Raw genomic sequence first — 142,500 nt, forward strand, 5'->3', positions numbered from 1 at the left:
AGACTCCGAGGTACTTGAACTCCTCCACGTGGGGCAGGGTCTCCTCCCCAACCCGGAGATGGCATTCCACCCTTTTCCGGGCGAGAACCATGGACTCGGACTTGGAGGTGCTGATTCTCATCCCAGTCGCTTCACACTCGGCTGCAAATCGATCCAGCGAGAGCTGAAGATCCTGGCCAGATGAAGGCATCAGGACTACATCATCTGCAAAAAGCAGAGATCTAATCCTGCAGCCACCAAACCGGATCCCCTCAACGCCTTGACTGCGCCTAGAAGTTCTGTCCATAAAAGTTATGAACAGAATCGGTGACAAAGGGCATTCTTGGCGGAGTCCAACCCTCACCGAAAACGTGTCCGACTTACTGCCGGCAATGCGGACCAAGCTCTGACACTGATCGTACAGGGAGTGGACCGCCACAATCAAACAGTCCGATACCCCATACTCTCTGAGCACTCTCCACAGGACTTCCCAAGGGACACGGTCGAATGCCTTCTCCAAGTCCACAAAGCAGACTGGTTGGGAAAACTCCCATGCACCCTCAAGGACCCTGCCGAGAGTATAGAGCTGGTTCCACGACCACGACGAAAACCACACTGTTCCTTCTGAATCCGAGGTTCGACTATCCGGCGTAGCCTCCTCTCCAGTACACCTGAATATACCTTACCCGGAAGGCTGAGGAGTGTGATCCCACGATAGTTGGAACACACCCTCCGGTTCCCCTTCTTAAAGAGAGGAACCACCACCCCGGTCTGCCAATCCAGAGGTACCGCCCCCGATGTCCACGCGTTGCTGCAGAGTCTTGTCAACCAAGACAGCCCCACAGCATCTAGAGCCTTAAGGAACGCCGGGCAGATCTCATCAGGTACAGATACAAATGTTTGCACAAAAGCATGACATTAATGATGGTGTATAATTCAGTGCTTCCAGGGATGTTAGATTTTGTTTGATTATGTCGGAAATTGTTACGTACTGCGGGGGAAGGAGATGACACCACAGCAGGGTTCAGTTCAATAGGTTTATTGATACTGATGAATAGTTGGGGTGTGTATGTTACTCTACGTGAATGTTGAAATGGTGCAAGACGAGGTGTAGAATTAACAATGTAAAAGTTACCAGAGTTTGTTGTATGTGCATGTTGGATGAATCCTTCGTCAGACAAAAGGGGTAAGGCGAGAAGGCAGTCCGTGGGCAAGCGAGAAGTCGGGGGCTGGAAAGAGGCGACGAGGTCCGTGTCCAAGCGGGGGTCGAGGATTGAGGGAGGCAGTCGATCACAGGCAACAAAGGGAACACTACGGGGAACACAGAGGACATAAGACAAGGGCACAGGGAAAGCACAGAGAGAGCAAGTACACAGAGGGAAGCCAGAGACGGAATGCTTACTACGAAGAGTGAACTACGTTCCGGCACTGGATCTTCGGGTCCGCTGGTCTTTATGTTGTCTGCCCTCATCAGACCCAGGTGCGCAGATTGATGATTGCCTGCAGCCGTGCAGGCGCGTGGCCGCAATGCGGGAAGAGCGGAGGTGCCGGCTGTGCTTGCAGCAGATAACATAACTGAATTCGCAGCAGCTTTTTCAGAAAGTTGCGGCAAAAATCACAATGTTTTGAGGCTTATTTTTTACAATAGCATTGAGTCAACTTGTGTTTTCAGGAAATTGCTATTATTAAGTGTTCCTGGCAAACGTGATGTCTAAAATTGTAAAACCCATACTGAATTTATGTTTTACTCATTTTATACCACCAAGTAGACACTATATGGCAGTAAAAGGACACACTCAAGAGCTCATTGTCAAATTATTGCACTGTTTCAATTACTTATAACTAATAACAGTAATATCTATAGCAGTGACTTTTGTTGGTAAATGAGAGATAATCATCACACATCAACATTTCTGACATGTAAATGCTTCGTCTTTGCTATGTATGCATTGAAAATGAGAATCGGTTAATTGCCTTACCCTGGATAAAGGTTAAATAAATATAGAAATACATGTAAACTACGATGTTCATGTACTACATTACACAAAGTTTGGATGAAGGTCTGTGAGGACAATTGTGCCCTTTGCCAAAAAAGAGTGGATACATTGTTACATGTTGCTGTCTCTGCTTTGTCTACACAAGAAATACAAGTTTTGTTTACACAGTTGAAGTGCGCGTTTGAGCGCCAGTCAGAGACAAATTAATTTGGTCAAAAATTATGTCAAGTCGTTAAGATCTGCAGGGAATTTGCAGGCATTAGACGTTATTTGCGAAGATTGGTTGAATTTGTATGATCGCGACATCGCAAATTCCTGGAGGGACTGCTCATTGTTTGTCAAACTTGACAACTAATCATAGCAAAGGAGAACATTTATACTCTATATTCCTCTAAAATTGATTGTGGTTTTGTTTCATAATATTCATTTTGATTTTGTCAACTTTTTTTTCTTTTCACTGTGGCCTTAACACTCCTTAGAGCTGCAGGGGGGTTGTGACATTTTTGGTTAATTGGATTTAAAAAAAAAAAATTCTTAATTTTACCCACATGTCTGGTTTTTTTTAAATTGTGTAATGTTTTTAATGTAATTTAATCTATTTTATTAAATTGTACATATTTTTTCAAATTTCATTTAAATGTATATTATCATTCCAACAGACATGGCAGTGAATATGAGCATGAATATTTGTATAATGACTGAGTGAATGCCTTTTATTGTCACTATAAGCAGGTCCAATTGAATTAAGGCAACTTCTTTTTTCACTGCAAACATACTCATAGACCAGGGGTCCCCAAAGTGGGACCTGGGGGCCAAATATGGCCCGCCAAAAGGTGGGTACTTTATTATTTGCATTTAGATTATTTGTTTTGTCCATTTAAACTAATAATAGAAGATAATATCAGCAGAAAAATCAAGTACTGGCTTATATCAGCTTGCATGTAAAATGTCCGCTGTTAAGTTTTGATACACGGTAGGCTCTAGGCTACTAGGGACTAGCACAGTGGTTCTTAACCTTGTTGGAGGTACCAAACCCCACCAGTTTCATATGCACATTCACCGAACCCGAACCGTAATCATAAAATTATGTTATTATATTAAAGAAATACTAATAAAGATATATTTTACAAACGGAAAGTTACAGGAATGTACAAACCCCGTTTCCATATGAGTTGGGAAATTGTGTTAGATGTAAATATAAACGGAATACAATGATTTGCAAATCATTTTCAACCCATATTCAGTTGAATATGCTACAAAGACAACATATTTGATGTTCAAACTGACAAACATTTTTTTTTGTTGAAATAATCATTAACTTTAGAATTTGATGCCAGCAACACGTGACAAAGAAGTTGGGAAAGGTGGCAATAAATACTGATAAAGTTGAGGAATGCTCATCAAACACTTATTTGGAAAATCCCACAGGTGAACAGGCAAATTGGGAACAGGTGGGTACCATGATTGGGTATAAAAGTAGATTCCATGAAATGCTCAGTCATTCACAAACAAGGATGGGGCGAGGGTCACCACTTTGTCAACAAATGCGTGAGCAAATTGTTGAACAGTTTAAGAAAAACCTTTCTCAACCAGCTATTGCAGGGAATTTAGGGATTTCACCATCTACGGTCCGTAATATCATCAAAGGGTTCAGAGAATCTGGATAAATCACTGCACGTAAGCAGCTAAGTCCGTGACCTTCGATCCCTCAGGCTGTATTGCATCAACAAGCGACATCAGTGTGTAAAGGATATCACCACATGGGCTCAGGAACACTTCAGAAACCCACTGTCAGTAACTATAGTTGGTCGCTACATCTGTAAGTGCAAGTTAAAACTCTCCTATGCAAGGCGAAAACCAATTATCAACAACACCCAGAAACGCCGTCGACTTCGCTGGGCCTGAGCTCATCTAAGATGGACTGATACAAAGTGGAAAAGTGTTTTGTGGTGTGACGAGTCCACATTTCAAATTGTTTTTGGAAACTGTGGACGTTGTGTCCTCCGGATCAAATAGGAAAAGAACCATCCGGATTGTTATAGGCGAAAAGTTGAAAAGCCAGCATCTGTGATGGTATGGGGGTGTATTAGTGCCCACGACATGGGTAACTTACACATCTGTGAAGGCGCCATTAATGCTGAAAGGTACATACAGGTTTTGGAGCAACATATGTTGCCATCCAAGCAACGTTACCATGGACGCCCCTGCTTATTTCAGCAAGACAATGTCAAGCCACGTGTTACATCAACGTGGCTTCATAGTAAAAGAGTGCGGGTACTAGACTGGCCTGCCTGTAGTCCAGACCTGTCTCCCATTGAAAATGTGTGGTGCATTATGAAGCCTAAAATACCACAACGGAAACCCACGGACTGTTGAACAACTTAAGCTGTACATCAAGCAAGAATGGGAAAGAATTCCACCTGAGAAGCTTAAAAAATGTGTCTCCTCAGTTCCCAAACGTTTACTGAGTGTTGTTAAAAGGAAAGGCCATGTAACACAGTGGTGAACGTGCCCTTTCCCAACTACTTTGGCACGTGTTGCAGCCATGAAATTCTAAGTTAATTATTATTTGCAAAAAAAAAATAAAGTTTATGAGTTTGAACATCAAATATCTTGTCTTTGTGGTGCATTCAATTAAATATGGGTTGAAACGAATTTGCAAATCATTGTATTCCGTTTATATTTACATCCAACACAATTTCCCAACTCATATGGAAACCGGGTTTGTACACATGATCCCATGTTTACATCTCATTGTGCAACATGTGAATGTTTTGGTGGGAACTAAATGCGATATCTGAAAGGGGTACACATTATTTCCAAAGTAGGACCCCCACCCAGACATATAATACTAGCTCATGAAAAACAATATGTTATAGTCATTGTAAGTGGGCCAAAATACTTACATTAGAAACTAATCTCATGGAAATGACTGCTGTCATTTGATTACAATAAAAAAAACATTGAACTTGTTATTTAGTCAGGTTTGGGACAGGTGTGCTGCAGGTGTGATCTCAGTGCATGTGCACGTCTGACGTCGCTCACATGTGCTCCACCGAATGCTCAAGGAGTTTTTGCGTATGCTCACACATATGGAAAATTAGAGGGAACATTGTTTGGGGGTATCCATAATACGCCAACAGGGAGAAGTTTTTATTTACACGATGAGTCTGGTGTGTCTTGACCTCAGCAGCGGAGGCCCTGCCGAACACCTGAGGCCGACTCACCGAACCCCTATGGTTTGATCGAACCCAGGTTAAGAACCACTGGACTAGCAGCTACACAACAGCTAAGCACAAGGTTAATAATAAATAAGTTAGTGTTTTTCATACCTAAGATTGTTCTCTATTTGATGCATTTCAGTTCATCAAACCTTTTATAAGTATGTATGATTCCCGCTGATATTGTATCGCATCAATATCGGTATCGGCCAATACTCAAGGCTTTAATCTGGATGTGTAACTACAAGCTGAGGAGGTTGCAGGATGATCATTCTTTGTTTTTAGGGCTATGACCCTTGTATCAGACTTAGCAGGTCAACATGTATACTTTTAATAACCATCAGCGTCATGTGTGCGTGTTCTTATATCAATTAAGTAATTTAGGTGAAGATATTCAAGCTGTACAAACAACACCATGTCAATATGTAGTTTTGAATCTTGTGATTATAAAAAGATTCAGAAATGAAACATTTGCAAGTATTTTAATGGATGTACTACAAAAGTGGCAAAGGTAAGTTGTGTATAGTACACAAAGAAAGCAGTATTTGATTCTGGACTAGACATGTTTTGTTTGTGGGCAACAAGACTCTAGGACCAACAATTCCTGACCTGATGCTGGGTTACCATGGTGACACGGGGATCTGCCAGACAGTGATGTGTCTGGCAGGGGTAATCTGCCTCCTTTTTATGTGTGTGTATGGCAGAGTTACATAAATTGGCCGTGCTTCAGCGTATAATGTTCGCCAGCTGAGCCGGGATACGAGCGAACAGAAGGTCGAAGAAAGCGCCAGACAGAAGCTTTACACAAAATCACCACAGGAGAAACGTGAGTCTGTGCACCCCCTCATTTCCCTTTCCCCGAGCTTCAGAACAATTCGTTCTACCTCCTCCATCCCATTTAGCACTTGTGTAACCATGGAGACCAACGTGGTGTCAGACGAGGATACACACCAAAAGTTTTACTGCAGCTTGGACACCCCCTGGAGAATACAAATGGATCATTTTATTTGCAGAGGCTTTCTTCAATACACAACATTGTAACAAACGGCATCCGTGAGACGTTCTGTTCTCTTTACCCTTCTGATCACTGACTCATACAAAGAAATGACTTAGACATTTACAACCACTGCATGACACAGAAACTTGAATTGTGGAAAAAATAATAATCTGAATATAAATCTATGCTATAACACCATGTGTGTGCGTGTGTGTGTGTGTGTGGTACCCAGGAAGAAGGCGTGTCACACAGCAAATTGTTCCTCCAGACTCTGACTACAATGGTCGTGGTTGAATATACAAAAACAACAAAACATTTATTTGGCAAACAAAATAAGGGGCAGTTATGAGGGAATATTAAGGCCACAGTGGGGGGAAAAAAAATCAAGTCGCATTTTCTAGGAAATGTTTACTTTGACTGATGAATGTCAAAGTTCACTCAAGTGTAACTGAAACCATCTCTCTGTGGATGTCCAACCATCTTTCATCCATCCATTTTCTACCGCTTATTCCCTTCGGGGTCTCGGGGGGCACTGGAGCCTATCTCAGCTACAATCGGGCGGAAGGCGGGGTACACCCTGGACAAGTCGCCACCTCATCGCAAGGCCAACACAGATACACAGACAACATTCACACTCACATTCACACACTAGGGCCAATTTAGTGTTGCCAATCTACCTATCTCCAGGTGCATGTCTTTGGAGGTGGGAGGAAGCCGGAGTACCCGGAGGGAACCCACGCAGTCACGGGGAGAACATGCAAACTCCACACAGAAACCCAGGACTACTCAGGACCTTCGTATTGTGAGGCAGACGCACTAACCCCTATTCCACCGTGCTGCCTGTCCAACCATCTTGTCATCAGCTAATATAAATTAAATATGCTAACATATCCCAAAGTTTCAATACCAGGTACAGACACAAATGTTTGCACAAAAGCATGACATTAATGATGGTGTATAATTCAGTGCTTCCAGGAATTTTCGATTTTGTTCGGAAATGCCTGAATTCGCAGCAGCTTTTTCAGAAAGTCGCAATGTTTTGAGGCTTATTTTTTACAATAACATTAAGTCAACTTGTGTTTTCAGGAAATTGCTATTATTAAGTGTTCCTGGCAAACTTGACCTGTAAAATTGTTAAACCAATACTGAACTCATTATATACCACCAAGTAAACACTAGATGGCAGTAAAAGGACACACTCACAGCTCATTGTCAAATTATTGCACTGTTTTAAATAGTTATAACTGATAACAGTAATATCTATAGCAGTGATTGTTGTTGGTAAATGAGAGATTATCATCACAGTTCTCTGACTTGTAAATGCTGCGTCTTTGCAATGTCCGCATTGAAAATGAGAACCTGTTAATACCCTAAATATACAAATACACTAGGATGTCAGGATGTTTATGTACTACATTTCTCAAAGTTTGGATGTAGGTATGTGAGGACAATTATGCCCTTTACCAATAAAGAGTGGATACCTTGTTACATGTTGCTGTCCCTGCTTTGTCTACACAAGAAATACAGTTGAAGTGCGTGTTTCAGCGCCAGACAGAGACAAATTAAATTGGTCAAAAATTATGTCAATTCTCTAAAATATGCAGGGAATTTGCAGGCATTAGACAACGTTATTTGCGAGGATTGGTTGAATTAGTGTGATCGCGACATCGCAAATTCCTGGAGTGACTGCTCATTGTCTGTATAACTTGACAACTTATCTGAGCAAAGGTGCACATTTATACTATATATTCCTCTAAAATGGTGTTTTTTTTCGTAATATTAATTTTCTCAACATTTTTTTCCTTTCAGTGAGGCCTTAACACTCCTTAGAAAGCACTTTTGGCGAGATGTGAACGTGATACATGATCACTTCAGAGGCAGCCATCTTTTGTGTGTGAGAAGTAATGACGCTCAATCACGTCTTACTTCTTCCACCTGTGTTCTGCGCCTTATTCTTCAAAAGCTAATAATTAGATATGTCCCATTAGTACCTTCAACTAATCTGTGTAGCCATCTTCTTATTTTTCTGTCCACACACAGAACAGAGATCAGCCTCTGAAATAAATATACAATGGATGATTAGGGACGTCATTAAAAAGGGTAAAAAGGCTGGACGATAAGAGGACGAAAAGTGCAAATGCCAGCTCGAACAACGGACTTGGTTTCAGAATTGTGACAACAAAAGGCCACTCAACAGTAGTCTCAGTTTGAAAGAATATTGTGCTCCATCCTTGTTTTCCAGGGTAGGGTCAAAGTATAATGTGCAGGTATCTGAGGTCTGGGTAAAGCAGGTTGGCTAGCAGGGCCAGGAGTCGAGGTCCATCTTTAAGACAGTGCCCTGGGTAACGGATGAACTGAAGAGCTTTTTTCACAGAATCCTCCAATCCCGTGTATTGCTTATTGCTGAGCATTGCTTCCAGTATTCCCAGTGTCTGCACAAAATAAAAAAGGTTATTCGAAGAAGAATGTTTTACATGATAAAAGTTGAAGTGCATACTTGCTGTGTTTTTGCAGAGAGTTGCAGGTCAGTTGTTGGCTGCAGTCGGAGTTCGCTTTCTGATGGTATCTGCATGGAGAGGAAGGCTGCCAGGCTGCGAACCACCACTCTGAATCTAGACACACAGTACATTTTGACAGCTGCACTAACACAGCCTCATAATGCTCTAATATGCAATACTACCAACATTTTTGGACTATAAGCCGTTACTTTTTTCTTACGCTTTGAACCCTGCAGTTCATAAAATGTTCCGGCTAATTTATGGATTTTTCTTTGCGAATGGCCATCTTGTTTTGTATTCAACAAATAGTTAAACACTGACAGAGACACTGAAAAGGTGTGTTAATGTTTGTGCTATGGCGCCAACTTTTGGATGAGTTAGCTCACTACAGGTGCTGCGGTTTGAAAATGTACTTCTTGTTCTAGAAAAATGCCCCGTTTTGTCTATTATTCGTCTATCGTTTGTTTGAAAGGATTCTTCATTCATAACTCCGAGCAACGTTTGAAAGTTTTACAATATAACTAAAACAATTAATACTTATTAAACCATCCAATTTGTGATGTATGTAGGAGGGTTTTCATTCATATTTGCAGAGGTGGGACCAAGTCATTGTTTTGCAAGTCACAAGTAAGTCTCAAGTCTTTACCCTCAAGTCCGAGTCAAGTCCCGAGTCAAGACAGGCAAGCCCCGAGTCAAGTCCAAAGTCAAGACTGGAAAGTCTCAAGTCAAGTCCTAAGTCCTGCATTTTGAGTTTCGAGTCCTTTCAAGTCCTTTTAACCACAGACTAATATATTAACACAGATTGTGTATGCTTTTCAAACGCTGTATTTATTTATTAAAACAAGGCATTTTAAATTGCAGGAAAGAAAATTGTGCTGACATTGCACTTTATAATAGCACTATTAACCAGCCATTTTAAACATTAACTCATTCCTTTACAGAACAAACACATTGAAAAATAAAGTGCAAATGTACTTATTTGTACAAAAGTGTTAACATTGAAAAAACATGACATATACGTGAACATAACAAAAAAGTTGTACTTTTTATATGTCAGGGCCCTATGCTGCATTGCATTTGCAAAAGACCAAATTAGCCAAGAGTCTGTCAGTCATTTGTGCACGATGGGGGCGTAGTATGATGCCACCATGGCTGAAAACTCGCTCCACTGGAGCACTGGAGGCAGGCACTGCCAAGACTCTCATGGCCACTCGGAACAGTGAAGGAAGAGTCTTCATGTTCAATGCCCAGAACAAAAGGGGGGAGAGAGTTGTTTTGGGTTGGTGCACTACTTGTAAGTGTATCTTGTGTTTTTTATGTTGATTTAATTAAAAAAAGAAAAGAAAAAAAAAATATTTCTTGTGCGGCCCGATACCAATCGATCCACGGACCAGTACCGGGCCGCGGCCCGGTGGTTGGGGACCACTGAGGTAAACAACCAACAGTATGTCAGAAAGCTAGCTAAAACGGTACACATATTCATAATATAGTATACATTTTAACTGACCTTTATTTTACTATTTTTGTCTTTTTTTAGGTGGCTAAAATACGCGGTGCTGCTGACCGCCGTCTAACGTTACGTGTGATATATTGACTAACGTAACCCTGCTTAAAAAAAATCACTGAACAAAAAGTATGAATAGGTAGTGAACTGCAACAGATTCCCGTGTTTGCAATAACGTTATAACGTTAGCAGTGAGTTTACAGCCTCACTGATTTAACTACACAGCAAATAAAAGTCACGTTACTTAGCCAATAAACGTTATCTTACATTCAAAACTTACCGTTCTTTGTGCAACTTCAAATGCCGGACGAAGTTGGAAGTTGTTGCCTCTCCATCAGTAATTTTCGAACCGCATGTGTTGCATACTGCAAACCGTTTTGTGTTGACCACCTCGTAATTTTTATACCCAAACAAAATTATTTTAGGTATCATTTTTTGTTCACTGGCGTGTGGTTTGGACATGTCTTCTTCGTTGGTTGTCCTGCAACTTGATTGGATGAATGCTGTGTGATGAAAACAAAGTAGATCTAATTTGATTGGCTGTTGTACTGAGCGCACACCAGCTGACACACGCAACGCTGATAGACAAGTACACAATGAAAAATACGGAGCGCTCCCGAATAACTTTTTCATCTTTGGGTTTTGGGGAAAGTAGCAAGTCATGTCAAGTCATGTCAATTCAAAAGGCTCAAGTCCAAGTGAAGTCACAAGTCATTGATGTTAAAGTCTAAGTCGAGTTGCAAGTCTTTTTACATTTTGTCAAGTCGAGTCTAAAGTCATCAAATTCATGACTCGAGTCTGACTCGAGTCCAAGTCATGTGACTCGAGTCCACACCTCTGCATATTTGTACATGCTATTGTAATGTAATCTAACTAGCGTTGTTAGCATTGGCGAATATGCTAACATATTTTCAAATGTCTGTTGGTATTAACTTACAACTTTTTTTATTGTTTCGGTATTGTAAATTCACCAAGACATCACCGTGGAGTTATTGAGTCTGTTTAGCTGATTGGAGGGCTAGCTTCCGCAGCTTGTGGGTCCATGACGATGACTTCTGTTTTGTTTGATCAGCCGTTTTACTGCAGTGTGACATGCACTGTTTGGAAACAATTAAAGTATGTAAATAAACATTTACAAAAACTCTGCGGCTTATGGTCCAGTGCAGCTAATATATGTAAAAATATAAATTTCTTCTAAAATTTGGTGGGTGCGGCCTAAATATCGATGCACTATACAGCCCGGAATTACGGTGTAACATATGTAAATAGTGAGCTTACTTGTTCGAAACAGGAGACTTCTTCCCAAGACCGATGGCCCCGAGTAGTCCGGAGTTGAGCCTTTCTTCTCCTAGATGAAGCAGCCTGGTTTGCAACTTTAGAAGACCCGTGACCACGCCGGATAATTCAGTGTGGCCCGCCTGAGGCTGCAGCTGCTCTACTGCCAGATTCAGGGCTTTGTGCCACCACAGAAACAGCTTGGCTTCGTCGCTTGGTCCACTAGACACGCACACGCACACACACACACACACACACACACACACACACACACACACACACACACACACACACACACACACACACACACACAAATGTATCATGCTAAAGAGTGCACAGGGATTCTTCACTGTTCTGAAAAGTGCATCAATCTTGTGTGATCGAACTATGGAGGGAGTGAATATAAGTCAGTCTATCAAGAAGTGTATTATCACTAATGGAGAAGGACAATGCACACATGATTGAAGTGAATAGAAAGCGCACAATGAATGAAAAATACATTTACAAAACATTGCAGCAAATTACAGATTAAATAAATAGTTATTTGTAATATTGTTAACAGAACCCATTAAAAGGCTGGCATATTTATAGGTAATTCGACCACACTTCTGAAATATGATAATAAACAGTGTTCAAAGAAATTACTAATTATTGTTGCGAGTTACTTTACCAAAAAAAAGGATTCAATTACTAACGGAAGTACTCTTTAACACATTTAATTAATCATTAGGGAAAGTTATTTTGTTACCTAAAAACAAAACTTCAAATATATGGCATATGCAGTGGAGACGTTTCATGAGAGCAGAGTGTGTGTGTGTGCCTTTAAAAGGCAGTGCCTGCTGCCAAGTGAAGCGTGATGTCAGCGAGAGTGCGTTCAGAGCAGCATTTTAGCTCAGTGGTGTTTGTTAGCTTAGCAGAGGCAGTATGCCAGTAGTGCTGATGAATCTTCAAAATGGATTGTGTTAGCGCTAGTTAATAAAAAGATTGAAAGTGCTTCAGTGGCGGCCTTGTCTTCTTTCCACAAACGAGGTATTGTAGGATTGCAAGCATGTCACTTCAATCATTGGTTTGTTGTTCATTATTCCCTCGTAGTATGTGTGTGCACTTAGCTTAAATGTTGTTTGCTGTGTGGCGTCGCCTCCTCCTATTTAATATCAAGATCATTTTAGTGGTTGTTGCTTTCATTAGTCAAGTTACTTCCTGCATTGAACTTGCTGTGCTTTTGGCTCTGTCTTGTTGACATACGACCACATCAAAAGTAGCGTGCCACGCTACATCAAACGTATCAGTAATGGCGTTGTAACGTACGTTAAAGTAATTATTTGATTACTCGAGTCCATCCATCCATTTTCTACAGCTTGGGGTTGTAACTAGTAACTAGTAAAAAAACAGCATTAGTGAGGATGTTATTTTCTAAAACTGCTCATGAATAATTAAAATGTGGAAACATAAAGGTGATTGAAATTGGCTTAGAAACAAGCACAACTGTAGATGTGTATAGTGAGTATAGTTAAAACTCGATTTACCAACCCCTCATTGTACAAACTTTCAGTTTTTACAAATCACAGACTGAATAAAAATATACTTTGGTGTAAGAACCTTGTCTCCATGTGCGAACGTTTCATCAGTCCATTGTGTGCTTCGCAGCTCAGCTATTTTGTCCTCGGCAGGACATCCATTGTGAGCGGGCTGATCGATCGCTGGTGCTCATTCAGTCAGCACAGCAGTGGTGTCGTTAGCTTTTTAAATGTTTCTTTAGCCTTTTCAGGACATTTTTCTGGTTTGCGAGCTCCATATATTCCAAAGAATGTGATGGACAACCGATGTGTGGTTTAAAACATTCACAAAGTATCCACAGTGTTGTCAACACTGCTTCTCCCCCTCTGTTCTGCTGCACGCCAAGAAGATTAACTGACAAGGTAAAGTGCATTTTATTTTTTTATCCCTAATCATTGCAGCGACCTGGCTGTGTAAGTTAAGGAGTTTTGTGATTTCAAACTGTTAGTGCGCCACAAGGCTAGTGACAGTGTGTCGGCAAAGCAGCTGCAAATAAGAACAGTTCAGCTCATTGTTGTTTTTTACTTTATTATTAAATAAAACATTGAGCCATCATCCCCTTGTTATGTTTGTTTGATATACATTACTGTATAGCTCTTTATACTGTGTTCAACGTGTACACACTTGTACTAAAAGATGGACTTTTGTCCAGGCTGGAACCCATTATTCATGTTTACATTGTTTCTTAAAGAGAAATTTGCGTCAATATACAAGCTTTTCTAGTTACGAACCATGTTTAGGAACTATTTTAGTTAGTGAATTGAGGTTCCACTGTGTTCGGTAATAAGGAAACAAAGACAATTCACATTTAACAAACCTTGGGGAAACCTGATTGGTCCATGTGTTGATTAAAGCCAGAGTCCTCCTCTCATTGGTTGCTGTGTGTTCCGCGTTAAGGCGCTGCAGAATGAAGGCATAGAGTGTGAGGAAGCTGCCTCCTGATTGGCTCTCGGACAGGAAGTCTTCCACTGTGAGCTCGGGCACTTGCAATGATGCCAGCACAGGACCCCAGCCTACACACTCCTCCTCAGCTGCGCAATAACACATGTGATGTCACATGACCAACAGTTAGGAAGATTGGCTGGAAATGACCATTTACCATGATTAAAGTGGGCCGTGATGCACGCCTCCATGATGCGCGTCATGTGACGCACTGAGGCCAGACAGCGAGAGCAAGCGGTGAGCAGGGGCAGAATAGGAAAGCCTCTCCCTTTCCTGTCCAGCCACGCAATGACACGAGCGGCGAGGGCCTCTCCAGTTGAGACGCCGACTCCATTGAGCAAAGCTAGTGCGCCACTAAAGAGGCTGCTGAACGCCATGTGCCTCTGTTCCAAACCTGTCTCTGTGGAGGAAGGGCCAGATGGTGATTGAAGACTTCACGAGTGAAGGGCGATATAGCTGTTTGAGTGGTAGAATCGGCTCACCTGGTGGGTTGAAGGTGATGATGCTCTCCAACAGCGTCTCCAGCTGTGTCTCCAAGGGGATCACACTGATGCTGCCGGCTTGCTCAAGAGTCACCAAAAATTGCACACACCAGGACACGTATGCCGTGGCCTTCAGCGTCCCATCCTGGCACACATAATTTAAAGTTCTTCAGCTAGGCGGACATTACTAAAGGTGTTTATGTTTAATTTACTAACAACATTGCACATTCACAATATGTGGTTTTCTGATTGCTTGCAGTGGTGCAAAAATGAGCATCCTACTTCAAAAGCTACCTCATATATACCACATTTACATTGTAATGTACCTCTAATATACCATATTTACTTCATAATCTACCTCTTACTTCATAATGTACATCTAATGTAACATATTTGTGCTTTAATCTACCTTTTAGGTACCATATTTACAAAATTGACCTTAATGTACCATATTCCTTTCATAATTTAATTCTAATGTACCATATTTATTCAAAATGTACCTCTAATTTACCATTATTTATTTCATAATCTACCTCTTATGTACCATATTTACTCCATAATGTAACTGTAAACTATTATACACATTAATAATACACCTCTAATGTACTTCATAATTTACATTTTATATACCACTTTTACGTAATCACGTTCCTCTAATGCAGTGCTTCTCAAATTTTTTTTATTAAGCCCCCCTAGGAAGAAGAAAATATTTCACACCCCACCGTTCTCCACCGTGACTATATGTAGTATAATTTGTCTGTACAATAGTTATAACTATCCCTCTGCATAACATTGTAAGCTTATTAACATTAAAGGAAACAACACATCGGTCTTTCCTCGTCTCCCACCGTGGTTACAGTAAAGCCAAGTGCTACATACGCTTCATCATATTCTGGTGCGGCAAAATAAATATGTTCCCCGAGGTCACACGCGCACCACGCCTCCCCTGATGGGCCCACCCCACTCTTTGAGAAGGACTGCTCTAATACAGTGGTTCTTAACCTTGTTGGAGGTACCGAACCCCACCAGTTTCATATGCGCATTCAGCGAACCCTTCTTTAGAGAAAAATAAAATGTTTATTTTTTTTTTTTCAAATTCAAGACAAAGTTATATGTTTTTGGTAACACTTTAGTATGGGGAACATATTCTAAGTCACAAAGACTTAATTTAGAGTTATTTGGACACTAGGGGAACATATTCTAAGTAATACAGACTTAATTTAGAGTTATTTGTTAGGGTCAGGGTTAGAGGGTTAGGGTTATAATAAGGCCATGCCGAATAAGGCATTAATAAGTACTTAATAATGACTAGTTAAGAGCCAATATGTTACTAATTTGCATGTTAATAAGCAACTAATTAATGGTGAATATGTTCCCCATACTAAAGTGTTACCATGTTTTTTTACTGGTGCATAAAATGAACCGTGCATGAACATCACATCTCTCGTTTATGTTTTACTTGGTAAACACTTGAACGCAACATTTTTACTATTGATGTACTTAATAGACATTTGAACGCAACACTCTCGTTAATGTTTTACTTGGTAAACACTTGAACACAACATTCTTCCTTTTAATGTACTTAGTAGACATTTGAATGCAACACTATTATTTTACTTGGTAAACACTTGAACACACCATCCTTACTATTGATGTACTTAATAGACATTTGAACGCAACACTCCTGTTTATGTTTTACTTGGTAAACACTTGAACCCAACATTCTTACTATTGATCTACTTAGTATACATTTGAACGCAACACTCTCGTTTATGTTTTACTTGGTAAACATTTGAACACAACATTCTTACTTTTAATGTACTTAGTAGACATTTGAATGCAACACTATTATTTTACTTGGTAAACACTTGAACACACTATCCTTACTATTGATGTACTTAGTAGACATTTGAACGCAACACTCCCACTATTATTTTACTTGGTAAACACTTGAACACAACATTCTTACTATTGATGTACTTAGTAGACATTTGAACGCAACACTCTCGTTTATGTTTTACTTGGTAAACACTTGAACACAACATTTTTATTATTGATGTATTTAATTGACATTTGAACGCAACAATCTCGTTAATGTTTTAATGTTCAAACAACAAAACCAACACAGTGCATAAACTCACAACAAATTACACACCTGCAAACCAGTCAGCTGTTGCCGTATTCGTAATACGTCGATAGGGAGAAGTTTGTATTTGCACGATGAGTCGGGTGTGTTTCGACCTCGGCCGAACCCCTAAGGCCGACTCACCGAACCCCTAGGGTTCGATCGAACCCAGGTTAAGAACCACTGCTCTAATACCATATTTAGTTTATAGTCTATCCCTTTGTACCATATTTACTAAATCATTTACCTTTAATGTACCATATTTAGTCATAATGTACCTCTAATTTACCATATTTACTTCATAATCTACCTCTTTTGTACCATATTAACTTTATTTTCTACATCTAATATACCATATTTACTTTCTAACATCCATCCATCAATCCATCTTCTTCCGCTTATCCGAGGTCGGGTCGCGGGGGAAGCAGCCTAAGTAGGGAAGCCCAGACTTTCCTCTCCCCAGCCACTTCGTCCAGCTCTTCCCGGGGGATCCCGAGGCGTTCCAAGGCCAGCCGGGAGACATAGTCTTCCCAACGTGTCCTGGGCCTTCCCCGTGGCCTCCTACCGGTCGGACGTGCCCTAAACACCTCCCCAGGGAGGTGTTCGGGTGGCATCCTGACCAGATGCCCGAACCACCTCATCTGGCTCCTCTCGATGGAGGAGCAGCGGCTTTACTTTGAGCTTCTCACCCTATCTCTAAGGGAGAGCCCCGCCACCCGGCGGAGGAAACTCATTTCGGCCGCTTGTACCCGTGATCTTGTCCTTTTGGTCATAACCCAAAGCTCATGACCATAGGTGAGGATGGGAACGTAGAGCGACCGGTAAATTGAGAGCTTTGCCTTACGGCTCAGCTCCTTCTTCACCACAACGGATCGATACAGCGTCCGCATTACTGAAGATGCCGCACCGATCCGCATGTCGATCTCACGATCCACTCTTCCCTCACTCGTGAACAAGACTCCGAGGTACTTGAACTCCTCCACTTGGGGCAAGATCTCCTCCCCAACCCGGAGATGGCACTCCACCCTTTTCCGGGCGAGAATCATGGACTCGGACTTGGAGGTGCTGATTCTCATCCCAGTCGCTTCACACTCAGCTGCGAACCAATCCAGTGAGAGCTGAAGATCCTGGCCAGATGAAGCCATCAGGACCACATCATCTGCAAAAAGCAGAGACCTAATCCTGCAGTCACCAAACCGGATCCCCTCAACGCCTTGACTGCGCCTAGAAATTCTGTCCATAAAAGTTATGAACTTTTTTTAACTTTACTTTCTAACATACCCATTTTATTCCATAATCTACCTCTAATATACCATATTTACTTCATAATCTACATTTCATGTTAGACCTGGGAAATACTGACTTAGGGTCTATCACAGTTCAGGGTCACTATAGCTGCTGGTAGAAGTAGTTAACAAATTTTGTCACGTGTTTAAAATTATTCTAAAGTAAATACTTAGTGCAACCCTGCCTCACCAATACTCACCCAGGTAAATTGAGTTTGAGACCCCTGTTGTAAAGCGACTTTTAGTTTTTAAAAAGCGCTTTATAAATAAAATGTTGCATTATTATATTACACAGCAGTGTATTAATATGGAGTTTATGCTGAATGTAATTCAACGCTCTGCCTCACCATGTGAGCAGCTTCATTAGGACCGGTATGGAGTCCAGCTGCATTACGAAGTGATTTCAGCAGCAACTGAGATGCAGAATCCGTGCTAAGGAGTAGTGAAGGTGCGTAGTGCGTGCTGACATATCCCAGAACCCCTTGGTATGATGACAGATCTAGCTCGTGCCAAGGCAGAGATGTGCACTGGACCAACAGACTGAGAAGAGGGGATTCCTGGGTGGAAAAAGGAGAAACGATTCATAAAGCCTGCAGGCCAAGAGTCTTAGGAAAAAATTACGAGTCACCTTTTGGCTGAGGAGCTGCTCCTCTTTTGCCAGAAATACAAGCATGTATAACAAATAGACCAGCATGGTGTGTGATTCCTTCTTCTGAGAATCGATGGCTGTTACAGGGGCTGGAAGAGAGTGAATGTGATCGCTTAGGACGCTGACCCAGTTAACCTCGCATAACACCTCTCCCATAAACAGGAAACAGCTCTTAGGACTTCCTCTCTCCACCTGCAGAGAAAAAAAAAGAGGACACTCTTTCAAACAAGAACAAATTAATAAAGAATTTTGGGCTATAGAACACTACAAACAATAACAATGTATGTCTAGTTATGCGTTTTTGGACTACATCCACAATAATTAAACATGATGAGTGCTGCTTGAAAGCGTATCTAATTTCTCAGAATGAAATATTATTAATAAAAAGGTGTAAGATGATAACTACCAGCTAGCTATTAATACCAACATAGAGCTTCTACTGATTGCCCGTAAATTATGTCAGTGTCAGTAGTAGTTAGAAGTTACAGGGACTGACGTTAAAGAGCTGCTCCATGAGTTGAGTGTCAGGATGCAGGTGTCTCCACGGCAGGCTGCGCAGGTGAGTGTGGTGCAGGTACAACAGGTACTCTGGTGTCCGTGGAGAGGTGCAGCTTTCACAGTACTGCATCATACAGAGCCACAGAGCACCTCTCTGACCAGGGAGTAGACGGTCTGCAGCGTTTGTGCACCAATGAGTACAATTAGATATTACACACATCAAATATTAATAGAAAAAAGGGTCTACCCTTGGATCTCTGGTGCAGTGTGTCATTTATTCGAGCATAAAGGCCAACCAGACACCCTGCCACACTTGCATCTGTCTCCAGCCAGGGGAAGCTCTTGAGATTACTGCAGGAAACACAGACAATAGTCACGAGAGCCCATGATATGCTGCTCATGTTCAGGCAAAATAAAAACATAAGGATTCAGTGTATTTGTTTCCCCATTGCAAAACTAACCTTTTGCCGGGACTACTATTCTATTGTCATACCATATCCATTTAACTAATCACAACTGATTAATTGCCTATGATGCCTTTTTCTGACTTATAAATGTTGCTTTAATGATGGATACTTGTGTTAAACAAACCCAAAGCGTTGAATCAGAACATTTTGGCGTGAGGAGTTTTGGTTGCCTCCGTTCGTGGGGTTTTGCAGTCTGGCTATGTCGGGACCAATGTTCCCCCTAATTATTATGTGTCTGAGCAAACGCAAAAACTCTCCGAGCATTCCTTGGACCACATGTAAGCAACGTCAGACGTGCACACTGTGGCCACATCGGCAGCACACCTGTCTCAAACCTGACATCATAACAAGTTAAATGTCTTTTTATAATCAAATGACAGTAGTCTTTTTCATTCAATAATTTTCTAATTTAGATAATTTGGCCCACTTACAATTAAAATAACAAAAACATATCTACTGGTATTGTATGTATGGGTGGGAGTCCTGCTTTGGAAATAATGTGTACCTCTTTCAGAGATCATATTTAGTTTTCAAAAAAACATTCACATGTTGCACAATGAGATTTCTGTCTGTAAAATATATCACAACAGTTTTGAGTCTAATGAGTGCGCCTGTAGGCGCAAGTAAGAGAGAGCGCGGCTGCTTTTGATATGACAGATGACAACGAGTTGGTTTGGGGCGTTGTTCCTACCACAGAAAATGACCAGTTTTGCTAGATTGTAGTTTTTTGGTGTGGTTATGGTCAACAAACAGTTTTGCTCATCAACGTGATTGATGCACGTCCTTACCTCCTTAAAATATCTTGACAGATGTTTCAATAACTAACAGTCTTGTGGGCACTTGCTGTCAGCTGTCACACAGAGTTGTATTGCAAAATCGTACAAAATAAATAATGTGTTTATTTTGTTGAGAGCTTTGGTTGGATTTTATTTTGTATGTGGCATAGACTTGCTGTGCACAGAGGATGCGTGATCAAGGCGCAATTGTGCAGATGCACACATTAGGGGGAACATTGACGTGACGTCACCGCGAGGTGGAAGCACTTATTTAAACATTAACTAAAGCGGTCAGCAAGAGGGAAAGAAAAACAAAAAACAAAAAAAAAGGTAAGGTAAAGTATGATATTTATCTAATCATGGCATGCGCCCAATAACACTGCCGTGCAATATGCATTGACATAAATGCTGCTAATAGCAGCTTTTTATATGCGGATTCTGAATCAATCGAGTGTGCAGGTGTACCTAATTTGGTAACCGAGTGAATCTATTTAATGTTTATGAAGTTTATTTTTAAACGGACCACAAGGAAGTGTTTTAAATGTAGATTAAAATCTTTAAGTACGTGTTTACCATTGATCATACAGTGACAAGTTGAACAGGGGTTTCATCTATAAACCTGTGAAACATTGCTTGTTATGACCAACGTACCTTCCGTCTTCAGTGTCCAGAGGAAATATCCAAGGCTTGAATAATTTCACGATCTTACTGTGCAAGGCATGAAGAGCTGTGAGAGTGTCAGATTTGTGTTATGACATATGAACTCAAAACGATGTGTTGAATCAACGTTATTGTGACATTTACCTTTAATTATTTTACTGCTGCCCACCGACTCCCTGGCACAGCTGCTGAGTGACACGCTAATTAGAGAGCCCATTAAATGGTCCCAGAAGGAAACAATGTCACCGATGTAGAGAGACCAGGCAGAGTAGAGGCCGAAGCTGCGCAGGTCAGGCTTGCTGAGACGACTCCGCAGCAAGTAATCACTGAGCCAGTCTATTGTCTCATCCACCTGTCAGGAACAACGACTAACTTGAAAATTCTTATTTTAAACTTAGTACAAGCTTAAATTAAATATAGAAACTAATGTTAGAAACACGTCTGTTTGATGCAATGTAAACCACAACCACAATAATACACACAGTGGTAAATGACTACCTCTCTTGGCACTAAACAAATTACAGTCAAAACTTATTCATTGATTCTGCAGTGGTAAGCTACCTTTGTAGCCACAGCTGTCCTGGGTTAGACTCGATAGAAATGTCACGCTAACAGACCATCACAAAAACATTTATTTACATTTTTACACCAGTGTGGCTGGCACCAGAGGCAAGGTGGGTGAAGTGTCTTGCCCAAGAGCACAACAACAGTGACTGAGACGGAGGAAGTGGGGTGTGTACCGTCAACCCTCCAGTTTTATGGACAACCCGTCGCCACATTAATATTATAGTCTCTTGGATCGTTTTAGAGCATATGCAATAAACGAGCTGTTTAGAATTTGAGATTTTACAGACATATTTTGCCTTAGTTAAGTCAGCGGATATATTCATTAATGGTAGAAGTTTACCCAAAAGCTGTGCTCCCCCATCTTCATTCAGTTGTTCTCCAAAGTTTTAATCGATAAGTTCCTTATTTTTCTCTATTCTCTTGTTGTGGGACAGACTGGCTCAGACATGCATGCTAAAATCCTACGCAGCTACCATTTCTGATAAAAAGTAGCCCACTGTGTAAACTAGGGTCGTCCCAATACCAATAATTTGCTACCGGTACCGAAATGTATATGAATACTTTTCTAAATAAAAGGAACTACAAATAATGTAAATATTGGCTTTATTTTAACAGAAAATCTTACAATACATTAAACATATATTTTCTATTGCACTCAAAGAACAATTTTAGATGGTTAAAATTACAAGGCATTAAACACATTGGGCTTTTCTTGTTGCACTCAAAGAACAATTAAAATGTTTCCATCCATCCATCCATTTTCTACCGCTTATTCCCTTTGGGGTCGCGGGGGGTGCTGGAGCCTATCTCAGCTACAATCGGGCGGAAGGCGGGGTACACCCTGGACAAGTCGCCACCTCATCGCAGGGCCAACACAGATAGACGGACAACATTCACACTCACATTCACACACTAGGGCCAATTTTAGTGTTGCCAATCAACTTATCCCCAGGTGCATGTCTTTGGAAGTGGGAGGAAGCCGGAGTACCCGGAGGGAACCCACGCAGTCACGGGGAGAACATGCAAACTCCACACAGAAAGATCCCGAGCCCGGGATTGAACCCAAGACTACTCAGGACCTTCGTATTGTGAGGCAGACGCATATAATTAAGGATTAGGTTAGAATTAGAGCTGTCAAGCAAGCAGAAATGGACAAAAGAAAGTCTACCTTATGGAAATATCTGCTTCAAAGCCATGGCAAGTTATTCTACCGACAAGAAAGGACAATTTTTTCGCCGTGAGAAGAAGCGACATCCGTACAGCAAAAGCCTGCTGCGCGCATCGAAAGAGGTGGATGTTGCTTCACTTCCGTGTTCAGATTACGACTAAGGTGCAGGGATAACACAACATTTAGATTGTTGCTGTGACTGATTTATTAAGTAAGATAACATAAAAGCTTAACAGAAATGAAAGATGGTTGGCAGGATATCGGCAGGAGAGTTTTTTTTATTGCAAACAGTCGATCGACATCAAAACTTGTCAAGACACTTTCTCAAAACAATCACACACTTTTGCGGCTTCAAATTACCGGTAAAAGCACTACGCTATACATCCGGTTTAGCTACATTTAGTGTTTCTCCGTAATGTACGGCTTCATATTAGCCGCCCCACCAAACAAAACAAAGTAATATAATTTATTGTAGCCTCCAGGAGAAAACAAACAAAGTCTGACTTTCTTTTTAGCTTTTATTGTCAATCTAGGGACGGCGTGGCGAGGTTGGTAGAGTGGCCGTGCCAGCAATCGGAGTGTTGCTGGTTACTGGGGTTCAATCCCCACCTTCTACCATCCTAGTCATGTCCGTTGTGTCCTTGGGCAAGACACTTCACCCTTGCTCCTGATGGCTGCTGGTTAGCGCCTTGCATGGCAGCTCCCGCCATCAGTGTGTGAATGTGTGTGTGAATGGGGGAATGTGGTAATACTGTCAAAGCGCTTTGAGTACCTTGAAGGTAGAAAAGCGCTATACAAGTATAACCCATTTATCATTTATTTATTTATTAATCTTATGATAATGGGCCCAATTACAACAAGTATTTCCTCCGTGCACACACGTCTGCCTCCTTGCTTCACTTCAAAACACACAACACTTGTTTACTCTCCGCCGACACGGTGTGTTCACAGACCATGGGACAATGACCATCGTAACACACTAACATACACATTAACACCAGCAGAGAGTTACATTATAAATGGCTACCGTATTTTTCGGAGTATAAGTCGCACCTGCCGAAAATGCATAATAAAGAAGGAAAAAAACATATATAAGTCGCACTGGAGCCCGGCCAAACTATGAAAAAAACTGCGACTTATAGTCCGAAAAATACGGTATATATAATTTATTATTTGCGCACTATTGATTTATGAATGATGCACCGAAAATTTGGCCGGAAAAAGACTTACTTTAATCACCGGAACAGTGCTCCCGAAACCGATGTTGTTATGACGTAAGCTATACGTACGGGGTTGTCTGGAGCGGAGGCACTGTGGATGCTGTGGACGTACTTTAATATATTCGTGATATACTCCCGGACAGCGATCTTCACAATTTAAGATGACACTGGCGGCTTTTAATGAGAGAAAGGCTCCCAGCATCGCGAAGCAAGTGTGACATCAGGCTCGCTTTTTATCACGGATATGGCACAAAATAATCTAAACAGAGTCTCTAAACACGAGTACAGTCGCCAGTAACATCAAAAATAGAGGCTAGATTTGTTGCTAGTCCTTTTCTTAAAGAAAGAGTGACTAAAAGGATTAGAGAAATCTCTAACAAAATTCTCAACAAAGTACATTGTACAAAAATCAGCAACAATTTAAAAATAGAACAAATCGATATTATGTAAGAAAACATGTATATGTTAACACTGTACGTAATAATAACAGATTTGTTTTAAATCTGTATTCACATTTTTTTCCTTTTTAAAGAATATATATGCATCATAAAAAATCATGCCATGACGCCACACCGCCAGAGGTATTTTGGCAATTTATGGGAAACCCTGACATTAACAAAATAAAAATGTCCTACATTACAATAATGCTTTGTCAGAGATGCTTTGTAATGTTATTCTGTGATATTTGCACCTAAACAAATGCTAGTACATCAGTTTAGGACAATGGGGGCGGGTGGGGTGGAGAGGGGAATTTTCTGGCTGGCTGAAATATTGTGTAAATTCTTTTATAACATGTTCTGGTTGAGTGCTCAATTACAGAATGATTAGCAGTCTCAATATTACATTTTAATGATTAATAGAAAAGGTTAAAATATTGTCATGCAGCAATATGAAGACCATTAACTTGTTAACATGTAATGTACAGAATATCAGAAGCATTTATTCAGGTAGAAATATCACAGATTACAGCTAGGATACCGCTCCCACGAAAATTATCTGCCTATTAATGATAAAAAAATCATACCTTCTGTATCTGCAAATTACTTTTTGAGTTAACTATTAACAAAATGCGATTATTTGCGATTACATATTTGAATCGTTTGACAGCACTAATTAGAATAAAATAAAGCTTTATTGACCCCGAACGGCACAAGCGGTAAAAATGGATGGATGGAAAGTATATTAAATGCTTCATGATTTATTGTTGCCCCTCCTGGTCTGTGCTTTAAAAAAATACAATTATTAGTAAATACTGAAAACAAAACTATGGATAAAAGTACACAGATAAGCCATGTAGCAGGTAAAACACACATTGTTAAATATAAAACCCAAATTGTAGGAATTTGTTATAAAAAATATTCATTTCATTTGACTTTAATTGGGCATCAAGTCAAGTAGCTGTGTGCGTGTATACGTATCTACATGTGCACAGCAGGGGAGCTGGTTAACTTATGAGAGTAGCGTATGTGTGTTTGCGAGAATGGCAATGTGTTTGCTGAGTGACGTCAGTGAGTGAGTGGGCAAGGAAAGAGAGAGATAGGTGGAGTGAGCACTGCGCAGTAGAGTGATGAACGAGTCCGGTTGTATACTGCAAAACTAATAATAAAGCGATTGTCACGAAGTGGCGGCCTTGTCATTCTGACCTGAAAGCAGAGCTTTGCAGACCCATTGCCGGGTAAAGTGAAGGGTGTTACCCCCGACGAAAACATCGGCCCTAGAGGAAACGTCTGCCCTGCGCTCCTTGACTACGTTCTGCATGGGAGCTGAACAGCAGGAAAGGTGTAACAACTACATTATTACATGTCACTCTTTATAACTCCATGTACAGATCTGATTGCTTATTATTTAAATGTTTACCTAAGTTTGAAGCAAAGGTGGTAATACTAATCGCTGCGTTTGGCGAGTCATATTTTAAAGCAACACTTGCAGAGCGGCGCCTCCCTGTTTAAAGCGTCACCTTTTTCGTTAGTTTTAAAAGCCCAATACCTCCATATTGCGCTATACGCACCCTCTTTATTTACCAGTAGAATTGCCATTTTTTGCCATTCTTCCTCTCCAAAATGTATTGCTTCTATGCGCTTTGTGTGTGCGTTTTGACACATTCAACATCATGTGCCTCGGCTCTGTAGAAAAAAACGGTAGTTTTCAAAGGTAGTATAGTACAGTTTTCAATGAATTAGTACTACGGTACTTTATTAGTACCGGTATACCATACAAACGTACCGGTAGTTTAAACTTAAATTTGTCAGTAGTCTTGATTTGGAAGCGTATATTTTATAGTTTGCACATGCTATTTAGCGCACGGTATTTGGATCTAAGTGTATAACACCATCAGATTTCAGAGATTACCTGCTGGGGAGAGAGGCTAATGGAGGAGCGGTAGGTAGATGCTGGGGAAGTTGGAATACGTCCACAGACATCAGAGGTGCTAGGACTCTGTTCACTTTTGTTCTTGTTGCTACGGGATGGAAGAGAGCAGCCCAACACTTGCAGAGTCACCTTCCAGCAATCAGGACTTAGTAACTGGTTCGACGAGCCTGGGGGTGTTGAGAAAAAATGTTTCAGAACCATACCTACACTCTATCCTGCACCCAGCATTTACACTGAAGTTGCTCCATAACAAAATGTGTGATTTAAACATTTAGTACTGAACCATTGAAACTAATATTAGAAATCTAGATTAAAAAAGATGAACAATGATTCAGAAACTTTATATCATTTTGATGTATTCTACGTATCTAATGTTTTGTAACCGTGAACAAGGAGTAAATCCCAGTCCTCGCAAATAAAGGATAACAGACAAATGTCACTTGCTTAGTATGACTCACTTATCTTTTTTTTCTTTGCTGGCACCACTTGAATTTAGAATATTCTCTGGCAGAAATAAACAGATGAATGCTGACAATCTGCTGCCCTACATTGCACACAGACACACTTACTGGTCATGAGCAAACGCAGACAGTCACTGTAGTGGTCAGGAAAGTGGTGGCGCAAAAGCCATGTCCAGTGTTTGGTGAAAAGGTGAAAAGGTGTGAGAAGTTCAGGTTCAGGATCTCGGCCACAGACACAGAGACCTCCATGGACTAACTCCAGTAAACGGGTCCTCTCAGAAAACACGGGATGGGCTTCGTTTAGCCAGGCAGACAAATCAAACTGCAATAGATGCAAGAGTTGAAGGATTGTGTTTGTATTGTACCTACTTCCTCACAGTCTTGACTGACCTTGGTGAGAAGCATGAAAATGACATCTGCACTATCAAGGTGTAGGGACATCACCACGTCTTGGTAAAGGAAAACGAGCTGGGCTGGGGCTGCATTTGGTGTGAAAAAGGGAGAAATGAGAGGGCAAAGCCGTCTGTGCTCCAGGATGGTCTTCAGGACATGGCTGCACTCTTCAGCGTTGCCTTGGATGAACACCTTGATGTAAGAGAATTAGACATATTAGCATTTTCCCCCAGTACAGGGGACTAATTTCTGACACCTAAAGGTATGACGAATTTAGTCTTTTCTGACTTATAAATGTTGTTACAATGTTGCATACTCAAGTTAAACAATGCCAAAGCATCAAATCATAAAGTTCACAAATTTTGGTGTGAGCTTATACGCAGTTTTTGATGCCTCTGTTTCCGGGATTTTGCAGTCTGGCCATGTTCTAACATCACCGGGAGGTGGCAGCGCTCATTTAGACATTAGGTCAAGCTCTCAGCCAGAGGGGGAGGATCTCTTACCCCTCTGGCTGAGAGCTAGACCTAAAGGGGCTGTTTTCAACATTTACACAGATGTCTAGAGAGCGTTAACTTTCCACTGTTATATCCTGCTCTCTTACGGCTTCTACGACATAATGACGTAACTACGTACGTATATAACACATGCATGCACATTAGCTTTGGGTGTTGTAACTTGTAAGCTAATAATAGCAAATTGGATAGTTAGCGTTAGCTCTAATTAAATGTATATCTATCTATCTATCTATCATGACAACATGACTTTGAGATATATAGTTAACAGCATACATTTTCAAAATATTAATTATGCTACTTTGCAAAGGGACGAGCGTGGTTTCATTTGCAATCTGGGAACGCCTCCAAAAATGCCTTTCTTGCAGACAGACTCATTAAACGGGTTATAAAAGTGACTGTGGAGAAAATGTACGCAAAATTTACACCAAAAGCATATTCAATACATATTACTTAGACCACAAGGAATTTCTTTAAATGTAGCTTAAAATCATCATAGGTCCCATTTAATATCATAATAATTCAGGCATGCATAGATGTGCAATTTGGTACAATTGGCTTGAATGTGATGTGCTATTGAAATCAGCTCATGACTTGTTCATTATTATTACTATTATTATATAGGAATAGCTTCTACCACCCAGCTGAGATAAGCAGGACAAGCGGAAGAAAATAGATGGATGGATGGGCTTCTACAACCTGAATGTGTGTGGGTGTGTACCTGTCCCAGTATCTCCACACACGAGGAGAGGTACTGGCGTGTTGGTGGATGTCGCAGTGTGTCTTCACATACAAAGGAGACCAGCTGGTAGAAGGCTGACACACCAACATGCTGCACTGATGGGGATTTCTGAGATTTGTACATGTTCACCAGAGCCCTGTACACAACAATTACACAAATACCACCTTATAACTTAAACTCATTGGTACACAGTTGTGTTCATGGTTTTAGTTTATACTGACGTGATAAAGTTTTCAGTGTGGACAGCAGCCTGGGCCAGGCTGAGAGGAGGTGGAGCCATAGCATCGCTTTGAAGGTTCTTGATGTCCCTGCGCAGTGATGTTATCTGAGTGTGCACCGCTTCTTGTCTTTGTACACACTCACACTACACAATTAACACACACGTTAACAATTCATAGAAAGGACACAACATCTCAAAATGTGTCTTCTGTGCAGTGACAGTGCTCTTACAGTAACTGTGATGTTAGCTGGGCCCTGGCATGCCTGCCCGCCCTTCCCTTTACATTCCAGTGCCATGATCACTTGTTCAGCTCGGTTCTTGTAAAGCAGAGGAAGACTCTCCAAAAGCTCCTGCTCCATCGCCACCTGCTGAGCTTCTCTGCATACTGCAATCCTGACACACATTTTCTTTGAGCGTGATAACACAGTACACTTGTGTGTACAGTATGCATGTCAAACTGTTTATACTAGTAGATGGTTGAATGATGTAAGGGTACCTGGCTTGGTCCTGCAGAATGTTGAGGTCCCGTTGCAGTAGTTCTGCAGCAGCTTTAGAGTCTGAGAGACACACACTGGGGACTTCAGCCACAGGAATCTTCAGTTGTTGCAGGTCTGGAGCAGGTTGTGGCACTGGATGCTTCTGCAGGTTGTTCAGGATACGTTCCTTTGCTGCGGACCAAAATGCAGAACCTTACAGCACTTTAATACCCATGTCTTCGTAATGACCTCTGTCAAAGAGTTGGTTTGGTTGCTTGTGTGCAGCCTCCTTTCTAAAGTTTTAGATATCAACTTGTTTACTTGGACTATCGCTTATCTCACGGTCACCTGATATGTTAGATAGATAGATATTGCCTCTACCCACAGCCTGTGCGGAATTAGGTACTGTAGTGTAGCGGCTGATATTGCAACACTCATACCACTTTATTGCATAAAATAATCTCCAACATTACTCATTAAAATACAAATACTAAATCTTTTTTTTCTTCTTCTAAATAAACAAATACCCCTTTTTGAATTCCAAAATTATGATGGGCAAAAATAAAATATATGTGATTTGTTGCATGGCCAGAACGTCAAAGCACAAATATTTTAACTGTGCAGGTCAAATAAGGCTTTGTTTACACGTTCCCATTTTTGTTTTGTTTTCAAGTCATTTTGTTGCACATTGTATATTTATCTATGTATGCAGGTGCATCTGAATAAATGTGATTATCTTTGAAAAGTTTATTAAAATGTATTTCAATAAATTCAAAGTAAACATACAGTATTTCATACATACACAATACATTAATCAAAATATATAAGTAATGTATTTTTTTAATTTAGTTTAGTACAAGTATAAAGATATATAAAAACCTCAAATTGTTTTACAAAAGTTTTTTTTTTAATACTGCTGACTACTAATCAAAAAAATAACTAAAAAAACTTCCTCAGCCTTTATTCGGTCTCCAAGTCTAAATTAAACCCCTGAAATAAAATAATTTTTGCACAATATTCTAAGTAATGAGATGCACCTGCATATTTTCAAATCAATGATATTTTCTATTTTTAATTTATTGCTATCATTACTACTAACATTATTCTCACTATTTAATTATGTTATTTATTTTTCATTTATATTTAATTTTTTTATATTTATTTTATTACATCTTCAGTGTTGTTGTTTGTTATTCTTCAAAGGTGCTGTTTTTCCTCAATCCTCAGTCATGCTATGTCCTTTTATTGTCAATAGTGCTGTGTTTGCATCTGTGAATGATAGTGATTCTTTTTTCTGGCGTACAGCACTTTGAGTTGCAACTTGTCTGTGCATAAAATGTGCTTAATAAATTTAGTTTGATTGATTAAATATATAATTGTCATATTTTATATGATACATTTATTGGTAAACGGCACTGACTCAACTTGATGTAGCTGTGGTCACCTCACAACTGATATTGTATTTTTTAATTACTGCACAGACTATGTTTTTTTTTTTTACCATTGTTGAGGCTGGTGTAATCTGTGAAGCAAGCATTTTGTGCTTGGAGGAAAGATGGCTCGCTCTGCACCTTTTCCCACAGGGACAGAACCTCCTTTCTGTCATATTGCAGACGCTCTTGGTCCACATACTCCAGCCACAGTTCCTAAAATAGAATGTAATCGATTTTTGAATTTTTCTTTAAGTAATCTGTGTTAAAATATTTTTATCCAGAGGTGTTACACACACCTGTTGCTGCTGCATAACCTGTGCAAGTCTATGTGGTTCATATTCGGGCGGAAGTGAGGGAAGGTAAACTTCCTGCTTCTGCATAGTTTCATCATCCAACCACACAGCAAAAACCCCAAACAACCTGTAATGCAAGAAGTTATACAAGATTTTGTCTAACAGTCTGTAATATATAATTGTTTTAACTACTTGCTATCAAATTAATGTAAGTGACCATACCTGACTAGCTCTGTGTGCAGCTGAGGAGAGGTAAGGCAGAGGTGACCAGGGTTGCCAGGAGTCTGATTGCACAGACTGTCTCCTGAAGAGGAGTGTGTTGGGGGCACCTTCAGGGCCTGACTGGCAGCATGGTGGAAGTCGGACACTTCTTGTATTCTCTGCCTTAGGTCTCGTAGCAAAGTGGCCTGGGAGGAAGCCTGGAAGAATCGACGGCCAATGCACCCACCAGCAGCCAGTCTGTTAGACAATGCATTAAGAAAGACACCTAGTGACTTCACATTCAGCCTGTATTGTCTGGTTAGCAAATTTGGTTCCAACATAAAACTCCAAAATGACAACGTTTGTAGAGTACTGTGGTGCACATGCCATTTTAGATAGGACTCAGGGTAGGGCTGGGCGATATGGCAGAACAAAAGATACCAATTAATTTTTTCATATCGTCCGATTTCGATTATTATCACAATTTGACAAAAAAAAATGTAATCGGGTTGTCCCATGCAGGATTATAGCGAGTACTGTTGCATCCCTACTATTTACTATTGCAGTATCTTGTAACAGACATGTCCGCCATTGAGGTAATATATGCTAACAGCTGACAACTGTCATTTTGTTCATATATATTTGTGCTTACTAGAGGTGCAACAGTACAGGTAACCCACGATCTAGTCCATACCTCGGTTTTAGGTCCACGGTTCATGCTTCTTTTTCAGTACATTTTGTGGGAGTAAAAAAAATATTTTCCCTCTCAAATTTCTTTTGTTATTTTGCTTGTCATCAAAAAGTGCATTCTGCAGTAAACAAAGTATTAGTGGTGTACTGAATACTATAAGATTTTTACTTCAAGTTCACATCTACGAAACAACACTTTCAAATGGTAAATAATTATTTGTATTCTTTAATTACTTGTGTCAGTGCTTCTCACCAGTGCTTTGGCAAACGGCAAGCGGTGACCCACATTGTGGAGTTTTTTAAAACTCAAATACTGTAGCATAAAATTACATTAAAGTGCAGTTTGAATTTGAGGTACTGTAAAATAATGTGTACTAACACATAAAACAAGTTTAACTACTATTTCAGGAACAAAATGTTTTTTTATCTACAAACAAACAAACAAAAAGAACACAAAGTGTCTGGCTGCAGTTTTTTTTAGTACATGCCACATCAGAGTAGTGAAATCTTTGCGGATGTAAATATTTAGATATAAAAATTTGTGGATGTGTTTATTCTCCCAGTCGGGCCTAACATAGACTCCTGGGAGTGCCTGCAAGTCCACATTTAGGGCGAGATTACTTGTGCGCTGCAACAGATAGTGAAACTAAAACCTGTTACTAAAGCCGCTGTTCCTTCTAAATGTTGTTTCAAACTTCTATGCTAGTGTTAGTCATATTTCTTTATTTTGTTCTTCTGGGCTGCACTTCAGAGCTGTGTAAGGAGACGAGGCACAACGCTGATTGAACATTAATTAAGTTGTGACGAGCTGACTTTTGCGACGTTGGAACGGGAGATCGCGCATATACACAGACACAAACACTTTCACAAAAACACACACATACATTCACATTTTTTACGGCAACTAATAGCGGGATGCTTTTAATTCAAATTGTTGCTTGCAACTTATAACAAAACAATTAGTAGAGAGACATGGGCTTATCTCAAAACATTTTTAAGTTGGGGCACTCTTAAGTTGAGGTACCACTGCATATAATTTCACTGTTGGGCATGTCAAACTATAAAACATTTAAAATCAGTACCACTTGTTGAAAACTTGGCTTTAGATTAGAGGTTTGAATCATACCCATAATCGGGACCAGGTTGCCTAAGGTACAGCTGTAGAAATCTCTGCCAAACCAGCGGAATAAGGGGGTGATCAGGGGGTGTGGCTATAGCCTGGCAGGCCCAGCGATACACTTGTAGCCGTTGTAGAGACGGGGTGACTGGCAACTTTAGCCTCTGCTGTGCCCTCTGGCTCACACAAAAACATAACCTCTTAGTGATAGTCATATATTCTTTTGGGAGTGAATACCACTTGTACCTTTAGGGCTTGTTCTGGAGAGATACTGGGCTCGGCCAGGAGCTCATGTTCAACACAGCGTCTGAGCTGAGACTCTTCCTCAAACGCACCCTCCATATTAAGCACCAACCAGGCAAACCAAACCTGGAAGCAATGTTCATCTTGTCAACAACTGTGACAAATAGTTGTCGTACAAACTGTTGAGGCTGAGGGACCCTCCCTTACCTCTGTACTCAGTGATTGGCCCTCGATGAAGGAAGGTGTGGCATTTCCAGAAATCCAGCCAACCAGAGAGGAGAGTAGACCTCTGTCTCCATGGTATCCCAAAGCATTCTGCATTAGACATGATCATAATTATCTAATTTTTGCAGATGAACTCAAACACATCACTGATGTTGATGCAATGTGAACATGTGAATACCTTATGTTGTTGGTACAGGAGTTTGTGCATACAATCCTCCAGATGGTGTATGAATACAGCACAGCAAATTTGATCCATGAGGAACAGGGCTGTTTTGTCCCTGTACCACAAGTTCTGCTGTGTCAAAATCCCTACCCAAAATTCCAGCACAGCTGCTGCACCGACATGACCAGGCTGTGAACTCTCCACCAAATGGCTCTAGAAGAAAAACAAGTACATTATTTGCTTGTAATCAGATCGCGGCAATTCACGCAAAATTAACCAACTTTGTCCAATGCCTGCAACTACGTTGCACATTTTCACAAATCAATCTGTCTCTGAGCGGCGCTCAAAGACGCACATCTACTGTCTAATCAAAACCTATGTTTGTGTAAGGGAAGCAGGAAGAGAAACATTTAACAATATATTGAATATTTTTTGCATGAAAGGCACGATTTTTGTCCTCTTTTATAGCTTAGACTTACTTCTGGTTCCTGTCTACAGCACTTAACTTCTGGGTAATGTATTATAGAAACATTTAGCGACACACTGGCGTCCTCACTATTTTACATGTATTATTTCATTTCGTCTTTATTTATCCAATGTAAGGCAATTAAGAACAGCTTTTCTTTTGCAATGCTGACCCAGGAAAGAGGCAGCAATACATGACAGAAATGTTGACGAGTGATGATAATCTCTCATCATCTCTCCTTTGCCAACAAATAATACTGCTATAGATTATTTTTACCAGTTCACAAATGTCCTCAACATGTGGGGGTAAATGTGTTGGAACGTAGAGAGGACAATAAGGAAGCCTTTGGGAATGTTTCTGTCTGTAATTATGATTAATTATTACTATTATTCAGTAAAATTGCTAAAATGCAATTTGACAACTACTATAAAACATAAATACAGTATTTGTTTTCCAAATGTTTGTTTTTGTTTCTTTTTTAGAATAAGGTTCACTCAAAACATTGATGAAAAATAAAATTAAATCACAAGATGATTCAATGTTATTGAAAAAATAAGCCTCAAAACATTGCAACTTTGTCGCAACTTTCTGTAAAAGCTACCAAAAATAATTACACAGCCCCGTGACACTAATAGACTTATGATAATACCGGCATAGTGCATTGAAAGTCATTCCTGTGTATATTGTTCATACATGCACATTGCTTTACAACAAAAAACTCCCTTGTTTAATATTTTGATGGTTACCTGAATGACACTGTTCAGCAGTCGAACATTGTCTCCATAAGTGGTTCCGGTGAGGAGTGGCGCCACCCGGTGAGTGACCTGCTGCGTCACACCTTGAGGACACACACTGTCGTACTGCAAAAATAACTGGATGCAGTTTACAAACCTAGAATCAACAGGAAAAAAACAATGTACAGTTTTAGTGAGGCACCTGGGAAAACTTATGCAGTAAAAATGTGCCTTATTTACTGAGAGTTGTTAAGAAGGTAGAAACTGAGTGGATAGATTTGAGGAAGAATGTTGTCCAGCAGGTGTACAGCAGCTTTCAGGTGACGAGACTGAATCAGATTCTTCAATAGGCTGACTCCATCAGTACAAAAGCGCTCCAGGCTGACAAAAAAAATCCACATTTTAGTTTTGTCCATTCATTCTATCGGCCTGTAAAGAATCATTATGAGTGCACGAGTACAAACCTATGTCCCACTATTGTCATGGCAATGGACAGGTATGCTCCAATAGGGAGTCCTGCTTTTACAGCTCTAAGCACGGAGTGCATGCTAGGACAGTGTGTAAGTTCTGCAGGTGGGCTGGACACTAAAGCAGGGACTGACCAGGCTCCTTTTGGGTTCTGAGCATTGGCATGGAGCTTGAGCCTCAGCAAGAGCTGCCACGCCCATTGGCTGAATGACGCTTCAGGGGATACGCCTAAACGAAGGACACTGGCAAGATAAGACACCTGGAGGAAGGAGAAGAAGGTCTCAGGAATGCTGTCAAAATGTAGGACGGTAGATGTCTGTGATTATATGTGACCTGTTTAATGCCTTCTGAAATGAGGCCACTGTATGGTTTGTCAGTCAGATACTTTTGAAAGGCCTCGGCTACCAGCAGAGCAACCTCACTGTGGAGCAATGACGACAATGCCAAAGAGCCATCCTGCGGGACCAAATGCAAAAAGGCTTTGTCATTTCGAAACAAAAGTATATTGTAAACGATTGGGAGTGCAAATAATACTACCTGTGAGTATCCCCAGTTGAGACCCTCAAGTATAACACAAGCCAGACGATTCTCCACCGCAGACAGAGGATGGTGGAGCAGCCAAGCGCCGATCACGCATATTTCCTCTGATCGTGGACACCACAGACTTAGTGGCAGCTCTTTGCACAAGTACAGCGCTGCCTAAGCAGACAGAAATATATACAGGTTTAAGTTCTGCACTTTACACGCTTTTCTCAGAGTAAGCTTTCGGTCAAAAGAGAACGAACCATGCCAACAGCTTGGATGGTCTCTCTCAGCCGCTCCAAGAGCACCGAGATAATGTGAGGGTGAGCTGTTGCTATGGTAGCCAACAACTCCCTTCCAACTTTAGAGTAGATTTCTCTGGTAGTAACACTCACATAAGACACCTGGAACAAAACCACGGTGATTAAAACCAGTTGTCAAGAATTTGGGCTTTACCAAAATACAGTGCAGTAGATCTCAGATACACTGTCAAAAATTTAAGGATTTAACAGTATTATAACAGTATTTTTAATTGTAGGAATAGGTTTCTGTGGAACTGACCTGCCTCATGTGTTTCTATTGTTCCCTAAATTAATTTAATACTAATTATAACTTTAAAAACATCTCTCAGTATGAGCCAGAGTAATTCCATACCATACTTTTAATACACATCTTATGTTGCTTATGTTCATAATGTTCATATTTGTATTATTGTTTTATTATTTATCTGTGCATTGTGCAATCATATGTGCCCAGTACGTATTATTTATTACAAATGTTTTGTTTTTCATTGCGTTTTACTTTTGTTGCTGTATGTAAAAATGGCTCTGCTGAAGTTGCAGATGGTTGCAGCAGCTATGTCCTCTTTTATATCCCACTTTGTGTTCTTAAATGTTTCCCTCATGTTTTTTTACCTTTTGGTTTAAACCCCTAAGGGACTGCGCAATGAAGGGTAGCAGTTGTGTGACTGTTGCGCTACTTTAATACTTGTTTGGGTACTTTTTGAATCAGCACTGCAACCATATAATTATTCCATTGTGGGATGACTAAAGTCTGTCCCTGTCCTATTCTACCCTATAACACAGGATTCTTATACTTTGTAATCAGTGATTGTCCATGATTTCTCTAAAACCTTTTACTAAATTTCCAAAATAATTATTTTTATCTCAAAAAGTAATTATTGTAACACTAAGTAATATTTGGTCTAAAGTGTATGGTGTCTCTCCAAAAGAAACCAGACAGACTAATTTAGATTCATCTTCCCATATTTCAGTTCCAACGTATTTAGTCTTTACTTCTGCTCCATCCCACTGCCTTATGTATACATCCATTTGGTGATTAAATAGTGGTTAAGGCATTGGTCAAAGAGCACTACATATGCCATTTGTTGGGAGAATAATAATAGTAAGAGTATTTTAACATGCAGCGCAATCCCAAAAGCACAGGCGTAAACACACTTGTTTTCAGCAGTTACACTATGCTGCAACCTGGCTGTCGGGGAATATGGCGGGAAAATGACGCCTCTTGTCCCACACTATCTAGGCTTTAAGGACTTTATTTTTTGCAGACACGTCCAAAGTTGTCTGCTTTGTTGCTGTAAAAACTGTAGTGGTATTGCTGGCTGTCCTCACGACATCTGTGTTAATAAACTCACCAATGGGTATTGCGGTGCTAGCGACTGTGGCTAGTTTTGTGCTTTTTTCCGCTTCAAGTGGCTAACGACCGCTGCCTCGCCCATATTTGAAATGTCAAATAGGGCAAAGTTTAAATTCAGCAAGTTTTGGGTCAATGTCTTTTGCCAGCCACAATTTGCATTTATCCTTAAAAAGCAACATATTATTGAACTGCAGTTCACTGGCATTTTCTTTTTAGCATCATCACTTATCCAACAGAAGTAACTAGTGGGGAATGCCTGCAGTTTGTTTGGAGCTTGCACGCCACATACTCACACAGACTAGATTGAATAATTTTTCACACCACCAACATGAGTCCTATTTACATTTTATAAGTCTAAAACTAGGAATGGGTATAGTTCACATTTGAACCAATACAGTACCAATTACCGGTACCTTAGATTCTATACCAGTACTTTTTTACGGGCTGTTTGATCTTCTATGCACCTGACAGGCAAAGCACGGGGTATCCTCTTTGGCTCACCACCACCCCCTTGCGTGATCACGGAGGGTTCTCTGATGATGCACTGTGAGGCGCATCAAACTTTAAAAAAAAAATATGGCGGCGCGGTTCCGACTTCTTGACTCCCGAGTTATGCAATGCTTTGGACAGCGACTGCATTTGGCGATTGGTGAGTGACTACAGCTTTACTTACACATACACCAATTTGGTTTAGAACCTATATCTCGCCTTGTAGCGACTTTATCACTAATCTCATCTGTTTATGTTGTTCACTTCTGTTAGCGACTTGGCACAGGAGCCAACAATAGCTCCTCTCTGCTGCTTGCACGGTGTGTCAAATATTTAACTACAACTCGGTTGAAAAGTGCCTCTACCCACAGCCTGTGCGGAATAAGGTACTGTAGTGTAGCGGCTGGGTGGCTGAAAATTAGTTGTAAACTGAACAGCCAGCAGCTTTCACCACAGTGAGTGAGTAGAAGCTACATCTGTGCCGTGCACAATCGTGAGGATATAAACCTAACATTTATAAACAAAATAAACGAAAATGTCTAACTTACTACTTTTTAAAGAATAAACAACACATTACGTTACTACGTACAACAAAAATAATCTACCGTATTTTTCCGAGTATAAGTCGCTCCGGAGTATAAGTCGCACCGGCCGAAAATGCATAATAAAGAAGGAAAAAACATATATAAGTCTGGAGTACAAGTCGCATTTTTTGGGGAAATTTATTTGATAAACACCAACACCAAGAATAGACATTTGAAAGGCAATTTAAAATAAATAAAGAATAGTGAACAACAGGCTGAATACGTGTACGTTATATGACGCATAAATGACCAACTGAGACCGTGCCTGGTATGTTAACGTAACATATTATGGTAAGAGTCATTCATATAACTGTAACATATAGAACATGCTATACGTTTACCAAACAATCTGTCACTCCTAATCGCTGAATCCGATGAAATCTTATACGTCTAGTCTCTTACGTGAATGAGCTAAATAATATTATTTGATATTTTATGGTAATGTGTTAATAATTTCACACATAAGTCGCTCCTGAGTATAAGTCGCACCCTCGGCCAAACTATGACAAATACTGCGACTTATAGTCCGAAAAATACAGTAAGTGTTCTCAACACTGGTTATCTGGCTGTAAAACACTGAAGCAATTTGCAATTTTTATTTTTTTTAAAGATATTCAGACAAAAAATACCACAATATCAGTTTTGTTCTATATTGCCCAGAACGACACGGTAGTATCGAAGGAGTTTGGTCGGTGCCTATTAAAGTACCGAATTTGGTACCCATCCCTACCTGCAACACACCAGTTTTGTCTGGATTAATGAAACTCTAGATATATTTTCATTACTTTTCCCAAAACGTCTGAAATAAAAATTTTTTTCCATAACTTTTTTAGGGCCTGAAAATTGCCTTTTTAAAATTCTATGACTTCTTCAGGTGTGTCATGACCGTAAAAACCCTGATTACAATAGATCCTTAAAACAATGTTCTCACACCTGGTATATCAGCAATGTGATGTTTGTGACAAAGGCAGGATCTGAGTATTGAGTGGGTGTGGCCATGTGTGCTAAGGCGGTGAGGAGGGAGATGCCGTCAGAGCTGTTCACTTCACACAACCACCGCTCAAACCTCTCCTGGTGCTCTGGCTCTGTAAGAGAAACGTTCAATGCAGAAGCGGTGTCCCAGAAATAAAGTTAACTCTGTTTACCTCTAAGAGCCTGAATGCTGGATTGTGTGTCATTAGCAGGACTAATAGCTTCCAGTCCGGCTGTTTCTGCACACTGCATTACATAAAGGATCCTCCACAGCATGCAGCTGGAGAGGGTCCCATAAGGCATCTCAGACATGAACAACCAAATTCCCAACCTGCGAGAGAAAGAGAATAACATCTCATAAATATAAAAAACTAATTTTATTTATCTCTAAATCTAGAACAACAACACACCTCTTGTTTCTGAGAACATGCAAAACAGCCCTGATGAAGAGATGGTCATATTCCACCTGAAGCTTTTCCAGCGACAAAGAGTGGGCGTGAGCGCTGGACACACTAGTGCCAGCCACACTCACATACTGAGCCCAGTGATCACTGACATAACACAGTGTAATCCTGTAAAAGATGGGAAAAGACGAAACCATGAGATCAAGTTTGTGTGTAAATTGTGGATGATCCTGTTGGCGCACTAACCGTATGATGTGTCCTATTCGTTTCACTAGCTGTCTGTATCGAGCCCTGTTATAGGTTTGTAGGCCAAGGGCAAGAATTTCAATGAGCGAGGATGCAAATGCAAACACACGCATCATCTTCTGACTAGAGTACCCCTGAGGCTCATAGACACCTGTAAACAAAATGTTTAGTCACTTAATTCATTTACAACGTTACAAGCCAAAAATAAATGTGCACACTTTCACCTGGCTTGCTCATCCCCAGCATGTGTGAATAGAGTTGCTGAAAAGGGAACTGGGTCATAAAGGAGATGAGGTCGTCCTCACACAGCAGCAACCAGCTACTCTCCGGATCCTCATCCTGGAAATAAGACCAGTCTGTTACAGAACATTTCTTAACAATACAGGCAGCAGTTGTAGTGTGAAATCAACAGGCTGATACTTAAATGGGCATTCATTTAGCACATTTTTTTAATCCTAACAGCTTCAAGTGTGACTCAGCTGACTGGAACAAAGACTGGAACATTTTGTTATGTAAAACATCATCTGAACATCATCAATTAAAAAAAAAAAATGTCCTAAAGCTGTAACAACAGTAGAAACTAAATGGAACTATATTAACATTGCAGTCAAAGTGCAGTGGGTATGAACACTTTAGAGCACAGGTGTCAAACTTAAGGCCCTTCATGTGGTCCACCACATAATTTAATGAGGCCCGCCACATAATTTTATGTGGTCTGCCACATCATTTTGTATGATCCGCTACTTTACTTTGTGGGACGCCAAGTCGTTTTGTGTGGCCCACTACATAATTTTACAGTACGTGGTACGCCACTTCATTTAATGAGGCCCGCCACATTTTTTATGTGGTATGCCATGTAATTTTATGTGATCCACTACATTACTTTATGTGGGTAGCCACATCGTTTTATGTAACAAGCTGTCAATTTACAGTATACGATATATAATGTTTATGTGGCCTGTGAAAGCTGGAAATAATAAAGCACTTTCCAGCCCAATTTATTTGTTCTTTCAATTTCGACAGAAACATTTACTGCAGCAATTGCATAAATCCTACACTTTAATATGATCTGATCAGGCAACATTTTTTATTTGGTTATCAAAAATAAATACTTAAATATCTGGTTGACACAAGTTATCCATTAATCAAGGAAAAAACACAATAATCCAAAAAAAGTTACCTTTGTAAATTGTGTAACAAGATAATACATTTATATTCATAAATATTCACTGCAGCCCTCTGAGGGCAGCCATAATTGCAATGTATGTCCTCAATAAATATGAGTTTAACACCCCTGAATTGGAGATCTTTGGGGCGGTATGGCGTAGTGGGTAGAGCAACCGTGCCAGGAACCTGAGGGTTGCAGGTTCGCTCCCCGCCTCTTACCATCCAAAAATCGCTGCCGTTGTGTCCTTGGGCGGGACACTTCACCCTTTGCCCCCGGTGCCACTCACACCGATGAATTGAATGATGAATGATAGGTGGTGGTTGGAGGGGCCGTTGGCGCAAATTGCAGCCACGCTTCCGTCAGTCTACCCCAGGGCAGCTGTGGCTATGAAAGTAGCTTACCACCACCAGGTGTGAATGATTGATGGGTTCTACATGTAAAGCGACTTTGGGTACTTAGAAAAGCGCTATATAAATCCCAGTTATTATTATTATTATTATTATTTGGGAGGTGGGAGGAAACTAAGAAAACCTATGCAAGTACAGGGAGAACATGAAAACTTAACTCCACATCGAGGGGTCTGAATTGGGATTCAAACCCAAACTAACCAAATGCACCACCATGCTATTATTGTTTGATTTTATACAGTGTCTTGTTTCTCTAGTTTTTTTCTGCAAACATGTAAGTATTGGGTGGCTATAAGTACCTCCTCTCCTCCTTCATCCACAAGGGTCCAGTTTCCTGACTCAGGTCCAGATGAAGCTGAATTAAGGCTGTCACATGGTTTCATATGACACAGAAATTCTGCTCGGTGTCTAAATTCAAAACAAAGACGCAATTGGTGAGCAATAAATGTTGCTTTTGATACAATGCTTCAAACTCACTGGCCACCACATGTGTAAACCTACACGAACATAATACGAGAGATGTCCTGATCCCAATCATTGAATCGGATCGCCCTTTTAATTGATCGGCAGCAGATCCCAGCTAATCATTACTGCAGCTGTGTCCCAGTGTTTACATTGGCCAATTATTGTATTCACGTGATAGATTTCTTCAAAAGGGATGCACACTCAGAGAGACACAATTAAACTTCCAGATTCCTTGTTAGACACATGCAGGAGTTGCACAAATTCCAGGAGGGTGCGTGTCTTGCCAGAACACTAGCTCTAATTTGAGAGCAAGCTGCAATGAGCGCGTCGCCGATCCACAATGCAAAACCGCTACTAAGATACTAATCCTCACTACCACGGCGGAAAATAAACTAAGTTTCTTCTATGTATGATTATCACTGGAGGACTAGAAGAAAATGAATGGTTAAGCATGCTACCTGTGCACACAAAGCAGAGCAGGACGACACAACAAGCTAACCGCTAAAGCTTCAGCGTAAAGTAGGGGTGATCGATCAAGATGTTGATACTATCGATACCTCGTAAAGTATCAGTATATAAACTATAGTAAAGTGATTAGATATTTTTATTATTGCACAAATAGTTGTTTTTGTTATTTTGTTTACAGTCTCTGTATAAAGGAAAGCTTTGAGGGTAAAAGCCAATGGTAATTGTTGTTTAACTATTGTGCATTAACCATTTCATTCTGGTTTAAAAAATAACCTGATTTACAACAATACTAGCAAGTTCTACATTTAATACGATAAACTTTATAAAAATGTGTTGTTTTGTTTACGTAAGTTACTTGCAATAAAACATGTTCATTTAAATAATCTATTGTCAAAGAATGAGATCGGGACTCAAAATAGGATAGGATCTGAGGCCCAAAAAATCGTATCCGGATTGGAGGCCAAAAATGATGATTGGGACATCCCTATATAATACTGTGTAAGTATTATTAATACATTTGGTTTTGTATCATTCAATTGGTAAGGTGTACCCAATGTGGTGGCAAGTGAGTGTATTTCATTACCGAGAAGGTGACATGAGAATTGCAAGAGCTTGCATGAAGTCTTGCACTCCACAGGTGTTCCCCCAAACTTGGATCTGAGCAGATTAAAATCAAGGTCAAAACCTTGAAAAACATGACAATTATTGGGAAAATGTTTCTCTCCGCTAACCTGAAGAAATGAGGCAGCCCACTTGCCCACCCCAGCAGGACAGCACAGCAGATGACAGAGCAGGTAGAGGTGCTCTCCTGATTCACCAACATGCAGCAGCACTGCCACCTGCAGCCAAAAATATATTAAAAAAATCAGTCATGGTGTGGTGAGGGTTAAACACTCACAAGGTGAGTGTGTGCATGTGAGTGTTTACCAGTCTTTCCAACCAGTGATGGATGTCAGTCTGGAACTGTGTGTCATCAAGGACTCTTCGAGTGAAGCTGAAAAGGACGCTGATGGCCTCTTTAAGAGGTTGAAGGGAACAGGGCTGCTGTTGGCTAGCAGAACAATCTGATGACGTGCATTAACCAAAAGAAAAGGATAAACAATGTGAACTATGTAATATGTGGAGTAACAGGTGGGGCCAAATGTTTGAGACAAATAAAAGAACAAGACTGTGATTACCTTTTAATAGGCGGTGAAAGTACGACTCCACTTGAAGGCGTGACAGCAAAGCTGTGTATGCGTGCAAAGCCACCTTTTGATGGAGCAGCTCGCGGCGAACTTCAAACAACCTGCTTAGCTCAGCTAGCACACCCTGACTGAACTCTGCCTGCTGAAAGCGGTGGTACCCACACACCTTGGCCTGGTCTGCACACATACCCTTTAAGGACGAAATTCATATACATCAGCAGTTTTTCATGTCATTAGATGTTAGGCAGAATTTTGCTTGTTTACAAAACACTGAACCTGGAGTGTTAACTGTTCATCTCTGAAGCTCCACAGACGATTTTGAGTGCTTTTGCAGTCCGAGGACTGTGTGTGTAGTTGCGTGTGAGACTGTGTCAGCTGTCTGCGACAGCGCCAGTAGTTCTGCAGAAGTTCGGCGAGTTCATGGTTCTCCTGCCGAGCCAGAGCACAAAACTGGTCCGCACATACATTAACGCCTTCTAGCCAAGCTTGCAGTCCTACATCAGGCTCCCAAACACTCAGCTGCTCCAATGAGAACGGCTAGAAAGTATAAGAAGTAGGTCGTTATTAGTAAAATAAATCTATACAACATCATATTAATCATTATAAAATATTTTATCCAAATCATTAATACAAACATTACATACGCAAACCAGCTGCATGAAGCTGCTCCATAAGTTTTTAAAACTATATATAATGTTAATAATCGCGTTATCAAAAATGAATGAAGATCTAAGGCTTAACCTGGAAGACATCCGCATTGATACACGGCCAGTAAAACAGAACATTAGATATAACTGAGGTAACTGGCTGGATTTCAGAGACAAAGTTCTTAATATCGGTGCAAATTAAGTTTAAAATTCAATCTTAAAGCAAAGCGTACTCGAGGACAGCGCCGCTAGCATGAATGCTACATTGACAACAAGCAGAGGAGAATGCTACGATGGCATAGTTTAGCTGCGTCGATGTTGTCAACAAAAGTACAACAGATAAGTTAAACAATGCCTTTGCTATATGGACAGCCACCGCATGTGGGCCACTTAACATCTGTGAAGAACAAGATCTGCAAGAAGATGTCATTCATATAAACACAGCTGATTTGTCGCACAATATCTTGGAAAGGCGTAACTACAGCAAGGATAAACAAACTGTACTACACAAAAAAAGAGCAACAATTTGCAACTACTGGCTGAATGTGGATTTATTTTGCTTTCTGGAGAACATTGGACATATGTAAGTAATTACAATGAGCTCTGGTCGCATTGCACCAAAAAAAAAGAGATCAGCATTGTGATCTGAAAAGGTAAATAAGCTTGTTTGTTTAAACAACTGCTTCAACCAAGAAAGGGAAACCAGATTTAAATGGTGCACTGTTAAATTGTTTATATGTGTGTGTTTCCGACATTATCTCTTAGTGTATATCTGTACCTTGATTGGTATATTGTTGCCAAGACTTTCAAAATGTGCACTTAATTCTTAAAATACTTTACTAAGTTTGAGACCAGAAAAAAACACAAGTAAAGCACATGTACATATTACGACATACAACTCAAGACTTGCAACGAGAAGAGAGGGGGCGGGCCTCCGTCCCGAAGCTGCCACCACCAGGGGGCCTGCTTCATTTTCCGTCAGGAAAAGGCAGGGGATGTGGTGGGTGGGGTGTATTTTGCGTATTGCGTGTGTGTGTAAGCCTGCAGAGTGGCTTTGTTCCGCGGCTTTAGTACTCTCACAGAGTTTTATCACAATAACACAGGCAGTCAGTCCAACAAAAGCCAACAAACAATAGGTGTGTGTCCATAAGAGACAGGGAAGGAATTTGAAGCGTCTTCGCTACACTGTCCTTTTGGGAGCCTCTTGAATAACGACCCTCAAGCCAAGGAAAATAATCCAGATTAGAATGTTTGTGTTTGAACGAACAAAAACAAATTTAAACTTTTCACTCTATCTTTTTATTAATGATTCTCAAATTCATCATATTTTGCCATGCAGAGCAGACGGTGTCTCCAAGATATTATCAAGTTTGCGATTTAGTCTATATCACAAAAGTCTGAGTGCCCACTGCTCTGCCCACATCCTACAATCATTTGTAGCAGCTTTAAAGGTACCTTGAATGGCTGCCAGCATCTTCCAATTTGTCGTAACACAAGGGCAACGTTTACCCCAATCAGGAGATGTCCTGTTATCATGATACGGATATATTCAATGTCCTCGACTGAAAGGGTTGCCGCCAATCATGATCAAATGCGGCACTCCACTTCTCTCAAGAGGCCATCGTGTGTCTAGCAACAATCGTTACGTCAGGACAGGCAGGTTCCCCCAAACCCGAGATCGTCGAGATCTTGTTAATTTTGTTGAGAGGGAGATGATCAACTCCATTGTTTAGATTTTGGAAAGCAGAGCCAAAAGAGGCTTTAAGAAAGTTAAGAAAATACATAACTAAGATGCAAGCAGGAGAGATAAGGGCGAGGGAATGGAAAGTGTCCGCCTTCAAGGAGAGACAGAGAGGATATAGAATAGAATCTTATCGTCTCGCAATTGATTCTTTGCATGAAATGAGAAGGGAAATTAAAAATGAATGCTGCAGACTGCACATAGCGAAGAAATTGCAGATAAAACTGGAAAAGTCACCATTAGACAATATGGCAGTTTTTTATTTATTTATTTTTTTTTTTTAAAACACACCGTTGTCAGACCAAGGTGCTTGTCACCTCCAAGAAAAAGGGGAAATTTACTTTTTTTTAAAAATATTTTGCCTATCGTCATTATCCATCCATCCATCTTCTTCCGCTTATCCGAGGTCGGGTCGCGGGGGCAGCAGCCTAAGCAGGGAAGCCCAGACTTCCCTCTCCCCAGCCACTTCGTCCAGCTCTTCCCGGGGGATCCCGAGGCGTTCCCAGGCCAGCCGGGAGACATAGTCTTCCCAACGTGTCCTGGGTCTTCCCCGTGGCCTCCTACCGGTCGAACGTGCCCTAAACACCTCCCGAGGGAGGCGATCGGGTGGCATCCTGACTAGATGCCCGAACCACCTCATCTGGCTCCTCTCGATGTGGAGGAGCAGCGGCTTTACTTTGAGCTCCCCCCGGATGACAGAGTTTCTCACCCTATCTCTAAGGGAGAGCCCTGCCACCCGGCGGAGGAAACTCAATTCGGCCGCTTGTACCCGTGATCTTGTCCTTACGGTCATAACCCAAAGCTCATGACCATAGGTGAGGATGGGAACGTAGATCGACCGGTAAATTGAGAGCTTTGCCTTCCGGCTCAGCTCCTTCTTCACCACAACGGATCGATACAGCGTCCGCATTACTGAAGATGCCGCACCGATCCGCATGTCGATCTCACGATCCACTCTTCCCTCACTCGTGAACAAGACTCCGAGGTACTTGAACTCCTCCACTTGGGGCAGGGTCTCCTCCCCAACCCGGAGATGGCACTCCACCCTTTTCCGGGCGAGAACCATGGACTCGGACTTGGAGGTGCTGATTCTCATCCCAGTCGCTTCACACTCGGCTGCGAACCGATCCAGCAAGAGCTGAAGATCCTGGCCAGATGAAGCCATCAGGACCACATCATCTGCAAAAAGCAGAGACCTAATCCTGCAGCCACCAAACCGGATCCCCTCAACGCCTTGACTGCGCCTAGAAATTCTGTCCATAAAAGTTATGATCAGAATCGGTGACAAAGGGCAGCCTTGGCGGAGTTCAACGCTCACTGGAAACGTGTCCGACTTACTGCCGGCAATGCGGACCAAGCTCTGACACTGATCATACAGGGAGCGGACCGCCAAAATCAGACAGTCCGATACCCCATACTCTCTGAGCACTCCCCACAGGACTTCCCGAGGGACACGGTCGAATGCCTTCTCCAAGTCCACAAAGCACATGTAGACTGGTTGGGCAAACTCCCATGCCTATCGTCATTATGAGAGACAAAAACACACGTCTTTTTTTGGGGGGAGGGGGGTTTAAAGATGATATAAAACGCTTGGAAAATGCAGCTATTAGGAGTAACCTTTGTAGCCTTAAAAGCCCTCTAAAACAAAACCCTCCATCAACAATTTGTATGAACACTGCAAGTATATATATATAATGTAGTAACAGACATGTTAATAACAATATGTACAATATTTATTGCATTTTGGTCATTTTAATCATTACAGGAACTAATTCCTGGGCACATTTACTTCCGTGTCCATAGCAGCGCACTTCCGACTTCTGGCAACAACGGTGTGTCGTACTTCCGGAAACAAAGGCGTGTGTGTCTTCAAATCATGGCAGATTTGGTAACAAACAACGAAGACGACTATTTATAGACAAATGAGGATTCACAAACTTATCTTTTTGAATCTGTATAGAGCAGGGGTCGGGAACCTTTTTGGCGGAGAGAGCCATGAAAGCCAAATATTTTAAAATGTATTTCCATGAGAGCCATATAATATTATTTTTAACACTGAAAACAACTAAATACGTGCATTTTTACGTAAGATCAACATTTTTAGAGTATAATAAATAAGTCTCTTATTCTTTTTAATAACATTGTTATTCTGAAGCTAACCAATAATAAATAAAATACTTCTTACCATTAATGCCACTTCTTGAACAGGTGCGGTAGAAAATGGATGGATGGATTAAAATACATGAGAATGTTTTATATTTTTGAACGTTATTTTTAACACTGATTACCGGCGGAATTATTTATTACAATGTCAGCTAAGATTTATCTGAGAGCCAGATGCAGTCATCAAAAGAGCCACAGGTTCCCAACCCCTGGTATAGAGGATGAGAGGATGAACTACCGGTACTACTTACAGAAGCCAGCACGAAGGAAAAGTGAGACGTTGAAGCAGACGGAAGCCGAGAGTGAGGTGAAAGTGACTCAAAGCTGCAAAATATGGAATTTGAAGCCATGCTATTTCGACATACATTACAAACTCAAAAGTGTTTCGTGTTCACACAGTTGCTAGCTTATCTCTTTCCGTAGCTAGCTTTTACGGTTGATACTGTATCACATTGATGTGTTACTACGCTAGAAAAATAGTTCCTCTGTGTTCGCTCCTACAAAAACAATGTTGGTACAGCTTGGTTATTATACAGGTTACGGAACGTCAATTTAGTACTGTTGACGATTTTTTAATGCATTTAGAAGTAGAATGGATCGCTACCATTAGCTGCATTGCTAAACACCAAGAACAAGCCGATTTGTCCATGTTAGAATGCAAAAAACCCCAACAAACTTTTGTCTTCTTATCTCTCATAATTAGAGATGTCCGATAATGGCTTTTTTGCCGATATCCGATATTCCGATATTGTCCAACTCTTAATTACCGATTCCGATATCAACCGATACCGATATATACAGTCGTGGAATTAACACATTATTATGCCTATTTTTGTTGTGATACCCCGCTGGATGCATTAAACAATGTAACAAGGTTTTCCAAAATAAATCAACTCAAGTTATGGAAAAAAATGCCAACATGGCACTGCCATATTTATTATTGAAGTCACAAAGTGCATTATTTTTTTTAATATGCCCCAAAATAGCAGCTTGGAATTTGGGACATGCTCTCCCTGAGAGAGCATGAGGAGGTTGAGTTCGGCGGGGTTGAAGTTGTGGGGGTGGGGGAGGGTAGGGGGTAGCGGGGGTGTATATTGTAGTGTCCTGGAAGAGTTAGTGCTGCAAGGAGTTCTGGGTATTTGTTCTGTTGTGTTACGGTGCGGATGTTCTCCCGAAATGTGTTTGTCATTCTTGTTTAGTGTGGGTTCACAGTGTGGCGCATATTTGTAACAGTGTTAAAGTTGTTTATACGGCCACCCTCAGTGTGACCTGTATGGCTGTTGACCCAGTATGCTTTGCATTCACTTGTGTGAGTGAAAAGCCGTAGATATTATGTGACTGGGCCGGCACGCAAAGGCAGTGCCTTTAAGGTTTATTGCCGCTCTGTACTTCCCCCTACGTCCATGTACACAGCGGCGTTTTAAAAAGTCATAAATTTTACTTTTTGAAACCGATGCCGATAATTTCCGATATTACATTTTAAAGCATTTATCGGCCAATAATATTGGCAGTCCGATATTATCGGACATCCCTACTCATAATAATTGCGAACGATAGGCAAAATTCACAAAAAAGTGCAGTTCCCCTTTAAGTGTTCAATGTATTTTTAGAATTTTCTTTACATTGGTTGAGTGTTTTCAATGGTTGCGTTGACATTTCATTTCCTTTTTGCATTGATATCCGAGGGGATTATAATCAAAGGAAGGTTACATAAAAAATAAATAAAAATAAAATAAAAGTTTAATTTTTTTTTCTTCTGGTCCTTATTTTGGATAGGTCATAAAAACATAAATAACTATAGATATCGATCGATATAAAACACTTAAATTGTGATACAGATTTCAGCCATATCGCTTACATGATATTTTTCAAAATAAACTAGTATCAAATAATTTGAGTTGCTTATTACTTACAAAGTCTCTGAGGCAGAATCATATTAAAAAGTATTTGTATACAAATGTGTCTGCATCATTTAACTTACTGTGTCATGAACTTCAGTTATTGAATAATTGTGACCAGGTGTCACCAAAAAACAATTACCACTCCACTTCAATTTAAATACAGCCTAAGTCAAAACGATTAATAATAAATAGGTTATTGTTTTTCATACCTACCATTGTTCTCTGCGTAATTTCACTTGGTCAAACCTTATTCTAACATTGCACACTACCAAATAATAGAAGTATGATTCATGTTGATATCATATCGGATTAATATCAGTATTAGAAAACACTCAGGGTGCTAATATTGGTATTGTATTGGAAGTGAAAAAGTTGTATCTGGATAACCCTAAAGCGCACCCAATCATTGATGGTATGTCTGGAAGGCTAACTACTAGCTATCGATGTATTATTTGCACTAATTAAAGGAACTGTTTTATTCACATTTAGGGCTATTTGTGTTTCACATTTAAAAGCACTGTGTTTGGCCTGCAGCCCATTTTCACTTTGGCCTTTGTGGGCAAAAGTTTTAGGCACGAAATAGGAACACGGTACGTGACGAAATACCTGAACATCTGTTGTTGTCCTTGGCAATTCAGGGTAGAGTTTATTCCTGGAAAGTTCCGCTACAGACTCCAGAGGCTGCAGACTTGGAGGAGAAGTTTCCGGCTCAGCCAGTGCCAAAACTGCAGGCCCTATGCCACAAGTCCTCACGGCTCCCCTGTGGAGCTCTATCCTGGATCCCTCCGCAAGAGTCGGGACAGACGGGTACAGTGCAGGAGCACTTGGGACATGTTCCACGTCAAAACTTGACTGTTTATCAGCTTCCAGGTTGCTGCCTTGAAGCTGAGCCCCCAACACGCCGCCATCAGCTTCTCCCCGCTGTGTTGACTGCGCCTGTTTGGCTATAGCTAGTAACGTCTCTGACAAGTGTAGACCCGATTGCAAAGTCTCCGTTAACACTGCTGTTGGTGACGAGGAGGTCTGATGAGACTCAGCAGGCAGATCTAATGACTGTTCTTTTGTCTCGGGGGGTTGAACTGGGTCACACTTCTCCTGATGTGGCAGGCTGAGAGGGATACTGCTGAATTCAGGGGCATCATCACTAATGACTGAGGGGGCAGCGCTCCTATTGTCCTCGGTCGTTCTCTGCTTTCTGACCACCTGACAATAGAATGGTAAATGGGTTATACTTGTATAGGACTTTTCTACCTTCAAGGTATTATTTCCACATTCCCCCATTAACACACACATTCACATATTGATGGCGGGAGCTGCCATGCAAGGCCCTAACCACGACCCATCAGGAGCAAGGGTGAAGTGTCTTGCTCAAGGACACAACGGACGTGACTAAGTTGGTTGATCGAACCAGGAACCCTGGGGTTGCTGGCACGGCCACTCTCTCAACCGCACCACGCCATCCCCCATATAGAAACACTATATCAAAAAAACAATTCAAGCAACAATCACAACCACATATTACAGTGCCATGTAAGAATCCCCTTCACAATTCATGTGTGTTGTCTATTCAAAAACAAATGTACTCGTCACCTTTGCCTTGGCCTTCTTGTGTCGGACAGCCTCCATCTTTTGCACGCATTACATCCCTCCCGGAGAAAGCTTTGCTACTGTAATGTAGGCAGTCTTCACAGCAACATTATGTAAACAATCGATAACAACTCATCGGTCAAGGGAGCATACATGTTATTCCTCGCGATAAGCACCGAGAAGCAGGCTGTGTTGTCAAGATAAACACAGTTTGTAAACAAAAATCTATTTCGACAGCTCGTTGACGACAATAAACAGTACAGCTAGAAGAGAGTTTACTTCACAGTACAAACATTTGACCGTAAGCCAAATTGCGGACACATTAACGACGCAGCGAATGCTAAGCTATATGCTAACTGGTAGCGGTTTGTTTACAAGTCGCACAGTCTTCCTCCTATTTAGTACATCTGTCGGCGTGTCAAATGTGTCCCTTGTTGTCATGTCATACAAATGAGAAAACGTGTCTTGTAAGCGGGAGGCAAACAATGTCAGCCTCGCTCGCCGTTCAGCTGTTGTTTGTTATGTTGCTCCCGGGAACTGTGCTGTCACAATCTCACGTCACGTGGGAACTCCACCTTTCTACGGAACGGCAAATAGACCAAATTTAACCATCGCAAACAAAACAATCTTGACTTAAAAAAAAAGGTTATATATAAATTGTACCAATCGAAAGCGGATAGTGATATGAGTCTGTTCTATATTGTAAACCAGAATTACATAATAATTGCCATGTAATGTTAGTCAAACTGTATTTGTTTCAATAGTCCTTTTTAGGGTTGTTTGTTTGAATATGCACTTGAATATGACCTGAGTGACCTATCCATCCATCCATTTTGTACCGCTTATCCCTTTCGGGGTCGCAGGGGGGTGCTGGAGCCTATCTCAGCTGCACTCGGGCGGAAGGCGGTGTACACCCTGGACAAGTCGCCACCTCATCGCAGGGCCTCACACATCATACTCACATTCACACACTAGGGCCAATTTAGTGTTGCCAATCAACCTATCCCCAGGTGCATGTTTTTTGGAGGTGGGAGGAAGCCGGAATACCTGGAGGGAACCCTCGCAGTCACGGGGAGAACATGCAAACTCCACATAGAAAGATCCCGAGCCCGGGATTGAACTGAGGACTACTCAGGACCTTCGTATTGTGAGGCACATGCACTAACCCCAGTACCACCATGCTGCCCTGGTTAAAAGATGTATTTGTCTATAAGTACTTTTTCCGCATATTTTCCAATACCGTGATAATTTGTCTTTGGAGGTGGGAGGAAGCCGGAGTACCCGGAGGGAACCCACGCAGTCACGGGGAGAACATGTAAACTCCACATAGAAAGATCCCAAGCTCAGGATCGAACCCAGGACCTTCGTATTGTGAGGCACATGCACTAACCCCTCGTGCCACCATGTCCAATTATCTGCAATCTTGTTCCATTTGTTTGTGCTTCAAAACATGTTGGTGTAACTATTAGTTCAGTTTAGTTCAGTGCAGTTTCAGTTTATTTCCAACATGAATACGATATAATGTAATGCATCACACAATTCCAGTTGTTTCATTACAGCACGTCCGAAAAGGAGTAGGAAGAAGCAGAGCTGATTTAATCCTACCCCTTTTCACACCTTAGCAATTTAATTAAATGTGTATACATTTTATTAAATTATATTTTTTTAAATTAATAACGAATTACAAGCCCTGTTTCCATATGAGTTGGGAAATTGTGTTAGATGTAAATATAAACGGAATACAATGATTTTCAAATCCTTTTCAACCCATATTCAATTGAATGCACTACAAAGACAAGATATTTAATGTTCAAACTCATAAACTTTTTCTTTTTTTTGCAAATAATAATCAGCTTTGAAAGTGGAATTATTTCCCATTCTTGTTTTATGTAGAGCTTCAGTCGTTCAACAGTCCGGGGTCTCCGCTGTCGTATTTTACGCTTCATAATGCGCCACACATTTTCGATGGGAGACAGGTCTGGACTGCAGGTGGGCCAGGAAAGTACCCGCACTCTTTTTTTACGAAGCCACGCTGTTGTAACACGTGCTGAATGTGGCTAGGCATTGTCTTGCTGAAATAAGCAGGGGCGTCCATGAAAAAGACGGCACTTAGATGGCAGCATATGTTGTTCCAAAACCTGTATGTACCTTTCAGCATTAATGGTGCCTTCACAGATGTGTAAGTTACCCATGCCTTGGGCACTAATGCACCCCCATACCATCACAGATGCTAGCTTTTGAACTTTGCGTCGATAACAGTTTGGATGGTTCGCTTCCCCTTTGGTCCGGATGACACGATGTCGAATATTTCCAAAAACAATTTGAAATGTGGACTCGTCAGACCACAGAACACTTTTCCACTTTGCATGAGTCCATCTTAGATGATCTCGGGCCCAGAGAAGCCGACGGCGTTTCTGGATGTTGTTGATAAATGGCTTTCGCTTTGCATAGTAGAGCTTTAACTTGTGCTTACAGATGTAGCGACAAACTGTATTTAGTGACAGTGGTTTTCTGAATATTATTATATGCTGCCTATAAGTGACCAGACGTCCGAGATCAAAACTGGGAATATAATCCCAGAGAAGGGGAAAAAAACAGTCAGCTATTTTTAAGGTCAAGAAACAATATGATTAGGTTGTATAAACATGCGTATATTCTACATAAACAATGTATGAATACATTAGATATCTATATATCTTATAGACTGTGTTTCTGTTGCTGCAGCAGCAGAGAGTTTATTCTGTCTTGACACTTTGTATTGATATTTTGTATTACATTCTTCCCTTAAATGATAATGTTTATAGTGATTATTTTACATGTATTTTTTATGTATGTCGCTTTGGATAAAAGCGTCTGCCAAATACTTAAACATAAACATACATAAACACCTGAAAGTCTTATATCAGCTAAAACCACCAATTTGTTTCACTGGATTCAGAATAAAACCAAATTCTGTTTTACCCAACAATGTTAGTATTTGAATATTGTTACTTGAAGACTTATTCCTGGTTACAATTGTACTGTTAAGAAAGTATTGTCTTATACTTTGCCTAAAATGAGAACACATCATCCATCCATCCATTTTCTACCGCTTATTCCCTTTGGGGTCGCGGGGGGCGCTGGAGCCTATCTCATTATCTGGTGAATTTTGTTTTAGGTGGGGCTGAACGTTTGTAAACCAAACCCCTGTAGGGGGGTCATCCTCCACCAGAAGATTTCTTTGTGATTTTCACATACAAATATTGAAGATCTTTGCTCCTTCTCAACTCTGTGGTAATATTATTTTCACAAAATACAACCAATAGTACGTTAATGTTAAATCTTACTTGTGAAAAGTAATCCCCCGATTTCAACAGTCCGCTCATTTGAGCAGGAAAACGCTGAACACCAGCCAAGCATCTTTGTTTTCTACCTGTCAACTGTCAGTTTAGGCTGCTCGCCGGCTCCTCATCACCACTTCAAGATGGCGGCCAAATTGCTCGTGTCACAGCAGCCAATGCTGCGTCTACTTATAAGATGTCTATGGTTATAACGTCATTGCAAACACGGCAATCTGTTGCATCCACTGCAGTTCGCTACCTTATTCATACTTTTTGTCAAGTGATTTTTTTTAAGCAGGGTTGCATGAGGTTACACATAGCGTTACGTTAGTCAATGTATCACACAAAGTAACGTAATGTTAGACGGCGGTCAGCAGCACCACGTATTTTAGCCACCTACAAAAAGACAAACATAGTCAAATAATGGTCAGTTAAAATGTATACTATATTAAGAATATGTGTACATATTGCATAGGGCCCTGACATCTAAAAAGTACAACTCTGTTCATTGTTATGATCATGTATTTGTTATGTTTTTCATGTGTACGCACACATCAACACGCATACAGTATGAGATGAGATCAATGAGATAAGGTAAGAACAGGATAGAAACTGCTGTGGAACTAGTTACAATGCAATATGCCATGGAAATACAATGTTAACACTTTTGTGCAAATAAGTACAGTTGCACTTGTTTTTTCAAATGTGTTTATTCTGTAAAGGAATGAGTTACATGTTTAAAATGACTGGTTAATAGTGCTATTATGAAGTGCAATGTCAGCACTATTTTTTTCCCTGCAATTTCAAATGTTTTAATAAATAAATACAGCGTTTCAAAAGCATACACAATCTGTGTAAATATATTAGTCTTTGGGTAAAAGGACTTGAAATGACCCGAAACTCAAAGTGCAGGACTTGGGACTTGACTTGAGACTTTCCAGTCTTGACTTTGGACTTGACTCGGGACTTGCCTGTCTTGACTCGGGACTTGACTCAAGACTTGAGGGCAAAGACTTGACACTTACTTGTGACTTGCAAAACAATGACTTGGTCCCACTTCTGCTGTTTGCTGTCTCCTGTTTTCCTGGTTCCTGATTTGTGTTTTACCTGCATTTTTGGACATTAAATCATGTTTTCCTGCACCAAGCCTGCCATCTCTGCATCTTAGGGTTCGTCAATACGTGACAGAATACTCCAGCCTAATACGAACCCCGCAGAGATTTCGAGGGCGGAGAGGCTTGACGGGATTCTGGCGATGATGGCGAAATTGAGGAAAAGTTCGGCCTCATTTCAAGCCCTCTCCCACCCATCCCTGTCGTCTGTGGGCCTATCTGGTGACATCTTGGCTATGAGTAGCTGTGCAGCTGGGGAGGCACAGCCACTTCTCAGCCCAGTGGATCTGCGACAGATGGCGCCATCCTCTTCGGTGGGCCAGCAGACATTGCCATCCTCTTCGGTGGGCCAGCAGACGGCGCTATCCTCTTCGGTGGGCCAGCAGACAGCGCCATCCTCTCCGGTGGGCCAGCAGACAGCGCCATCTTCTCCGGTGGGCCAGCAGACAGCGCCATCCTTTCCGGTGGGCCAGCAGACGTCGCCATCCACTCCGGTGGGCCTGCAGACGCCACCATCCACTCCGGTGGGCCTGCAGACGCCACCATCCACTCCGGCAGATGAGCCGCCTGCTCCTTTGACTCCGCCCACGCCGGCAGACGAGCCGCCTGCTCCTTTGACTCCACCCACGCCGGCAGACAAGCCGTCTGCTCCTGTGACTCTGCCGACAACGTCGTCTTCCTCGTCTCTGGTTCCGCCCACGCTGACGACGTCGTCTTCCTCTTCCCTGGCAGGCCGTCCCACGGCTTCGCTAGCGTCTCCAGCTTCGTCGCCTACGCGACCTTCAGTTGGCCTGACACACTGGCGGCCAGTAGGCACCAGCATGCGGACCTCTCGTCGGCTACGGATGTGGTCGTTCCATGGGCGACCGCCTCGCCAATTGTGGCGGCGTTCAACTCGCCGTCGCCACCTGAGTCTTCCCCGCTGATTGCGGGGACACTTAACCTAGCGGCCCACCGCCTTGTCCTCCCTCCACCCTCCCGTGACTTTGGACTTTTTTTGGGGGGAGTTTTCTAGAACGTCTGGTATCCGTTATCGAAGGGGGGCTACGGTCAGGTTTGTCACTGACAGTTTAGTTATGTTTTGTTTTTTCCTCTGTTTGTTTTTATTTCCTGTCAGCGCTCTTATTTTGGTTCAGTTTCCTGCTTGACTCCCTGAGCGCTGTTTCCCCTCAGCTGCGGCTGATTGCCACCAGGTGTGGCCAGGTGCCAATCAGCCAGCTGCTATTTAGACATGCTTTGCCCTCCAGTCAGTGCTGGAGTATTGTCGCTCTATGCTGTATGCTGTGGACTACTAGCTGTATGCTACTAGCTGTAAACTGTAAGCTGTAAGCTGTAAGCTGTGGACTGCTTGCTGTCTCCAGTTCTCCCTGGTTCCTCGTCTCTTGTGAGCTATTCCCTGGTTCCTGATTCTTGTTCCTGTTTGCTGTCTCCTGTTTTCCTGGTTCCTGGTTTGTGTTTTACCTGCATTTTTGGACATTAAATCATGTTTTCCTGCATCAAGCCTGCCATCTTTGCATCTTGGGGTTCGTCACCACCAATACTTGACAGGACCTCCACTTGACTCCGCATTAAGCAGACTTTTATTTGTGTTTATTTACGAGTTGAAACGCATTCAAATGTGTGTGTGTATATATATATATATATATATATATATATATATATATATATATATATATATATATATATATATATATGTATGTATGTATGTATGTATGTATGTATGTATGTATGTATGTATGTATATATATAATGTGTATCCGTTGTCATGTTTTTCATAATGATTGTGAACGATTCCCCCAAAAAGTGCAGTTCCCCTTTAAACCAGAGCTTTTCTTGGTTTTGTATAAAGTTTATACCACTTTTTTGTGGTCTGTAAAACAGTTTTTCTTTTTTGCTACCCACATGCAATGCTGCATCTTGTTGCATCAACCAAGATTTTGTATGAAAAAAGTAGGGATCTAACGGTTTTGTAGATACTGCGGTATTACGGTTTCAAAATCTTCTCAATGAAGCCGTGACCCGTGACGGTATTGAACAAAAACTTGGTGTATAGTTTTTTTCTGGGTCTTTTACTTTGGCAGGTCTGAAAATAAACTACATCTCCCAAAATCCTCTCCGCAGTGCGGTCCGCAATGTGGGTCTTAGAGCGAAAGCAGGAAGTGAAGTGTGTTCCACTTCATAGAATTGTTTTTTTTTTTAAATCTGTTCATAACTTTTTATGTTATGTGACTAACAAACAAACCAACCCTGGCGAAAACATAACCTCTGTGGCGGAGGTAATAAAACGCGCCACATTCGTCTTGAGTGTTCCAAGCCAAAACGGACTGACGGTCAATACGGAAGTATTTTTGTAGCAGAATTATATGCAAATGTGTATCTCAATCTGTGCGCGTGTAATCCAATTCACGTGCCTGTGTACTAATGTGTGTGTCTGTATATCAATCTGTGTGTGTGTAATCAGATCTGTGTGTGTGTGTTTTGAGTTGTCTGTCCGTAATATGATTTGTCTGTGTGTAAAATAATATCTGTTTGTCTGTATTTCGATCGACATAAGTGTAAAATAAAAGTGTGTGTTCGTATTTAGATGTGTGTGAAGCAAGATCCCTGTATTGGCTGTCTTTTTACACGTGACTTTTGCGACACTTCTGACATGTACGAATTGTCTGTACAGCGATTTGAATAAAACGCGGCACATTCGTCTCTAGTGTTCCAAGCCAAAACGTACTGACAGTCAATACGGAAGTATTTTTGTAGCAGAATTATTTGCAAATGTGTATCTCAATCTGTGCGCGTGTAATCCAATTCCCATGCCTGTGTACTAATGTGTGTGTCTGTATATCAATCTGTGTGTGTGTAATCAGATCTGTGTGTGTGTGTGTGTTTTGAGTTGTCTGTCCGTATATGATTTGTCTGTGTGTAAAATAATATCTGTTTGTCTGTATTTCGATCGACGTGAGTGTAAAATAAAAGTGTGTGTTTGTATTTAGATGTGTGTGAAGCAAGATCCCTGTATTGGCTGTCTTTTTACACGTAACTTTTGCGATACTTCTGAAATGTCCGAATCGTCTGTACAGCGATTTGAACGTGTAAAAAGAGTTGTCTGTTTGTAACCCCCCTTGCCTTTCCTGATACACACCGCTAGTCGGCACCTTGCAGCCACTCACACTTGTGGGTTGAAGCCAAGAACAGTAGACTTTTTATTACTTGTTGTACAAACCCCGTTTCCATATGAGTTGGGAAATTGTGTTAGATGTAAAAATAAACGGAATACAATGATTTGCAAATCATTTTCAACCCATATTCAGTTGAATATGCTACAAAGACAACATATTTGATGTTCAAACTGATAAACTTTTTTTTTTTGCAAATAATAATTTTTAGAATTTGATGCCAGCAAAACGTGACAAAGAAGTTGGGAAAGGTGGCAATAAATACTGATAAAGTTGAGGAATGCTCATCAAACACTTATTTGGAACATCCCACAGATGAACAGGCAAATTGGGAACAGATGGGTGCCATGATTGGGTATAAAAACAGCTTCCCAAAAATTGACATCAGTGTGTAAAGGATATCATCACATGGGCTCAGGAACACTTCAGAAACCCACTGTCAGTAACTACAGTTGGTCGCTACATCTGTAAGTGCAAGTTAAAACTCTCCTATGCAAGGCGAAAACCGTTTATCAACAACACCCAGAAACGCCGTCGGCTTCACTGGGCCTGAGCTCATCTAAGATGGACTGATACAAAGGGGAAAAGTGTTTGTGGTCTGACGAGTCCACATTTCAAACTGTTTTTGGAAACTGTGGACGTCGTGTCCTCCGGACCAAAGAGGAAAAGAACTCTCCGGATTGTTATAGGCGCAAAGTTGAAAAGCCAGCATCTGTGATGGTATGGGGGTGTGTTAGTGCCCAAGACATGGGTAACTTACGCATCTGTGAAGGCGCCATTAATGCTGAAAGGTACATACAGGTTTTGGAGCAACATATGTTGCCATCCAAGCAACGTTACCATGGACGCCCCTGCTTATTTCAGCAAGACAATGCCAAGCCACGTGTTACATCAACGTGGCTTCATAGTAAAAGAGTGCGGGTACTAGACTGGCCTGACTGTAGTCCAGACCTGTCTCCCATTGAAAATGTGTGGCGCATTATGAAGCCTAAAATACCACAACGGAGACCCTCGGACTGTTGAACAACTTAAGCTGTACATCAAGCAAGAATGGGAAAGAATTCCACCTGAGAAGCTTAAAACATGTGTCTCCTCAGTTCCCAAATGTTTACTGAGTGTTGTTAAAAGGAAAGGCCATGTAACACAGTGGTGAACATGCCCTTTCCCAACTACTTTGGCACGTGTTGCAGCCATGAAATTCTAATTTAATTATTGTTTGCAAAAAAAAAATAAAGTTTATGAGTTTGAACATCAAACACCTTGTCTTTGTAGTGTATTCAATTGAATATGGGTTGAAAAGGATTTGCAAATCATTGTATTCCTTTTATATTTACATCTAACACAATTTCCCAACTCATATGGAAACGGGGTTTGTAAATAAAAGTTAATGTTTTAGCAGTAACTTAGTGGTCAGAAGTTATTTTGTATTCAAATAAGGGATCATGTAATGACATAGAAGCCGAAATGATTGGGTTTGCTACACCGGGGGGTGGGGCTCTCCCCATATACTGTATGAGTGAAGATTAATCACATCCGGGTTAACATCCGGCGTAGTAAACGCCGTAAAGGAAAGGCAAGGCAAGGCAAGCAGGGTTTTTTTTTTTACGCGCTGAAATCGCTGTACAGCCAGACAACTCGTACATAAGTGTTGCAAAAGTCACGTGTAAAAAGAAAGCTAATAAAGAGTTCCTGCTTCACACAATTTAAATACGCACACAGACATTTTTCTTTATTAAAAAAAAAGATTTGTTGGGTGATAAAGGATTATTCGTCAGTGCAGTTCCCAAACATATTGAACTATCCTGTGCTCGAGACGTCGTTCTACACGACAAAACAGATAGAAACCTGGAAAAACATGGAGGTCTACAACTTATTTGTGTGTGGCTGGGTCAAGGAAATTGGTATCAAGACTCTCTCGGGTAAGGTTTAAGGTCTTTCGCCAATCTTGATAACCTCTCGAGGAACTCTGAAAAAACGTTTATCCTTTTTTATCCAAGCAGTTAGCCCTGTTATCATATCAAAATTTGCATCTTTTGTGATACATGCAGTAGTGGATTCAACAAAGCTACAACAAAAACCACAACACACTCTCTTCTTCAGCTAAAACGTCTTTAATATTTACAATATGCCTTAATTAGCCCTTGTTATGATTTCCCAGGTTTGGCAGCACGGGTGGCCTCTGTGACATGATAGGCCGGGGCTGGCGCCATCTATGGAGGCGGATGCAGGCCGGTTGGTGTCCCGACGTTGACCGTGATGTTGGTGTAGAGGGGCAGGCGTTCCCGGGAGATGACCTCATACATGTCTTTGTTCAAGCCGTCCCTCTTCCAATTCTCAGGTGCATTGACCAGATATTTGGATCTTGAAAAACAAACAAACCTCAAGGTCAATATGAAAAAAAAATTCAAAAATGAAAGCACCTTCAACAAGAGGAACTGTATTTTTTATTTTATTTTGCCTATCTTTCACAATCATTATGAGAGACAAGACGACGGATGTATTTCTTTTTGATGCATTCTAATTTGTAAATAAATGTCAGTAAAAGTCAGCTTACAAAGGAGCCAATGGGAGGTCCTCCTTTCCGCCCTTAAAGCCCTCTAAAAAAACATCCAAAAAGCGCCAACAATATTCCATTTACATTTCGTGACCTACATTTTAAGCAAGTATTAGCAATATTGTTATTATGAGCGCAAATGCAGGCAAACTATGTTTAGCGGCCCATTGCCACGGAGAGCTGCTGGGGTTGTACGGTGTACTGGTACTAATAAAGTACCGCGATACTATCCATCCATCCATCCATTTTTTCGGGGTCGCGGGGGGGGGGGGATGCTGGAGCCTATCTCAGGTGCATTTGGGCGCAAGGCGGGGTACACCCTGGACAAGTCGCCACCTCATCGCAGGGTCAACACAGATAGACAGACAACATTCACACTCACATTCACACACTAGGGCCAATTTAGTGTTGCCAATCAACCTATCCCCAGGTGCATGTCTTTGGAGGTGGGAGGAAGCCGGAGTACCCGGAGGGAACCTAAGAAGTCACGGGGAGAACATGCAAACTCCACACAGAAAGATCCCGAGCCCGGGATTGAACTCAGGACCTTCGTATTGTGAGGCACATGCACTACTGTTCCACAGTGCTGCTGCCCGCAATATTAATTGATTGAAATTGGTACTACAATGCCTTTGAAAAGTACCGGTAACGTTCTTTCTGTCACACCTGGGTGAATGAAGTCTTGTCTGGGTTTCGTCTGGTTTCAGGTTGTCTTGTCATTTCCTGTTTTATTTTGAAATGCTAACTCTCCCTCTCGTTTCAGATCACTTGCCCTTCCTCGTGTCATCATTTGTCCTGATTGATTTCACCTGTTTCCCATGCTTAAATGTCTCGTCCTCCTTCTGTCCTGTGCCAGAGTGTTTCATATCTTCTTGGGCGTACCCCCAGCGTTTGTTTGCCACAGTCTTGTCTACAGCCATAGCCATGTTTTTGTGTACCATTTCGATACACGGGAGATTCTTGGTTTGTAACTTTTGTCAGGTAAGATTAGCTTCCTAGCATCGCCTCCGTTGGAGCGCCTTTTATTGTATTTGGTAATTTGTGTTCTTAGCATCTTTTTCCCTCCGTAGCCGGAGCGTTTCGAGTTGTTAATAGTTTTGTAAGTTTAGTGGTCAGGTTAGATCTGTTTTGATAGCCTGTTTTGTTTCTCCCGTTTTGGACCCCTTCCCTTGTCATAATAAAGAACTGCTTCTGAAATCCTGCGCCTGTGTTCAGAGTTCAATTCTGGTCGTGATACTTTCATCTGCGGCGGTGACTACAGAGCTGAGGCGCATGATGTTGAGTGTGTCAAAAACGCACACACAAACTGCATACAAGCAATAACATTTTGGAGCGGAAAATTGGCAAAAAAATACAATTCTACTGATTAATAAAGAGGGTGGTGATACTCAATATGAAGGTATGTGGGCTTCAAAACTAACAATAAAGGTGACACTTTAAACAAGGAAGCGCCGCGCCTCGCCAAATGTGGCGATTAGTATTACCGCCTTTGCTTCAAACTTAGGTAAACATCTAAATAATGAACATTCAGATCTGCACAAGGAGTTAGAAACACCCGTCTTGCTGTTCGCTCCGGTGCAGACTGTCAAGGAGCACAGGGCAGACGTTCCCTTCAGGGTCGATGTTTTCGTCGGGAGGAACACCCTTCACTTTACAATGGGCGCTTTCCGGTCAGAATTCGAGGCCGACAATTTGTGACATTATAGTTGCTTAATAATTAGTTTTGCAGGACACAAAAGGGCCTGTTCATTTTTCTACTGCGCAGTGCAAGTACTACCTCTCCCTCTCTTTACTCGCCCACTCACTCACTGGCGTCAGTCAGACAACACGTTGACATTCTCGCAAACACACATACACTACTCTCATAAGTTAACCAGCTCCCCTGCTGTGCACATGTATATACAAAACATGTAGATACATAACATATAGATGCGCACACAGCTGCTTGGCTTGATGCCAGATATTAGGTAAAGGTAAGACCGTCATCTAACGTCAACTAGTGCAAGTAAAATTAAGGAATTTTGTAACAAATTCCTTCAGTTTGTGTTTTATCTTTAATAAATGTGTGTTTTACCTGCTACATGGCTCATCTGTGTACATTTATCCATAGTTTTGTTTTTAGTACTACAGACCAGGATTGGCAACCATCCATCCATCCATTTTCTACCGCTCATAAATAATTTTATATTATGTTAATAAAGCTTTTTTATTATATTCTAATCTAATTCTGTCAGGCTTGTCCCTGACAGTTTGGTTATGTTTTAGTTTTTCCTCTGTTTGTTTTATTTCCTGTCAGCGCTCTTATTTTGGTTCAGATTCCTGCTTGTCTCCCTGAGCTGGGGCTGATTGGCACCTGGCCACACCTGGTGTCAATCAGCCGGCTGCTATTTAGACCTGCCTTGCCCTCCAGTGTACGCTGGAGTTTTGTTGTTGTCGTTGTAGCTGTAAGCTACTATCTGTAAGCTGTATCCTGTATCCTGTAGCTGTTTGCAGATTGCTGCCTTTTTGTTCCTTGTTTCCTGTTTGCTGGTTCCTGTTCCCTGTTTCCAGTTTCCTGTCTCCTAGTTCCTGGTTTGTGTTTTACCTTTATTTTGGACATTAAATTATGTTTTCTTGCACCAAGCCTGCCGTCTCTGCATCTTGGGGTTCGTCACCACCAAAACGTGACAAATTCTTGATTATGGAAAATTGTAAATTGTTCTTTGAGTGCAACAAGAAAAACATAATGTGTTTAAGGCCCTTTAATTTATATTTTTACCTTCTAAAATTGTTATTTGAGTGCAATAGGAAACATGTTTATTGTATTGTAAGATTTTCTGTTAAAACAAAGCCAAAATTTAAATTTTTTCATAGTTTCCTTTATTTGGAAACATATCGAAAAGTATCGATATGCATTTTGGTACCGGTACCAAATTATTGGTATTGGGACAAGCCTAGTTGCTTCTATGTTAACATCATCGGATGGTGAGCTGCATTCTTACCTCGGAGCTTGTGAAAGTTAATTCCAGATCATAAATATTGCCCCTCACCTTGATAGTAGAAGTATGAAGACCTAATCTGACCAATTGGTCAACTTTGGCATCCAATTTGGATCCCAAAATGGTGAGAAAGACATGAAAAGAGGCTTGGTTTCACCCCCGTGAATGTCCTTGCGATGATTATGAGTCATTCCTTATTTAAACGGGAAAATAACAACATCTTAACAGTCGCCATCCTAGTGAGAACAGCCTTTGTATAGTAAGTGATGTTTTATTATGTTTGTTGGCTGTTATTTAAATTAAAGTGCCGCTATATGCTTAAAATGAGCAAAATACGCAAATATTACATGCTATTATGAATGTGTTTGTTAATATATTACATATACTGCATACTTACAGCATGTATATAAAACCTTGATGGAGATGTTTGGATGTTTTTTTGGGCGCTTTTAAGGTGGAATAGAGCGACTTCCACAGGCTCAGAGTTCCTCTTCATCTTGTTTTTGAGTTGCTTCCAAATGAAGCACCGGCTATGTGTCTGGATGCCGAAGAAGAAACTGTGGACCTTGACCCCATCGGTTTGGTTGGATGAGCTCAAGGAAGGTTTTTCCATGAGTGAGGTCATCGGCTGGAGTTTCAGTGGTGCCGACATAGCGCCATGTTGTCGCTTCCACCAGCTCTTGAATTTCCGCAACACTTGTTCCGGCAAAAACCTTTTATCCGCATTAGTCTATTTTTAGGCATGTTAAGACTGTGGTTGAATCAGTCCACAATATGATCTGCTGAGGCGAGAATGACAGTTCGGTCATACTGGCTTTAGCTAAGTTTGTGTCGGATACAGCTTCACATAAGTCAAAGCGTGGCAATTGTTTGTGGGGGAAGACACGTGATCTGGCCATCACAAATACCACATGAACATTGCCATTGTTGTCTTGCTTATGCAGATATTCCACTGCCCCATAGGCTCTCTCAGAAGCATCACAAAAGATATGTGCTTGTTGGCAAGGCGTTTTTGTGTCTACGGAAGCTGGTATACAACACCTGGGTATTTCTAGTTGTGAGAGGTACACTACAACTACAAATACCTTGAAGTGCTAACAGAGATGATGAATATGGTTTGGATTGTACATATAAGCTTGTGATAACTTGTAGGCACTTGGCAGCTTTCAATGCTCCAACAGCGCTTAAACTGTTCTGTAAGGTGGGCATGTGAATTTAGCAGGTTATACAGTGCCAATTTGAGCCGTGCAAAGTTTGCGTCTTTTCCAGATGTGAATTAAGGCAAGGTAGCCTTTGAAGTCCATATGAATTAGCTATGAGGAAATCCATTTGGTGCTGTCCTGGAGCCTTTTGGCAGTGATGTAAGTTTGCAAGACTGCATTCTGCATCATTGACTGTTGGTTAAACTGTGGCAGGGGCTGTAGCAGGAGGAGCTATGGTATCAAAAGCAGGCTGTGGCTGATACCTCAGAAATGCGGTGATAGAAGGCTGATGATCTTGAGGAGCATACTGGACTTGGGGCAAAGGCGGACTGGTTGAGACGGTGGGATTAACTGTTGTGGCTGGAAGAGCTGGTGGTGGAGCATTTGCTGCTGGACTAGTGAGTCAAGATCCAAGTTCACCTTGGTGGAGCTCCCTTTAGATCAGCTGGGAACCGAAGGTTAAACTCACATTTGCTAAGTGGCCTAGTTAGTACAGAACTATTTGTATCCTCCTTCAAGAAGGATGTACTTTGAGCAGCTTTTTACGATTCCTATAAATGTGAAAATTGTGCAAGATGGCACCTTATGAACATAAGACAAAACTGCACCTATTGTCCATATAGATAAAAAGGTAATATAGATTATTTTTATTAATATTGAAATGACAATTATTAATCACATTTATTCATTATGTTAGGTAAAACGGTGTTGGGGTGGAGTGTGAACGCAATGCAATCATTGAATTTGTAATGTCTAATAAAAAGGCTATAGATAAACGTTCTCCATATATTTAAAGACAAATATTGGATACCATACCATTATCAACATGACAGTTTGGACTTTAGGTTTCCTTTGTCTCTGCTATGATTTCCTGTTTGGGATTCTTATTTTGTATTTTCAACTCTTTTTGGCAGGGCAGCACGGTGGGTTAGTGCGTCTGCCTCACAATACAAAGGTCCTGGGTTCGATCCTGAGCTTGGGATCTTTCTGTGTGGAGTTTGCATGTTCTCCCCGTGACTGCGTGGGTTCCCTTCGGGTACTCCGGCTTCCTCCCACCTCCAAAGACATGCACCTGGGGATAGGTTGATTGGCAACAGTAAATTGGCCCTAGTGTGTGGATGTGAGTGTGAATGTTGTCTGTCTATCTGTGTTGGCCCTGCGATGAGGTGGCGACTTATCCAGGATGTACCCCGCCTTCTGCCCGAATGCAGCTGAAATAGGCTCCAGCACCCCCCCGCGACCCTGAGCGGGACAAGCGGTAGAAAAATGGATGGATGGATGGAACTCTTTTTGGCACAGTCGGCAGCACCCTCACTTTCAGTATAAACTACTACACCTTCAAATACCTTTGTCCACATACAGTACTTAAAATAGGGGTATCCGTATCCCATTTTGATATTGGCAAAAACAAGGATCGGATGATATCGGCTTGCATTGCAAATCTCCGATATAAGCTCTGCTAAGCAGTCCTGCAGAGTGTTACTTGTGCAAAGCTGGACATTCAGTTAACATCTAAATGACCTCTTATAAGCACACAAGATTGGTATTTTCATACTTTGGTCATATTGGTTGGTCATATTGTATCACTTACACATACAAAGTATCCAAGGCAGATGCGTATTGAAATTATCCCAGTAAAAAATGTGTCTGCATTGTTCAATTTACTGTGTCGACTCAGGATATTGTAGCTTGGTGGGGAGAATATTTCAAAGACGTCATCAATCCCACATACACATTTTCCTATGAGAAAGCAGTGCCTGGGGAATTTTTGGTCGGGTCTCCCATTGCCAAGGTAGGTAAAAAGGTGGATGAGATCCGCTAGTGTTTCATTAAGGCTCTCGATGTTGTGAGGCTGTCTTGGTTCACAGGACTCTGCAATATTGCATGGACATTGGGGGCGGTACCTCTGGATTGGCATACCGGGGTGGTGGTTCCTATCTTTAAGAACGGGAACCGGTGGGTGTGTTCCAACCATCGTGGGATCACACTCCTCAGCCTTCCTGGTAAGGTCTATTTTGGTGTGCTGGAGAGGAAGCTAGGCTGAATAGTAGAAGCTCGGATTCAAGAGGTGTAGTTTGGTTTTTGTCCTGGTCGTGGAACTGTGGACCAGCTCTATATTCTCGGCAGGGTTCTTGAGAGTGCATGGGAGTTTGCCCAACCAGAGTATATGTGCTTTGTGAACTTGGAGAAGGCATTTAACCGTGTCGCTCGGGAAGTCCTGTGGGTAGTGCCCAGACAGTATGGGGTATAGGACCGCGTATGATCTCTGTCAGAGCTTGGACCGCATTGCCGGCAGTAATTCTGACCAGTTTTCAGTGAGGGTTGGAAACCCTGCCAAGGCTGCCCTTTGTCATCGATTCTGTTTACAACTTTTATGGACAGAATTTCTAGAAGGGGCCAGGACAATGAAGGGATCCGGTTTGGTGGCTGCAGGATTAGGTTTCTGATTTTTGCAGATGATGTGGTCCTGATGGCCTCATCTGGCCAGGATCTCCAGCTCTCACTGGATTGGTCCGCGGCCGACTGTGAAGCAACTGGGATTAGAATAAGCACCTCTAAATCCTAGTCCATGGTTCTCGCCCGGAAAAGAGTGGAGTACCATTTCTGGGTTGGGTCGATCTTGCCCCAAGTGGAGGAGTTCTAGTACCTCAGAGTCTTTTTTTTACGAGTGAGGGAAGAGTGGATCGTTAAATTGACAGGTGCGGCGTCTGCAGTGATGCAGACCCTGTATTGGTCCGTCGTGGTAAAGAAGGAGCTGAGCCGGAAGGCAAAGCTCTCAATTTACCAGTTGATCTACGTTCCCATCCTCACCTTTGGTCATGAGCTTTGGGTTGTGACCGAAAGGACAAGATCACGGGTACAAGCGGTCGAAATGAGTTCACCCTTCGAGATAGGGTGAGAAGCTCTGTCATTCGGGAGGAGCTCAAAGTAAAGCCGCTGCTCCTCCACATCGAGAGGAGCCAGATGAGGTGGTTCGGGCCTCTGGTCTGTATGCCTCACTGGGGAGGTGTTTAGGACACGTCCGTCCGATGAGAGGTCACGAAGAAGACTCAGGACACGTTGGGGAGACTTAAACTGGCAGGTTAAAAACAAAAGTAAAAAAATTTGAATATTCATCAAGATCAGATGATTTTTTTTTTGGCCATGATCGCCCAGCCCTTGGATCTGATAATCAGCTAGGAAAAATCACAAATAAGGAAGCAACAATAATAAAAATAAGAAGGCTAATACAAATGATTATAAAAATGCATTTTTTACATCTTAATTTGTATCAATAAGAATACTGATAAATACACTATATATCCCAATTTAGTACACCACGTACCTAAACATCCCCATCAAAGAAACCAAATAGTCTACCTCTCCCGGTTGACACTGTTGCCTTTGTCGTGATTGTGTCTAATCATTTTGTAGCGTCCCACCTCCAGGGACGGACGTTGGACACGCATTTTTGCCATATACACTCTGAGAAGACAAGAGTCACAAGTGTCAAGGCAGAAATGGAAGTTTTACAAGGAATGTGAATTGACACAGAAAGACCGTCCCATCTGTCAGAGTCTAAGTTGTCAAATGTCTCACCTGAGCCCAATGTCATCATCCTCACAACCCCAGCCCCAGTAGTTGTTGGGAAACCCGTTAATTGTGCGGTATTGTTGAGGCGTGAAAGCAGTCACTCCTCCGAAGTATGCATCGTACGGAAGCCTGGAGGGGCAACACAGCTACAAAGGTATTACCCTGTCAACAATGTATGTTATGTACAGAGACGAGGAACAACGCACTTGAAGCCAAACTTGTTGATGGCGACGGCGGCGTGTTTGGGGTTGGATCCGCACACGTAGATGTTGCGGTCATCTATGGGAATGAGGTCCACATCGTGGAAAAAGAGACACTCCCATTCCCTCTCTTGCATGGCCTCCCGGACGCCGGCGTTCATCAGCCTGGCCTTGTTAAATGTGAAGTTCCCAGCCTGTATTAGGAACAGTACGTTGAAGAAAACAATTATGATATTATGCAGTTCATTCTACAGTGGTACATCACTGAAAACTACGACCATAATAATACACAGGCCTGATCTACTATGATCTCAATTAACAAGTGCTAAATATAGTGTGTAAAATACAAATAGTGCAGGTACTATTATTGGATGGGTTGCGGGTGATCTACTAAGAATGCATGTACAATTGATAAAAAGTGCAGAAATGGTGCGCACTGCCCTACTTAAATAATGTTTTTGCGTGCACCATGGAGACTGGTCCTCCCCATCAGTGGCATCATGCTCCAATCAATGGCGTTTTGCTTTGTTGTGGGACATGCAGCAGACAACTACAGTTTGGAAAACCTTTATGGGCAATATAGAATTGCTTCCCCAGTGCGATCCATACAACAGAATCAATGTTTTACATAACCAAGTTTGAACGTGTGCAACATTATAGTGAAGTTCTACCTGAGTGGTAGGGTTGAGTACAGGAAGCAAGAGGAAAAATCGATTCATGTCTGAATCACATTTCTGACTCGATCCAAAGTTTTCAAGAATACATTTTTAAAAGTAAATTTATTTTAGCCATATTAAAAAGTTACACTATGTGTGGCGAAATTATTCTCTGCATTTAGCCCATCACCCTTGATCACCCCCTGGGAGGCGTGGGGAGCAGTGAGCAGCACCGGTGGCCGCGCCCGGGAATCACTTTTGGTGATTTAACCCCCAATTCCAACCCTTGATGCTGAGTGTCAAGCCGGGAGGTAATGGGTCCCATTTTTATAGTCTTTGGTATGACTCGGCCGGGTTTTTAACTCACGACCTACCGATCTCAGGGCGGACACTCTAACCACTAGGTATATCCGTGCTTTCCCGTAAGGTAACAGCTTCCATAGTGTATTGCTTGGTTGCAACCATGTGACCTACAGGCCGCCAACATCTCAGATGGAAGGCGAACATTCAATATATGGTGACTGTTCATTTACCTTTAGTATCGTAAACATATTTTAAAGTTATAGTGGGAAATATACAAGCCGAATAGCATCAAAAAAATTGTTGAATGTGACTAAGTGGATCCAACACCACACTTACTTTGATCTTTGCAAGGAAAGAAGTCCAAAAGAATGGAGGCACATTATTTCTTCACATCTAGATGGGTCGATGAGTTAAAGGGGCTGTTTGCAAGTTTGCAAAAGTTATATTTTTTAGAGCGGATAAGCTCCTAATACGTTTAAATCAGAAGCATGGACACTTTATGTTCCTGCGCTATTCTTGGCACCTAAAATACTTGTTTGTAGTAATTAACATTTTAGCATTATGTTTGAACAAAGAGAGCATAGTCTAAAGTCAAATTGTGTTAAACATATTTGGTCAATAAAGCTGATTCAGAATTTTTTTTTGACAATACCACAATAATATCGTACCGTGTCTTTAACACCGTGATGATATCATACCGTGAGATTTAAATATTGTTACATCCTGCCTCATAACTACTCACAATATATTTAAAGGTGAGCAATGATGAATTTGGTCTTTTCTCACTCATAAATGTTACAAAATTGGATACTCATTGTAAACAGTCATTACGTTTCCATGCACTAAATTAGTCTGATTTCTCAAATAGTTTGTTTTATTGTAATTCCACACCTACATGTGAAGTAAGTGTCCATGCACTCTCTCGAATGCGACTGGATCTTGACTCACTAGCCACCCCCGTACACTGGGGGGCGCTTGTTTCCTTTTCGCGCGGATAAATGTATTGCTTTTCCGGTTGACCTATGTCGTCACACTAGGCGGCTCCATACAAGTAAACAGCTTAGCTCTGTGGTACATTATGTCAGCTGTAATATTGACACATATTAGAAATAGTACATCTCTAGTGGATATGTAGATGTTAAATAGCAGACAGCATCAAGGAATGATATTGCGCTATGAACATGACGCTAGTGCCAAGCATGAATTGGAGCAGATGCAGGCCCGAAGCAAAGAAATACCGACGGCAGAGAGTTTTTTCGAATACATTGTTGGACGGAGAATCATGGAAACAAAACTTTCGAATGTCTCCGAGTTCATTCATAAGGCTCTATATATTGATGTTCCAGATGAGGCGTGCTATAGTTCTAGATCAGGGGTCACCAACGCGGTGCCCGCGGGCACCAGGTCGCCCGTAAGGACCAGATGAGTAGCCCGCTGGCCTGTTCTAAAAATAGCTCAAATAGCAGCACTTACCAGTGAGCTGCCTCTATTTTTTAAATTGTATTTATTTACTAGCAAGCTGGTCTCGCTTTGCTCGACATTTTTAATTCTAAGAGAGACAAAACTCAAATAGAATTTGAAAATCCAAGAACATATTTTAAAGACTTAGTCTTCACTAACTGACAATGAAACAGATAACAGATTTGGTGTCCAGTTCAAAGTGTGACATGATTTATTTAAAAATTTGAGAGTTGACTTTTGTATTATACATGAGTTATTATTTGCACAAACATGGTGCAAAGTAATTCATGATTTGTTAAAAAATGTCAGTGGCTAGCTAGTTAAAATGGGATATTGTGATTTCACAAGACTGTTTTAGAAGTGATCATTTGAAAATGTTCAATTTGAAAAATGTGCACTTAGACAAAATATAAAAATAAAGTGTTGCATATTGATATTTATCTGTTTCTATATCTATTTATTGTGAGGAATCCTTAAGATGATCAGTGTTTCCACAAAGATAAATATAATTAATTATTAATAATAACAGAGTTAAAGGTAAATTGAGCAAATTGGCTATTTCTGGCAATTTATTTAAATGTGTATCAAACTGGTAGCCCCTGCGATGAGGTGGCGACTTGTCTAGGGTGTACCCCGCCTTCCGCCCGATTGTAGCTGAGATAGGCTCCAGCGCCCCCCGTGACCCCAAAGGGAATAAGCGGTAGAAAATGGATGGATGGAAACTGGTAGCCCTTCGCATTAATCAGTACCCAAGAAGTAGCTCTTGGTTTCAAAAAGGTTGGTGACCCCTGTTCTAGATTATCGAACCAGTTGTGTGGAATACATAGTTCTTCCTAATCAGTTTGGTAAAGAGGTTTGTGTACGCTTTATTATTTGCCTTTATTATACCTGCTTTGTTCTCTTTCATCTTATTCCTATTTCATTCGGTAGCCCGAATGAAGCCAGCATTCTACATTTTCTTAACTAACTTCGTAAATAAATCTGTTTCTTTTTTTCTCCAACTAATGCACTTTCAAATGTTATGTTCTTTTAATCTGTGAAGAATAGAAACAGTCTCCTCTTCATTACATTTGTTTGTTATTGAATGATATTTGCTCCCGAGTTGTATCCCTCGCGCTGAGACTGGCACATGCACGATACGAAAGGTACCCTCCGACAGTTGAGAGATCTAAATGTTTGCCAAAATGCACCTAAAAAGACTCTCAGACCATGAGAAACAGAATTCTCTGGTCTGATGAGACACATTTTGAACTCCGTGGCGTGAATGCCAGGCCTCATGTTTGGAAGAAACAAGGCACCGCTCATCACCAGGCCAATATCATCCCTCCCGTGAAGCATGTGTGGCAGCATCATGCTGTGGGGCTGTTTTTCAGCGTCAGGAACTAGGAGACTGCTGCCAAAGGTGCATTAACAAAGTATTGAGCAAAGGCTGTGAATACATATGTTAATGTGATTTTTTTTATTTTTAAGAAATTTAGAGAAAAAAAAACAAACAATAAAAGTTTCACATTGTCATGGTGGGGTTTTGTCTGTAGATTTTTGAGGACACAAATGAATTTATTCCATTTTAGAATAAAGCTGTCACATAACAAAATGTGGAAAATGTGAAGCGCTGTGAATACTTTCCGCGCCTACCGCCCGAATGCAGCTGAGATAGGCTCCAGCGACCCCCCGCGACCCCAAAAGAGACAAGTGGTAGAAAATGGATGTATATATATATATATACATATATACTGTATATATATATATATATATATATATATATATATATATATATATATATATATATATATATATATATTAGGGATGTCCCGATCCGATATTTGGATCGGATCGGCCGCCGATATTTGCCAAAAAATGCGTATCGGCTAGGCATGGGAAAATGCCGATCCAGATCCAGTTTAAAAAAAACTTCCGGTCCGTGCATTCCAACGCACCGATTTAAATAATACATTCCACTTTTCTGCTGCTCCCTAATTTCCGTTCCGCATTTTCCAGCACACCTTCAACACATCCACAGAACTGTGGATTCTCACGCAGTTGCTTTTAGCTGCTGGCATTACATGACAGGCTCTTCTCACTCTTTTCTGTGTCTCCCTCTCACAGACAGCAAGCGCACCTTCTTACACACGTCACATACTGTCACGTCATACGTCACATACTGTCACGTCATACGTCACATACGTATACGCCCTCCCCGAGCAGAGAGGTAGCAGCATGGCTAACGTTAGCTGTGATGCTAGCGCAGCCGTGTGACCAACGTTCCCTCTAAGGTGTGCGCCTGTGCAATTGCGCACTGCTCAAACGTCCTCTGCGCATAGCAATTATATGCCACGCACAAAATCAAATAAAAAAATAAGCGCATAACAATTTTCGACACACGGACACGACAGAGAAAACAGTTTTCGTCATCATTGTTCAAATATTGTAACGTCTGTCGAGACGCTTATCTCCATTCGGTGCCACACGCCCACACCATCAAAATGCCGAGGCAAAAATTTCCACATCAACACCGTATGAAAAAATTTGTGATTTTTTTAGTTGTGATTTCCTTCTCTGCATGAAAGTTTAAAAGTAGCATATATTAATACAGTATGAAGAAGAATGTTTTAATGTAGACATGCAAGCCTAGAAAGACAATCAAGACTACATTTCCTGCAAATGGGTGCATTTCTACCCTATATTTTAACTTTAGATTTATTCTCATATCAAACTCTTTTGGCTGTCTTTTTGACACTTACATCCGGCGCCCCCCTCCACACCCCGGATTATAAATAATGTAAATAATTCAATGTGATTATCTTGTGTGATGACTGTATTATGATGATAGTATTATGATGATAGTATATATCTGTATCATGAATCAATTTAAGTGGACCCCGACTTAAACAAGTTGAAAAACTTATTCGGGTGTTATCATTTAGTGGTCAATTGTACGGAATATGTACTTCACTGTGCAACCTACTAATAAAAGTCTCAATCAATCAATCAAAACACATAGAATCATCATACTGCTGTGATTATATGCATCAAGTGTTCATTCAAGGCTAAGGCAAAATATCAAGATATATATCGTGTATCGCAATATGGCCTTAAAATATCGCAATATTAAAAAAAGGCCATATCGCCCAGCCCTGGTTCAATGATGCCATTTCTGTTTGTCATGTATAATTTTGTCTATTTTGTGTTTATCCTTGAATAAACAGGTCAGTTTCTTGTTACCAACCATTGTGTATTATTCAAACTCCCCTAATTCAGCTGGCTAGTTGTTATCAAGAGTACTAAAACCCTTTTCAACATGATTCTGACAACTAAGTAGGCTAAATAACTTTAAACTTTAATACATGCTCGGTCGGATAGGCCAGTATCGGTCAGTATCGGTATCGGTCAGTATCGGTATCGAATCGGAAGTGCAAAAACAATATCGGTATCGGATCGGAAGTGCAAAAACCTGGATCGGGACATCCCTAATATATATACATATCATATTAGTTTATATTTAAATGACAGTTGAACCTCTAACCCTCGGACCAACTGTACAGTAATAACATTACATGACTAGTGTACGCACATAGCGGTATTCTGATTTCATATTGCTTTTGATCTTTCTATGCATATGTACAAAGACAAGATAAAGATATAAAAGAAGAACAGTATATGTTCGCATCGGACCTGGTGAATGACGTAGATGCTGTAATCAAGCTGCTGCCGCTGCAGGAAAGGATGCAGGTGGTAAAGCAACAACTTTAGGTGGTGCTCGCGGTCCCTATGTGGGATGATGATGGCCGTGTGGTGCCTCGCCTGGCAGTCATGCGGGCGGTAACGTCCGCCGTGTTCCACATGTGGGTACTTCTGCTCCACTTTGGCGAGGGTGAGTTCTGATGGGAAGGTCAAGTTGATTCCCCCCCCTGTGAGCAAATGAACAGCATGAATATAATAAACAGAGTGAACCCTCTGGTCAGTCATCCACTCGCTTTGTCTCCGTGGGTGGAGGAGGGAATCTAGCATGTACACACTAATAAATGTAATAAGATAACGTAGTAGAAATGATCTAGATCACCCCCAAAATCGAATCACTTTTTTCTTATCCCATTCTTGACATTTCCCTAAAAAATATCAACATTCAAATATGGTGTAATTTTTTGAGTTATGTTTCCAACTAACTAAACACACTTGTGAAGTGCATTTAATTGATATTAGGAAAAATTTGTGATCTAATTATATCTTTTTTTTTAATATAGAACATTTCTCCCTCTATTTTTCTCTCAATGTTCTGAACTCCTATTTCCAAGCTGTACATGTTGTCTATTGAAGTAGAGAAACGCCGTCCTAGGAGTTTTTGGGTAGCATAGATGTACTATAGCTCGACATGCTGTCTTTCTTTAGACAGCAAACTAGTTGAATCAGCAGTCAGTACGTGTCCATGCACTAAATTAGTCCAATTCCTCAAATAGTTCGGTTCTGAAAAATCATCCTACGACTCACGGAAACACCTTAATCCGATCGTGTTTGGTTTTTGAAAAGTCGGACTAACACACCTGGCTTATGCAATTGAAAACCAAGTCTCTCGAGTGGATGAGGACCCTACTTATCGCGCACGTGCCACTTTCAACCCGCGCGATATAACCCGGAAGCGGATCCCATTCAATAAAAACAAAGTCCACAATTAGAATAAAGAGGAGGCTTATTATTTGCTTTACAAATTAAAAGAACGTAACATTTTGAAGTGCATCGATGGGAGAAAAAAGGTAGCAAAGGAAATGTACAATACCGCGGCCTCATTCGGACTCCCAACGAGTGAGACGTAAGGAAAATTACAAGGCAGAGAAGAGTGCACACAAACCTTTACACGCTGCGTTTGTCTACTCTAAACTGGTAAGCAATAACTCTGGCAAGCTTGTGCACAACAAATAACAAGTTTGAAGTTAGCAACCTCGATCTAAAGCGGGCACAAACAGTCTTTTCCTTCGAACTTAAAAATCCTTCCATCAATCCACTTGAATAAACTTCAATCAATCAATTATATCATTTTCTCAAAACTACTATTAGTCAACTTGCTAATTTACTGTTAATAGCTGGTTACTTTCTTTCTTACTTCTGTTAAAATGCAATAAGCACTTACTTTTTTGTTGTTCTGATACTTTACATTAGTTTTGGGCGATATACTACAAATTTGGGTATCAATCTAATTACAAATAGTTACAGTATCGGTCCAAAAATGACACGATCACAACTGTAATCCAACAAAAACAAAGGATAACAATATCAATTAATATTTAAATTATTTCCTTATTCCCTTTTATTACCTACAAAATGTATAAGTAGATATTGGACAAAATAACTAAACAGCAAAAACTACTATTGACTCATATTTCCTGAGTTTGTAAACAACAATAAAAAAAGACCAAAAACAGTTTTGTGACATTAAAAATATTCATCTAATCACTACAGTATCTACCATATACTGGTACTATAATTGGTATCGTTACTGACAATATTTCTATTGATCCGCCCACCCTTTCTACATTCAAGAGCTCTTGCTTAGCAGTTAGGTATGTTTTTTTGTATCCTACTACGCTGAGTATTGTAGCATGTTTAGCTATCCCTCATCCTCCTGTGATGAAAATATTTTTAAGAAACACAGTTTATTGCTCGCTAGCAAGGACGCTACATTGCGTTGTAGAAGCCTCCATTTGCTTGTCGCTGTCAAATTTGCGGGATTCAGCTAGAATGCGTCGTGAACATGTATTATCACGATATTTATAAACATTTATAATATTAAAAACTCTATATCTTGAGATTCCTTCTGTTGTGAATTGGCTGTATATAATTGAAATTAACATGTTTTAACGAGACTAATAAAATAAATTGTGTTGAATTACTTAAAGGTACGGATGTAATGATGAACAGTATTAATGACAACCACGGTAAAACTCCGGATGGTTAGTGTCACCGTTTTAAATTGAAATTTAACTGATTAATAACTGCAACTTCCTAAACTTACAGACTGACAGGTGTTAGTTCGCTAGCTTTTATGCTAACATAAAAACAAGAGACCCTAACGTCTCTCTCCATTAACAACATACCTCAATCTGAACTTGTATAAACACATCACTGTCCATGCAATTAAGCTATTCAAATGTTAACATTGAACTTACAAGCTGTGCTCTCTTAGAACAGAATGATCAATTTCAATTCAGAGGAATACCTGACAGAGGTGTTCTTACGGTAGGTTTAAGGACCACTGAACAGAGTAGGGTGCCACAACGTCCGCCACAACAGTATTCGTGAAACACGTTCCCGTTTAAGAACAAGTTTCTCTCTGGCACTGTTTCCCTTACCCTCTCCCTTATTTTTCCTGCTTGCTTCTTTGGTTTGTCTTGTCTTGGAGCCTTTTTTTTTGCACTGCTCTCCAAAATATAAACAACGGAATTGATCAACAGCCTTCTAAATGAAATTGACAAGATCTGTCCTGACCCCATGGTTGTTGAAGAACAGTGAAGCCCAGTGCCTCGTGTCTGTAGACCCCGTCAGTCGAGGACGTTGACAATATCTACCTATGCAGAATCATGGTAACAGGACATCTGCTGATTGTAGTAAACGTTGCCCTGGTGTATCAACAAATTACAAAAAATGTTTTTCCACACGTGGTAGGACGGAAAACGGAGCACCACTTTTGTTGCCTTGGTTCAGATGCCAGTGGGGCCAAAGGACCTCAGCCGAGAAAGCCACACACTCATCTATTGCCTAAGTATAAGTCTAAGTCGACTTTTTTTTTTAAATTATAGGCAAAGTGTCATGTGATAATTCTATGACAATACTACAATTAAAACACTATACCAGTACTAATAAAGTACTGCGGAACTAATGAACTAAAAACTATACTGTACTGCCTTTTAAAAATACTAGTACTTTTTTTTCATCCACAAGCTGCCGTGCGCCGTTGATGTACAGAGCAGAGGGCGTGTTGCGTGTGTCAGTGCGCACACACACAGAGCGCACAAGCAGAAACAGGGTGGAGAGGAAAAATGGCAAATAAAGGCAATTCTACTGGTTAATAAAGAGGGTACATAAAGCACAATATAGAGGTAGTTGGGTTTCAAAACTATTGTTCAAGGTAACGCTTTAAACACGGAACTACCGCGCTGCAAGCATTGGATTAAAACATGCCTCACCAAAGGTGGCAAGACAGTATTACCGCCTGCGCTTCAAACTTAAGTAGTAAACACTTAAATACCAATCATCCAGACCTTGACAGTAAGTTTAAAGGTTATATAATTAACTATCTCCCCTGCTGTGGACATACAGATACGTACACACACACACAGCTGGTTGGCTTTTTGCCAAATATTAGCGGAGTCCAAACTGCCCCCATAGCGCAAACTAATGCAAGTGAAATGACTGAATTTTGGAACAAATTCTTACAATTTGTGTTTTATCTTTAACAAGGTGTGTTTTACCTGCTACATGTCTTATCTGTGTACTTTTAGCCATAGGGTTGTTTTTAGTATTTACTAATGATTGTATTTGTCCTAAAGCACAAACCAAGAATGGCAACCATAAATCATGAAGTATTTAATACAATGTCAATAAAGCTTTTCATTGTATTCTAACCTAATCCTAGATAATAGCAAGCTATATGGAATAAATACAATTGTAAATTGTTCTTTGAGTGCAACAACAAAAACCCAATGTGTTTAATGCCTTTTAATTTTTATTTTAATCTTCTAAAATTGTCCAGGAGTGCAGTACGAAACATATGTTTAATGTATCATAAGATTTTATGTTAAAATTAATCCAAAAAGGAATTATTTTTTTTAAAGTAGCGAAAAGTATCAAAATACATTTTGATAACGAGACCAAAATATTGGCATCGGGACAACATAGTGGGGGGTTAATTATTTTGTAATGCAGTCTGCTGAAAATGAAGGAAAGCACTACACTAGCAACTGACCTTGTGGTCAAAGTTGGAGTTGCTACATAACACATTTTTTGATATTTCAACACTTTACTGCCATCTACCAGCTAAAGTGGATAGTGCACCTCCCTAATTCGCCATGTTTCATGTGTCAGGTAAACTGCGACAGATGGGGCCGTATGAATTTCCTTCCTACTGTATGGAGCATTACTAACACAGAGATTAATGCCAAATAAGGTAAACTTGATTCTTTTTTAAGAAAGAGATAGCGTGACTCGAGGGCAGGACTAAAACGTTTGTATTTGCGCTGTGGGGCGGCTGAAAGACGATTGGCCATAATAGGATTAACTCGGCTCTGTGATCGGCATAGCACTCGCAGAGACAGTTGGCTGCCATGTACAGACCATCAGGCTTTATAACAGTTCATTTATATATTTTAGTTATTTAAAAAAAAAAAAAAACTTTGACAAAAAGATTTTAGTGTGTGTAATGACAAACATGATAATTTTGGTCACGATAACTGTGATAAGAAATGTTGATATTGTTACATTCATTCCTAGTTAAAGGTAATACAAAAACATGAAGACCATGAGATACAGCATCAATGCAACAATAGGAGGTTTCCAGCTCAGTTGGGCCAGACGAAAACATGAAAGAATACACAAGAAATCAACATTAAAACTTACACACAGGGTCTTCTTACTCACTTAAAAGAGGTGAGGTCATGGGACACAAAGGAAGCCCCTCTTTGTTTTGACCTTTGGTCTGGTGAACATCCCCGTAGCCTTCATACATGTAGTTTCGTCTTGAAATGTCTACGGCGTACTTCTTGGGAGATTGAAACATCTTCTGGAGGTAATCCAAGAACGCCAGCTCTGATAGAACCATGTAGACGACCACGACCAATAAGCAGCTCACCACCTTCAACTTAACCATGGCAACGGGCAGGGTGAGGCTGTGTAGAAAGTGTGAGCCTTCGTCATTATGGAAGGCAAAAACAATCACTCATTATTTTCCTTCAGCAATTATTTTTTTCTCCTGCTTGTTCTATTAATAAAAACATATTTAAGAATCTTAATACATATCTCATAGAACATTGCTGCTTAGTAGCTACTTCCGGTACAGATACAGATTTAATGGAAACCCAAGGACAGCAAAGGTGTATTTGATTGGACAATCACTGTGTAATATCTGTTTCTTGCCATTGTTTTTGTTATATAGGTTGTACACATTGTTACATATAGCTGGGCAATACGGCAAAAAAACAAACCCATAACAATATATGTTTTTCATACCGTTTGATCTCAATTATCGTTTTTTTTTTTACATTGGTTTTAACCTTTTTGAACAAACATAATTTTTTTTGAATATATTTCAAGCTCACTATCTGTATTTTCACATAACTTTACAGAACAAAAATAAAGAAAATTACAATGAACATTATCAGCATGGCAAGCTGGTATCATTTTACAGATTTAGCAATACTTAAATCTACAGACATACATTCAAATGTTTACTAGGGTTGTACGGTATACCGGTACTAGTATAGTATCGTGGTACTAATGAATCAAAAACAGTACTATACTCTGTTTGAAAAGTACCGCCATATTTTTTTTTTTACAGGCATGACGGCACGTTGTCGTCACGTCATGACGTTGCTAGTTTTACGAGCAGAGGAGCATGTTCGGCACAATCACAGAGTACTTAGAAGCAGACACAGTGTGTAGACAGAAAAGGGAGAACGGATGTATTTTGTCTTAAAAAGTAACGATAAAGGTGAAGCTATAACACTGAAACGCCCTCAGAAAGAGGTGCTTTAAAACATGGCTAGCTAGTTAGCGCATACTTGCCAACCCTCCCGGATTTTCCGGGAGACTCCCGAAATTCAGCGCCTCTCTCGAAAATCTCCCGGGACAAATTTTCTCCCGAAAATCTCCCGAAATTCAGGCGGACTCAAGTCCATGCGGACCTGAGTCCGCTAACCCACAATATAAACAGCGTATCTGCCCAATCATGTTATAACTGTAGAATGATCGAGGGCGAGTTCTTGGTTTCTTATGTGGGTTTATTGTTAGGCAGTTTCATTAACGTCCTCCCAGTGCAGTAACAACACACAACAACAGCAGTCACGTTTTTGTCTACCGTAAAGCAGTTTGTCTGCCGTAAACAGCAATGTTGTGACACTCTTAAACAGGACAATAATGCCATCTAGTGCATTTGATGAAAGCACTTTTGTGCGTGCCACACAGCAATGCATCATCAGAGAGGGTGTTCAGCATGGTTCGAAAAATAGCGACAGAGAATAGAACAAGGATGGACAATTCAACCCTTAACTCAACAATGAGTAGATAAGTGTTATGTGTGTGTACATGTGTAAATAAATGAACACTGAAATTCAAGTATTTATTTTATATATACATATATATATATATATATATATATATATATATATATATATATATATAATAAAATAAATATATATTTATAGCTAGAATTCACTGAAAGTCAAGTATTTCTTATATATATATATATATATATATATATATGTATATATACATATGAAATACTTGACTTAGTATTTCGTCAAGTATTTCTTATATATATATATACATACATGTATATATATATATAATAAAAGAAATATATATTTATAGCTAGAATTCACTGAAAGTCAAGTATTTCTTATATATATATATATATATATATATATATATATATATATATATATATAAGAAATACTTGACTTAGTATTTCGTCAAGTATTTCTTATATATATATATATATATAAGAAATACTTGACTTGGTGAATTCTAGCTGTAAATATACTCCTCCCCTCTTAACCACGCCCCCAACCACGCCGCCCCCCCCGCCCCCCACCTCCCGAAATCGGAGGTCTCAAGGTTGGCAAGTATGAGTTAGCGGCTAATGTCCATCCGCCATCGGCAGTGTTTTAGCTTCTTCTAAATCGCTAATCCTCGCCTCCACAGCGACGAATAAAGTGAGTTTCTTACAAGTATCATCCCTGCAGGACGAGGAATAGCTAAACATGCTTCACTACACACCGTAGGAGGATACAATAGCTCACCGTCGTCACAATGTAAACAAATGCCATGGGTGGATCTACACCTGACATCCACTGTCATGATACCAAGTACAAGAGCGTATCTAGTCAATACTACTACGATTACATCGATATTTTTTATCGTCACAAAATCTTTTTTCTTTTTAAAAAAAAAATCATATTATATTCATAAACTCAGGAAATACGTGCCTGGACACATGAGAACTTAAATTATGACCATTGTATGACCCTGTAACCACTTGGTATTGGATCGATACCTAAATTTGGGGTATCATCCAAAACTAATGTAAAGTATCCAAACAACAGAAGAATAAGCTGACCGCACTACCACCACCATTGCCAGACGTACGATAATTACCGTCTTCATTTGATCATTTCCCTTTGTACATTTAATAACCAGAAATACCATGATGGAGGTTAATGGTAACAAACAAACAAAATACATCCTGCCCTGTGCCTGATGTTCTGCATTGTAAAGAGTGTGACGATCTGTTACATCACATTTGTCATGTTTTTTTAATTTTTGCATTTATTTCCTAGTCAGCGCTCGTATTGTAGTTCGACTTCTTGTTTGTCTCCCTGAGTCATTTTCCTCCTCAACTGTCCTTGATTGACAGCCTGGCACACCTGGTTGCAGTTGCTAATCAGGCTGCTCAGTGGCTTAGTGGTTAGAGTGTCCGCCCTGAGATTGGTAGGTCGTGAGTTCAATTTTAATAGTCATACCAAATACTATAAAAATGGGACCCATTACCTCACTGCTTGGCACTCAGCATCAAGGGTTGGAATTGGGGGTTAAATCACCAAAATGATTCCCGGGTGCGGCCACCGCTGCTGCTCACTGCTCCCTTCGCCTCCCAGGGGGTGATCAACGGTGATGGGTCAAATGCAGAGGGCAATTTCATCACACCTCGTGTGTGTGTGACAATCATTGGTACTTTAACTTTTTAACTTTAACCTGCCTAGCCCTCCAGTGAGGGCTCGGAGATTGCTTAGTTCTTCCTCGTTGTCACTGTTAGCTGTATGCAAATCCTGTGTTTGCTATAATTAAATACTTGTCTTACCCGTCTCCTGCATCTATGAGTCACAAATATTGCAGCCATGCAAGTTCGTGACAACATGTCTCCTTACAGCTATGGCATACTAGGGGGTTTGGTGGTAGCGGGGGTGTATAATGTAGGAATACAAGGGATTCTGGGTATTTGTTCTGTTGTGTTTGTGTTGTGTTACGATGCGGATGTTCTCCCGAAATGTGTTTGTCATTCTTGTTTGGTGTGGGTTCACAGTGTGGCGCATATTAGTAAGAGTGTTAAAGTTGTTTATATCACCACCCTCAGTGTAACCTGTATGGCTGTTGACCAAGTATGCCTTGCAGTCACTTAAGTATGTATGCAGAAGCCTCATACAATATGTAACTGGGCTGGCACGATGTCTGTTCAGATTGTAGAGGGCAATAAAGGCAGTGCCATCACGGCACGCCCTTATTATTGTTGTTTGGGTGAAAATCAGCAGACGTTCGAGAGAATAGTTGCCCTAATATTCGAAAGTCTCCCGGAAAAATCTGGAGGGTTGGCAAGTATGACGCCGTCAAGCGCCATTCATATTAAACTCACGGGCTGCACTAACATCAAATTTTCATATTAAAGTGCGGGCCGCAAAATAACGTCTCGCGGGCCACGTGTCTGAGACCCCTGGTTTATACATAGCACAAATCAAAAAAAAACTTTGTATGCAGAAAATAACCCGTTTTTTACACTGTTGGTGGTGATTCAATGCGCAGTAGTGCGTAAATGTGTTTCTATATAGTATTTCTCCAGCAATGGTCATGTGGGGACATAAATTATGGTATTTTGAAGTCGGACATCACTAAAGGCCTAGGTGGAAAACGCACGGGCCGCTACAGCAGTTTAATATACCCACAAAATGTATTTATGACAACTTGACAAAATTATCGGTGAAAAAGAGACATGCTACAACACTGGTATGAAATCATCTTTCTTCTTTGCTGTGTCAGAGGCTCCCATGAGTGTGCACGCACACACACAGACACACACACCCCTTCCCTCAGGCCTCAGTAAACCATCCATCCATCCATCCATTTGCTACCGCTTGTCCCTTTTGGTGTCGCGGAGGGTGCTGGAGCCTATCTCAGCTACATTCGGGCGGAAGTCGCCACCTCATCGCAGGGCCAACACAGATAGACAGACAACCAGTGTCGACGAATTAAAAACGAGACTAAAAGTAGTCAGAAACGAAATCCAACCATATTTAATTGCGTCATGTAGATTGGTGGCAGAAGTTTAGAATATATCCTACCACATTCATGATTTTTGGTGTATGCTATCCAGTGGCATGACGAATGCACTGATTCACATATTGGGGAAACAAAACATCCAATAAGCCGACGCATGGCACAGCATAGACGGGCAAAGTCTTCAGGCCAAGACTCAGCTGTCTATGTGCAAGTGGCAAAAAAGACTGAGAAAGTTGAGGAATGCTCATCAAACACTTTTTTTGAACATTCCACAGGTAAACAGGCTAATTGGGAACAGGTTGTACTACAATAAAGATCATTCCATTCCTGAGGTGTTTGTGGAAGACGAAAACGAAAAGACCGATCTTACGTTGCTTCTGATAACATTTTCACATTGTGTGGTGCCTTCTGCGGTGGGCTAGATTCAGGCACAAAAGCTAAAGGATTGGTTTGTGATTGCTTATTTAGATCAGTCAATCAAAGTTACTCAAAGCCTGAGACTTGGCAGCTCTGTTAGAAGAATGCTAGCTTCTCCTATGTTATAATGCCAACATCCCACAGGTGAACAGGCTAATTGGGAACAGGTGGGTGCCATGATTGGGTATAAAAAGCAGCTTCTATGAGATGCTCAGTCATTCACAAACAAGGATGGGGCAAGGGTCACCACTCTGTGAATAAATGCGTGAGCAAATTGTTTAGAACAACATTTCTCAACCAGCTATTGCAAGGAATTTAGGGATTTCCCAATCTACAGTCTGTAATATCATCAAAAGGTTCAGAGAATCTGGAGAAATGTGGCAAGGTGGCAAGGCTGAAAACGAACATTGAATGCCCGTGACCTTCGATCCCTCAGGCGGTACTGCATCAAAAACCCGACATCAGTGTGTAAAGGATATCACCACGTGGGCTAAGGAACACAGGAAACCACTGTCAGTAACTACAGTTTGTCGCTACATCTGTAAGTGCAAGTTAAAAATCTACTATGCAAAGCGAAAGCCATTTGTCAGCAACACCCAGAAACGCCGCCAGCTTCGCTGGGCCTGAGCTCATCTAAGATGGACTGATGCAAAGTGGAAAAGTGTTCTGTAGTCTGACGAGTCCACATTTCAAATAGTTTTTCTAAACTGTGGACGTTGAGTCCCCCGGACCAAAGAGGGAAATAACTATCCGGATTGTAATAGGCGAAAAGTTCAAAAGCCAGCATCTGTGATGGTATTGGTGTGTATTAGTGCCCAAAGCATGGGTAACTTACACATCTGTGAAGGCACCATTAATGCTAAAAGGTACATACAGGTTTTGGAGCAACATATGTTGGCATCCAAGCAACGTCTTTTTCATGGACGCCCCTGCTTATTTCAGCAAGACAGTTCCAAGCCACATTCTGCACGTGTTACAACAGCGTGGCTTCATAGACTGGCCTGCCTGTAGTCCAGACCTGTCTCCCATTGAAAATGTGTAGCGCATTATGAAACGTAAGATACGACAACAGAGACCCCGGACTGTTGAACAACTTAAGCTGTACATCAAGCAAGAATGGGAAAGAATTCCACCTGAAAAGCTTCAAAAATTGGTCTCCTCAGTTCCCAAACGTTTACTGAGTGTTGTTAAAAGGAAAGGCCATGTAACACAGTTGTAAAAATGCCCCTTTTTGCAATGTGTTGCTGCCATTAAATTCTAAGTTAATGATTTGCAAAAAAAAAAAAGTTTCTCAGTTCGAACATTAAATATCTTGTCTTTGCAGTCTATTCAATTGAATATAAGTTGAAAAGGATTTGCAAATCATTGTATTCTGTTTTTATTTACGATTTACACAACGGGCCAACTTCACTGGTTTTGGGTTTTGTACTTTTATTTTTTAGTTTCCCCCATGAGAGATTGCCACCTCATCGTGGTTAAGAGCTACCAGCAGGAGCTTTGTCTTCAGGTGGGACACCCAAATTGAACGTGAAGGTAGATGAAGCTGTTGCTGAGAGAGTTTGCATGCTTTAAAAATATGTCATAAATACATTTGAATAAATAAGTTCATGATGCAGAGTTATAAAATATTATCACAAAGTGTGTGATTGTAAAACCTCCTGGGGAGACAGTATATGTATTGTGTTAATTGTGTTGCAAAGCAGAACCAGTGTTGTGATGTTGCGCCCCCTAGGTCTGTAAACAAGAGAGAACATGCAAGAAGGGAGGGGGCATGAGCACGTTATCCTTAGCTCCTTGAAATATTTTTAAGTTGATTCATTGATTCCTGCAAAACTTCAAGCAAGTCTTTGTTGAAACCTATTTTCGTTACAAGTAGCCAACGAGGTATTGTATTTGTGTAATTTAATTTATTTATTTATTTATTGATGCAAAACCGAAGTCTGATGTGCTGTATTGTACTGTATTTTCTAAGCTCTCACGGCGTGGATGGTGTGTACAGCAAGGAGTCGTCAATAAACGCCTGTTTTCCAAAAAAATAACTTTCCTGTGTTTCCGTGTATCGAAAGGAGCTACAGTAAAGGCCTGACAAGGTGCAATCTTCTTCTCCAGGTTAGAGTTGGACACATAGGGCTTGATATTTTTAAAGGTTTGCGTGTACTAAAACAGGTGCAAAGTGGATTGCGTCTCTTTAGTGAGCAATCTATTTTGCATCTCTGTCTTCATTACTATGGAAAATATATGCTGATCATCAAAATGCCTAAAATACTTGGGAGGAGAAAAAGCACAAATAATTATTTATCACACGCAGTGTGATTTATCAACACTCATCACCGTTTTGCCAGCACTATTTTGCGTTTTTTTTAATAACTCATGTTAAAGTTAAAGTACCATTAATTGTCACACACACACTAGGTGTGGTGAAATTTGTCCTCTGCATTTGACCCATCCCCTTGTTCACCCCCTGGGAGGCGAGGGGAGCAGTGAGCAGCAGCGGTGGCTGCGCCCGGGAATCATTTTTGGTGATTCAACCCCCAATTCCAACCCTTGATGCTGAGTGCCAAGCAGGGAGGTAATGCGTCCCATTTTTATAATCTTCGGTATGACTCGGCCGGGGTTTGAACTCATGACCTACCGATCTCAGGGCGGACACTCTAACCACAAGGCCACTGAGCAGGTGCAAACTGTGCCGCTCAGACACATGATGAACGGACAGACAATGAGAAATAAAAAAAAAATGTAGACATATCGTCTATTCAGCAACATCATTTTATAACTTTATAGCTGCTAGAGGACTTAAGGGGCTGATTAAAACAAATACAATTGATGCATTTTGGTGTACTTTAGTATTTTTAAATAACTGTTGTTCTTTCACATAGAACATATACAATTAAAATATTTCTTATATGAATAAACATTTATTGAAGTATGCATTATTGTGTATTGAGCGAAGTAAGTGCAACCTCTCTCCCATGCACCTTCAGCGCCAAAAAAGAAACAGAAAAGAAAAAAGAAATGGTTTCAATGTAGATGCACTGCACGACTGCTTCTAAAATGCCCGTAAAAAGTGATACATGTCTCCTGCATGTTTGAGAACATAGCAAAACGCCACAGGTAGGAAAATATGGAATAGACTTCCAGAAGATTTGAGACAGGCCTCAACGTTGTCAACATTCAAATCTAGGCTGAAAACTGTTTTATTTAATTGTGCTTATGGCAACTGAAAGTATTTTATCGACACTCTTTGATTTTAATTTGAATTATGATTGATTTTATGAAGATTATATTTCATGAATTTAACATAAATTATGATTATTTTCAAGAATTTTTTTTTCTCCTTGCAATTTTCTGTAAAGCACTTTGAATTGCCGTGAGTATGAATTGTGCTCTACAAATGCCTTGCCAGGTGAGTCATCCTGGCAAGTGACGTACATGATATTTTGCATAATTGCTTCGACTTTGTTTGCGTTTGTTGTGAAGCGCAGTGTTGCACAATGTACATAACTAGTGTGCTACGCTGTCAAATTAATGACAAATATTATTCAACCACTGATTTTAAATAATAATCGTTGTGGCTTGTGTAGCCCTTTAAAACACTTGTGATTAAGGGCTATATAAATAAACTTTGATTGATTGATTGATAATATACATGATTTTATTTAAAGTGAAATAATAACTTGAAGGTTAGTGTGAAATTATTAACCTATTGATATATTAATTAATAGCATTAAGCTCTACTTTTTGTTATAAATTCCATTATTGAGATGCTGAGATAGGCTCCAGCGACCCCCGCGACCCCAAAGGGAATAAGCGGTAGAAAATGGATGGATGGATGGAGATGCTTTGCAATTAGCATAAATAAACATGTTTTTTTAAGTAAACTTTTTTGTTGTGTTTCACTGCTTGTTAGTATCACCATATCTGAGGTATTGTGCAGAAATATGGGGAAATAAATACAAAAGTACACTACATTCAGAAACCGTGCTACAAAAAAGATCAGATTGAATAGTACATAATGTTGAATATAGAGAACCTACAAACCCTTTTTTTATTGAATCAAACATATTAAAATGAATTGATTTGGTGCATTTGCAAGCAGCTAAAATTGTGAACAAAGCAAACTATAACCTGCTACCCAAGAATACACAACAATTCTTCTCAACAGAAGAGGAAAAATATAAGCGCAGAAAAAAATCTAATTTAAAACAATTGTATGCACGTACAACACTTAAAACCTTTGGCATATCAGTATTTGGAATTAAATTATGAAATAGAGTAAGCAAAAAAATTCAACAATGTACTAATATGATCCCGTTTAAGAGGCAGTTCAAACAAAGTGTTTACAAAGTACAAGGAAGCAGAATTTTGATGAACATCTTGGATTTCATTGAAAATGAGATATTATTCATCTCATATGTGAGCCATACCTGACTTGACCATTATTAAGAGATCTTGTGTATTCACTGATGTAAATTGTGTTACAAAATGAGGACAGGAAGTGAATATGTGGTACTAAATTGCTAGGAATTGGAAAAGGGGTAGGATAAAATAAGCTTGGCTTCTTCCTACTCCTTTTCGAACATGTTGTAAAGAGATTTTTTTTTTGAAATTTTTAGTTGACTAAAATATTGTGAAATTGATTTTGACTCGAAACAAAACCATTTCGATGACTATATGACTGAAACTAAATAAAACATTGCTGTCAAAATGTAAACTTGGAGCACTAACTTTAAAATCTACATCAATGGAGAACTGGTGGAAGCCACAGTATTGTTTAAACACACTAAATACTGAACAACAAATATTGAAGATCAACATATTGATTACAAAGAAACATAAGATATGACTCACAGAAGCTTGATGTACCTGTTCTCTCCTTAAAATGTGGTGTGCAGGTAAAGTCACTTGAGCACTGAGTGTCACTGTGGGCGTGGTGTCTTTATTAAGATGCAATGGCCTTAGTTGGTTGGTGTTACGGAGGGAAGGGAGGAAGACTTTTTCCTCCAACGCGTGTTCTTTTAATCTCTAATAAAGCTCACCGAGTCGTTGTCAATTTTCAGATTGGCCATCTTAGATTTATTTTACAGTGTGATCGTTTGAAACAAAGAAACACAATTCCCGAGTGAAAGGGAGAAATCTTGCTTTCTCTAGCTCTTTGCAAAATGTCTGTTGTCTCCTTCTCCACAAAGTCTTTCTTTTCTAAAGAGGGGTTGGGTTGTCTTTGTCCCACCTGAGTCCCGTTTCTATGGTAACTGCTCCTCCACTGCCTTATCTTAATGATTACTGCTGCTCGCAAATACTTCACACCATCATGTCAGGGCTCTATTGTTTACACGTGTTACTTTAAAACTAACCAGTAATGGGACGCCGTGGTGAGGTTGGGAGAGTGGCCATGCCAGCAACCTGAGGGTTCCAACCTCGTCACGTCCGTTGTGTCCTTGAGCAAGACACTTCACCCTTGCTCCTGATGGGTCGTGGTTAGGGCCTTGCATGGCAGCTCCCGCCATCAGTGTGTGAATGGGTGGATGTGGAAATAGTGTCAAAGCGCTTTGAGTACCTTGAAGGTAGAAAAGCGCTATACAAGTATAACACATTTACCATTTTAATACCTAATGATACATAATGAGAGTTATATGATAATTAGCATGCAGAAATATGATGGCAAGATCAATATACTCTCTTTATTAGTTGTATATGTATGCTAGCAATATATGTAGTTAGCATTAAAAATATTCAAATCCTTCAAACCCTCCTTTCACACTTCCTAAGTGGTGTGAACCATATGTACATTTTTAACCAAGAGGAGTTGTCAGTACTCACATTTGTGTGTGATCTGTATTGTGACGGAGATAGATATCTACATATATCCTTATTTAAGAGTTATTTCTTTCTATAGTCATGTTTGAAATAACTAGTGTTTTCTCTTTGTGCTCTTTCTATTTTTTCTCCATCTCATGACCGATGGTACACTTTGAATTAACTTGGGCTTGGAATGTGGGAAGTGGAAGTACTCAATTTTCTTAACTTATCCTGTCTCTTCTCAAAGGAGAACAATTAACTTGCGTATTACTTTTGGAGGGTGGGGGCGAAGGACATATTGAAGAACACAGCACTTCCGTAATGTTTTCAGATCAACTTGGCTACGCAATTGAATGTGTTGTTCTAGGCTGGTCTCTATCTTCAAAGCTTTGAAAATAAATTACAAAATATCTATTCTGTTCTGGTGATAATTTAAACTCACCTTATGTGTCATCAAAAGAACTTGGGATTGACCAGTAACTTAAATTCCCTTGGAGGAACATCTGGTCCCGGCGCAACAATTGCAACGTATCGATATGTGTGTGTATGTGTGTGTGTGTGTGTGTGTGTGTGGGTGTGGGTGCGTGCGATGAACTTCAGGTACATCCTTGATGTTAGATGAGTCAGAGTAGGCATTAACCTGTCACGCTATGTCAGCTTCAAATTGTTGTCTCAGTCTCTCTTTAATCCTCTGGAACATCTTCTTGCAGGTGGCCTTTTATAACCTGTGAGAATGAGATATTTTTAAGTGTTCTTTTTTAATTCATAGTTGTCCAGAGGTGGGTAGAGTAGCCATAAATTGTACTCAAGTAAGAGTACTGTTACTTTAGAGATGTATTACTCAAGTAAAAGTAAGGAGTAGTCACCCAAATATTTACTTGAGTAAAAGTAAAAAGTATGTTGTGAAAAAACTACTCAAGTACTGGGTAACTGAAGAGTAAGCTGTTCGTTTAATGATGACGGCAACAAATAATGCACAAAAACATAAAAATAGCAATGAGCAAATTCAGACCCAGGAATATCTCTTAAGCAACTAAAACAATAACATATAATAAATAATAATACATTAACATAAAAAAATTAAGGCAAATTGAGCCACAATAACTTAACAGCACCATAGGCTTAGTAGGCAGAGATTACAAAGGAAAATAAGTTAGCCTTTATGCAAACCATAAACTGATAGGTGTGGGCTGCACTTGAGGCATTTCTGATTGGTGTTTGTATGCATGCGTGTGTGTGTGTGTGTGTGTGCGTGTGTCTCTGTCTATGAGGCTGCAGTGCGTTAATAAATGTCCCCACACGATGTACATTTGACAGTGATTCATAGCAGGGAAGCTAACATCAGCCTACGGTGACAGCCAAAATATGTACTAACGTTACTTACCGCGATGTGCTTCCTCAAATTTGACGTTGAGCTTATTAAGCTTGTTGTTTTGCCGCTGAAACTTTATGTTTCAGCGTCGGTCACATGACCAGGCGGTCATCTGTTTGATTGGTGAAACAGAGTGAAACGTCACCAGTGACTGCATTTGATTGATGGAACGGAGTCAAACGTCACCGGTGACTGTATTTGATTGGATGAAACGCAGGCATGCGATAGATCCTACTTTGAAGGTCTGTCTGACAAACCAAAACAAACAACGCGAGCATTAGATTAGATTAGATAGATTTATTGGTCCCTATAGGGAAATTCATTTTCACTGCCGTACATTTAAACAATAGACATTACACATCACAAAACAAAAATAACAAAAATAGGTCATACATGACAAACACATTTATAGGCTTGTCAGACAGGTCGGCCGGGCAGGGGCGCCGCGAGGGATTTTGGGCCCCATGAAAAGAATCTTTACAGGGCCCCCAACACAGCGGCAACATTTTTTGATGCTGTTTTACATACAATTATGCATTTTAATGGTATTTTTGACTTTCATTACCATATTTTTGAAAGAAGAACAGCATCACAGTTGACATGTACAGTAGGGGAAGAACTGAGCACTCTGAATACAATGGAATTCATTTTGAGTCATTTATTTGCCGCACCACTGATTCTTAAATTGGAAATAAAGTCTTATTGAATAAGAACAGCTTGATAAATGTTTGACTGGATTGATTATTTAACTAATATAGCAGTAAAATGTAAAAATCCAGAGTTTTCTTGAGCTAACATGGTGAGAAAAGTGAGCTAGCTTATTACCACAGACAGGGACAAAGTTAATATGCATAACTTTCCACCACAACTAACAAACCCACCTTTTTTTTGGAAATATTGGGTGACATATTGTCGACCCTTCAACTCTTTCTCCTCTCTTATTTTTTTTTTCCTTTCTTTTTTGCCTGCCTGATTTTTGAGGCATACTGCTGTCTCCTCCGCTTTGCCAGCTGTGGCGCTGTCTATGACAAATCGCCAGTGGCTACCTGCAGCTGATCCAGTCGGACTGAACCATTTTACGTAAATAGAGGGGGGAAGGGAGGGTCCTGCAGGGGTTGATGCTTCCAAAACAAATAAAGGTATTGTTACCAGGACATGGGAAATAAAACATGTGTGATTATATGTTAGTTAATAACTTAGTGTCATTATTTTTTCTGTATTATAATTTCATCATCATTAGGGGCCTCTCTGGGCCCCCCTCCATCATGGGCCCCTAGAATCCGTCTCCTTAACCCCCCGTTTTCGGCGCCCCTGCGGCGGGGCCTGCTGTTAAGGGCGGCTATAGCTGCAGGGATCAGGCTTTTCCTGAGGCCGGCCCTCCGGAATTTGATGGTTCTGTACCTGCGCCCTGATGGTAGTGGGATGATGTATTGGTGTAGTGGGTGAGTGATATCCTGGACTATTGTGTTTGCCAGTCGAGTGATGGACCTGTGGTTTAAGTCTGAAATGTTGGGTGTGGGTAGGCCATATTTGCCAACCCTCCCGGATTTTCCGGGAGACTCCCGAAATTCAGCGCCTCTCCCGAAAATCTCCCGGGACAAATTTTCTCCCGAAAATCTCCCGAAATTCAGGCGGACTCAAGTCCATGATGCGGACCTGAGTCCGCTAACCCACAATATAAACAGCGTACCTGCCCAATCACGTTATAACTGTAGAATGATCGAGGGCGAGTTCTTGGTTTCTTATGTGGGTTTATTGTTAGGCAGTTTCATTAACGTCCTCCCAGTGCGGTAACATTACACAACAACAGCAGTCACGTTTTTGTCTACCGTAAAGCAGTTCGTCTGCCGTAAACAGCAATGTTGTGACACTCTAAAACAGGACAATACTGCCATCTAGTGCATTTGATGAAAGCACTTTTGTGCGTGCCACACAGTAATGCAACATCAGAGAGGGTGTTCAGCATGGTTCGAAAATTAGTGACAGAGAATAGAACAAGGATGGACAATTCAACCCTTAACTCAACAATGAGTAGATAAATGTTATGTGTGTGTATATGTATGAATAAATGAACACTGAAATTCAAGTATTTATTTTATATATATATATATATAAAATAAAATAAATATATATTTATAGCTAGAATTCACTGAAAGTCAAGTATTTCTTATATATATATATATATATATGTATGTATATATATATATATATATATATATATATATATATATATATATATATATATATATATATATATATGTGTATATATATATATATGTATATATATATATGGATATATATATATATATATATATGAAATACTTGACTTAGTATTTTGTCAAGTATTTCTTATATATATATATATATATATATATAAATATATAATAAAATAAATATATATTTATAGCTAGAATTCACTGAAAGTCAAGTATTTCTTATATATATATATATATATATATATATATATAAATTTATATATATATATATATATATATATATATATATATATATATATATATATATATGTGTATATATATATATATATATATATATATATATATATATATATATATATATATATATATATATATATGAAATACTTGACTTGGTAAATTCTAGCTGTAAATATACTCCTCCCCTCTTAACCACGGCCCCCCCCACCCCCCACCTCCCGAAATTTGAGGTCTCAAGGTTGGCAAGTATGGGGTAGGCCGATGATTTTAGCTGCTATGTTTGTAATGCGTGTGAGTTTGGTCCGGTTGGTTACAGAAAGCATGGTGAAAAAACATGTGGAACAGTACATAAGGATGGGTTGAACAATGCTTTGGTAAAGTAATACACGAGGAGATGAGGTGCAACGTATAGTCCTTTAAGTTTTCGGATGGCTGACAGTCTTTGTTGACTTCTTTTTTGAATGTCCGTGCTGTGCTGATCAAAAGTGAGTTTATTGTCCAAGGTTACGCCCAGGTATTTAAAAGTGTCAACTGTTTTAACTGTTTGTGTGTTTATGATGATGGGGTTCTGAGGTGAGGGGGGGTTGAACCGTATTTCTTCTGTTTTATTGGCATTGATTTCCAGATAACTGGCTGTACATGACTCTATGAAATGTTTGACTGTGTTATGATAGTCCAGGATGGATTGACTGTTGGAGAAGAGTGCAAGAATGGCTGTGTCATCTGAGTATTTTAAGTATGTTGTGGTGGGTGAGATGCTACGGCAGTCATTGGTGTCGAGTGTGTACAGGAAAGTGCTCAACACACATCCCTGTGGGAGCCCGGTGTTGATGGTAAGCATCGGGGATGTGTTTGAGCCCACCCTTACTGCTTGCAGTCGGTCGGTGAGGAAGTTGTGGGTGAGGTGGATCAGCTGAGGGGGGATGTTGAGCTGGTGTAGTTTCCGGATCAATAGATGCTTCTGTAGGGAGTTGAAGGCGCAGCTGAAGTCCACGAAGAGGATCCTGTCATTCAGACTACCATCAAAAATGGCCCTGTCAGTACAAGCTAGGGAGCCTTGGAGTTGCGTGGTGGCGTCCTCCGTCCACTGGGGGGCACTGCTGCAGTGTGGTTTGTGGCGTTTTAGTTCCTGCTTGTATGACGGAAGTAAACAGATGATGTTGTGGTCGGCAGCTCCGAGCGGAGGGAATGAACGGGCACGGAAGGCATCGGTGATGTTCCCGTAGCATAAGTCCAATATGTTTCCCCTTCTTGTTGGAATGTCCACATACTGTTCGAAAGATGGTAAAACATTGTCCAGTCTGCATCCGTTAAAGTCCCCCAAATAAAGCAGCGGAGCACCGGGATACTTAGCTAACATGGCATTAGCATCCTCGGCTATCAGCTGCGCTGCTGTGTTGATGTTAGCACTGGGGGCTACATAAATACAGCTGACCACAACAGTGGGGAATTCCCGGGGGAGATAAAAAGGACGGAGGGACATGGGCAACAACTCCAGGTTGGGTGTGCACACTTTACAGTGCACTTTGATGTTGTTACACCACCTGTCGTTGATGTAAAGGCAGACCCCACCACCTCGCGTCTTCCCCGAGTGCTTTGTCCTATCGGACCTGACGATGGTGAAATTGTCCAGGCTCACCTCAGAGTCGGAAACCGACTCCTCCAGCTAGGTCTCACTGAGAGCGATGATACAGATGTCTCTGAAGGCCCTGTCAAAACGACCCTTGCATGTAGTAGATCCATCTTGTTACGGAGTGATCGTACGTTGGACATGATGATGGTGGGCAGAGGAGGTTTAAAGGGACGTCTTCTTACCCGGCTCCGGATGCCTCCACGCCTTCCCATTTTCCTCATCCGAAGCTCCGAAGGTAGAACCACGGCAGGCCTGGTGTTACTCCACAGCGAGGCTCGATGTATCAGGAGTTCATCTCGGCTGTAGGTGAGTAGCCGGTCGTTGGTGTCGGGCTGTAGTGCTAGGCTATTGCAAGTCAGCGATAAGATTGTGAAAAAGGCGGCGATCACCTTGTAACTTGTCATAGCTGATCCGTCTGACTTTTGCCTACATCCAATGTGACAGTTATACGTAAAGCACGGACATAAAACATACATAAGACCCTAGACACAGGGTACGGTCAGTGCTGTCGCAGCAGAGCATGCGCCATTTTTAATTAACAGATTGATAAAAATCACTAGCGAGTAGCGAGCTGAATGTAGATAAATGGAGCGGAGTAAAAGTAGCATTTCTTCTCTATAAATATACTCAAGTAAAAGTAAAAGCATGTTGCATTAAAACTACTCTTAGATGTACAATTTATCCCAAAAGTTACTCAAGTAGATGTAACGAAGTAAATGTAGCGCGTTACTACCCACCTCTGTAGTTGTCACATATGCATGTACAGTATGTAAATGTTCTGTTTTTGCATTGCACATTATTATGCTCTATATTGCTCTATGCGCGGGCTCCGGTGGGAAGTCGGTTATGTGAACGGCAGTGGCCGGTTTGTTATTGTGTTCCCTGAACTTAAACTCAGTAAAGTATACGCATAAAAAGAAGAAGGTTGTCGTCATTGACTTAACAAATGGTAGCAGAGGATGTCTAACAACGCTAACTACAGAGTCCCTCCTGCGTTTGAAGAAAATAAGTCATATGAAAGCTGGAAAAATGAAGTGGAAATGTGGATACGTGTTACCGACCTCGATAAGGAGAAACAAGCATTAGCTGTTGCTCTATCACTGAGGGGGAGAGCTAGAGATACAGCTTTGGAAATACCTGCGGATGATTTGAACAAAGATGATGGGATGAAGACCCTTGTAAAGGCATTGGATAATGTATTCTTAAAAGAAGAAAAGGACAGAGCTTATGATGCATACACGGACTTTGACAAGACCCAGAGAGAAAACGAAGTTTCCATGGTGGATTACATCGTTCAGTTCGAGCAGAGGTACAACAAAATGCGCAAATTTGACATGGTTCTTCCCAACGCTGTTTTGGCATTCAAGTTGTTGGATACAGCCAGTCTCGATGTTAAAGATAAACAGCTTGCGCTTACAGCTTGTTCAACACTTACATTTGCAAGCATGAAGTCAGCTTTAAAAAGGATTTTTGGAGACAACATGCAGCCGCCCACATGCAGCGGGGGAATTCACATGCGCGAAGATATTGCTTTTTATGTGGATCAAAGGAAAAGAGACTGAAGGAAATTTCGTTCCCAACCCGACCAAAAGAGGGCGCCATTAACTGGCTCAAACCACTAGATAGGTTCGGCAGGAGGTCTAAGTGTGCTATTTGCCAGAGTACATTTCACTGGGCTAAGGACTGCCCAAATAAGGCTGAACATGTAAAAATGACAGAGGAAAATGCAGAGACAGAAGCAATTGAAGAGTGCAATGTTGCATTGTTTTCCAAAGAGTCAGTTTCTGATGCTGAAATATTCATGGTAGAAGCCTTAGGTTCAGCTGTAATTGACACTGCATGCACCAGAACAGTCTGTGGTGAAAAATGGCTGGAGAATTACATCCATACACTAAAGGAGAGTGACAAGAAAAAAATGGAAAATACACAGAGTAGAAGAGCTTTTAAGTTTGGTGATGGACAAGTTGTTCATTCCATAAAAAAAGTAAAAGTCCCAGCTAAAATAGGACAAACCAGGTGCCACATAGAGACTGAGGTGGTCTCAGTAAACATTCCTTTATTACTAAGTAAAACGTCACTTAAGAGGGCAAAAGCAGTGCTTGACATCGAGAATGATAAAGCCACAATGTTTCAGAAACCAGTGCCTCTTGAGATTACATCCTCAGGACACTACTGTGTAAACATAGTGGACAGAGATTGCACAGCTACCCGTGAGAATGAACCCCAAACTGATGAGGTTCTGGCCATAAGAGATGGCATGAGTAAAGATGAAAAACACAAAGTATTGGTGAAACTTCACAAGCAGTTTGGACATGCCTCAGTTGATAAACTAAAAAAATTATTAATTAGTGCTGGAAGTAATGATGATGAGAGTGTTACTATTCTGAAGGACATCGTAAGCAGCTGTGAAACATGTCTCAAGTACAACAAGCCCAAACCAAAGCCATCAGTTGGTTTACCAATGGCTTCAACATACAATTAAACTGTGGCATTAGATCTACACGAGCTAGAACCAAATGTGTGGTACCTCCACATGATTGATCACTTCACCAGGTTCAGTGCTGGTAGCATTGTTACCACAAAAAAATCCAGTGAAATTGTGAGGCACTTTATTCATCCCTGGGTGAGTGTTCATGGAGCCCCATCTAAAAAATTTTGTGACAATGGAGGTGAATTCAATAATGAGGAAATGAGAGACATGGCTGAGAACTTTAATATTGAAGTGAAAACCACTGCTGCCTACAGTCCATGGAGTAATGGATTGATGGAAAGACATAACCAGACCCTTACAGAGATCCTGTTAAAAGTGAAGAAAAGCAGTGTTTGTGACTGGAAAGCAGCCCTAGATTGGGCCTTGATGGCAAAGAATACAATGCACAATGTGCATGGATTTAGTCCATACCAGCTGGTGTTTGGACAAAACCCGAACGTACCTTCTGTGCTGGTTGATAAACCGCCTGCCCTGGAGGGCACTACCATGAGTAAATGGGTAGGACAACACATTTCAGCATTACATGCAGCAAGGACAGCGTTTACTGAGGCAGAGTGCTCTGAGAGAATCAGGAGAGCTCTGCGCACACAGCTTCGCAGCACAGATGAATACTACGAAACTGGAGATAAAGTGTACTACAAAAGAATGGACTGCAATGAATGGAAAGGCCCTGGGGTGGTAATTGGACGAGACGGGGTGGTAATATTTGTTAGACATGGAGGCTCCTATGTCCGGGTGCATCGCTGTAGACTGCGCAAGGCCACAGATCACTACACTGACACGTCTCGTGACAGACAAGAAAACCAGACAGAACTTAATGCAGCAGAATGTGACATTGAACATGTTGAAGATCTACCCGATACTGTATCTAGTGATGTAGACAGTGTGCCTGACACAGAGAATGCGGCAGGGAGCTCAAATAATGACAGAGACAGCAATGAGCATGATAATAATCCATCCGACAGACAACCTCCTATCATAAGAACAGACCGTAGTATGAATCTAAAGGCAGGACAATTCATAAAGTATGTGGAAAGAGACACTGGAATTTCACACACAGCAAAAGTGCTAGGTCGAGCGGGAAAGGCAACTGGAAAACACAAGGACTGGTACAATCTGGAGTACACTGAGCCAGTTAACCTCACTGGCACAACAAGGTCAGCTGACCTTTCACAGGTTGACACACTGCAGATTCAGTCATCGGACAGGGTGGAACAGCCATCTGATCACGAGGATGTACTTGTTACAAAGGATGTGTCATTTGAATCAGCTAAACTTACTGAAATCAGTAACTGGGAGAAACACGATGTGTTTGATGAAGTAAAAAACATGGGACAAAAATGCATTTCCACAAGATGGGTGTGTACACTCAAAGACACACCAGACGGCATAGTTCCAAAAGCAAGGCTAGTGGCGAGAGGATTTGAAGAGCTAAACACAAAAGATCTCCCAAAAGACTCGCCAACATGTGCCTCAGAGTCTCTTAGACTACTCATGTCTGTGATATGTCAAAACCGATGGACACCCCACTCTATGGACATAAAGTCAGCATTCCTTCAAGGAAATGAGTCATCCCGAGACATCTATGTTCGTCCACCACCTGAAGCTAAGAGTGAGGGAACTCTATGGAAGCTAAACAAATGTGTTTATGGACTAAATGATGCATCACTGTACTGGTACAATAGGGTTAAAGAAACAATGTTGCAAACTGGAGGAAATATGTCACAAATTGACCCTGCTATATTTTATTGGTTGGATAAAGATTTTAATGTGTCTGGGGTGCTTGCTTGTCATGTTGATGATTTCATCTGGGGTGGTTCACAGATTTTCACAACAACCGTAATCCCTCACCTGCAATCTACCTTTCAAGTGGGCAGAGAAGAACATGACAGTTTTCGCTATGTAGGCATGGAGTACGTCACTGCAAATGGAGTAACATGTATGCATCAAGACAATTACATACAGAATCTCCAGCCAATTCACATAGACATCTCCAGAGCCATGAGACGGGATGCTCTTTTGGCTGAAAGTGAAATTGATGACCTGAGATCAAAAATAGGTCAACTTCTGTGGGTTGCCAGACAAAGTAGACCGGATATTATGTTTGATACATGTGTCCTTGCAGCTAACATAAAACATGCTACTGTGCAGACATTACATGACACAAACAAGGTGGTGAAAAAATTGAAATCAGAACAGGTGACACTGAAGTTTCAGAACCTGGGAAAAGACAGTTCTCTAAAGCTAGTAGTGTTCTGCGACGCCTCGCTGGGAAACCTTACAGATGGAGGCACTCAAGGGGGACATCTCATTCTGCTGATGGGTGAGGAAGGAAGATTCTCACCTGTGTATTGGCAGTCAAAAAAGATAAGGAGAGTCGTACGGAGCACTCTTGCTGGAGAAACTCTTGCCCTTGCAGATGCTGTTGACAGTGCCATTTCTTTATCTGACCTTCATGCAGAACTTACCACAGGGAATGTATCACAACATGTCTTACCAATAGTGTGTGTCACTGATAATCACTCCCTTGCAGACGCCATCAAGTCTACTAAGTCAGTGACAGAGAAAAGGCTCCGCCTTGAAATAAGTGGCATCAAAGAACTTCTTCAAAGTAAAAGAATCCAACAGATTCTCTGGGCACCTACAGGAGAGCAGCTAGCTGACTGTTTGACAAAACGAGGTGCATCCGCACTTCAGCTCCTAAAGGCACTCAGTGTTGGAGAGTGGAAACTGCAATAGAGACTATTCTTTTGTGGACAGTTTTTTTTTGTTGGTCACCATGTTCTTACATTTTCATACTTATGGACATTAATAATAGACTGTGATTTTTGTGTTCAAAAAAACAAAAAGAAAAAAAAAGGTGGGAGATTGTAAATGTTCTGTTTTTGCATTGCACATTATTATGGTACACTCTTTTAGTGTATTTACGGTAACGCCCAGCATGCATTGCTCTATGCGCGGGCTCCGGTGGGAAGTCGGTTATGTGAACGGCAGTGGCCGGTTTGTTATTGTGTTCCCTGAACTTAAACTCAGTAAAGTATACGCATAAAAAGAAGAGGGTTGTCGTCATTGAGTTAACACAGTAGATGGCAGTATTGCCCTGTTTAAGAGTGTCACAACATTGCTGTTTACGGCAGACCAACTGCTTTACGGTAGACCAACTGCTTTACGGTATACCAAAACGTGACTGCGGTTGTTGTGTGTTGTTACCGCGCTGGGAGGACGTTAATGAAAAACTGTCTACAATAAACCCACATAAGTGACCAAGAACTCGCCCTCGATCGTTCTACAATAGTCATGTTTGAATCAGCTAGTATTTTCCCATGTAGTGTGTCTTCTCGTGACCTCCTTGCTTTTATCTTATGTGCGCTCGCAAACTCTTTGTTGTGTCTTAAGTGCTCCTGTTTGTCGGCTCACAGAGCTGTTTTGGCCAGTTCCTTATGTCACGACTTGATCTTTGGAGTTTGCTTTTCCGGGATGCAACGGAAAGTTGGCACGGGCGAGACGGGAACCAAGGTACATGATTTATTTATTAAAAAAAGATCAAACAAAAAGCGCACACAATGGCGGAGAATAAGCTATGAAACCAAAAGACTATAGCAAAAAAGTACAAATGAAAAGCACGCACAGTGGCGGAAACTATGAACAATTAAATAAAACATTAACTGTGGCTTGAGAAACAAAAACTTACTTGGCATGGAACCGGCATGAAAAAGGAGCAGCAAGGATCATAAGGGTGTGCAGAAGCATATATGGGGTGCGAGGTCGTCAGGCCGAACAACAGAAAATGAATTAACTTAAATACTATGGACATGATTAACGAAAACAGGTGCGTGACTCAAGACGTGAAACAGGTGCGTGACGTGACAGGTGAAAACTAATGGTTGCTATGGTGACCAGACAAGGGAGTGAAAAGACAGAAACTAAACAAAACATGACTTAAAACAAAACATGATAATACAGACATGACAGAGCCCCTCCCTTAAGGACAGATACCAGATGTCCAAGAAAAAAAAACTTAACAAAAGTCATGGGCGGGCGGGAGGGGGACATGGCGGTGGGTCGCCAGACCACGTGTCCCCGTATCCACCGGGGCAGAGTTAGGTGGCGGCGGCGAGTGGAACGCCGCTGCAGCAGGCGAGGCGGGCGCCCAGGGAATGACCACATTCGTGGCCGACTGGGAGGTGGGCGCACTTGGCGTGGCGGGCGACCAGGTAGCGGCCATATCCGTGGCCGACGAGGAGGCAGGCGCGTCGACAACTTGGCAGGCGTGGCAGCTCGGCGTGACAAGTCAGGCGGCGAAGCTCGGCGTGGCGCGTCCGGCGGCGAAGCTCGGCGTGGGTCTTGGTCTTGGTCTAGGCTTGGGTCTTGGTCTTGGTGTGGGTCTTGGCATGGCGGGTCTTGATCTTGGCATGGCGGGTCTTGATCTTGGCATGGCGGGTCTTGGTCTTGGCATGGCGGGTCTTGGTCTTGGCATGGCGGGTCTTGGTCTTGGCATGGCGAGTCTTGGTCTTGGCATGGCGAGTCTTGGTCTTGGCATGGCGAGTCTTGGTCTTGGCATGGCGAGTCTTGGTCTTGGCATGGCGAGTCTTGGTCTTGGCATAGCGAGTCTTGGTCTTGGCATGGCGAGTCTTGGTCTTGGCATGGCGTGTCTTGGTCTTGGCATGGCGTGTCTTGGTCTTGGCATGGCGTGTCTTGGTCTTGGTCTTGGCTTAGCGGGTCTTGGTCTTGGTCTTGGTCTTGGTTTGGCGGGTCTTGGTCTTGGTCTTGGCTTGGCGTGTCTTGGTCTTGGCATGGCGTGTCTTGGTCTTGGCATGGCGTGTCTTGGTCTTGGCATGGCGTGTCTTGGTCTTGGCATGGCGTGTCTTGGCATGGCGTGTCTTGGTCTTGGCATGGTGTGTCTTGGTCTTGGCATGGCGTGTCTTGGTCTTGACGTGGAGCTGGTACCGGAGCTTGGCGTCGTGGAGCTGGTACCGGAGCTTGGCGTCGTGGAGCTGGTTCCGGAGCTTGGCGTCGTGGAGCTGGTACCGGAGCTTGGTGTCGTGGAGCTGGTACCGGAGCTTGGCGTCGTGGAGCTGGTACCGGAGCTTGGCGTCGTGGAGCTGGTACCGGAGCTTGGCGTCGTGGAGCTGGTACCGGAGCTTGGCGAGGAACTTGGCGTGGTGGAGCTGGTGCTAGCCTTGGTGCGGCGACAGGTGCTAGCCTTGGTGCAGGTGGAGGTGGCCTAGCTGGGGGTTGCGGCTTTGCAGGTCGGAAGACTGGTGAGGGCGGTCGTGCTGGAGGCTGTGGCTTGACGGGTCGGTAGACTGGTGGTGGCGGCCGTGAGGGAGGCTGTGGCTTGGCATGGTGATGCCGAGCCACCCCACCAACACAGCTCCCGACCCCAGCCCCCCCCTCAAGGGGCGGATACCAGACGCGCTCCCTGCGGTCTGGAACTCTCTGTAGGGGTGGGCGGAGGAGGGCAGAAACTTCCCCATTAAATTGTCCAAATTGTTTTTGGTTTTTTTTATCCCCCACCTGGGGTTGTGTGGGCGGAAAAAAAGAAAAATATTGTGACGGGGGCGGGACTTGAGTCTTGGGGGGCGGGGCATGAAATTTGGGAAGTGGCTTGGACTGATTAGACCTGATTTCTAAAAACATGTTTTGATAATGTTTTATCAAAGTCATGGCTTTAGAGTTTTTAGCTGGAGGTGGGTGATCTAAAGAAAAAGAGTTGAAAAAAAAATCCTGGTCTGTGATGTCATCATGGGGAAGCCGGGCAGACTGCTGCATGCTTCCGCCCGGAGGGGGAGGGGCTTGTGGGAGCGGCGTGTCCTGCAGGCTCGCGGAAGTCTTTCCTGGCGTCCCTCGCCTTTGACGGCGCTTCCGTGGCTGAGGTGACGTACCGATCGGCACCAACTTGCCTCCATTCCCCCACATCATCCCCCTGCGCTCCCTGGGGGAAAAGCGCAGCGTCTCTGCCTCCATGGCGCGCAGCACCTCCCAAGAAGCCTCATCCAAATTGTCCAAATCGGCCAACTTACGTGCGGAAAAGCGGGTCTGCTGACGACCTACTGTCACGACTTGATCTTTGGAGTTTGCTTTTCCGGGATGCAACGGAAAGTTGGCACGGGCGAGACGGGAACCAAGGTACATGATTTATTTATTAAAAAAAGATCAAACAAAAAGCGCGCACAATGGCGGAGAATAAGCTATGAAACCAAAAGACTATAGCAAAAAAGTACAAATGAAAAGCACGCACAGTGGCGGAAACTATGAACAATTAAATAAAACATTAACTGTGGCTTGAGAAACAAAAACTTACTTGGCATGGAACCGGCATGAAAAAGGAGCAGCAAGGATCATAAGGGTGTGCAGAAGCATATATGGGGTGCGAGGTCGTCAGGCCGAACAACAGAAAATGAATTAACTTAAATACTATGGACATGATTAACGAAAACAGGTGCGTGACTCAAGACGTGAAACAGGTGCGTGACGTGACAGGTGAAAACTAATGGTTGCTATGGTGACCAGACAAGGGAGTGAAAAGACAGAAACTAAACAAAACATGACTTAAAACAAAACATGATAATACAGACATGACACCTTATCTGTTTTGAAGAAACAGCTGTGCTCCTTTCTGGGCGAAAGTGGCTGTTTTCGCTCTACGTAAGCTGACTATTTTTGTTTGGATATAGACCTCTTCTTGTTGACGCTATTGTCGCAATGAAAGGGCTGGTCTCCTAAAGCTTGAGTAAAACTTTGCCAAGTACCATTCTGTCTCTCTTTTTACTCAACATATATGTCATCCAAAAGAACTTGGGATTGACCAGTGTGTTTTATTTCCTGTGAGGAAGACTAGTCGCGCAACAAGCCGCAATATGAATTTTGGTGCACAATTTGTTCTTGCATCAAATGTATGGTACAGCCAGCTCTGAGGAGGCGCCATTCCACTTTGGTTGCTTGTGATGTGATTGTCTTACAATACACAGAGCTGTTATGGCTTCCCTGCGAGCGCTGCTCAGAATATTGGTGCCCACCTTGTTACTCATCACTTACTGAGTACTTGCTAGCACCCATCTGGACACAAGTAACAATGCACTTCTGGAAGTGGACCTCCAGCAGTCAGAACACAGATGATCATGTGATAAGTCCTCTTCATGCCCAGGTAAAGCTAGAACTGAAGAAAGTGGCACTGCAGATGACAGTGGATTTGTCATCTTGCAGGTTGTTGAATCAGCATGTGGTTGTTGTTGGCAGAGCAAGGATGGAGGATGGATCAAGGCCTTGGTCCACTCTGACTCACCGAGGCACTGTTGGAAACAAGAAAGAAAACACATCCTGAGATGATGTTCTTTTTATATCAGTGCACATGTCAGATCGTTCCTGTGTAATCACAGTCTGGTTCTAGTTACAAGTAGTGCTTTCAAAGTTCTTAGCATATTCTTTATTAACATTCCGTCCTTCAAGCAAAACATTTCCATTAAGTGAATGAATGAATGAATGAATTAACCTACTCAGTGGCCTAGTGGTTAGAGTGTCCGCCCTCAGATCGGTAGGTTGTGAGTTCAAACCCCGGCCGAGTCACACCAAAGACTATAAAAATGGGACCCATTACCTCCCTGCTTGGCACTCAGCATCAAGGGTTAGAATTGGGGGTTAAATCACCAAAAATGATTCCCGGGCGTGGCCTCCACTGCTGCTCACTGCTCCCCTCACCTCCCAGGGGGTGATCATGGGTGATGGGTCAAATGCAGAGAATAATTTTGCCACATCTAGTGTGTGTGTGACAATCATTGGTACTTTAACTTTACTTTAATATTTCTTAAAATATATCACTTCACTTATTTTACTTTCCCTTAGAAAACAAAACAAAACAGAAAGACATATATTTTTAAATGTCACTTCTTCCTTTCCCCATAATTTAGACCAGGCTTGGGCAATTATTATGCCTCAGGGGGCCAAATTTAGATTTAAAAAACTGTCTGGGGGCGGTATATCTATTTTTAGGAACACTAATACAAAACCTCACAATAATGTCGGATTGAATGCTAAAAACTTTGCGAGACCGCCTTAAAAAACGGAATGGAATTTTACATTTTTTTACTGAATAAGACACCCAGAATGTACATGAAAATAAAGAATGCAGAATTTACAATATTATCTATAACCGAAAAAAAAAACACTAAATATTGACAACATATGAACGTCACACCCCCTCTCGATCGACATATTTTACAATCAAGGGAAACACAACAAAAATGCAACAAACACAGCGAAATATGAACATGAAAAGGGTAAAAAAAAAAATCACCTACAATCTGATATATCTGATATATCACTAAGCTTTAGAACTTTGTTGTAAAAATCTCCTTCAGCGTCTGTCCCTGACACCCGCATTTCAGGGCGGCCGCTCTGGAAGCACTCTGTGGAAACGCTCCCCACCCACACTGCTTGGTGCCTCATCTGAGCTGCTGTGACTAAGATTGCCATAGAAACTAATTAGATTACCATAGTAACAAGTGTATCATGCAAAAGTGCAGTTTCCAACCATTGAAATACTTTGTATGGTTCTAAATTTACGGTAATTCGAAAACATCATTGCACATCATAATGGCAGCTACAGTTTCAATCTTAAAGATGTAAACACATTTTTTGGGAATGTCCGGCGGGCCAGATTGAAAATCTTAACGGGTTGCGTGTGGCCCCTGGCCTTAATTTCACCAGGTCTGATTTAGACTTATGCATGCTTGTCCCAAATTGTTTCCTTTTAGTGCATGGAAAAATGTTCATTTATTTTCAATAAACCTCAAAATAGTAGAAAACAGCAACAAACAAACCAAAACTTAACAAAAAACACATTCTTCCATTCATCACGGTCTCTTTAGTGAACGACATGTGAGAAATGGAATCATTGATGTAAAAAAATGACTCTGAATGACTTGAATGTGCACCAGGATGACCCTCCTATGCCCAGACCAAAAATATGTGTGAGACAACTATTAATGTACTGAAACTGTCACCGCCTGCTGCCATCTTGGGGTTTTTGTTCAGTTTGCCTTTGTTGGTGCAGCAGACCTGGCTCTTATTGTTTGTCTTATTCCTAGAGTTCCTGTGTTTCCCTGTGCACAGCTGTGTCCAATCAGCCTGAAACTATTTAAGCAGCACCTCTTCAGCTGGATGGCACTCTGCAATTCCACTCCTCGACTCCTGTTGTATGAAGATTCCTATTCTGCTTGTATTTATGCTTCTTACTTTCTTGGCTATTTCCAGTGCCATCCAGCTTGGTAAGTACTATGTTAGTTCGCACGTTTTGCAACTCCGACCCAAGTTTAACTAGCTTTGTATATTAGCTTTTGTTCTTTTCCTCACGGTGCTCTTTTTCGCGCCGTCGCTTTTTGTTATCTTCTATTTTTGGATTATTGTTGTGAGTGCCTTTTTGTTAAATAAAGAACTATTTACTCACATTCCATCTGCATCCTTGGGTTCCTCTGTTCTACTTTTAATTGAACTGTGACAGAACTGCCGAGTCAATTATGGAACCCGCAGATGAGAATCAGATCCAGCGGGCCCTCATGGCCCATGGTCAACGAATAAGTGATCAAGAACAGACTTTGTCGAACCTGACAACGCTTGTGCAGGAGATGCATACACGCTTGTTGGTCCCTCCCCCGCTCAGAGGCTACTCAACCTGCAGCTGGAACCTCTTCTTACTCGTTCGCCTCGACATCGGGTTTTCCTACCCGGGAGCCCAGCATACCACATCCGCCCAGGTATGAGGGGGACTTTAGACAATGCAGATTTTTTTTTTATATCAATGCTCTTTAGTTTTTGCACAGCAGCCTCACACATATATGACAGACTCCGCCCGTGTGGCATATGTACTCAGTTTACTGGCTGGAAGAGCAGCACGCTGGGCTATGGAGGTGTGAGAGCAAACCCGAACTTCGTTCCAGCCTACCCCTGTTTTCTGCTGAGCTGCGCAGAGTCTTTGATCACCCAGTGAGGGAACGAGAGGCAGGAGGCCGCCTCCTTGCTACACGCCAGGGGTCCTCCTCTGTAGCGGACCATTCAGTCTCCTTCCGGATCCTGGCGGCGGAGAGTGGCTGAGGGGGAGAGAGCATTACGGGGAATATTTTTGGCTAGTCTTAGACGAGCTGGCTGTCCGACATGAGACCCTCGGAGCTCATCTCGCTCTCAATCTGATTGGACAACCGCCTACGAGAACGACACGCCCAGAAGGTGAGGGGTCCTCCATCCACCAGATGGCAGTCACCTACCAGCTCCACACAATCTACGGCCAAGCCTTAGGTGTGGTCGCTTCCGCTTTCTGACTGCAGTGCCCCGAAGGAGGGGCCAGAGGGGGCCATACCTATGCAGTTGGGTGGCAGCCGCCTGTCATCAGCAGAGAGGAGTCGTCGGCTGAGGTTGCAGCTATGTCTGTACTGCGGAGCTGCAGACCACGTCGTCGTTCACTGTCCTGCGTGCCCCACAGGGGGCTGTTCCACTTCCACCGGGGAGTTTGCCACCTTCGCCGCCTGCTCCTGTGGCGACGTCTGCATCTTCTACGGTGGGAAGACTTCAAGTGGAAGGTACTCTGTCATGGGTGGGGGGTTCTTACCCTATTAAGGCACTAATTGACTCAGGGGCTGATGAGAACAGTATTGACAGTGGGCTTGTGGAGTCTTTAAATATTCCTTCTGTGTGTATTGAACGTATTAAGAATGTTAGCTCACTTGTCTGGCGCCACCTGGCTAATATTACTCATCAAACACACGCCACATCCCTCCTTATTTCTGGTAATCACCGTGAAGAGATTAATTTTCTGATAATGCCTTCTCGTTCAGCACCCGTAGTTCTTGGACTTCCATGGTTGCGACGTCACAGTCCCAGTATAGACTGGACCACACTTAAGATTACTAATTGGAGTATTTTCTGTCATAGTCACTGTTTGCGTTCCGCTTCGTCTCCCACTAAACCTGTCATTCTTCCCAGTCTTCAGCCCCCTGATCTTTCATTGATTCCTGACAAATATCACTCCCTTAGTGATGTTTTTTGTAAAGACCGGGCTACGTCGCTACCCCCCACCGCCCGTATGACTGTGCCATTGATCTCCTTCCAGGGTCTCCACTACCTTCTTCGCGGCTGTATATTTCGCGCCCCGAACAGCAGGCTATGGAGGAATACATCTCCTCTTCTCTCACCGCCGGACACATTCGTCCCTCTTCTGCTCCTGTGGTGGCAGGGTTTTTCTTTGTTAAGAAGGATGGTGGGTTGCGACCATGTATAGACTACCGAGCCCTTAACAAGATTACTATTATGAATAAATACCCTCTTCCACTGCTAGAATCTTCATTTGCTCCCCTGCATGGGGTGGTAGTATTTACGAAATTCGACCTACGTAATGCGTATCACCTCGTGCGCATTCGTGAAGGCGATGAATGGAAGGCTGCTTTTAACACACCGCTTGGCCATTTCGAATATTGCGCAAGGCCATTCGGCCTCACAAATGCTCCTGGTGTTTTTCAATGTTTAATTAACGATGTACTTCGTGACATGATAGGCCGTTTTGTGGTAGTCTACTTGGATGACATACTTATTTTTTCACGCTCCATTGAATTACACCATCATCATGTCCGTTTGGTCTTACAGAGACTTTTGAAGAACCGTTTATTTGTCAAGCCCCAAAAGTGCACTTTTCATTCGCCCAGTGTCGTTTTTGGGATTGATTGTTGACAGGGGGCAGGTTAAGCCAGAAGCGGTTGTAGACTGGCCAACACCGTCCTCCAGGAAGCTGCTGCAGAGGTTTTTGGGGTTTGCTAATTTTTACCGGCGTTTTATTAGAGACTTCAGTAAAATTAACGTTAAATAAATTAACGTCCGCTAAGGTTCCTTTCGTGTGGTCTTCGGAGGCTGACCACGCTTTTCGACACCTTAAATGCCTTTTTACCTCCGCTCCTGTGTTAGTCCACGCTAATCCTGACCTCTCTTTTTTTGTCGAGGTGGACGCATCGGACACCGGTGCAAGGACTGTTTTTGTCCCAGCATTCCAGTTCCGATCAGAAATTGCACCCCTGCACCTTCTTCTCCAAACGCCTTTCCCCTGCGCAGGGGAACTATGATATCGGGAACCGAGAGCTTCTGGGAGTGATCCTCGCCCTTCAAGAATGGAGGCACTGGCTGGAGGGTGCCAAACACCCCTTCATCATTTACACGGATCATCGGAACCTAGCCTACTTTTGCTCTGCCCAACGTCTCAATCTCCGCCAGGCCCGGTGGGCCCTCTTCCTCACAAGGTTTGACTTGTGTATCACTTTTCGCCTGGGCTCACTCAATGGAAGGCCTGATGCCTTGTCTAGGATGTTCTCTCATCCTACAGAAGACACTCCCCCAGAGACTCTCCTTCGTCAGTCCTTGGCGCAGTACAGTGGGAGGTAGAGCAACGAGTGTCAGAGGCTATCAAGGACTCCCCATCACCTGCTGGATGTCCTCCTGGCCGCCTTTTTGTTCCAAGAACTCTACGTGCAGAGGTCTTGTCGTGGGCTCATACCTCCAATATTGCCTGCCATCCAGGTGCCAGACGCACAGAGTTCCTGCTCACACAGCGGTTCTGGTGGCCTACCATTCACACCGACACTAAGAAGTTTGTGGCTGCATGCCTTGTTTGCGCCAGGAGCAAGGCTTCCCATCAAGCTCCTGCGGGGTTGCTGCAGCCCCTTCCGATCCCCTCCCGTCCATGGTCGCACATCGCGCTGGACTTTGTCACAGGTCTACCCATCTCCAGGGGCTTTTCTGTCATCCTCACTATAGTAGACAGATTCTCTAAATTCACACACTTTGTCCCCCTTCGCAGACTTCCCTCTTCCCTGGAGACCGCCAAGCTTCTGGTCACCCATGTGGTTCGATTTCATGGACCACCATGGATGTGTCAGACAGAGGTCCTCAATTTTCATCCGCTACATGGAGATCCTTCTGCAACTTGTTAGGGGCCAAAGTCAGCATGCCATCAGGGTACCACCCACTGTGGTAATCTGAAATTTCCTTGCTCAGTTCTGTTGTTGTCTGCACACCATGTTCACTCTCTCTCTCGTCCACAGTATGGAGTGCAGCTGGCGCAAGGCAGCAGCACACACCTGACTTAGATTAGAAGCAGCCTATTTAACCTGGCTGCTGACGGCCTGTGAGCGCCGGAACTTTGTCACTGCTTGCAAACCTGTTGATCTTGCCAGAGAACTCACTAGTTCGTCGTGTGCCATTCATCTAAGGTTTGCCTGTATTTTTCCTAGCCTTGTCTAGCGTTTTTAGTTTGTACTTTGTCCTTATATTAACTTCTTTCATGAAGTATGTTTTCCTAGCCTTGTCTAGCGTTTTTAGTTTGTACTTTGTCCTTATATTAACTTCTTTCATGAAGTATTTTTCCTAGCCTTGTCTAGCGCTTTTAGTTTTGTGTGTTATCTCTCTTAGTAGTTTTTTTACATGGTGTGTTTTGTTGTGTTTACCACCATCGCCTTTGTTTTGCTACTTTGTGCTTCCTCCTAAATAAAAGGAAGAACAATTGTACACAACACGTCTCTGCATCCTTGGGATCCACTCCACCACTTCCTAACAGAAAAGTTCCGGCCATACTATGGAACCCGCAGAGACAGACTCCTGGAAAAGAGCATTGCAAGGCCAGGCTCAACGAATCAACCAGCAGGGGGACCAGCTAGACCACCTGAGCCGAGGTCTACAGGGACTGTCGGAGCGTCAAGACACCATGTTGGAGCGAGTCAACATGCTGCTAGCCACCGTCGTACCCACCTCGACCACCGTGCCAGACCAGGCATCCACCCAACCTACACAACCCGCCAGTACCAGCAACATGCGGCTATCCCGACCCGAACGTTTTTCCGGAGAAAAGGAAGATGTAAGACAATTCCTGACGCAGTGTGAACTACATTTTGAACTAAACGCTTCCGCTTTCACCTCTGAGCGGGCTAAGGTAGCGTTTGTCATCTCCCACCTGTCGGGCCGTGCGGGCACCTGGGCGACTGCAGAATGGAACCGTCAGACCGCCTCCAGCTCCACGTATGCAAACTTTTCCAAATCCTTGAGGCAAATCTTCCAACGACGACTCCCAGGTAGAGAGGCAGCTAGATCCCTTTTCCGGCTGCAACAGGGTTCACGACGGGTCGCAGATTACGCGATCGAGTTCCGCACCATGGCCGCCGACTGTGACTGGGGTCCCTCGGCGCTGTTGGACGCCTTCTACCTGGGTCTCGCGGACGAGATTCGTCACATGATGATCCCGCTGTCACTTCCGACGAATCTGGATGATCTCATCGAGCTGGCGGTGCAAATCGACTTCCGCCTATTGGAGGAGAGGAGGGATCGACGAGGGAGACAAGCCCCACCTAGCAGCCAATCAGCGCCTGCTAGACCTGCCATCTGCAAGATGGAGCATCTCGTTCCCGAAGACACATCTCCTTCGTGGCAGATAGATGAGCCGATGCAACTGGGAGGTCGCCGACTCACCACCGCCGAGAGGGAACGCCGCTTTCGCCTCAAACTCTGCCTATACTGTGGGGCCGCTGATCATCTCATCTCCCGCTGCAAGGAACTGCCGCGCCCCGCCGCACGGCCACGAGTGCGCCCTCACTCGCCAGAGGACACGTCCACCAGAGGTCGCCGTTCTCCTTCGTTGGCCGCAGGCAGAATGCAACTAAAAGGTACTCTTTCTTGGCCTAACCAACAAATAGACATTTGCGCTCTCATTGACTCAGGAGCAGATGATAACTTTTTGGATTTTGAGTTCATGAGACTCCTGTTGTAAAACTGTATGTGCCCAAGAGGGTGTATTCTCTTGATGGGCGCCTATTAGCCAGCATAACCCACCAGACCCTGCCAATCAACCTGCGCTTGTCTGGTAATCATTGTGAGAAAATAATTTTTTTTATTGTGCCATCACGGTCCGCGCCCGTCATTCTGGGGATCACCTGGTTACATAAGCATAACCCGCACATAGACTGGCCTCGTTCGGCCATTATTAATTGGAGTGTGACCTGCCACACACATTGTCTTCGTTCCGCAGCAGGATCTCACACACCGCCACCTACCGCCGTTATAGAGAACATAGACTTGACAAACGTGCCCACAAACTACCATGACTTAAGAGCGGTGTTTAGCAAGGATAGAGCACTCTCACTTCCCCCCCACCGACCCTACGATTGTGGTATCGATTTGCTAGCCGGAGCGGCTTTACCATCGACCCGTTTGTACAAGGTGTCTAACACCGAACTCAAAGCACTAGAAGAATACATAAACACATCAATAGCTGCGGGCCTCATTCGCCCCTTCGACCGCACCGGTAGCCGCCGGATTTTTTTTCGTCGAAAAGAAGGACAAGTCCCTACGGCCTTGTATAGACTACCGTGCTCTTAATCAGATTACTGTCAAGAATAAGTATCCTCTTCCACTCCTTGATTCTGCTTTTACTCCCTTACAGTCCGCAAAGTTTTTTACTAAACTCGATCTACGAAACGCGTACCATCTAGTTCGCATCCGAGAGGGGGATGAATGGAAGACCGCATTCAACACTCCTCTCGGACATTTTGAGTATCTTGTCATGCCTTTTGGACTTACAAATGCACCTGGCGTTTTTCAGGGCTTCATTAACGATATTTTTCGGGACATGACAGGTCGGTTTCTCTTCGTTTACCTGGACGATATATTAATTTATTCATCGACATTTGACGAACATGTGCAGCAGGTTCGGTTGGTCCTTCAATGATTGCTCGAAAATAAACTGTTCGTCAAGGCGGAAAAATGCGAGTTTCACTCATCCTCCATTCCCTTCTTAGGATTTATCATTGAGGAGGGTAGACTCAGACCAGACCTCGCTAAGGTCAAAGCAGTAGTAGACTGGCCCACTCCGGTGTCCAAGAAGCACCTTCAGAGATTCTTGGGCTTCTCTAATTTATCGGCGATTTATTCGCAATTTTAGTCGCGTCGCTGAGCCACTTACAAGGCTAACCTCTACTAAAGTTCCGTTTGAATGGACACCCGAAGCCAATTCCGCGTTCTTGAGGCTGAAAAGATTGTTTACTTCTGCTCCTGTGCTTTGTTACCCTGACCGTTCTCTCCAATTTTTTGTTGAGGTGGACGCTTCTGATTCAGGTGTAGGGGCCGTACTCTCCCAGCAATCTACCACCGACCAGAAGTTGCACCCCTGTGCTTTCTTCTCTCGTCGCCTATCCCCTGCTGAGAAAAATTATGACATTGGCAACAGGGAGCTTCTGGCGGTCATCTTGGCCCTTCAGGAGTGGAGACATTGGCTGGAAGGGGCGGAGCTACCATTCATCATCTTCACGGACCACAAGAACCTGTCCTACTTAAGGACCGCACAGAGACTGAACCCCCGCCAAGCCAGGTGGGCACTTTTTCTGACCCGTTTTAACTTTATCATCACTTTTCGACCTGGTTCTCAGAATGGGAAGCCCGATGCCCTGTCCCGTCTCTACTCTTCGTCTCTTGAGGATTCCTCACCTGAACCAATTGTTCCCCATACCCACATCATTGGGGGACTCCAGTGGGACATCGAGCGGCAAGTCTTGGAGGCCCTAAAGTCGGACACATCTCCTCGGGGCTGCCCACCAGGTCGGTTGTTTGTGGTTCCTCGGCTCCGTTCCAGCGTTCTGGATTGGGCACATGGGTCAAAGATCGCTTGCCATCCAGGTATTCGTCGCACCAGTTTTGTCCTCTCCCAGCGTTTTTGGTGGCCATCCATTCTGGCAGATACGAAGGCGTTTGTGGCAGCATGTCGGTCCTGCTCCCGGAACAAGGCATCCCACCAGGCCCCAGCAGGACTGTTACACCTATTACCCATCCCCTCCCGCCCGTGGTCACACATAGCGGTGGACTTTGTCACAGGACTTCCCCCCTCCGAAGGAAATGACACTGTCTTGACCATTGTGGACCGGTTCTCGAAAATGGCCCACTTCGTGGCCCTCCCCAAGCTGCCTTCGGCTCTTGAAACAGCCCAACTATTAGTGCTCCACGCTTTCCGGCTACACGGCATCCCCACTGATGTGGTATCCGACAGAGGGCCACAGTTTTCCTCGGCTGTCTGGAGGGCATTCTGCAAGTCTCTGGGGGCCTCCCCTAGCCTATCCTCCGGCTACCACCCACAGAGCAATGGACAGACCGAGCGGACCAACCAAGACCTGGAGGCGGCCATCCGGTGCACTTGTCATCAGCAACCCTCAACCTGGTCTGAGAATCTCCCATGGATAGAATACGCTCACAATTCCCTCATTAGCTCCGCCACCAACCTGTCTCCATTTCACGTCGCCTATGGTTTCCAACCCCCAGTTTTTCCTTCTACCCAACCCAATGCCGACGTACCATCCGTAACGGCACACCTGCGTCGGGCTCACCAGGCTTGGCGCAACACCAAGGCGGAGTTAAAAAGAACATCGGCCAGGAACCAACTCTTAGCCAACCGCCATCGCACACCAGCCCCACACTACCAGTTGGGACAGAAGGTCTGGTTGTCGTCCCGGGACCTACCATTGGCCACCGACTCTAGGAAACTGGCTCCCAGGTTCATTGGACCATTCCCCATTGTCAAGATAATCAACCGTGTTGCAGTCAAGCTCCGTCTCCCAAGATCTCTCAAATGCCATCCTGTCTTTCACGTGTCTCGCATCAAGCCTGTCGCATCCAGCCCGCTCAGTCCTCCTGAGGTACCGCCTCCTCCACCCAGGCTGGTTGAGGGTCACCCAGCGTTTACAGTAAACACCATCTTGGATGTGAGAAGAAGGGGCAGGGGATTCCAATACCTGGTAGACTGGGAGGGGTACGGCCCGGAGGAGCGGTCATGGATTTCAAGATCGCTTATTATTGACAAAGACTTGATCAAGGAATTTTACATTCGATTCCCAGACAAGCCAGGTAGGCCGCCAGGAGGCGTCCGTTGAAGGGGGGGGTACTGTGGTAATCTGAAATTTCCTTGCTCAGTTCTGTTGTTGTCTGCACACCATGTTCACTCTCTCTCTCGTCCACAGTATGGAGTGCAGCTGGCGCAAGGCAGCAGCACACACCTGACTTAGATTAGAAGCAGCCTATTTAACCTGGCTGCTGACGGCCTGTGAGCGCCGGAACTTTGTCACTGCTTGCAAACCTGTTGATCTTGCCAGAGAACTCACTAGTTCGTCGTGTGCCATTCATCTAAGGTTTGCCTGTATTTTTCCTAGCCTTGTCTAGCGTTTTTAGTTTGTACTTTGTCCTTATATTAACTTCTTTCATGAAGTATGTTTTCCTAGCCTTGTCTAGCGTTTTTAGTTTGTACTTTGTCCTTATATTAACTTCTTTCATGAAGTATTTTTCCTAGCCTTGTCTAGCGCTTTTAGTTTTGTGTGTTATCTCTCTTAGTAGTTTTTTTACATGGTGTGTTTTGTTGTGTTTACCACCATCGCCTTTGTTTTGCTACTTTGTGCTTCCTCCTAAATAAAAGGAAGAACAACACAACACAACACGACACAACACGTCTCTGCATCCTTGGGATCCACTCCACCACTTCCTAACACCCACAATCTAATGGACAGTCGGAAAGAGCCAACCAGGACTTAGGGGCGGCTCTGAGATGTGTTTGTCACCAGCATCCATCAGTGGTCCACCTAGCTCCCATGGGTGGAGTATGCCCGTAACACCCTCATCTGTTCATCTGCTGGCCTGTCTTTTTCATGTGGTGCATGGTTTCCAACCTCCCATCTTCTCCTCAAGAGGTCGAGTCCACTGTCCCCTCCGTGACTACCTCCCTGCACCGTGTGTGGCCTGATACCCGTGCCGCCTTGTCTCGCACGGCCAGTCGGAACCAGATCATGGGAAATCGCCATCGCAGACCAGCTCCCGACTACAAACCCGGCCAGAAGGTTTGGCTATCATCTAAAGACATTACACTTCCAGGAGAGTCTAAAAAACTGGCACCTAGGTTCATTGGACCACACGAGGTGAAGCAGATGATCACTCCCGTCACAGCTCAACTCAAGGTACCCAAGTCTTTTAAGTCTTATCCGGTCTACCATGTCTCCCGCCTAAAACCCGTTGAGTCGAGCGACCTTAGCCCTCCACCAGTGTCTCCCCCAGCTCCTCAGCAAGTGGAGGATCATCCAGCCTATACTGTCAACACCATTCTGGATGCCAGGAAGCGGGGAAGGGGGGTGCAATTTCTGATCGACTGGAAGGGTTACCTGCCAGAGGATCGTTCTTGGATTTTACGTTCCCTTATTGATAAATCACTAATTTCTGATTTTTATCATAGATTTCCTGGAAAACCAGGAGTTCCGCCAGGTGGCGTCCGTTGATTAGGGGGCTGGGGGGATACTGTCACCGCCTGCTGCCATCTTGTGGTTTGTGTTCAGTTTGCCTTTGTTGGTGCAGCAGACCTGGCTCTTATTGTTTGTCTTCTTCCTAGAGTTCCTGTGTTTCCCTGTGGGCCGAGTTGTGAGACGTGCACAGCTGTGTCCAATCAGCCTGACACTATTTAAGCAGCACCTCTTCAGCTGGATGGCACTCGGCAATTCCACTCCTCGACTCCTGTTGGATGAAGATTCCTATGCTGCTTGTATTTATGCTTCTTACTTTCTTGGCTATATCCAGTGCCATCCAGCTTGGTATGTACTATGTTAGTTTGCACGTCTTGCAACTCCGACCCAAGTTTAGTTAGCTTTGTATATTAGCTGTTCTTTTTGTCACGGTGCTCTTTTTCGCACCGTCGCTTTTTGTTATCTTCTATTTTTGGATTATTGTTGTGAGTGCCTTTTTGTTAAGTAAAGAACTATTTACTCACATTCCATCTGCATCATTGGGTTCCTCTGTTCTACTTTTAATTGAACTGTGACAGAAATTTCAAATGATTCTTCAATACCTTAATGATGTTTGATGTGTAATGTAAAACAAATTGCACAAAATGTGTCTGCCTGAATTTACACTAAGTCTTATTTCAGCATCTTTTAAAAGGAAAGTGTTACATGCTGACATTACTAACAGAAAGAAAATCTAACTTAAAACAAGACCTAAGCAAAAGGCTCAAAATATTAGAATGTGTGCAATGTTAATGTGTTTCATGTGTAGGCTCCTATTCATATGCATATCCTATGCTATCTGATCAAAACATTGACATCTTCGCTTTGTGCTATGAATGACAAAGTTAGCTGTGTAATGTATGTAACGATGTAGCGCATTGATAAATATGTGAATGCTACAAGCAAAACAAAAATAGCGATTTAATTTCCCCTAAAAATTCCTGTTTCTTTCCAGGCAAATTCTCAATTCAAACTGTTTGTACATCAACATTTTTCAACAGATTGGAAAAATTCCAACACAAAGCCATTCATATAATATAGGACCATTGTGCTAAATTCAATATTTTTAAAAATGTCAGGTTTTCCCGAAATTCCAGGGAAATCCCATTCGAATGGATGTATTCCTAGTTCTACAATGTATATTTTTATATATACTTTCTGTATATTTTTCGCTTTTTTAAAAATCTGATTCCGATATTTCAACTATCCACACACACTACTCTTCCCATATCGAACGCAAAACATGTTTTCCATTTCCCCAAATTACCGTTTTTCCGGTAATGTTCTCCCCATTGACAATGAATGGGAAATATACAATCAACTGCATATTGCACATCCACACACTCCACTCAGCCTGTACATTCAAGCCGGTATGTTTGCTGGTTTAAAAAATGTACAGATTATTCGAAATTTCTCCCCATTTACCAGGAGGTCCGCCTTCTATATATATTATTTTGCCCATTTAAATGGGCAATATACAAATGTCTACATATCCTTCTAATCCGATTTGAACTGTTTCAACATCCAAACACTCCACTCACCCTCGACCAGGGGTCACCAACGCGGTGCCCGCGGGCACCAGGTCGCCCGTAAAGACCAGATGAGTAGCCCGCTGGCCTGTTCTAAAAATAGCTCAAATAGCAGCACTTACCAGTGAGCTGCCTCTATTTTTTTTAATTTTATTTATTTACTAGCGAGACCAGCTTGGTCTCGCTTTGCTCGTCATTTTTAATTCTAAGAGACCAAACTCATAGAATTTGAAAATCCAAGAAAATATTTTAAAGACTTGGTCTTCACTTGTTTAAATACATTCATTTAGAAAGTACAGAAAAGTACAGTGGTGTATGCGCAGCAGCTATGAAGGTTGCAAGCCTGTTAGGTTCAACTTATCTTTGTGAATCAGCCTTTTCTGACATGAACTTCATCAAGAACAAACACAGAACACGCCTTACTGATGCACATCTGCAAGACTCACTCAGAGTTGCAATGTCAAGTTACACACCAGAGTACAACACACTAGTTAACAGCATGCAATGCCAGGCTTCCCACTAACTGACAAAGAAACATAACAGATTTGGTGTCCAGTTCAGAGTGTGACATGATTAATTAAAAATTTAAGAGTTGACTTTTGTATTTTACATGAGTTATTTGTACAAACATGGTGCAAAGTAATTCATGATTTGTTAAATGTTAGTGGCTCGCTAGTTAAAATGGGATATTGTGATTTCACAAGACTGTCTTAGAAGTGATCATTTGAAAATGTTCAATTTGAAAAAGAGAAATATAAAAATAAAGTGTTGCATATTGATATTTATCTGTTTCTATATATATTTATTGTGAGAAATCATTAAGGTGATCAGTGTTTCCACAAAGAGAAATATCATTAATTATTAATAATAACATAGAGTTAAAGGTAAATTGAGCAAATTGGCTATTTCTGGCAATTTATTTAAGTGTGTATCAAACTGGTAGCCCTCCGCATTAATCAGTACCCAAGAAGTAGCTGTTGGTGACCCCTGTCCTAGACATTCAAGCCAACAGGTTTCCCGGTTCCAAAAATTCCCTGATTACCCGGAATTACCAGGAATTTTCTCCATTGAAAATGAATGGGCTATATACAAACCACTTCATATCCCATATCAACCAATTCCAACCGTTTCAACATCCTCACACTTGCAACTCTCTTGGAAGTATGCTAGCTGTTCCCCTGTTAGCATTTTGATGTTAGCATGCTATCATTAGCATGCTAACATTTTATATTAGCATATATACTAATTATAAACATTTTACCCTTAAAATCATGGATATTGTTATTTGTAACTATCTTAGAATTAATCAATCAATCAAAGTTTATTTATAAAGCCCTTCATCACAAACGTCTCTAGAAGTATGCTAGCTGATCCCCCGTTACCATGCTAATGTTAGCATGTTAACATTTTATGCAACATTTTAGCTAGTTTTATACTTTTTACCCTAATAATCATGGATTTTGTTACTTGGCGCCATCTTAGAAGCATGCAAGCTGTTCCCCTGTTAGCATGTTAATGTTAGCATGCTAGCATGACCATACTAACGCTTTATGCTAGCATCCTATTTTTAACTAATTTCATATTTTTTTACCTAATATTTAAAGATTTTGTTATTTGGTGCCATCTTAGAGGTATGCTGTTTGTTACCATATACTGTATAACTTCCCGCGGTTCCATAGCCTAATGAACATCAACATCACACTTTGCGTAGATCTAAAGAGAATTATTTTTCTGAAATCATCACAAACTGTAGTGACAACTATCGTGATCTGTTTGCAACAGTAAACAGATTAACACATCATCCAGTTTCACTTCCATCCATCCATCCATTTTCTACCGTTTGTCCCTTTTGGGGTCGCGGGGGGTGCTGGAGCCTATCTCAGCTGCATTCGGGCAGAAGGCGGAGTACACCTTGCACAAGTCGCTCTAATTCCTACATCAAAGTGCAATGATTTTGCAATTGTCTTCCATGATAAAGTTCGAAGCAGGAAACAGGAAGCAATATGTAAAGATGGGTGAAAATATGTCAACACGGCTAGATATATCCTGTGGTGTACCCCAGGGGTCAATACTGGGACCAAGATTGTTCAATCTTTATATAAACGACATTTGTAAGGTTACGAAGGACTTAAAGTTGGTTTTATTTGCAGACGACACAACTGCTTTCTGTTCAGGAGAGAGCACACAGAAGATAATACAAATAATAACAGAAGAAATGAACAAATTAAAAAGATGGTTTGACAAAAACAGACTATCTTTGAATCTCAGTAAAACTAAAATAATGCTATTTGGTAATAGTAGAAAAGAGCATCATACACAAATACAAATAGACGGAGTAGACATAGAAAGGGTAAAAGAAACTAGATTTTTGGGAGTATTAATAGATGATCAAATGAACTGGAAATCTCATATACAAAACATACAACATAAGGTGGCAAAAAACATTTCAATAATGAATAAAGCAAAATATGTCCTGGGCCAAAAATCACTACATATTCTCTACTGCTCGCTAGTGTTACCATATCTGAGTTATTGTGCAGAAATATGGGGAAATAACTACAAATGTGCGCTACATTCGCTAACCGTGTTACAAAAAAGATCAGTTAGAATAATACATAATGTTGGATATAGAGAACACACAAACCCTTTATTTATTAAGTCAGAAATATTAAAGTTTGGTGATTTGGTAAAATTGCAAACAGCTAAAATGATGTACAAAGCAAACTATAACCTGCTACCAAAGAATGTACAACAATTCTTCTCAACTAAAGAGGAGAAATATAACCTTAGAGGAAAAAATAATTTAAAACATTTATATGCACGTACAACACTTAGAACTTTTAGCATATCAGTATGTGGAATTAAATTATGGAATGGATTAAGTAAAGAAGTTAAAAATTGTACTGATATGATCCAGTTTAAGAGGTTGTTCAAAATAATAGTGCTTACAGAGTACAAAAAAGAAGAATTATGAGAAATACTTTCAACCTTATTGAAAATAAGATATTCTTCATCTCAGTATGTTAATAATGACTGAATTAATTAATCAATTACATATTACAAAACTGTTGTATACTAATTCATAGATGTTATTTTATTATATAAAAAGGTCAGTAAATGATTCTATATATTTGTAAACGCTTGAAGTGGGAAAGGGGTAGGATTAAATAAGCTTTGCTTCTTCCTACTCCTTTTCGGGCATGATGTAAAATTAAATGATATGAAATTGTATGATGTATTATGATGTAAGTGTGTTCATGTTCGAAATAAACTAAAGAAAGAAAAAAAAAGAAAAGAAAAAGAAGCATTCAAAATTAACAAATTCCCAGAAAACAAATAGCTACTTTGTAGCCAATTAGACAACAAGAGCTAGCACATTTTACTCCTATCACTGACAAAACAGCCGAAGAGATCATCCACAGTCCATCAACATGAGTTACCTACTAGATTTCTAAAGTCTGTAGCAATTTGTTACCACAATTTGCATGTTAAGTTTACATCTCACTTCAGACTGGACCATTTTCAAAGATCTTAAAAACTGCTGTCATTAAGCCCTTTTTGAAGAAGAGTAGTCTTGATGCCACAGTACTATTGTATCTATCGGCCCATATCAAACCTGCCATTTTGGGCGAAGTCCTGAAAAAAATGTGTATACCAACAGCTTAGTGACTTTCTCCTGTATATCAATGTGTTTGATACTCTATTTTCTAATCAAGGACTAGGCCCCACCATAACACTGAAACAGCGCTGATCAAGGTGACAAATTATAGCCACCTAAACACAGACGCAGGAAAAGTGTCCGGCTTGGTTTTGCTAGACCTGAGCGCTGCCTTTGACACAGTTGACCATAATCCCTTTTTACAGAGGTTAGGAAACTAAGTGGGAATATTAGGTCTACTCTTAGTTGGTTCTAGTTCCTATCTCGATCACAGGACATACTTTGTTGAACTTGGTAACTGTGTCTTTTGCCAAATAGCTATGACCTGTTGGGTTCTCCAGGGCTTGATTCTGGGACCCCTATTGTTCAACTTGCCACTAGTACATAGTTTCAGTGTGTCCTACCGCAACTATGCAGTCTACACTCACGTATCAATGACGGCACTCGAACGTTGGCCTGTTCATTCACTTTGTCGCCGCATCGGACAGATCAGTGTGTGGATACAAAACAATTTTCTTCAGCTAAACTCAGAGAAAATCGAAATCAAAAACAAAGATAAACTATTATTACTGTATTTTTCGGAGTATAAGTCGCACCGGAGTATAAGTCGCACCTGCCGAAAATGCATAATAAAGAAGGAAAAAACATATATAAGTCGCACTGCAGCCCGGCCAAACTATGAAAAAAACTGCGACTTATAGTCCAAAAAATACGGTAGTCACCTTGAGACCCTCTCACTGAAACTTAATAATCAGGTTAGAAATCTAGGGGTGATAATAAACTCAGACTTGAACTTGAACATTCGTATTAAGTAAATAACATCAGCAACTTTTTACCACCTAAAACATTACCAAAATCAAATAAATAATGTCTAAGGCCATGTCCACACGAACATGTTGAGTTTAAAGAACACATATTTGGCGATCTCCATCCACATAAGTGTAGTTTCAAAACTGTCCATGTCTTCACACAAATGCAAACACCCACTGTCATGCACATAATATCACCACACCTAGTGTGTGTGACTATCAGTGGTACTTTAACTTTGATGATATACTAAATGTATAATGAATTGTGCATTCGCTTTAAAACCAACCTGCACGTACACAGAGCCATCTTTTTTTTTCAGTCTTTAAGCCATGCAATCACGCACGCCTGTGCTGCTGAAACCCAACACATTAAGTTAAGTTAAAGTACCAATGATTGTCACACACACACTAGGTGTGGCGAAATTTGTCCTCTGCATTTGACCCATCCCCTTGTTCACTCCCTGGGAGGTGAGGGGAGCAGTGGGCAGCAGCGGTGCCGCGCCCGGGAATCATTTTTGGTGATTTAACCCCCAATTCCAACCCTTGATGCTGAGTGCCAAGCAGGGAGGTAATGGCTCTCATTTTTATAGTCTTTGGTATGACTCGGCCGGGGTTTGAACTCACAACTTACCGATCTCAAGACGGACACTCTAACCACTAGGCCACTTGTTGAATGACCAGATGGAGGGTAATACTTTATAAAGTGAACTCTGTTTATTCTCAACTCGCTGGTACAGCTGTTAGTCCCACTGGTTGATCTCACAGCACAATATATACAAAAGAACTGGCTTGCGCATGCGCAGTACACAATAACAAATACGGTGGCTGCCAAGGTACAATATACTAAGAGAGCATTAAGTGAATGCTCTACATCCCCCTTCTTTAGCTCAAAACCACAAAGAACAAAACATTTCCTACGAACAACATTTTCTCTGACAATGTTTTTTTTTTTTTTTTCATATAATACTCAGTCTTTGTATTTAGGGTTCGGCTTGACAGTGCGACTGAAGCGTGTTGTATATGGACTCTTACCAGAGTGTGTGGGCAGTGGAGATACAGGTACCTGGACTGGGGGAGGTTCAATGTCATGAGGGTCTTCAATGTCCAGAGGGTCTCCTCGTCCCTCACCATAGAGAGGAGGTGCTCCATAGACAGCTGGATTGAAGGGCTGCAAGTCGGCACTGTCAGGCTTATCTGGGTGTGGCTCGGCAACAGGTGTCTGCGATTTCTCCTGTAGTCCTTGCCTCCAGACTGGATGATGTAAGACCGTGGCTCTTCACAGATCTTTCCCACCGTGCCCATGCGATCGTACCCCCGAGGAGTCTGCATCCTGACGACTCCGCCCCCCTGCAGTGGTCGTAAAGGGCGGCTGGTCTTGTCAAAGCTCAGCTTCTGGGCAAGCCTCTTCTGTAGCTGAGCTGTGACTAGTTGGGTGTTGAGAGGGGCTGGCTGCAGTAACTGTTTGCTAATGGGAAGGGTAGTGCGGGTCTGCCTTGACATTAGTCTCTGTGCAGGTGAGCCAAGCTGTGTGTCACAAGGGATATCCCTTAGGTTCAAAAGGTTGAGGAACGCATCTGTACCGTCCCTCTTTGACTTCTCCATCAGTTGCTTAGCACTTTGCACTCCCCTTTCAGCCAAACCGTTGCATTGTGGGAACCCAGGGCTGCTGGTTACGGGATTGAAGTCCCACTGTGCAGCAAAATCTCTGAACTTCTGGCTCGTATACTGTCTGGAATTGTCTGAAATGAGAAGGTGGGGGGAGCCATGTACAGAGAAGTGTCTTTTCAGCTTTGTGATGACTGTCGCTGATGTGATGTCCTTGAGAAGGTCGATCTCATACCAGCCAAAGTATGAGTCTACGAGCACCTGAAAATGCTTGTCATCCCATTCAAAGATGTCGGTTTCCACTATAGACCATGGTAAGTCAGGAACTGGATGTGGCTGCAGTGGTTCCTTCTGCTGAAGGTGCCTCTGGCTGTTGCAAACAGAGCACGATAGTACTGCTCTGTCAATGTCTCTGCTCATGTTGGGCCAAAACACTAGATCTCGGGCTCTGCGTTTAGTGGACTCTGCTCCTGGATGTCCTCTGTGCATAATGTCTGTGTAAACTGTCTGTAGTGACTGGGGGATGACAAGACTGTGACCTTTCATGATGACCCCTTCCTTGATGATAAGTTCGTCTCTGAACGGGAAGAATCGACTGATGGACAGTGGGGCAATGTGCTGTTTAGCAGGCCATCCGTGTCTGATAACGGAAGAGAGGGTCTGTAGTAGGTTGTCTTCTGCTGTGTGTTTCTTTAGTTCGTCAAGGCGGCTGGATGAGATTCGGCTGAATGACATCACTTCAAAGTCGTTTAACTCGTTCACATGCTCAAGTGTGGACGCCCTGGGGGCGCGTGACAGAGTATCAGCCAGATACATCTGTTTCCCTTTTTTGTAAACCAGGTCATTGTTATATTTCTATCATACGTTGAAGTCGTGCAGGCACTGTGTAGATCGGCTTTCTGATGATTGTGACCAGAGGTTGGTGGTCAGTTTCAATGGTGACCGGTTTTCCGTAGACATAATCATTAAATCGTGAACATGCAAACACAACTGCCAGAAGTTCTTTCTCAATTTGGGCATAGTGTGTCTTTGTTTGAGTCATTGTCCTTGACGCGTAGGCAATTGGTCTACCCCCTTGTAGACACGCTGCCCCCAGCCCGTGTTGTGAAGCATCACATGTGAGCGTGACTGGTAGGTCGACGTTGTAGTACGACAGGACAGGCGGACTGGAAATACATTTTTTTAGTGTGTCATAGGCAGTGTTGGGTTAGTTACTGAAAACCAGTAACTAGTTACAGCTACTTGTTACTTTATTTCAAAAGTAACTCAGTTACTAACTCAGTTACTTACACCAAAAAGTAATGCGTTACTGTGAAAAGTAACTATTTAGTTACTTATTTTTTTCTTATTTTTTTTAAAGCTCCCATTAAAGCCCTTTTAGCCTTCATTTCAGTACTGTTATTGCACTGGAGAATAATACAATCCGTTGATCAACTTGACATGCATTTTTATTTTCCTTTTAACATAATGTATGAAAAACAGTGCAACATAAAAAGGCATTCCTCCTTTCTTTAAACTTGGACCAATGACCATTAATAAAAAACAAGTTAAAGTGCAACATAAGAAGGCACATCATCTTCCTTGAAACATAGGTAGTGAAATAAAGCCTGACATCTGGAGTGATGCTGCTGTCTTCCACACTTGGAGTCATGAATTGTAGAATCCTTGTTTTCAGTGGCAGGATCATTGACACAGATGGTGAAGTTTCAGTGCTCAGTAGAGATGTAACACTTTTGAGGGGTTTAAGCACCTGGAGGACCTCATCTGCCACTCTCACATCATCATCAGACAGGGTGACATTTGTCTTCAGGGTGTTGTGGGTCAATGCAGAGTATATAGCTGCCTGCTTCTCCAACATATCATAAGTGGAGTTCCACCTCGTTGGGACATCATGTATGAGCTTATGAGTAGGCAGCTTAACATTTCTTGCTTTGTCTTAAGCACATGAGCAGCTGTTGTGCTTGGGTGGAAGTAGGAAACCTCCTTCCTGATCCTCCCAAGGAGGCGCTCCATCCTATTGACTGAGATTCCCTTCTGTGATGCCAAATTCACTACATGTGCAAAGCACCTATCTGTGGTCCCAGTCCTGCCTCATTCACTGTAATTATTTGATTTTTGGCATTATCAAGTGTGACTGGGATATCTTTATCTTCCATTCCTCCACTGCTTGTGTCAGTACCTGCGCAAGGTGACTCTCGTAGAGGGGGCGTGTCTTCTCATCTCCCAGTCTGCTGTGATGAAGTGAGCGCTTATAGTTCCCCTGGACGTCCACCCGTCTGTCATGAGCGCAACAGATGATGCTCGAGATAGTTCATCCACAACTTTTTTCTTCTCCTGCTAATAAAGATCTGGCACAATCTTATCGCTGAAGTGGGTGCGCGACGGGATGTCGTAACGTGGCTCAAGCACGTTCAGCATGTGTTTAAAACCCTCGTTTTGCACAACCGAGTCTGCACCTATAAACACACCGATTCAATGGCGCGGGGCGTTCAAGCTCCTCCGTTATGACCACGCTGTGTGTGGACTGAACGTGCCAAGAACTTTTTTTTTTTTGTTTCATATATCAAACCGCGGATCACGTGTGTGCCTCCCCTTTCCACACTCACACCCAGACACACACATAGACCGCGCCTCTTTTCTTCTCTCCGGCTTGTGACAGAGGAAGATTCAGAAGAACGACATCGCAGCGCTTCTGTTTCTAGCCGATACTACATCAAAAGTAACGTAAAATAACGCAGTAACGCATCATGTAGTAACGGTAACTGAGTTACTGAATATAAAAAATAACGCGTTAGATTACTAGTTACCGCCGAAACTAACGGCATTTGAAACGCGTTAGTCCCAACACTGGTCATAGGCATCCTGGTGTTGCTTCAGCCAGCACCACACAGTGTCTTTGCGGGTCAGCTGATTCAGAGGGGAAGACAGCTCACTCAGATTTGGCCCAAACTTTCCTAAGTAGTTGATCATGCCTAGAAATCGCTGTAGAGCCGTGATGTCTTCAGAAACAGGCATCTCTATAATCGCTGTGGTTTTGTCAGGGTCCGCTTTCAGGCCCTCACTAATTAACACATGGCCGACATAACTGACCTCTGTCAGCTGGAACTTGCATTTGAGGGGGTTTAGCCTCAGATGCGTGCGCGGTCAAGCACCCTCTTCAGGTTTGCGTCTTGTTCTGCCTCAGTACAGCCTCCGACGATGATGTCCTCTACAATGATGGCTCAGGGGTAACCGGCAAAAATCTGTTCCATTGTGCGCTGTAATACCTCGCTGGCTGAATTTATTCCAAACGGCATTCTGAGAAATATGTAGCGTCCAAACGGTGTGCTGAATGTGGTTAGCAGGGAAGACTTGTTATCCAAAGAGATCTGCCAGAAAGAGCTTTTAGCGTCCAAAACTGAGAACATTGTTGCGTTCGCCATCTGTGATGTCACCTCCTCAACTGTACGCATCGGATGATGGGGGCGCTTTAAAGCTGTGTTGAGGTCTCTGGGGTCAATGCAGATTCTTATATCCTTTGTCTGCTTCTTGTTTGTTGCTACCATGGATGACACCCATTCAGTTGGCTCAGATACGGGAGTGATGACACCAATGCCTACCAACCTCTCAAGTTCTGCCTTCACTCTGTCCTGCATGGCTACAGGAATACGGCGTGCTGGGCGGACAACAGGGTGCACCACAGGTTCCAGTTTCATGGAGTATGTCACCGGTAACTTGCCAAGTTCGTCCTTAAACAGATCTGCATACTCTGTGAATATCTTATGTGGCAAGTTGGCGTCTTTATCCACACTGAGTTGGTGAACATCTTTGCTCAGTGTCACCAGCTTCATGCGCAGGCTTGCTTGTAGGCCTAGTAGTGGCTTTACTTGATGTAGCTGTGTGCTCCGTGGCAAACTGCACGTCCCAAAGTGTCCGCGTTTACTTCTGACACCATGTTGAATGACCAGACGGAGGGTAATACTTTATAAAGTGAACTCTGTTTATTCTCAACTCGCTGGTACAGCTGTGAGTCCCACTGGTTGATCTCACAGCACAATATATAGAAAAGAGCAGGCTTGCACATGCGCAGTACACAATAACAAATACGGTGGCTGCCAAGGTACAATATACTAAGAGAGCATTACGTGAATGCTCTGTCTACACCACTTATAACATGTTTAGCAACAATATGATGCATTAAAGTTAAAGTTAAAGTACCAATAATTATCACACACACACTAAGTGTGGCGAAATCATTCTCTGCATTTGACCCATCACCCTTGATCACCCCCTTGGAAGTGAGGGGAGCAGTGGGCAGCAGCAGTGGCCCTGCCCGGGAATCATTTTTTGGTGATTTAACCCCCAATTTCAACCCTCGATACTGAGTGCCATAATGGGTCCCATTTTTATAGTCCTTACACGCGTGCACGGTCGCGCATCTACACAAATTGAAGTAACACACGTAAGTTAACTTCATGATTAAAAAACAGAAGATAATGTTGCACCGTTCTTATGACACAGAGCAAAAAGTCTTGCTTGTCAAAGTTGGGTTAATAGTGCTTACAAAGTACAAAGAAGAAGAATTATGAGAAATACTTTCAACTTTATTGAAAATAAGATATTCTTCATCTCAGTATGTTAATAATGACTGACTTAATTATGTATTACAAAACTGTTGTATTACTCATTCACAGATGTTATTTTACTATAAAAAAAGTCAATCAATGAATGTATATATTTGTAAATGTTCTGAAGGGGGAAAGGGGTAGGGTTAAATAAGCTTTGCTAATCCCTACTCCTTTTCGGACTTGATGTTAAGTGAAATTATATGAAATTGTGTGATGTATTATGCTGTAAGTGTGTTCATGTTCGAAACAAACTAAAGAAAGAATGAGGTTCCACAGCGATCATATCCAAAACAGCTGACTATCATGAGCACCGGAGGGAGTCTCGCCAAGCCCATTTTGATGTGTCTTTGTTTTAAATTAATTTTGAGTGAAAATAGCAGCATGTTTACGTTCCAACATACAGTAAGTCCTCTTCTAGTGTTTTTTAAAGTCGGCAAGGCAGTGTTGTTGAGCTTTGGAAATGACATCACAAGTCTCCGTTTGTCAGTGACGTGCAGTCACTAGAGGCAGGTGAGGCGGAAAGAAAAAAAATGTAAAAAGAAAAAAAATTAATTAAATTGTTATATGTATCCAGTGATTATACTATAAAGTTATTTTCCATTTAACTTCACCAGTTTTAGATTATTTTTATTCAAAATCGCTGAATTTTCACATTTGCCGTTCAAATACCGGGTACTGAAAAGAGACGGTGCGGTGAACAGCAGCCAGTTGAGGCACGTCACTGCGTTGTGCCTCAACATGGATTGCGGACTCGGCTAACTGCTGGCCTGCTGTGCAGTGAGACCGTATTGCTATATGAATTATATTATACATTTCCATAGTTTAGTTAGCTGAGGTATATAATGTACAGTGTATTTTGTCAACAACTGTATGTGTGTGACGTATTTCTTGTACTGAGCGATCATAAAACGGCTGCAAAAGACGCACTGGCTGAGGCTCCAGTAATCCCACCTCCTGCACCTCCGCCGTAGAATTGTTATATCAACTAAAGCCCACACTTAACTTTCCACATGCAAGATTGAATCTATTTAAAAAAGTTATTTCATAAGAAGCCAAAAAGTGCAAAAACAATAATGTTCGTGTTGGAGGAGTTGTGAATGACTGCTGGGCCACAACATTAGGTACACCTGCATTCTGCAGGTGTACCTAATTCACAACTCCTCCAACACGAACATTATTGTTTTTGCACTTTTTGGCTTCTTATTAAATAACTTTTGTAACCTATTTTCATGGGCTTTCCTCTTTGTGATGTTAAGTTCCTGTTATGCGCTGTTATACAGTATATGCCTTGAGCTCTTATTTTGAAGGCGCTAAGAGCGGAAGTGATGACACGGAGTGGAGCGGAGGTTTTTGAAAGAAGGTAAATAAAGTGGTCCTCGTGTAAACTGGAGCCTCCGTGTTTGTTATTTTGTAGTTTCATACAGTATAGGCGACATTTATAAACCCTCGGTTACACTTTTTTAAATAGATTCAATCTTGCACGTGGAAAGTATAAGTGAGGGCTTTAGTTGCGGCATGGACTTCATTTATAAGTAAGACCATAATAATGTTTATTTTATTAAATGTGCTTTTTTGTGTGCTACAGTTTGTATGTGTAATGTTAAAGTTAAGTTAAAGTACCAATGATTGTCACACACACACTAGGTGTAATGAAATTTGTCGTCTGCATTTGACCCATCCCCTTGCTCACCCCCTGGGAGGTGAGGGGAGCAGTGCGCAGCAGCGACGCCGCGCCCGGGAATCATTTTTGGTGATTTAACCCCCAATTTCAACCCTTTGATGCTGAGTGCCAAGCAGGGAAGAATGCTGGTATGAGCTTTTAAACATAACCCGTTAACTGCTGCCAATCAAATGGTGAATAAGATACTCTTTAGGGTTCATATGTTTGTACATCTGACTGTGATGAAGTCAGTGCCTCACCAGCCCTGAACCTCACCGCACGTCACTGCCGTTTGTGCCGTGTACACGCATACGCTAAGAGGAGAATTTTGGAACACTTCGGCCAGCGTTTGCAAAAGTCTGCGTTTTTAAAGACAAAAGTATGTGTTTGCGTGTGGACAAGAGGCCTAAACGCAGAACTAAGTATGCGTTTATTAAGTATCCGTGTTCGTGTGTACATGGCTTAAAGCAGACTTAGAAAGACTAATCCATTCCTATGTCTCCAGCAGGTTAGACTACTGTAACGCTTCTCACTGGGCTCTCTAGACCAGTGTTTTTCAACCTTTTTTCAGCCAAGGCACATTTTTTGCATTGAAAAAATGTGGAGGCACACCACCAGCGGGAATCATTAAAAAACAAAAAACAGTTGACAGTAAAAAGTCGTCGTCGCAATTGTTGGATATGACTTTAAAGCATAACCAAGCATGCATCACTGTAGCTCTTGTCTCAAAGTAGGTGTACTGTCACAACCTGTCACATCACACCCTGACTTATTTTGAGGTTTTTGCTGTTTTCCTGTGCGTAGTGTTTTAGTTCTTGTCTTGCGCTCCTATTTTGGTGACTTTTTCTCTCTTTTTTTTGGTATCTTCCTGTAGCAGTTTCATGTCTTCCTTTAAGCGATATTTCCCGCATCTACTTTGTTTTAGCAATCAAGAATATTACAGTCGTTTGTATCCGTCTTTGTGAGGACATTGTTGATTGTCATGTCATGTTCGGATGTACATTGCCTTTGCTCCACAGTAAGTCCTTGCTGTCGTCCAGCATTCTGTTTTTGTTTACTTTGTAGCCAGTTCAGTGCATAGCCTTCCCTACGCTTTAATGCCTTTTCTTAGGGGCACTCACCTTTTGTTTATATAGACAGCACAGACACTCAACAACAACACATCATTTGCAGACTATAATTACTGGTTTGCAAAAAAGATTTTTAACCCAAATAGGTGAAATTAGATAATCTCCCACGGCACACCAGACTGTATCTCACGGCACAGTGGTTGAAAAACACAGCTCTAGACAAGCTGTAAAGTAGCTCCAGTACATCCAGACTGCTGCTGCTTGAGTCCTGACTAGAACTAGGCAATTTGACCATATTAGTCCAGTGTTTAGGTCACTGCACTGGATTCTTGTTGCTCAGAGAATAGACTTTAAAAACATCGCTGCTTTTGTTTAAGTCTTTTCATGGCCATGTGCCAAAGTACTCTCTTACATGTTAGAACAATATGAACCATCTCGGGCTTTGAGATCCTCATGGAGTCAGGACGAAACATGGTGAGGCTGTGTTTCAGTTTTGATGAGCCAGTTTCATTCTTTGGGCCTACAGGATAGCGGTGCAGGAGTCAACACACTGCACCCCTGCTGTAAATCTACTGCCTTAGCACACACTAACTGTAGTTTAGCTTTGACACACATATCTGGTGTGCTTATGATCAATACAACACTCAAAAGTTCGTTTAGCATGTACTTGTAACATAAATGGCATTTAACATTTTATTTTCAAGTATCTCTGAGGATTTATGTCGTGAACTTACTCTTAAACTAAAGCTAACTGTATTTTGCTTCGTCACCGTGGTTACCAACGTCCGCCATCTTAGAAAATACCCTGAATGTGACTCGTTCTTAACTCATAACATTCACAAAACAGGCCTTAGCTTAACATTGCTTACTCTAAAAGGTACAGAATAAATTCTACTACTGCTTGTATGTGTTATATGCAAACCAGCTTACCTGCAAAACAATTAACACAGCGTTACAACCGGAGCTTGATGCATCTGTTTTTTTCATATCACGTACTGACAGACTTCTTCTACGGCGCCAGCTACTGATACCAATGGCACCAAGCGCCCTCTGCTGGTGTAACTAAATATCGCCTGCTGCATAGAAATACATAGAAAACCTTGACATCACAAAAAATTAGTCTATAAACAGTATTTAAATCGAGTTTTCTGACCTTAAAGAGTTTTTAATGGGGGGGCAACTATTTTAGTCAAAGTAAATCACTTAGTGCTACACTCTCCCCCACAAAATTAAATGTCTACTGACATTTCTGTTACTTAGTCTGTAACCTTAGCACACTTGGACAGCCCAGGGTCTCTAAAAGGTTTTACTTTCAATACCCTGAGTCTTTACCTTACAACCCCTCTGTACCCAAGTCGGCTGACCTAAAGTATTGTAACTCAGTACCATAGGTGATTGTCTCTGTCGCTGAGGTCGCTGGTTCATAGTCTTAATCTCACCTTCATCGACGACTGAGACATCAGTGTTGGACTCACCACGTGCTAGACGGTCTTGTTCAGGATCCGAAACATTTTCTTCAGTCTGTGGTGGTATGTCCTCTTCACTTAGTAGTGGCAAATCCTCTTCGCTCTGTATTAGCAAATCCTCTTCAGGTTGCACTGGGTCCTGATGAGGCTGGAAGGGCTCCGCCAGTGGGTTGAGTGGAGTCTGCTGCCGTCGCCTTCTTGGACCAGGCCGAAGGTACCACCGGTAGGTTCCATTGTAGTCATCGTCGGATGTGTCATCGTCGGATGTGTCACCATTGTCTGGCGGTTGCTGCTGTCTGCGTTGAAGTCTGGACGTCCTCTTTGTTGCTGGTGGAGTAGTTGCTGGGGGCTCCTCGCAGGGCAGAAAGTCGCACGGGAGCAGAAGATTTCTGTGTACGTCTTTGTCTCTTCCTTTTCCATTTTCAGGAGTTATCTGATACACTGGACTATCTTCTGCTTTTCTCTCTTTTACTTTGTAAACTTCTCTTCCCAATAGGACTGGATCTTTGCGGGACCACCCCTGGGAGTGAGATTCCGGAGGAGAACTCTATCGCCCGGCTTGAGGTCTCTGCCTTTTACTCTTTTGTCGTAGTGAGCTTTTCCTCGAGCCACTTCTTTGTCAGCTGTTTTTGCTGCTATAGCGTAGGCCTCTTACATTATTTTCTTCCAACTGTTTACATAATCGTCGTAATCTACATGGGACTCCTCTTTCTTTATGTCGAACAACAGGTCAATTGGCAAGCGGGGGGCACGACCAAAGACGAGGTAGTACGGAGCGTAGCCTGTCGCTTCACTTTTCGCTTCACTTTTCGTGCAGTTGAATGCGTGGACAACTTTAGCTAAAGACTCTTTCCAATTGTCTTTCTCTTTGTTTTCCAGGGTACGCAACATGGACAACAGGGTGCGATTGAATCTCTCGACCTGTCTGTTACCTTGTGGGTGGTACGGTGTCGTGTGTGAGCCCTTGATGCCTGACAGTTCTTTGAGCCTTGCCATTAACTTGTTCTCGAACTCTTTACCCATGTCATGGTGTATTCTTGTCGGAAACCCGAACTTAAGTGCGAAGTCGTTAAACAGCTTGTCCACAACTGTTTTGGCTGTTTTGTTCCTTGTAGCGTAGGCTTGAGCAAACCTTGTAAAGTGATCCATAACTACCAAAATGTATCCATAGCCGTTTTTGCACTTTTCCAAGTGAAGGAAGTCTATGGACACGAGTTGGAACGGGTATGTAGTATTGATCGTGGTCAGATGTGCTCGAGTCTGCTTACTTGGCTTTTTCTTCTTCAAACACTCGCATTCTTCGGTGACAAAATGCTCCACTTCTTTACTCATTTGTGGCCAGTAGAATCTTTTTCTTATCAAGTCGAGCGTCCTTTCCACCCCTAAGTGGCCCATCTCCTGGTGCAGCTCTTTGAAAACCAGGGGACGATAAGCTTTAGGGATCAACAGCTGCTCTCTGTGGACAGTGCGGTGACGCAGGACACCATCTGGATCAATGTGAATCTTTAGCCATTGCTTGAGCAGTGCAGCGACAGCAGGATGTTCGGACTTTGCTTCGGCTCTACTCGGCCTTTTGTTCTGTGTCTTAAACCAGATGACTCTTTCCAGGATCTCGTCTTCTTCCTGCGCTTTGCGGATCTGGTCTGGAGTGAAAGGCTGGTTCGTGTCAGAGTCTTTGATCAACTTTAGGGCACTGACCTGGATCACACTAACGCCTTTGCAAGGGTCATGTTGCTCAACTTTCACAGACTCCATCGATGCACTTATTGCTTCTTGAGTGACTTCAGCTGTGCAGGTGTTCATGTAGTTTTCAATGTCCAATGGCATCCTCGACAGTCCGTCAGCATCAGCGTTGGTTTTACCTGGACGATAGCGAATGGTGAAGTTGTAATCGGCCAGCTCCGCGACCCATCTGTGACCTGTGGCATTGAGTTTCGCTGTTGTGAGCACATACGTTAATGGGTTATTATCTGTGTACACAACGAACGATGAAGCATGGTACAGATAATCTCGGAAGCGTTCACAGATGGCCCACTTCATCGCCAAGAACTCAAGCTTGCCAGAGTGCAGGTTATAGTTCTTCTCTGTTAGACTTAGGGTGCGGGAGCCAAACGCTATCACTCTCATCTTTCCTTGCTGCCGCTGATATAGCAAAGCACCCAAGTCGACTTGCAAAGCATCACAGTGTAACACGAATGGTTGGGTGAAATCAGCATACCCGAGGACTGGAGGCGCTGTGAGTGCATCGACGAGCTGGTTCAATACTTCTTGGTGGATACTGGTCCATTGTATGGGCGTGCGTGATGGCATGTGGCCTTTGTTCTTCTTGACCCCCTTTTTGAACTTTTCTGCAGGAGCTGTAGTGGTTTTCTCAGGAGCTGGGGGACTGACCAGGTTGTACAGCAGGTGGGCCACACGAGAGAAGTTGGGTATTAAAGGCCTGTAATAAGAGAGAAAGCCAAGCATTTGACATACATCTCCAACAGTTGCAGGTCTTTTTTCTTTTAGGGCCCTCACTGGCGCCATCTCTGCCGGATCCATGGTATAGCCTTCTCCTGTCACCAGTTTTCCCAGAAACTTAACACTACTCCTAAAAAGTTCACATTTCTTTGGCGTCAACTTTACATCGTGCTCTTTGTATCTCTGGAGGACAAGACGGATGTGCTCAACGTGGTCTTCAAAGCTGCTGCTATGCACAAGGTTGTCGTCCAGGTATGGGAGGCAAATAGTGTCTCTGAGGCCAGCCAAGCAATGCTCCACACTTCTCTGGAACTCTGCGGGTGCGGAGCTCAGGCCAAAGGGAATGCGCACCCATTCATATAATCCCCAAGGTGTGATGAAGGCTGTCAGCGACCGGCTTTCGTTATCAAGGAAACCCTGGTGGTACGCTTTTCCCTGATCCAACACTGAAAACCAGGAGCTTCTACCCAGCGTATCCAACATGTCTTGAATCCTTGGTATTGGATGAAGGTCTGGAACTGACTTGCGATTAAGCTCTCTGAAATCACAGCAGAGACGGAGGCCCCCATCTTTCTTACGAACACACACGACAGGCGGCGAGTAGGGGGACCGTGAGGGTGTGGTCCAACCTTTGTTGAGCAAATCTTGCAAGTACTCTTTGACTTCATTGTGAAGGGGTTTTGGGACAGACATGTAGGTCTTTTGCACTGGGCTGGTGTCATTTAGGGTGATGTGCATCTTGAGCGATGGTATGCAGCCTACATCGTCGTTGTCAAATGCAAATGCCTCACATTCCTCCCTCAACATTCTCCTTGCCGCTGCTTGTTGATCCTGTGGTAAGTGTTGGAGGCTCACAGGTGGATCCCACTACTTTGGTCTGTGTGTGTGTTGATTCTCGGACGGCTCCGTGTGGTTTGGCTTGTTTGTCTTAAACTCTGTGCTGCTCTCGTCTTCTTTTGTTAGTTTGTTTACTTTTGTTTGAATGTCTGCAGAATAAACTGTCTTCACTGGTTCTAGATGCCCAACAACTTTATGACTTTGCAAGTAGATGGTGTGGTCTGTGGTATTTTGTCACTGGGATGGGTACGTACGGCAACTTTCTGTCTGAGATTTTTACCAGTATCTCGTTGTAGACGATGCCCCCTGGTGGCGGATCAGATGTGTCAGGCGAGAACAACATGTCTTGGCCTCTGACTTGTTGACTAACATGTGCCCGCATGTGAACTACTGTGACCTTCTTAGCTGGCAATGTCACGGTTTTTACACCAATACGCACCACACCAATGTCTGAATCTTCGTTGCTGTTCTGCACTAGCTTGACGACGTTGTGAGCAGTTCTGACAGTTATCTCAAAAGCTTTACTCACTTTGTGGGCAAGCTGCTTTCTTCCCCCTTTAGTTTTGCCTTCATTGTTGTTTACAATGGCCTCAATCACATTGTAGCCGATGATGGGGTCACTGGCCACTGCTGGGTCACTGCAAACTAGTATTGGCACTTGCAACTCACTTTTGGATGAATCACTGTCGAGCCGAAATCGGACTTCAATCCAGCAGTGTAGGGAATGAGAGTGTCATTAGCAGCATAAATTGTGAGTGTCTCATTCTCTAACAGTTCAGATATCGGCCGGACGACTGTGTGGGGAAGATGCTGTTGTCGCCAGTTTTCATTGACTATGCTCGACTGGGCCCCTGTGTCCCACAAAACTTTGACTGGATGATTGTCCATAACACAGTTCACTGTACATCTGTTTCCCACAAGGCTGACTAACTGTGACTTGCGTTGAGGGGGTAAATAGTGAACTTCGCTTACACTGGCATTGGCTGTAGGTTGTGTGGGAGCTGGTTCCGGATTTGGGAGCTCACCTTGGGACGATTGGCTTTGGACTACTGGTGGTCCCATCTCAGTAGTCCCTCCCCGTTTCCCCGACTGTCTCAGAGGTCGGCATCCCCGAGAGAAGTGATTCTCACGTCCACATTTGAAGCAGTGTGAACAGTTATCTCCTGTTCCCTCTTCTCTACACTTTGTACAGCCCTTTTTTCTCTGCTTTGGTCCACTTGCACGGGGACAGGTCTCCATCATTGTCATAAACATTTGCTTCATTTCTTTACGCAACTCTTCAATGATTTGTTGTGTCAGCGCTTTCACTTTTAGTCTCTTTACCTTTCACAGCTTTTACGGCCACTGCAGTCTGGGCTTCCCTGGGCTTTGCGGGGCTCTGGACAAGTGCGAGTCTGCCTGTCATTCTGTTTGGAGCTCTTGCACTTTGGGAGTCTTGGTTGCAGCTGACCTTTTACGTTTCTCAAGTCTTTCACTTTCCAGCTTTGACGCTTCAGTTACTCTTTCGATCAATTCTTCATCTGTTGTGCTCACATCACTGAGGAGGGGCATTAACTGATACTTAACCAAATCGCTGAGCAGCCCTGTTTCAATGGAACGTAAAAACTTGCGCTGGATTGTGCGTCGGCTGTAAAGTTCATCAGTTTCCTCATTAGCGACTTTCCACAACAGTTTCTCTTTCAGTTCAATGGCACGAAAAACAAAGTTCAGGACAGTCTCTCTGGGCTCTTGGGAGATATTGAGGAGCTGGTGGTATAGCTCAGTGGGGCTGTCTACCTTGTAGTGTCCCTTTAATATGGTGAACAGCTTATTGAGGGTCAGTTAACGTTTTATTTCCAGCATATCTCTGAGGAGCAGGCCTGGACTAATAGCCCTGATTACTGCTTCGATTATTTCAGTCTCTGAATGTCCTTTTTCAGTCCCCACCCCAATTTGACGCACAAGACTGAGGTAGGATAGCTTATCCCTCTGTCCGGGTTCACCTATCTGCCCACAGATCTTGAACTCCCTTCTCAAATTTACCTCTTGCAGAAAATGTGTTTGCTCTGGTCAAACTCTGAGTAGAGAAGGTGTACTTATGGGTGAAGTGTCAGGCTCAAACAGTTTCTCTGATCCTTTCTTTGACAATGGTTCAACCTTTAATTTATTCAGATATTTACTTAACTCTATATAACATTCTTCAACTTGTTCTTCTTGTTCACTTTCCTCAATCTCATCAAACGCGCCTTCTGCCATCTTGATGAGCGCCCGTCTTGACTTGCTGCGAGACTCTATGCTGCCAAGGCCGGAACATTTCAGTCGCCCGCAGACATCCACGAGAAGCTCTTCCTCCAGCTGCCACAAGGCTGCACTCAGTTCATCAGGCAGTGGCTGTACTTTTTCCATGTTTAATAGAAGAATAAGGTCCGTCTCTTGGGAAGGAGGGTCGATGGTAGTGGTGTAGACTCATTGGTGCCCCCTCCTGGCTGGCTCGCCAAAATATGTTACACAGCTCGAAAGATGGGCCAACTCTTTCGTTGTGCGACACATTTATTTTTCAGGATCAAGCTGCAAAACAATTAACACAGCGTTACAACCGGAGCTTGATGCATCTGTTTTTTTCATATCACGTACTGACAAACTTCTTCTACAAAATACAATGTCTGGAGTTGAACAATTTTACAAATATTCCAAAAATATATTTATGTATACACCTACACATACATATATATACACAAAAACCCTTTTTACTGTTTTTAATCACTGTTTAATAATCTATGGATTGTATTTATCACTTATGTCATTTTATCATTACTTGTACTCAACCTACTGTACAATGTACGACTGTAAATCTACTGCCTTAGCACACACTAACTGTAGTTGAGCTTTGACACACATATCTGGTGTGCTTATGATCAATACAACACTCAAAAGTTCGTTTAGCATGTACTTGTAACATAAATGGCATTTAGCATTTTATTTTCAAGTATCTCTGAGGATTTATGTCGTGAACTTACTCTTAAACTAAAGCTTACTTTATTTTGCTTCGTCACCGTGGTTACCCTCGGACCAACGTTCGCCATCTTAGAAAATACCCTGAATGTGACTCGTTCTTAACTCATAACATTCACAAAACAGGCCTTAGCTTAACATTGCTTACTCTAAAAGGTACAGAATAAATTCTACTACTGCTTGTATGTGTTATATGCAAACCAGCTTACCTGCAAAACAATTAACACATAGTGATAGGATCGGCAGTTCTTTTTACTGTACTGAATCACTAGAATCAGTTCCTTAAATTGAGTCGTTCAAAAAATTTGTTCACCGAATCCTCCCCCCCCCTCAAAAAAAAAAAAAAATAGGAGAAGGGGGGTGCGTAGTACAGTACAGTGCAGACATTTGCGGGAGAAGCAGCAAATAGGGTGAACGCGAGTCCCTACACAGCTCTGTGCATGCAGTACACCAGGCAGTGAGTGACTGACAAAGAGCCACAGTCAGCACAGTTCAGTACGTGAACCTGAATCACTTCTTCAGCAGCAGTTCTGTGTGCAGGTCGGCGAATCATGAGTCAGTCAGTAACAGCTTCCCCAGCGGCAGATCTCGGTGTGTGTCAGTTCGCGAACGACACAAGCCCTCACCACCCAGTGACTGAACGAGAGCCTCAATATGACGTCCTCCTCCGCGACACAGTCAGTTCTCTGTGTCAGTAGGTTCGCGAGTCCAGATTCTGTCGTTCACTGAGTGATTCATGTCGTTAATCCGCGGTGAACGAATCGTTCGCTCAGTCCCTCCCCCCGCCCCCATGATGAGTAGCTGGCTGCGTCGTTCGCCGACGTCGAGGGTTCAGTGAGTCACAGAATGCGCCAGTTCCACT

General features: G+C 42.1%; 3 protein-coding genes across 4 annotated transcripts; 1 reads left to right on the forward strand and 2 right to left on the reverse strand.

The window, feature by feature from the left end:
- Window positions 1-7,343: 7,343 nt before the first annotated feature.
- Window positions 7,344-52,233, reverse strand: epg5 (ectopic P-granules autophagy protein 5 homolog (C. elegans)). 2 transcript variants are annotated; one of them, XM_061986470.1, is made up of 45 exons: window positions 51,686-52,233; window positions 50,702-51,298; window positions 43,920-44,180; window positions 43,635-43,833; window positions 43,384-43,520; window positions 43,188-43,295; window positions 43,040-43,113; window positions 41,823-41,931; window positions 40,173-40,287; window positions 39,949-40,099; window positions 39,709-39,870; window positions 39,472-39,629; window positions 39,260-39,411; window positions 35,861-36,001; window positions 35,613-35,774; window positions 35,409-35,531; window positions 35,072-35,334; window positions 34,848-34,988; window positions 34,620-34,764; window positions 33,423-33,620; window positions 33,227-33,334; window positions 33,023-33,145; window positions 32,786-32,952; window positions 30,991-31,227; window positions 30,772-30,895; window positions 30,544-30,688; window positions 29,063-29,234; window positions 28,797-28,959; window positions 28,568-28,710; window positions 28,326-28,482; window positions 27,090-27,284; window positions 26,808-27,021; window positions 26,218-26,405; window positions 21,058-21,265; window positions 20,905-20,980; window positions 19,258-19,361; window positions 19,009-19,184; window positions 18,492-18,704; window positions 18,211-18,420; window positions 14,453-14,597; window positions 14,128-14,370; window positions 13,846-14,059; window positions 11,475-11,693; window positions 8,692-8,806; window positions 7,344-8,626 (listed from the first exon to the last, which is right to left on the reverse strand). In XM_061986470.1, the coding sequence occupies exons 1-45, from the start codon at window positions 51,719-51,721 to the stop codon at window positions 8,444-8,446; spliced, it is 7,674 nt and encodes a 2,557-aa protein (XP_061842454.1). In that variant the 5' UTR covers window positions 51,722-52,233; the 3' UTR covers window positions 7,344-8,443. The 2 variants fall into 2 exon arrangements, with proteins under 2 accessions (XP_061842454.1, XP_061842455.1); XM_061986471.1 differs by lacking the exon at window positions 50,702-51,298.
- Window positions 52,234-61,388: 9,155 nt separating this feature from the next.
- LOC133622953 (beta-1,4-galactosyltransferase 3-like) lies at window positions 61,389-90,767 on the reverse strand. Its single transcript, XM_061985814.1, has 7 exons — window positions 90,728-90,767; window positions 80,837-81,103; window positions 75,884-76,119; window positions 69,798-69,985; window positions 69,598-69,720; window positions 69,379-69,483; window positions 61,389-61,645 (listed from the first exon to the last, which is right to left on the reverse strand). Exons 2-7 carry the CDS (start codon window positions 81,063-81,065, stop codon window positions 61,495-61,497), a joined length of 1,032 nt encoding a protein of 343 aa, XP_061841798.1. The 5' UTR covers window positions 81,066-81,103; window positions 90,728-90,767; the 3' UTR covers window positions 61,389-61,494.
- A 9,064-nt stretch (window positions 90,768-99,831) lies between these two features.
- LOC133622889 (uncharacterized) lies at window positions 99,832-101,819 on the forward strand. Its single transcript, XM_061985722.2, has 3 exons — window positions 99,832-101,236; window positions 101,449-101,563; window positions 101,797-101,819. Exons 1-2 carry the CDS (start codon window positions 99,832-99,834, stop codon window positions 101,511-101,513), a joined length of 1,470 nt encoding a protein of 489 aa, XP_061841706.1. The 3' UTR covers window positions 101,514-101,563; window positions 101,797-101,819.
- Window positions 101,820-142,500: the final 40,681 nt, after the last annotated feature.

This window comes from Nerophis lumbriciformis, linkage group LG12, assembly GCF_033978685.3.
Source record: "Nerophis lumbriciformis linkage group LG12, RoL_Nlum_v2.1, whole genome shotgun sequence".
Taxonomy (NCBI): Eukaryota; Metazoa; Chordata; class Actinopteri; order Syngnathiformes; family Syngnathidae; genus Nerophis; species Nerophis lumbriciformis.

Excerpts from the sequence above, each read along its gene's own strand:
- epg5 (XM_061986470.1), bottom strand. The coding sequence starts at position 51,721 with ATGGAGGCTGTCCGACACAAGAAGGCCAAGGCAAAG. Across the intron at positions 27,285-28,325 it reads GTGTGGAGATACTGGGACAG|GTGTTCATCCAAGGCAACGC; the intron begins GTACACACCCAC and ends TCTTACATCAAG. Across the intron at positions 14,598-18,210 it reads CTAATGAAGCTGCTCACATG|GATGGGACGCTGAAGGCCAC; the intron begins GTGAGGCAGAGC and ends TATGTGTGCCAG.
- LOC133622953 (XM_061985814.1), bottom strand. The coding sequence starts at position 81,065 with ATGGTTAAGTTGAAGGTGGTGAGCTGCTTATTGGTCGTGGTCGTCTAC. Across the intron at positions 69,986-75,883 it reads GCATCTACGTCATTCACCAG|GCTGGGAACTTCACATTTAA; the intron begins GTCCGATGCGAA and ends TTCCTAATACAG. Across the intron at positions 69,721-69,797 it reads ATCAACAAGTTTGGCTTCAA|GCTTCCGTACGATGCATACT; the intron begins GTGCGTTGTTCC and ends TTGCCCCTCCAG.
- LOC133622889 (XM_061985722.2), top strand. The coding sequence starts at position 99,832 with ATGGCTGAGAACTTTAATATTGAAGTGAAAACCACTGCTGCCTACAGT. Across the intron at positions 101,237-101,448 it reads TCCACCACCTGAAGCTAAGA|ATTTTCACAACAACCGTAAT; the intron begins GTGAGGGAACTC and ends GGTGGTTCACAG.